The 105,155-nt window shown below is 47.7% G+C and overlaps 6 protein-coding genes across 6 annotated transcripts; 5 read left to right on the forward strand and 1 right to left on the reverse strand.

Moving 5' to 3' along the window:
- Positions 1-18,782: 18,782 nt before the first annotated feature.
- PtA15_17A241 (uncharacterized protein) lies at positions 18,783-19,710 on the forward strand (the record flags this gene model as incomplete). The annotated part of the gene is made up of 3 exons (XM_053164337.1): positions 18,783-19,055; positions 19,168-19,557; positions 19,636-19,710. The coding sequence occupies 3 exons, from the start codon at positions 18,783-18,785 to the stop codon at positions 19,708-19,710; spliced, it is 738 nt and encodes a 245-aa protein (XP_053028314.1).
- A 1,424-nt stretch (positions 19,711-21,134) lies between these two features.
- Positions 21,135-23,133, forward strand: PtA15_17A242 (uncharacterized protein; the record flags this gene model as incomplete). The annotated part of the gene is made up of 5 exons (XM_053164338.1): positions 21,135-21,595; positions 21,695-21,873; positions 21,948-22,625; positions 22,710-22,951; positions 23,017-23,133. The coding sequence occupies 5 exons, from the start codon at positions 21,135-21,137 to the stop codon at positions 23,131-23,133; spliced, it is 1,677 nt and encodes a 558-aa protein (XP_053028315.1).
- A 1,666-nt stretch (positions 23,134-24,799) lies between these two features.
- PtA15_17A243 (uncharacterized protein) lies at positions 24,800-25,754 on the forward strand (the record flags this gene model as incomplete). Its single annotated transcript, XM_053164339.1, has 2 exons — positions 24,800-25,196; positions 25,303-25,754. The coding sequence occupies 2 exons, from the start codon at positions 24,800-24,802 to the stop codon at positions 25,752-25,754; spliced, it is 849 nt and encodes a 282-aa protein (XP_053028316.1).
- A 25,944-nt stretch (positions 25,755-51,698) lies between these two features.
- Positions 51,699-55,435, forward strand: PtA15_17A244 (uncharacterized protein; the record flags this gene model as incomplete). The annotated part of the gene is made up of 13 exons (XM_053164340.1): positions 51,699-51,899; positions 51,984-52,019; positions 52,083-52,151; positions 52,217-52,527; positions 52,588-52,700; positions 52,775-52,863; positions 52,927-53,739; positions 53,807-53,915; positions 53,994-54,436; positions 54,517-54,645; positions 54,714-54,805; positions 54,869-54,954; positions 55,020-55,435. The coding sequence occupies 13 exons, from the start codon at positions 51,699-51,701 to the stop codon at positions 55,433-55,435; spliced, it is 2,907 nt and encodes a 968-aa protein (XP_053028317.1).
- Positions 55,436-57,676: 2,241 nt separating this feature from the next.
- PtA15_17A245 (uncharacterized protein) lies at positions 57,677-85,174 on the forward strand (the record flags this gene model as incomplete). The annotated part of the gene is made up of 20 exons (XM_053164341.1): positions 57,677-57,734; positions 57,896-57,984; positions 58,109-58,174; positions 58,284-58,316; positions 58,420-58,574; positions 58,649-58,704; positions 58,782-58,851; positions 80,535-80,919; positions 80,990-81,029; positions 81,105-81,564; positions 81,638-81,787; positions 81,856-81,935; positions 82,003-83,101; positions 83,166-83,218; positions 83,288-83,613; positions 83,675-83,793; positions 83,858-84,558; positions 84,633-84,724; positions 84,800-84,964; positions 85,034-85,174. The coding sequence occupies 20 exons, from the start codon at positions 57,677-57,679 to the stop codon at positions 85,172-85,174; spliced, it is 4,338 nt and encodes a 1,445-aa protein (XP_053028318.1).
- Positions 85,175-85,991: 817 nt separating this feature from the next.
- On the reverse strand, positions 85,992-87,430 carry PtA15_17A246 (uncharacterized protein; the record flags this gene model as incomplete). Its single annotated transcript, XM_053164342.1, has 3 exons — positions 85,992-86,053; positions 86,129-86,702; positions 86,789-87,430. 3 exons carry the CDS (start codon positions 87,428-87,430, stop codon positions 85,992-85,994), a joined length of 1,278 nt encoding a protein of 425 aa, XP_053028319.1.
- Between the last annotated feature and the right edge of the window lie 17,725 nt (positions 87,431-105,155).

Genomic DNA, 105,155 nt, shown 5'->3' on the forward strand with positions numbered 1-105,155 from the left:
CGGGCACGTTCTGCCCTGCTTTCAGGTACATGATTGTGCCACTGTCCCTCTACTCAAATCTCTCTAGTCAGATCACTATACATGTACATAGTTATCTAACAAGCAATACAATCTTTCAGTTGCTTGGATTCTTTTAAATTGATCCAACAGGAAGGGGGAGGGAATTGAATTTTGACCCACCCATCCCTTTGGATTGGTATTCCCTCCTCCTTAAATCTCTCGGGCCAATCTATGGGCAGGGCAAGGAGGGAGTTCCTCTTGGACCAACAAGTTAACAGGAGGGAGTTGCTCTCGGACCAATCAGTCCAAGACAGCTGGAGGAGTGATTGCAGGCCTCCTCCCTCTTGGGACAGTCTCTCCAATCCTCTCGGATCAATCTGTCCGATCCTCTTGGACCGACGAGTAGATTGGTCCAAGAGGGGGGAGTGTCAAAGAGCGTCTGAGGTTTTCATGAGTAGGGAAGGCACCACAATGACCCCTTCCCTACTCATGAAGATTTGGAAGGGTACCAAAGATTGTCTTTGGGTGTATTGAGCTGATGGATGGTGGAGTGGAGGAGTGCGGATATTCTGGAACCAAGTGATGGTTTTGGTACACGTTTATTGAAATCTGTTTTTCTGAATGCGGGTTTTTTGAAATATCTGAAAAGCGCAGAAAAAAAAACTGTTTTCCCCCTGCAAGAAAAACAGAATTTGTATGGTACAGGCCCTTAACACAAATCCCTCCCGTGCTTAGAGCATTTCCACCGCGGGCGGTATTTTCGGGGCGCTAAAATTTGATCTCTGGCAGTGCGCAGCCAGTTTTAGCGCCCCAAACTGCTGCGGCATACACCACGAGAGTCTGTAAAAAGTCATGAAAGGCATGTGTCGCCCCCGGTCCACTCCCCCGTCAAATCCACCCGGTTATCGAAGGGAGTTCTCTTGTTGATGATCGGAACAAAGCGGGTTGTTCCGGTCATCGTGCGGAGTATATACCCCTCTTGATAACTGGAACAAACCAGCCATAGAGGGGAGTAAATATGTACCTCCCTCGATGAGGTCGGAACAATCTGGGCTGTTCCGGTCAATGTGGGGAGTATATACTCCCCTCAATAATTGGAACGAACCGGCCAACTCCCCTCGATGATCAGAACAGACCAGTTTGTTCCGGTCATCATGGGGAGTATCCTCTTGATGACCGAAAGGAACCGGACATCAAGGGGAGTATGTACTCCTCTCGATGACCGGAGGAACCGGCCATCAAAGGGAGTATGTACTCCTCTCGATGACCGGAAGGAACCGGCCATCGAGGGGAGAATGTACTCCTCTCGATGACCGGAACAAACGGGCCATCGAGGGGAGTACCTCTTGATGGCCGGCCTGCCTTGGCCTGTGAAGGGATTGTACATTCGGGGGTGTGAGCTGTAGTTTCACGAGGAGTTTGGTGTGTGAAAGGGAGTTGAGGTGGGGATAAATGAGTCCCTAGTGAGTCCCTTGGATTCCCTACATGTAGCGACTCGAGGTCGATATTTAGGGACGGCCGTAAATTTTTGACACAAATAGCGCCCACGGTGGGTCGGGTTGAGGCGGTAAACTCCTGAAATTTCCAACTAGGGCCCCGATTTAGGGCCCGCGGTGGAAATGCTCTTAGCGCTGGAACCCGCGGGGTACCCGCCAAATTTATTCCCGCCCGTCAAAATCCCGGCGACATACCCGCCCGGTGGGTACCATCCCGCGGGAATCGGGTAGGCTCCGCGGGATCATCCGGGACAACGGGAATACCCTGCTGACCCGTGGGACCGGGAATACCCTGTTCGCGGGACACAGGAATACCCTGCTGACCTGCGCGACGCAAGCATACCCTGCCTGTGCCAGAAGAACATAGAAGACATGGATGTTCAAGTCAAACCGGTTGATCAGCGAGGCTCAACTCAGTCTCATCCCCCTGATTCAAGTGCAGCCACATCCACAAGTCCAACAAAGAAGAGCTGGGTCTGGATGCACTTCAAAAGTTTGGAACAACACCGAGTCCAGTGTCAAGTTGCAAGCAAGAAGAAGGCCGGATCTACTTGTGATACGATACTCCGATGAGACCCCACTGGTAGCACAAAATTGATGACTGAACACCTGAGGAGGATCCACGATGTTCTGCCACCAAATCAGGCCGGTTTTCCCAATTTATTGAAATGCCAGCGTGTTGAGCAGCCGGTACGTTCTTTGACTTTCTAAACCATCAGTGCCTTTTTGCTTACAATACATCCTTCAGCCCGTTCTTACTGCAGACCTGCTCAAACAGGACATCGCATATTTAGTCGCTGAGGGGGACCTACCCTACTCAATAGTCAAGCGAAAATCATTCAGATATCTACTCGAGCTTCTCAAGCTGGCAACCCTGAAAATGGAGTTTGGCCGGAAAACAATCGCAAAAGAGGTTGACATGCTATTTTTGGCTCATAGAAACCATCTCCAGAAGATGCTCAGTGGCATGAAGTACCTTTCTTACACTGTCGACGCTTGGACCTCCCCCAATTTGAAGGCTTTCATGGCCATCACCGTTCATGGAATCACCTCCGATTGGAAGGTGTTGGATGTACTTGTTGGGATGCCTACAGTACATGGCAAGTACTCAACAAAATCTGCAGATTTGTGATGTGATGTTCTAAAATTATCTCCTCTCTTAGGACGCCACACCGGTGCCAATTTTGGTGAAATCTTTGTGGATCGTTTGGACGATATGAAGATTACCGATGCTCTTTGCTGTGTTACGGCCGACAATGCGTCTAACAACTCAACCCTTGCAACGCGAGTTGAACAGAAGCTGGTCGGAATTTTCGATGCAGACACTCAACTCTTGGGCTGCATGGCCCATGTCATCAACCTAGCCGCACAAGATGGCCTTAAGGTCTTTGGCGACTGCAGATATGACGATGCAGAGAAGGAAATTACCATTGACCAGATGGATATCAACAGTCTTGTTGATCGACCGGATGGAGCCGACGTCAATCTTCAAACTGTCATTTCTCGTATTCACGGACTCGCCACTTATGCTCAATATTCGCCTCAGCGCCGCGAGGCTTTTCAAGTTGCAATCAACTTTGTAAACAGTCAATCTTCAACCTGTCATCCCGTTAATGACATAACTCTCATAAGGGATGTTCGCACCCGTTGGAACTCCACATTTCTAATGCTGAAGCGAGCTCTTAAGCTGAAGCAAGTCTGCCAGACATACTGCAGCACCAACCCTGAGGTCTCCAAGTATTCACTCAGCGAGGTTGAGTGGCAAAAAGTCAAACAGATGGCCAAATTCTTGGAGCCACTCAACGATGTGACAAAAATTCTATGTTGCTCAAAATATCCAACATTAACGGTCGCACTACCCATATACATATCACTTATCAAAAGTATACTTGGTGTCCGACAAATGTACGACTCTTCTCAGCTCATTCCAGCTGCCGACGAGATGATCAAAAAATTATCAAAATATCTGACCCTCGCCTTGAACAAGCCTGCTGCAATTTGTGCAATGATACTCGATCCTCGCGTCAAGCTGAGCTACTTTGACAGAAATCGTGCATTCTTCAACGTACACACCATCTCTACAATTACACCCAAGTCCGCATTGAAAATCTTCAAGACCGAGGCAAAGAACTTTGATCAAAGTCCGTCTAGAATGGATTCATCTATTTCAACTCCTGCCCAAACCCAATCAACACCTTCCCAAGACAAGGCCAAGACCACAAAAAAACAATTGACGGTGATCGAGGCCAATAATTTTGGCAAGGCCACAATTGCCAACAACTTGGAGGCAGAGATTAACCAGTACATAGCCGAAGTCAATGAATACCACACCTGTGATATCCTTTATTACTGGTCCCAACACCAGACGTTATATCCATCCCTGGCCTTGATGGCCAGATGCTTCCTTGGAATCCCGGCAACCAGCACTCCTTCCAAGCGTGTTTTCTCTTGATCAAAAACAATTGTCGGATCGCAAAGACACAGTCTCAGCGGTGGTGCGATTGAGCACCTCCTTTGTGTGAAGGAATGGTACCAAAAATTTGACGAAATGCTTGAATCGTCCGGTGTTCACAACTCACATCCTCAAGTCGACGATAATGACAAAATCAGTGAAGAGGATGTTGAAGATGACAGTGATATTGATTCCGACTGACTCTCCTGCCATTCTCTTGTTTTTTCTCCATTGCATACACGCAAAGAAAAATGTATTCCCCATTCGCAATCCTTGGGGGTGCCTCTTCCCCATTCACGATCCCTGCTGTACCGCGGGGTACGTTTAACCTCCCCGCGGGGTATGTTTCACCTTCCCGCGGGGTAGGCTTGGCATTCCCGCGGGGCATACCCCGCGGGTATGCCCTGGCGGTCTGAGTACGGGTCCTAGACTGTACCCGGACCGCAGGCCGGGAACGGTCCACCTTAGGAGGTGTCCTGAAGCAAGTCCCGCGGGGTATGCTGCGCGGGTATGCCCCGGCTGCCCGGGTACGGGTTCCAGCGCTACCCGTTCTCGCGGGGTGCGAGCACCCTCCCGCCAGGGAGGCGGAGACGCTTCGCGCCTCCTCGGAGAGGCTTAGTTAAGCTCGCTTCACGGGGGGCCCTGCACCACGGCTGCAAACCAATGTTTTTGGGTGGGTCTTCAAGAAGAACGTTTGCAATAGAATTTTATTGCCAGAGAACCACTTTGGGCTGTTTTCCGAATTGTCTGAAAAAAAGTTGGCATTTGGTTGGGGTTTGGTTTTCATGGTGTTTAAAATTGCATATGTCACTTTTTACATAAAATCATAAAGCCAATTTTGTCAGTTAAGGTGTTCAAATATGGTATTCAAAATTGCATATGTCACTTTTTACATAAAATCATAAAGCCAATTTTGTCAGTTAAGGTGTTCAAATATGGTATTCAAAATTGCATAAGATTTTTTTACATAAAATCATAAACTGCGATTTTGGCTGGGAGATGTCACTTTAAGTTTTATGCACGTTGACATCTCCCAGCCAAAATGGGCTTTATGATTTTATGTAAACAGTGGCATATGCAATTTTGAATACCATAAAAGTTGAAATCATAAAATTTTCAATACATAAAATCATAAAATTTTCAAATGATGATTTTATGTGTACCATTTTAGAAAGGGTCTTGGAAAAACAACTCCCAACTTTTGGGAAACAACTCCCATACGTCGGCGCGACTATTTTTTGACCAGCGCTCAACGTTGACCTAGACCCTTTTTTTGGATATGGGTTTTTTGGGAGTTGTTGACCCAAAACAATTTTTTTTGGGAGTCGTTGTGCTAATTTTTTGTATTATTTTTTATTATTTTTAATATTTATAACTTTTTTGTTTGGCCACGTGCTAGAGACATAAAAAATTGAGGGCACAGAGATTTATGCATAAATTGTACCCCCTGAATTTCTTAGCAATAGTGTGTCATCAGAACATGAGATACAAAGGGTGCGCGTGGGGCTTAGTAGGAAAATGACCGCCAACCACATACTTTTTTGTTACACACCCAAACAGTCCAAAAATTTCAGGAAACTTTCCATGATACATATATTTTGTGCTATCAAATTATTAGCAATAGTGTGCCATTGTAGAATGACGTATAAGGGGTGCACGGAGGGCTTACTAGGAAAATGACCGCCAACCATATAACTTTTTTTTACACACCCAAACAGTCCAAGAATTTCAGGAAATGTTTCATTTAGCATATCATTTGTGATATGAGATTCTTAGCAACTTGATGTGATAAAAATATGAGATATGGGGTGTGCGCAGCAGGCTTTATCCGCACACACCTTATATATCCTATTTTTATTACAACCCATGGCTAATAGCAAGCCTAATATGCTACATCAAAAGTTTCCTGAAATTTTTAGACTGTTTGGGTGTGTAACAAAAAAGATATAAGGTTGGAGGTCATTTTCCTACTAAGCCCTCCGCACACCCCTTATACATCATTCTACAATGGCACACTATTGCTAATAATTTGATAGCACAAAATATATGCATCATGGAAAGTTCCCTGAAATTTTTGGACTGTTTGGGTGTGTAACAAAAAAGTTATACAGTTGGCGGTCATTTTCCTACTAAGCCCTACGCGCACCCTTTGTATCTCACTAGAGGCCAAGGCGGCTTCGCCGCTGCAAATTTAGGGGTTCAGGGACAATTTCTCATCAGCCCCTTTCCCCATTCTTCTCCACAGGCCAGTAAATGCCCTCTTGAAAGCAAATGTTAAATATGAAATGCATTCATAAACTCCAGAATATGTAAAAGGATAGACACATAAATAAAACCCTGAGACCTGTATCAGCATTTTATCAAATTTACTTATCCTATTCTGGTACTGATGGGTATTTTCATTTCACTTTGAATGGACATCTGCATAGCCTGAGTAGGTTAGCCTTGTTGCCTGGAACTGGGAGTTGAATATGGTGTTGAGGTTAAATGGGAATCCTAAAGTACACATGATAAGCTTGATGCCTTCCCATCATTGAAATCAAAATCATATCTGCTGAACAGATTTTTCATTCCACCAGCTCAAATTTTGACAGTCTCCACTGCTCTATTTGAAAAAGCTTTCAGTTTGCCTAAGTAGCTGGAGAGTTTGAAAGTCCAATATGGTTGTCACTGAGTCTTATTATAATTTATTCAAACTTTAAAGTCAGATACAAGAAAAAATATCAAAACAACAACCCTTAATGTCTCCTGAGGGAAAAACAAAATCAGATTGATCACTGGTATTCAAGTGGTCATTGAGGGTAATAACACCTCCTCTTGATGACCGGCCATCACCGGTCATCAAGAGGAGTAGCACGTCCCCTCAATGACTTGTACACACCGGTTATTGAGGGAAATCACACCTCTCGATGACCGGTCTGTACCAGTCATTGAGGGGACTCACAGCTCTTGATAACCGGCGCGGACCGGTCATCAATCACACCTCTCGATGACCGGCGCGGACCAGTCATCAGTCACACCTCCCAATGACCGGCACAGACCGGTCATTGGGGGTAATAAGACCTCCTCTCGATGACCGGTCATCACCGGTCATTGAGGGGAGTAACATCTCCTCTCAATGACCGGTCTGTGCCGGTCACCGAGGGGAGTAGCACCTCGAGGGGAATCACAACTTCTCTGGATGACCGGTGTGTACCAGTCATCGAGGGGAGGTGCTACTCCTCTCAATGACCGGTGTGTACCGGAAATTGAGGGGAGGTGCTACTCCTCTCGATGACCGGTGTGTACCGGACATTGAGGGGAGGTGCTACTCCCTTGATGACCAGCACAGACCGGTCATTAAGGGCAAATGTTACTGGTCATCAATAGGTTTTGGCTTCAGCCGGCGCGTTTCCTGCGTTTGCTGTACATATCAATGGTTGTGTTTGTTCCATGGCGGTGGTGTTTTTGCCATGGTAGTGTTGGTCTGCATTTGCTGTACATATCCGTGGTGGCGTTGTGGTAGACGGAAAAGTGAAAAATCAAAAGTTTTTCCTCATACATATATTTACTCACCCTAGGCCTCAAGATACCACCAAATAGACCTCATAAATGGATTTTACGGACAATTTTACCCCTAGTCACCACTGGAAGCGTCACTGGAACCCCGCAGGATTGGAAGTTACACCCTCTTGGACCCTCATGGACACGGTCAGCCTCAGTCATTAACCTGTCACACCCCTCAAGTCACCTTTCCCAAGTATATGCATACTCAGCCCCAGCCAAACACATACTCTTTTCTATCCCTCTTAAATCCACTGCATATGCAGGGGACCAACCCCATTTCCTCTGTATTTGACATTTCCCCGCCTCATTTATGCACCCCTTGCAGCTGCATGCAGTCTTCTGACCCCATTTCTGCACTCCTTGCATTAGTCTGACACCAATCATGCACCCCTTGCACGAGTTACCCCTTTATTTGACATTCCCCCGCTTTGTTTATGCACTCCTTGCATAGTATGACCTCATCTTTCATTTCTCACCCCACTTTTGCCTGTATTTAGTATCTTCTGACACCACTTGTACGCAGCCCACCAGCTAAAATCCCTCATCCAGGGTCCCCCTTGTAGCTAAAATCCCTCACATTTGTCTATATAAGGAGCTCTCTGCCCCCCAGTTGTTTTTCCCTAGCTCAGTACTTCCCAGTTATTTACATACCACCTTCACACTTACCATCACATCTATACCTCACCACAACCCTCATATTGCAAATAACTACTGAACTCACTCTCAACTCTCACATGCCTGTCATTGAACAACTTCATCTGGAACTAGACCAGACCTATCGCTTGATTAAAACTTGCCAAGCTTAGCTTGGTGGGTCTTGTTATCTGATAGTATAGAAGGGCAGAGTTTGCACCTCCATCATCCCCTTCTCCATTCAGCAAAAGGGTTTCACAACCACTTTTGAGTCTTACAGTGTTGGTTCCATGGCGGTGGCTTTTTTGCCATGGCAGCATGTTGGTGGCATTGTTGTTGTGGATGCGGGGGCAAGTCCAACTCGAAGCCAGAGGCCCGCGGGCTTGGGTATATAAGACCGCGAGCTGGCCAGTCTGATTCTCCCCCCAGCCGCATCCGTTTTGTCTGTAATTCCAGCTGGCGGTGCGTCTCACGCTCTCCCGCTGCTGCATATGCATTTACACAGCCTGGGGGGTTAAAGAGCTGGCCCCCACTTAGCAGATTGCCACCGCGCTGCTGGGGGCCTTCCTCACATACTGTTTGACCCATCTGGTGAGTTGGGCGGCAGTATGGGCCTGGGTGCAGCAGCTTCGGCTGGTGTTGGGCTAGGCTGCGTTTTTTGCAGAGGCTTTCCTCAGATATGGGAAGCCTTTTTTGCTTTTGTGTGATTAAAAGATAGGGAAAACCCTTTCTTTGTTGTTTTGTGGATAAAAAATAGGGGAAACCCTTGAATTTTTTTCCCACAAAACTCTGGTTTTAATAGACTTGGATGTTCTGATGACACACTATTGCTAAGAAGTTCAGGGGGTACAATTTATGCATAAATCTCTGTGCTCTCAATTTTTTATGTCTCCAGTACGTGGAACAAAAAAGTTATACATATTAAAAATAATAAAAAATAATACAACAAATTAGCACGACGACTCCCACAAAAAAATTGGCTTGGGTTGACGACTCCCAAAAAACCCGTACCCAAAAAAAGGGTCTAGGTCAACGTTGAGCGCTGGTCAAAAAATAGTTGCGCCGACGTATGGGAGTTGTTTTGCCAAAAGTTGGGAGTTGTTTTTCCAAGACCCTTTTAGAAAGGGTGCTCTAATTTGAGTGTTTGGGTGGTACATATTTTTTTCAGCTTAGATTTTATGGTGTTACAAGGCAATAGCCCCCAAATTTGGGGCTCCAGGGATCCGTTGAGTTTGCTCAAACAGACTCGGGGACACAGGCCATAGGTTGAAGGGTTGAAGGTTTTTCATGACCATGTGGAGTAAGATATGGTTAACACAAAAGCACAGCATTGACACCGGCGTTACTTGCACACCGATGCCGGCATTACTTGCATGACAGATATTTGTACTGGTTTGTTTGGCCCCCAGAGGCCATTTCTTTAGTTATATGTAGACGATTTTCTACAAGTCAACTTTGAACACCCTATGTGCATATCTCCCAGCCAACATTGCAGTTTATGATTTTATGTAAAAAAAATTATTCAACTTTGAAAACCAACTAAAACAGGTAGGAGGTGGTTCCCAAAACTTCTTACTTTAAGCAAAATTATTTTGTGAACCATCACAATGTTTTGGAAAACAACAAAACACTGTGGAAAACAGCTGAGGAGGGCTGACAGGATCAACTCTCTAATGGCCATCAAAGGAGCAAAAGTATTGCACAAAGTGTCCACAGAACCACTCCTCCACAATAAATATACCAAGAAGGTTGAGTCTTCTAAGAACTCCGCTCCGCCATGGTTGTAGATCTCAGAGCAGGGGTAAATAAAGAAAAGCACACAAAAAATTCCCTGTAAAGTATGAAAGAATCCAGGGAACTGAGAGATTTATGTCATTCAATCAAGCTCTTCTATATTGTAACTACAGCTTCTGATTATCTAGCAATGAGAAAACTAATAAATTAAACTGTTAATTATCTAAGAGCAGGCACAAGATTGTGAGTTATTAGCCTGATAGGAAACAGATGTTGTGCTTATTGCTGTTGCAAAATTCAGTTGAATTTTCTCCTCCTCTTGATGACCTGGAAGATTTTTAAATAAAGCAGCATACAAGCATTTGGAAGTGATCTGCTTAGCAGAGTCATTGTCTTTAGTCACTTTCTTGCTTCTTTTTGTCTATCTCTGAACCTTAGGACTTGTGAGAATACACACCCAGGCAAACAGCGTCAATATCATAAATTGATAACAAAACTGGGGTCTCAGAGTATTTGCATTTGGTTGCTAAATTCTTGGGTCAAGTAAGCCTGGGTTTGTGAGGAGGTTAGCTGACCAAGGCTATTTTGAGTGGGCAGGCACATATGTTGGGTCAGCTTCAGGCTAGCTGAAATGAGAAATTCTGTAGCCTGAGGCTAAATTTCAGGTTTAGGCTTGCTAAATATAGCAAGTCCAAGCCTGAAATCAAACCTGGGGATTGTTGACCCAGGATTGAGCCTGAGGCTAAACCAACACAATTGCCAATAATCAGCAATTTGACCCCACTGTTGAATTATCAACCCGTCTGGTTGGAGGCATGTACACCTCTTTGACCGGAGGAATGCCTCTGATCCAAGAGGTTAGTCCACCCAGCAAGCTGAATATGTGTACAGCTTGCCAGGTGGCCTCCCTTGCCAAGCTGTATACATGTATGGTGTTGCAAGCCCGTCTGGGCACATACCCAACTCCCGCTTGGCCAAGTGCCTCCGGGGGTTGGTTATGTGCCCAGCAGGCTTGATTGGGCAGGCTGTGCTGGGGGCAGAGCTTGGCACACAGCCAAGTCCCGCTTGGCCGAGATCAAGCGCTGGGCCGATAGGATCACCGACTAGCACCCACCACCTCTTGACTCACTCAACACCTAGGTCCATTTTCATACAATATTGGTTCAATGTAAGTTTTTCTGTTCCATCTTTCTTTGTTAAATTCTTTTCCTTTTTTTTGACCATTTGTTCTTCTTCTTTTTAGATGTCTCAGCCGGCTGTGATGGACTCGGCAGAATTGGAACTCAAGGCGGATCAAGAGAGAGCTCGTAACCTCGCCAGTGAGCTTCGAGAACTACAACGAAAGAACTTTCAAGCTGAAACAATCATGAAGTCAAAAGACAAGTTAGATGAAAAACATACTTATAAGAACGATTGACTTGCACACAAGAATTGCAAACCCAATTCAATGATCAAGCCCGAGGTTCAAGATTTAATCCGCCAAAATGTAATTGGTAAAAATATGAAGACGGTTGATGCCACCAAGACATTCCATGTTTCTCAACGCCAGGTCCAGCGCATCAAGGCCGAAGATCCAAATCATGTCAAGACTCACAAGAAGTGTCCCAGCAAGTTCACCGACAACATGAAAACCAAGCTTCTCCTTCAGCTTGAGCAGAGGTCATCAACCACCCTGGCGGAAATGGCCCAATTCATCAATGATCAATTTGATGTCAAGGTTTTGACACAGGCAATTAGTAACCTGATCCATGATATGGATATATCGTGGAAACAGGTTACTAATATACCTGCAGCCTGGAACAAGCCCAAATTGCTCAACCAGCGCGCCAATTTTGTGAATTGGCGTGGTTTGGACCTTGGAAGGATGGTCGTTTTTGTTGACAAATCCGGATTTGATCTTCATTCTGGTTGGGCCTTTGGCTACTCTCCTTCTTGTATGTTTCTTTTCTGCTCTTCGCTTGTGTCTGTTGTTATTCTGATTGTTTTTTTGCTTGATTCAAGGCCAGCCTGCTGTCTTGAGCCTCATGCCCAAGGCCAAGCAGGTGACCTTGATAGGGGCCCTGTCCAAGGAGGGCTTCGTTTATCACGAGCTGCGCAACACCAATAACACCAAGGCCAAGGGGGTAGGAGCCGATGACTTCTGCCTTTTCCTTGGTAGCCTTGGTGACCGGTTGCCAAATGAATCAATCATCATCATGGACAACGCTCCAATTCACCAAGGTGATTGTTTTGAGGAAATCAGATGGTCGCTTGACAGCTCGAAATCAATCCAAGTCAAGTTCCTTCCACCATACTCGCCATTCCTCAACCCAATCAAATACAGCTTCCATTTGATCAAGTCCTATGTCCAATCCAAGGAGCCACCCAACCAAGCAGCGCTTGTTTCCGAGATCAAACTAGGGATTGATGAAGCCATCACCTGTGAAAAATCCAAAAAAAATAATTCTCATTGTCGTCGTCTCTACCGTCCCTGCATTGAAATGCAGGAAATCACCGGGCCAGTCTTGGCAGCCCCACCAGAATAGTTACTCAGAGTCTCAGACCATCAAATTCCTTCCTCATCTCTTTTTTTTCATAACACTCGAAGAAAAAAAAGGTACAAATAGTTTAAGTAGAAGAAACTGCAGATACATAGTACACAAAATGATAAGATAGCAAATATTAACCCTGACTCAAATACATATGCACAAGCAAAAACTATTGTGAGTGCAATGCACCCCATGCCTCAAGGTGTGCATTGGTTTTTGGCGGGCGTGGCACCCTTGCTTGAACTTGGCCCAGCGGGGCTTTGTCCCGAACCACCCCAACTTTGGACTGTGCCAAGCGGGGGTTGGACGTGTTCCACCCACGCTTTGGGATTGGCCAAGCTGGCTTTAGGGTCAGCCACGCGCGCTTGGCCTTTTTTTGGCCAAACTTTGGGGAGTGCCCAGACGCACTTGCAACACCATATCCAGCTCGCCAAGATTATTCATCTCATTGGGAGGTCCCTCAGTGCTCCTGGGAGGAGTCAAGAGGGATGAGTCCTCCCGCTGAGCTGGATACCTATGATCCAGCTCAGCAAGGGAGGTCTGCCCGGTGATCTGGAGAGGATTCCCCTCGCCAATCTGGATACATGTGTATCCAGCTTGCCAAGACGAATCTTTCCAGCTTGCTGGCAGACCTGTCTTGCTGAGCTGGATCTACCGGGTCAAGGCCCTGGAGCCCCCCGGGGGGTGGGAGGTACTTGTAGGTAGTACCTAATACCCAGGTACCAAACCACTTTCACACCAAAACCAAGTACCTAGTACCACACCTGGAACTGCTGCGCGGTTGTGAGGGGTATGCCTCAATGGGTGACAACCCCCAACAGGTACCTGCTTGCCATCTATAATCTCAATCAAGAGCAAGTACTTTAGCGTAGCGGCAAAAAGCGCTGGCCTTTTTTGAATAGCGTTAGCGCGCTGTTAGCGCCGCTACGCTGCGCTAATTTTCAGCGGCGCTAACAGCACTCCAATTTTTGTTTAGTGTTAGCGCTACACTACACCCGCTACGCTGCGCTACGTTGTGCTAAGGCGCTTTTAGCGGAAAAAAGGCCTTTTTTGCCTCAAAAAGCGCTGTAGCGCAGCGTAGCGAACTCTCTTTTGCGCCCTGCGTGCTTAGCGTTAGCGCCATTGCGCAAATCTTAACGCTACGCTAAAAGCTAAAATAGCTTTGCACCCTGTGCGCGTAGCGTTAGCGCAGATGCGCGCGATTGCGCTAACACTACGCTAAAAAATAGCGCATTTGCGCTGCGCTACGCTACGCTAACAGCTATGCTAGTGTAGCCGACCCACTGTTGGTTGATTCCTCCGGTCCAAGATGTGTACTCCTCCACAACCAAAGGGATTCCTCTGGTCAAAGAGGAGGATTCCCTCCGGGCAAGCACTGGCTTGCTAACCGGAATGAGTCCCCCCCAGAAAACACCAGCTTGTTGCTAAGGACGTCAAAGAGCTGGATGGGGCAAGCAGGACGCTGCCACACCCAAAGGTAGCATGGGTGGTACCCCCAGGGCGGTGCTGGGTGTGGTGGTAGGTACCTGAATTTGGCCACAAAGCTGTGTGGTACCCAAGTACCAAATGCCTATCCTTAATTCAGGATGCTGTGTTTTCAGTGGGTAAGTCATAGCCAAAGATTTTGATTGTGTTACGGCTTGGATTGCGTGATCTGACAGAATAATGGAGGAAATTCTATTGAGAGTAGATTGTCTGCTCAGTTGCAGTGTACCACAATGCCAATGTTAAATGCACTTAGTTTGCAACCTCTCGCATATTATGTGTGTCATCACCTCAAACTCATTTCTATGAAATGTGTACTTAGCTGATCAATGGTTAGAGCATCACTCATGACACCATGAAAAAAATGATGTGAATAGGTGTCAGGTGACATTCAGTAAAATATGCTGGAATTCCAGTGGTACTCCAGCATTACTCCCCTTGAATAACAATGGCCCCTTTGTCATCATCAGGGGGTTCTACCACTTTTACATAAGTGTATGGTTGGAGTTAAGGCTGGAGTTAGCTTCACGTCACCTACCACCTAGTCCCCTCAGGTCTTTCATGGTGTGACTGCTGATTATGTGAGTCCAACTCTCACAGTACACGAGGTTGTGGGTTCAACACCCACTTCACTCGGACCTTTCTTTTCACTTGTTCAATAAATTCCAGGTCAGGTTCTGTTAGAATTCTGCCCCATGCCCAGAAGAGGGCCTATTTCTTTTTTGTTCTTTTTCTTTCCATCCGGCTCCTATAGTCAGCTAGGCCCCCCTTTCCACATGTATTTCATCTGTTCCCATATGAAATATAGACCTCACTCAGTTCCAGGCCCATATCAGACAGACATGCTCCTTTGGAGACTTCTGATCTTTTGTTATGAGTCCCTGAGCATCTTGTGCTCTTTTCTTCTTCAGCCCTTCTCTTGCCTCATCCTTGGCATCCAGTCACTTTTCTTTTAGGTTCTTGTAAGATGAAAATATGGTACAATGGGGGGACAAGAGTATAATGTTGTTGGAAGAGAAAAATGATGCATTGAAACCGGATTCAATAAGTTGTCCAAGGCTAAGGATGGTCCCCATCATTCTCCGGCTGTACAGGACCAATTTAATCTCCCATGTCCCACTTCCATTTGAGATTTTGAGGGCCCCCCTATGTGTTGCCATCATTGAAGCATTGTTGGAAGGCAGATTTAGCTTCAATGCTTGCTTGAGCAGGATCAGAGAGGAGAAAGAGAGGAAAGATCTGCTCATGTGTGTGGTTGCCCCTGCATCAACAATGGTGCCTTTGACCACCACACCCCTGTTTGTTGGTCCTGTGATTGAGCATACATTAGCCAAAGGGTGGGGCGCAGTGACCAGGCATAATTGGAAGCGGGGAAACCAGGTGGAATTGGCAGCGGCAAGTGTGCATCCTCACATAACACTGGGCAGTTTGAGTGCCAGTGTCCTGCGCTGTTGCAATAGCTGCACCAGCAGGTGGGATGGTGGATCAGGATTGCTGTGGAAAATGTTGCTGATAACCGCAATAACATCATCACCTGTTGGCAATCTACATTGATTTGACTGAGGTAGGTTATTGATTGCACGCGGGTGTTATTGCCGGTCATTTCTTCCTGGGTTTGGCTGCCGGTTGTTATTGCTGTTACAGGGTGTTTGCGGTGAAGAGGCCAGTTCACCAGGGGGGAATGGTTGCATTCTTTAGAGAGTGCCAGATGGTAACTTATTTCAGGAAGGCTGCCAGAGGTGATCTGTGCCTCAGTTTCAACTCAGTCATGCGCTAGCTTGATGTTATTTTCAACTGATATCAATGTCTGCTTTGGTAATGCTTGTATTATATGGTAAGTTAACATGACAGCATGAGGCTGGGGCAATCAGCTTGCCAAGAGGACTCTTTGGGAGTCTACCCGTGATGGCCAAGTTTTACCCACCATCAAAGGGAGTAAACACTCCCTTCAATGGCTGGGTTGTATCAGCCATTGAGGAGAGTACACACTCCCTTTGATGGCTGGTACAACTCGGCCATTGAAGGGAGTGTGAACTCCTCTTGATGGCAGGGTTTTACCGGCCATTGAGGGGAGACACTCCTTTCAATGGCCAAAGGGAGTCTCTCTGCGATGATCCAGTTGCCCCTGTGACATAGGGGGGGCAATGTTACAAGGGAACGTGCTTCAAAAATATGAGGATGTGAGTATCACAGAGTGATGGAATCTTGCTTCAGTTTGGCACAAAGAGACTTCAATCCCTCAGGCATACAATGGACTGAGGAAACATGGCTTGGAATTTGATTTACTTTTGTACATTTGGTGACCATGTAACACTTTTTTGGCCCGCTTGGCTACAAGTGCATCTGTAGTCATGTCGAGTTTGATCAGATATCCCACACAGAAAGTAAGGATGGACTGGAGGTAAGATTCACATCAGGATAATTCACTCCTGAATACATACTGGAAGAAATATATATATATATCATACTTCCAACAGGTCTCATGATGAGTTACGCGTGAGGATAAAGATGAGTTGCAGTTGAAATTAGCACTGACATATGATTAACATCAGACAGGTTGTATGACTGAATTATGGTCTGGCACTCTTTGGAAAGTGTGACCATTCCCCCCCTGGTGGTTAAGTTTGAAATACAGCCCCCTGGGAGGATCCCTGATTCAAGCTAGTTGAATTGATCATTGTTTGTACCTTGCAGGCTGTGAAATTTCTTTTGTCACCCAGTTGAAGTGAGATTTTTTGGTAGAACTGTGAATGGGTCATCATTGATTGGGCTGGAGTAATTTTTTGAACAAACAGTGACTTAAGCACGGGGCTTAGTTGTACCCCCACTTTTTTGAGATCAGCAAAGGCTTGAAACAGATGGTTGAGTTGGGTCTGCATCTGTGCTAGATTGGATGGGGGAGTCTGAGTTTTTCATTTCAAAAACTTGATCAAGCAAATCCCCCTGTTGGAAATGGATCAATCCTTGAAAGCTTGTATGTATGGCATCAAACACATTCATGGCCTTTGCTGCAGAATCCAAAATGGATGGCAGTTTGTTGTGTACTGTCACTTGGATCAAAAACAAAAGGGAAGCTGATTCTTGGGCTGGTAAGGCAGGACGGTTGGTTGGGGTGTTGAAAAAACTTGTGTGTCCCAGAGTCAATCAAATCATTTGATTTAACACAAGTTTCCATTGATTGAAGTTTGAGCCATCCACCAGGAGCATATCAATTGAGTCCTTGTATTTGATTGGTTCTGACAAGAACTTGGCGCAAGGGTGATTTTGGAGCTGCCAGAGTTTGCGGAAGACATGGCATTGGTGGCCACAAGATTGGCAGAGGGGTTAGGTTCCTGATTCTTATGCCCTCATTTTTCCACTGATGTGTCTGATTCTGGCAACAGATAAAGTGGTAGTGGTGGTAGAGCTAGTAGAGATTTATAATCTTTTGTTTGTTTTGGTTGTTTGGATGGATTGAGTGAATGAAGAGGTCATTGTAAATCAGCTTTGTCCTCACAAGTATTTACCATCCAATGATCTGGTGTTGGATGATTGATGTGGAGCATCCTAGTGACAGTTGGAGTAGTCAACTCTCAATCTGTTGTGACTAAGAGGAAAAACCCTTGGTTGTATTGCTCCCGCGCTTCTGCCTCTTGATTCCCCTGGCACTCCAGGTTTGGAGTTTGCACACCCCTCAACACAAATAAATTCAGCAAACTGCTCCTGCAGGCATCATGATGACTGGAGCATGAGATAAGCATGAGTTGTAGTTGAAATTAAAGCTGCAACCCAAACCCATGCCCCGGGGCTTGGAACCCGGGGTTCAAGGCTTGGGATGGCGCTCTGGAATGCCCCAAACCCCGGGGCATTGCTTTTTCATGGGGAAATTGCTCAGGATAGGTATTTGAGCAATTGTTTTAGTCATTTTTTGACTTCAAGTGTTCATGCAGGAATCACCATATGTCATTTGCATGTTGTATGGGTAACTGAGCAGGAATGAAATCAAGGTTGGTTGCTTAAAAATCAGTGGAGAAGACAAAAAACACATTTGTCCATCCAAGACGGCTGATGAACAGGGGGGAGGCTTTGCCAGACTTCAGATTCATCTATAGGGTGGTTGGAGGGTTCCTCCGAGGGCTCCGGATTGCCGGGTCAGGCCAGGCCTGACCCTTCTTGGGGAAAAAGTCATGCCCCGGGGATCAAAGCATACCTTGGGGCATATGGGGTTCAGGATGCGGGCTGAGCACTCATGCCCTGACCCAAACCCTGGGTCACAGCCTAGTTGAAATCAGTACTGGCATTGGACTGAAATCAGACAACTTCAACAAGAAAATTACAGTCTGGCACTCTCTAGCCCCCCTGGTGGAATCCAATTTGAAAAACAATGATGCATTGACTGTCTTAGCCAGCATGGGTTTCTTTTTTATTACATTACACGTACCTTAGGTTTGGGAAGGAGCAAAAGAGACAAGAATGTTTCAAGAGATAGCCATGCTTCTGATGAGTCTCAGTGTGAATGTAGAGGGTGATTAAACCAAGACAGCACCATGCAGGGACCTCAGCATAAGAAGGTAAGGGAAATTAGCATATCTACCAGGCAAAATTTACCGATAAGGCACATGCAAGTGCTTCATCGGGAGGAACTTAGTTCAGTTAGCTGTTTCACTCTAGGGGAGAGCTTTGGTTAAACTCGGTTGCACACGGGTCTTCTCCGATGTGCATGGAGCTGGCCGGGCGGGTCGAGTAGGCCCCTTTCGCCCGGTGTTTCCGGCCCGATGAATGCACTGTAGCTTGCGGGATATGCAATATGGGCCCATGGGAAAACTGCGGGGGAGAGAGATTTTTGACCGGGGAAACCGGCTAGCACCCAACCGCCAGGAACGACAAGAGAAGAAAAAAAACTATATAACTCAGAGATCGACGGACACGATGGCATCACTCCTCAGACCGACCCGCCAGCTGCCCAGGCTGCTTGTCACTCGCAGCAGCGGCAGCAGACTCCAGCCAGCTTGCACCTCCTCCGCCCTTCCCCGCCGATTCTCATCGACGACCGCTGGCTCCCAGGCCGAGACTCAGGATGCGCCCGCCGGACAGACTGCGAATCCCCAAGCCTCGCCATCGGACCCGAACACATCGGCCAAGAAGGCCCAGTCGGTCGAAGACCAGTTAGCTCAGAAGGATGCACAGCTAAGCGAATACAAGGTTCGGCAGACCTGTTCGCATTCTTTCACACCAGAATCAAGACACGAGCTGATCCGGGTGTGTGTGTGTGTGTGTGTGATTGTTTCTTTTGTGGGGTTCTGACGATCGACAGGATCTGTACATCCGGGCCCGAGCGGATTACGAGAACCTGCAAAAGATCACGACGCGAGAGAAGACGCAAGCGAAGGAGTATGCGATCCAGAGCTTTGCGCGGGACCTGGTGTCGAACATCGATGTCCTGCAGCTGGCGTTGAACTCGGTGCCCGAGGCGCTGCGGACGACCCAGGACGGGGACGGCGAGCCGGCCGAGGGCCGCAAGCATCTCGCCGACCTGTGGGGCGGGGTGCAGAGCACGAAGAGTCTGCTCGAGAAAACCCTCGCTCGATACGGCGTTACCCCCTTCGATCCCACCGGGCATCTGTTCGACCCTAACAGACATGAGGCTATGTACCAGGCCCAGGTGCCTGGTAAGGAACCCAACTCGGTCATCAACTGCTCCAAGGTTTGTCTTTCCGTGCTCTCACAAAAGGCCGTCCCCTCCCCCTCTGACACTTTTTTTTTTCGCTTTGTCTGCTTGCAGGTCGGGTGGATGCTCCGTGATCGAGTGCTACGGCCGGCACAAGTCGGGGTCAACCAAGGCACAGACTCTTCCTGAAACAAAAAACCCCAATCCCCTCAACTTGACACATGAAAACAAACAGATCACCACTGATGAAGACGCAAAACAAAACAAAAACCAAGCCTGACTTGCAAGTTAACCGTTGTATGTTCTATGAATTCATGTAACACTGTCTCTCCTGGAGATGATCTAGATTTCCATGGGTTTTTCCATACTCTACTTTGCTCTTGTCTTTTCTCTTCTTTCGTCCTTACCGTTGCATCCCTACAAACACACATAAATATCCCCCCCTCTTGTCCGTCCAGCTCAATGTTTATAATTTTTTCTTCCCTTCCTAATTCACACCCTCCCCACTCATGTCCTCAGTTGCGTTCCCAAGACGTTATCCGCGTCGCCCAGAATATAGAATATCCCGTTGACGCCGTTTGGCGGCTTGACACGATGATGTGGGGGTGTGGATGCACGTGAATGGGGCATGTCGCTTCACGTCTGGATCTAGACTGGTCACTGAATGATATCAGAAGAAGGAAGGTTATTGGGAGTGTTTGTAACATGTGCAAGCACCCAGTTTGTTTGGACAGTCGGTTGCTGTTTGATGGTGCTGAATCTGCAGGTGGGTATCGAAAGAGAAGGGCTGTGCGATACGTGTTTGATCGGCCAGGACAGCTGCTGGGTGATGATGTGTTGCCATCACCAATCTTGCCAGCTGCTCTTGCTCATCGACTTGCCCTAGCTGCCCTCTGCAGAGCGACGTGCCGGCTGGCTTCTTAAAGAGAGGCCATCCTCGCCCATTTACATCCCATCCCAAACACTCCACTCCCCTCGGCCCGGCCAAGCGACTCGCAGAAGGTATTTCCTTAAATTGTGTGCCAGATGGGTGTGGGGAGCTGACTTTCTTCTGCCTTTACCAAACAGATTGCGACTTGCAGATTTCCAGATTTATCTTCTTCCCCCTCAAGCTGCTTATAATAACTACATAGCCATTTGTTAGTCCACCGAGTACATAGCCTTAGCTTCCCCAGGAACCTGCCCAAGATAGTATAGCCTTCCCTACACAGCTCGCCCCCCCCCCCCCCCCCCCCCAGCTCAGCCCTCACGCCCAGGCCAAGAAGTGCCGCCTCATCCCATCCCACCCTCGCCAGTACACAGTACAAAAACCCGAACCCCAGTCTATAAGCGCTGTAGCAATAGTACAAAGGACCCCCGACAACCCTGTGGGTGGTCGATAAACCAGGGCGCTTCGTCCCCTCTCCTATCCGACACATAGGCTGCTGTCTCCAACACGCTTCACTTTCAAACTCGCTCTGCGCGAGAAGTGTTAGAGAATCAGTTTGGAGGAATATTGCTTCTTTCTTCTTTTGGTCTCCACGAGATCTGATAGCCCGTCCGCTCTCGAATCGATTATCCTATTATAGCCAAGCCATCCCCACTGCGCTGCCTGGATCCGGACAAAGCGCTCAATGACGACCGCCCACCTAGTCCATCCCCGTCAGTCTGGCGCCGCCCGCTCTCGTTCGATCGATCATCTCCAGCCCCTTACTCGCACTGGCTACCAGCATCAGCAGCATCAGCATAGCCTGATAGGCCAAGATATCATTAATCATAATCATGAACACCACCAGCGCATCCATTCCGTCCTCGTCCACAAAATCCACCATCTCCTCGAGCTGCCTGCGGACGAGCAGCCACAAGCCTCTTGCCCGCAAGAGCACTCTGAGCGCCGCCGATCTAAGACTGTTTCCATATGCTCTGACTATTCCTCCTCCAACTTCCTCAACGCTCTCATCGAATGTTATTCCCCTAGTCTCTACTCCACCCCCTCAAGCCCCAGTCTATCCTCCGTGGACTCATCCAACTGGGCCAATCCCATCCCCGCCATCACCCTCTCCTCTCATCCCACCCCCCAAAATATCCAGCCCCCGTCCCAGGCGGACTACCATAGACCATCCACTACTACTACTACTACTACTACTAGCCCTCCCCCCCCTCGGGCATCTTCTTCTCACACTCCGCTCGTCAGCTTTTCCCCGCAGGACATTCGCAATACCATCATGTCCTCTCCCTCCCTCTTGCCCCAGAAGCTGAGCCACCTCCGATCACGCTTCAAACCCTCCAAGAGCGCCGTGCCGCTCAACACAAAGTCCCAGCGCCCCGCCATGGCGCGCCCATCGCCCGTCAAGGTGCCTCCGTCATCCGTCGGTAAGCTGCGCACTCCTTAGTGTTTGAAGAACTTCTACTCATCCTGGCTATTTCTCTCACCCCATGATCATCAGGTCTGGTCATCGACCCAGACTCCTGGGTGCATTCAGACGACAGCGAGTCAGACGACCCGCAGCATTCGAAGGACCGGACGCTGGTCGATGACGACGAAGTGCCCCTGTCGCAGCTCCGAAATCGGCTGAGTGGCGGCGAGCTGAGCTCGGCGGCTGCCGCCAAGCCCGAGCCGCCGGCGTCCGTGCAGACGAGCGCCGCCGGCTCGGAAGCGCACCTGTTCTCGAAGGTCCTCAAGCGCTACCGCTCCTCCCGGTCCCTGCGATCGCTGTGCAAGAAGTCGCCCGACCCGCCCGCGTCGGCATCCCCCAACCCCTCCGACCCAACCCCCTGTCCGCCGCCGGTCCGCGGCCAGCATTACCAGCCCGCCAGCCACGCCACACGCGACCGCGTCTCCCATCACCAGCAAGTCCCGCCCCTCCCTCCGCCACCTCGCTCGCTCCGTCCCGCCATGTCCTCGCCCAACCTCTCCCAGCGCGTCCACCATCCCCTCGCCGCCCCGCCGCCCTCAGCCAGACCCGCCTTCGCCTTCTTCCCCTGCCCCCCTACGCCTGTCTCGCCCAGCGTCGTCGGGCCATACTCTTCCCATCTCAACACCCACCATTTGTTCCCCTGTCCCTCGCCCGGCGACTTCCCCACCCCGCCCTCATCCATCTCGCCCCCCGCCAGGTCCCTCAAACGTAATTCTCTCCCCCACCCTTTCCTCCTTGATCACCTGTAAGGCTTGACCCCTTCTGACTCGCTGCCTTCTCCCCGCCGTTTAGTCAGCTCGCCCCAGTCCTCCGTCTCAGCCCGCTCGTCCGAACGCGACATCTACCGCCGCATGCGTCGCCGTCACAAGGAAGAAATCTCCTGTCTGCACGGGTCTGCGCCCACCACCCCCGGCGTGGATGTCATGAGCAACAGTGGATATCTCCCATCCGCGCCCATCGACGGGTCCCTCTACAACATGCTCAACGATGCCCAACGGCGTGCGCTCCGGCAACGCTCGGACCTTCTCGGACAGGTACATCTTCTCTACCGGCCCTGCCATTCACTCACAGTCGCTGACGTCCTTTTTCGTCGTTCCAGAACCTCAAGTCGCATCTCGAAGCTTTCGCCTACGAAATGATCCACTCTAATGTCCTCCATCACAACCACCAGCAGCACCAACAACAGCTGTACAACTACGGCGTCGGCGCTTACTGATCCTCTCCTCCCTGCTGATCACACCGCCTTGCCCATAATCCTGGCACCACACCCCTCCTCCTAACCTCCCCAAAACAACACAGTCGCACTCAACGAGAAAGCGCGTCATAGTTTTTGTGCTTAGTGTTTAGATTGTTGTACCATCCTTTTATATATTAAATAGACTTGTTAATAATTCTTCTCGTTCACACCAAGTTATATTATATATATATAAATAGACATTCCCTTTTCCAGACTGAGGTGTCAGTGTAGTTCCAGTCTCCGCCAAAATTAAATAGATTGTATCGCGGGGTTTGTGGTGTCACAGTCCACGCGTCCATACAAGCCGTATTGAGAATAGATGTGTCTTACCCCCCAGATCACGATTACCGCCCATCATCCATTGACTACCAGTGTATCCACAATTACCCAGTTCCTTTGTTTCGCTTCACATCCAGCTTCTCTTTGTATTTATAACTAAATAAATATATGTATCTTTAATTTTTTGTAACGGGTCTTTGCTTTAGATGAGGGTGGGTAGACATAGTGCCCATAAGCCTTGTTTTGCGCGTGTGTGCGTTTGTCAAGTAATTAGGGGTTTTTGGTACTTAATGTGTGAACAAAATTGAATCGTTAATTGTTAGTGATGCCTAGACAGACAGCCAGCCATTTCACCCCTGATCATCGAGAGCAAATACCGGTGATGATCATTTTTTCCGGGGTCGATTTTTTTGGCTCCGACTTTTGATTACTATACAGCACATGGATACATCCATGGAATATATGAGAAGGATGGAAGGCTTTAAGAAAGACACTTCGAGTAAAAGCCTGAAGAGATCAGCGGTTTTTCCGATCGGCGGACTGGTGCTTCGGCGTATGGAATCAACGCCGGGCACCGAAGTCTGCACCTTCTCGTTCGAGGCCATCACAGCAAAGCAACACCACCGAGCGGTGTCTTATATGTAATAGAACTGCAGATCTTCGGTGGTGTATTCCGGAGGCTGGTGCCGAATGCCGAACAACGCTTGGCTGACTTGATACAGATCAAAGCCCTGGAAGGGTCCCTGAAGTCCAAAAGCCGGCAAGCGTGCAGTCTTAACGACCGAATGTGCTATGTACTGCTTCAAATTACCGACAACGAGATAAGCATCACAGGGCTGCCTCGGTTGTCCTCGTTACTCATGCGCTCGCCTCTACGTTCCCCGTTTTGTTGCCTCTGTTCATTCCGTTCTCGCTACAGTCTCGGTGAGCGAGCCCGTTTGATTGGGTCAAACATCATCGTAGATACCCCCTACCACACCTCTCCCCTCTTGATTAATCGCCTGGATCTGCTCCGGCGAAATTTGTCGTTGTTCTGATTCATCATTTTCCCTTCATGAGGTCCTGGAGCCCTTCCTAACTACCACCATTTCGAGTCAAGACTTCTTTTGCATTTTCTGGGACTCAGCTCGCCCCATTACAATCAAGTCACCGGTAGGCAACTGTTTTCTTCTACTATGACTCGTGCCTGGTGGAAGCGCACTAACAGCTATGTTCATCCGCCACCTTTGTTAGGGTGAAAATCACATTCCAAAGAGTGACCAGAGCTTGAGCAATTCCCCACCGTCCATCGCAGGATACTCAAGCGCCCACAACTGTTCAAGCATAACTCAGCACACACAGCCAAAACAAAACCGAAAAAACAAAGATGGCCGAACCATCCGGCGAAAAGCCCGCCGAAAGACCCGCAACCAACTTCCAGATAACGAGTGCCCGACTGCAGACGCAGATCCGCAAGAAGCCACTGTGCGCATTGCGGGTGTTTTTCTTTGTGCTCCTCTGGACGCTCGCCCTAGCGAACGTGGTGATTGTCGTCCGGGAGTTCCAGAACTCGCTCCCGTTTGTGATCGGCCTGGGGCCTCGGCGCCGGATCGGGATCGAAGATTCGCGCCGGCAAGCGTTGCCTGTCATTATCGCTCCTTGCATCACTCTCATCATCTTCATCCCTCTGGCCGTGGGCCTTCCATTGTTCGGGATTGCTTCCTTCTTGGCCCGGTATATCGTCGAGGCCGTGTGGACTGGCCTGGTAGTAGTCCTCACCGTAGGTAAGCCTCGCCCCCCGTCGCTTCATAGGCCTAACCCGAGTTCAACATGGATTTTCATGGGGCAATAGCCTGAACACATTGTGCTAACATCTGTCTGGTCCACTAGCGGGTGCTGCTTCTCTCTCTCCCCAACCAACTTCACCACTGCTGCCAATAACGCTTCAATACGATCTTTCCGTCACGCTTGGTCTCTCCTTCATCATCGTCGTCTTCCTGAGCTTCTACAACATCCTCCTGCTCTGTCGGCTAAGCTTCCTGCTGGGGCAAGGAGCTCCGAACCTCATCCATGCCTCGGTCGCCTCATTACTGTATACCCAAGAAAGCAGCGACTCCCCAGACGAGCCGCCGAAGCCCGAGAAGCCCTCCCAACAGGCCTCGGCTGCTGAAATCGCTCAGGTCGATCGAAGACTCGAAAACGGCTCTATCAAGACTCTCAGCTCGGGCTGGGACGACGAGGACGACGAGAAGGGCAAGTCAGCCGCAAAGGGCGAAAGCAGATTCGCAAAAGCAAAGTCTCTTCTCACCTCGCCCTTAAGACAATCAACTTCAAAGACATAGCTTTCCAGGCCCCTGTAACCCTCCAATTTAATTTCTTCTCCTTGTGTTAAAAGTGTGGATTTCAGTCTCTCCTCCCCCCCCCCGCCCCTTTCCCCCCTGGTCAAGGACTTGAATTATTATTATTACTTACCACGATGTACTTGAGTACAAAGATGAAAACCCATCCAATTTCTTCTGTTCTTCTTCTATTTCTTGGATGGCGCTCACCACATCCGAACTGCAAAAGCTCATCGATGTAAATACCCTCAGCTTGATTGCCTGATGTGTCAATGTGTTGACTGGTTCTTTGATTGTACCAAGAGTACCCTTGTCTACAGACTGTGAATATCTTTTGCTTCTCACTGGAATATTTTCTTGCCACGTACAATCCATAACCATCTTCACTTATAAGCTCCTTTTCTTCTGCTACCTACATCACATTAATACATGCAATATCAGGACAATTAAGCTTCATTTATGACCCGTTTTATGGAAATTTCTAAGGCCCTGTGTGGATGCACTCATTATACGAGATAAATGGGACTATTTATAATGCGCGACCCCAAGTTAGGCCCCCGTCTCCCTCAAATTTCCACAATCCCTGGGGGTTGCAAGTGATAAATTCATTTATCACGGATAACAGTGTTTCCAAATGGGGCCTAAGCCATTATTGAACTAGTCTAAATCCCATGATATTTTACTGTAATGAGGTACTGTCTGGAAAAATGAGGGGCACATCAGCAATGGGCCACTGCACTAAACTAACGTTATTGGACAATAACTGTTAGTGTAGCCATTTTATTGACTCCCAAATTCATGTTATTTGTTATCTGATATACAAGTATCCATACTAACAATAACAGGAAATAACAGCAATAACAACAATAAAAGGCCTTTTATTGCTACTAACAGGATACAATAACAGTTATTGCTGTTATCCATCACTATTTCCTGGGCAAGTTCCTGTATTGTTAGCAAGACAAAAAACAAGATAGCAGAAAATGTTGTTATTGTTAGCTGGTTTTGGCTAAAATACACTACACTAACAAATAACGTTAGTGTATTGGCTCACCGTTGGGCACATGAATGATGTGTAACATTTCACAGTGCATCTAAATGGGGCCTGAATAATTAGATTTGAAAACGGTATACAGCAAGCCCAATCATATCTGTGGCACCAAGGAATGCATATTTGTGCTAGCTTAACCAAGCCTCTTGAAAGGAGGGTCTCAGAGAGACAGCAGAGGATAGTCAGTGTTGAAATAGAAAGAGCAGAGGAGGAATTGAAAAGCAAAACGCAGTGGATTGGAAGTTCTTTCAGGACCAAGAGCCAGGGCCCAGGTGTGAATTTACCATTAAGCAGTAGAGGATGGGAAGAGGCCTAGAAGGCAGTGAAGATATGGGGATGCGGAATATGCAGTGTGTGGACGGCCTCTTGAGAGACAACTCTTCTTGCCCCAATTATGGGCTGCTGCAATGGAATTAGCCTCATCCCATTTTTCTCTTCCCACCATTACTCAAAAAGAATCTTGTTGATGCAGAATCCAGATGATGCAGGTTTTCAGCTTTTAAGCCATGCATGATATTGTTGCAGCTACGTAATAGCAAAGATAACACAAAATAAGAATACATATCTAAATCCAATCCAACCTTATTGCAAGCTAGTTGAGGTTTTCACTCTATGGTATCTTGATACATATTGGGGGTTGAGAAATCGACTCCCATAAATTAAAAAAATGACTCCCAAATGGAGTTTACGTCGCGCGGACAGCTTCGCGACGTCTCCTCCGGGTCCTCATGACCGCATTTTGACCCGGGGGGGTTTTGGGAGTCGGGATTTTAATTTTACAATAAATCCCAGAAAATAGGGAAATATTTATATCTCCTCACTGGAGCACCCAAACACTCCCAAAATTTTACAGAAATCTAGATACACTGTCTAGAAAATATTTTTAGATTTACAGCAGTATAAACAATCAGGAAGGCCTTGCGGAACAGGGGGGGTTAATTTGGCGGATTTCCTACTAAGGGAATCCCGCAAAACCTTATCTAAGGTGCTCCAAATGGCCCCAAATGTTTTCTGCCATAAGAATAGACTCTTTAAAACTTATGAAGGGCTTCACAGCATTAGAACACCTCTGGGACACCTTGTGTAGCCGGGGGCTGATTTGGCAAATTTCCTACCAAGGAAATCCCGCAAAACCTTATCTACGGTGCTCCAAATGGCCCCAAATGTTTTCTGCCATAAAAATACACTCTTCAAAACATATTTTGAGCTTCACGGCATTATCACACCTCAGGGACACCTTGTGTAGCCGGGGGCTGATTTGGCGGATTTCCTAATAAGGAAATCCCGCGAAACCTTATCTAAGGTGCTCCAAATGGCCCCAAATTTTTTCTGCCATATTTATAAACTCTCTAGAAAATATTTTGAGCCCCAAGGAGGTATTACCCATCAGGAACGCCTTCTATAAGCAGGGGGCTAATTTGATTTCCTACTAAGGAACTGCGCCAAATCCTTATCCACAGGGCTTTATAGAAGGTGTTCCTGATGCTTAATACCTCCTTGGTGTTAAAAATATTACCTAGAGATGTTATTCATATGGTAGAAAAAATCTGGGGGTGTTTGGAGCACCTTAGAGCGGGATTTCCTTAGTAGGAAATCCGCCAAATCAGCCCCCGGCTACACAAGGTGTCCCTGAGGTGTGCTAATTCCGTGAAGCTCAAAATATGTTTTGAAGAGTGTATTCTTATGGCAGAAAGAATTTGGGGCCATTTGGAGCACCGTAAATAAGGTTTCATGGGATTTCCTTGGTGGGAAATCCGCCAAATCAGCCCCCGGCTACACAAGGTGTCCCTGAGGTGTCCTAATGCTGTGAAGCTAAACACAATCTTTAAAGAGTGTATTCTTATGGCAGAACAAATTTGGGGCCATTTGGAGCACCTTAGATAAGGTTTCGCGGGATTTCCCTAGCAGGAAATCCGCCAAATTAACCCCCCTGTTCTGCAAGGCCTTCCTGATTGTTTATGTTGGATTTCTGTCTTTCCAATCATCCCTAAAAACCCTTCACTTTCCATTATCCCCCCATTCCACCTACTTTATCCTCCTCTATGGGCTTGTTTTCAGATCAAAGCTATCCAACACTTATGTTGCCCCCTTTCTATGTGGTCTGTCTTTTATTCATGGTCATGCTTCTTTCTTACTGATCTTGTAGACTTTGATCCCTGCTCAGATTAGACTGTTAGCTTTCCTTGTTTACTGCTTATCCTCTAGATTGCGCGCATCTCTGATGGGGATATCAATGTACCTTTTGACATGTTACACTGAGTTGAGAAGTTTCAAATTCATTATTATTTTTATTCATTATTATTCTCAAACCACAAGTTGATGCCATGTACATAGTCTATTTAACCATAGCCTAGTCCAAAGCAATCAACCCATCGGTTCTCTCCTTCTTTTTCCGCCCTTGAGCCGTTCCAGTGAGAAAATCCTCCTCTCACTGTCCAGAATATCCTTGCCGCTTCTCCGCCCCTTTTTTGGGCCCTTTGGTTGAAAACTCAACAGTTTATACTGCTTTAAATCTAGAAATATTTTTTAGACAGTGTATCTAGATTGCTGTAAAATTTTGGGAGCGTTTTGGTGCTCCAGTGAGGAGATATAAATATTTCTCTATTTTCTGGGATTTATTGTAAAATTACAATCCCGACTCACGTTTGGCATCACGGAATTAAAATTCCGACTCCCAAAACGCCCCCAGGTCAAAATGCGGTCAGGAGGACCCGGGGGAGACGTGGTGAAGCGGTCCGCGCGACGTAAACTGCGTTTGGGAGTTGATTTTGTAATTTGAGGGAGTTGATTTCTCAACCCCCTAAATATTTTCCCTGTAAAACAAGCTCGTTTCATGAGCCCCACTTTATCCTCACTTCCAAAGATCAAAACCAAGGAATTTCATTTTCAACACCCATTCAAATGTAGCTGGAACAAGGATTTAAACCACTTGGCACCAGTGACACTGATGCTCCTCTGGATATGGAGTGATTGTAGGCCTCAAAATTGGCACTCAGTCCAAGCAGGACCCCAGAAGGCTTCTCTCAAGCCGCCTCATGTAGGCTCCAGCCAAACTTTAAAAAAAGATACGTGTACACAAGGAGTTATTTAAATTTCTCTATTCTGCCATCACCAATTTTGCTTTTTAAACACCTGTACAGCATTGATATGGGTTTAAAGGTGTCACTACACATATTTTTGTTGATGCATTGAGCCAGGTTAGCTGGAGGTAGGGGCTGTAACATTTGGATACGTACATGAGGCGGCTTGGAAACCCCCTTCCGGGGTCCTGTCCAAGCTATGATGAGCGGTTGGGAAGTCAAGACATCTCCATTGAAAGAAGGATTTTCTTCCTGTTTGCTGATGTGCAAAAACCTTGAAGAAGGTTTTTTGGTAATCCAAGTTTATTAAAGACAGAGAAACACAGAAACAAAGATCAAGGGTTCCCCCTACAAATTAAACAAATTACAAAAAAAATGCAAGGGTTCCCCCTTTCAAAAAAAACAAATCACAAAAATGAGCCTCCCTAACACAAAATCCAAACACCACAAACTAGACCCACTATCCATCCCTGTCTAGCAGGGTTTAAAATAGTGGGTGGATGGCCCCCAGCGCACCACATTGAAGGCATTATGCAAAGGGGGCCACCAAGTAGAGCCCCTCAAACTGTGCAAGTGCAACATTGGAGGGGGTTGAGGACAAACTGCATGCTGGAAGTACAGCGGCAGAGGACGCCTGGGGGACACAAACAAGCAAGCCAATGCCCTCTTGAAATTTGGGGCGAGATTGGATATTTACACATCTTTGGATAGCACTCGGTCTTTGGGGCTGACAAGCAACAATGTGCAAGCACCAACAGATGCCTTGAAGAGGCTCTTTTCAGCCAATTGGCAAGCGGCACTGAGAATATGTAGAGTGTTGATTAGCCTTGAGGATGGAGCACTGATTAATAGGAAAAGGAGTGCAGGAAACATACCCAAGGCAATCTTGTGTTGAGAAACTGTGAGTCTTGCCGGTGGTTCTCTTGCAGGAGACTTGCTTGTTGTTAGCTCTAGTTGGTTGGAGTCGAGCGAGATGGCCCGTTGACTGTGAAAAATTTGGAGCAACTAAAAGAGTGTTTTTCTTTGTCTTAATAACATGTATTTACAAATTTGTAATTAAGAGGAAGAAAAACTAAGTTACCTAAAAGCAGCACAAATGGGTGCTTTGCTTTAGGGCTGATGGAGTTCTTGGGTTGCTATGTTCTAGACACCTGGCTGGAGAAATGTTGAGTATGAGTCTAGGGAATGTGCCTTTGTTAGCGCCTGCTCTCATTCTCCAGGTGTGCTTTGAGTTTGTGCTCTGGGCTTACCAAAGCAGGAGCCAGTTAACTTGGAATTCTGGTCTTATCCTGTCTGTACGGATTTGCTGGGTCTGGGTCTGATTGACAAACGTAGTTTGTGACAATTTTAGCTTTATGATCTGTCCGCATATAGGAGATGCGTTGACTCACCGCTTGCGGTTCTGGCCGTTATGCTATCAAGTAGGGAGGCTGAGGTCTGCTTGCCGATGCGTTCTGCAAGAGATCTACAAGATTAAAGTTTGTCAGCTTGTTATGAACTGCAACTTTAACTCTCCTCGAGTACGTTGTGAGAATAAAAGCTGGTTAGTCAATGGAAAATTCCGCTGACCACCTTCTTCAAGAATATTAGTTTCTGGGCTGTGTGATTGTCGGTGACTCGGCTCTGCACTTCTACTATCCGCTAGCCTTCAGCGCTACTCACTGAGCCTGATCTATAGCGTAATAATCCGCAAGTGAATAAAGCTCCGCACTCCATAAGCACAGAATCCGCAAGTAACTCTGAAAGTAAAGATAAGGTCACAAATATCTCTCCTAATACTCTAGTAGGTCCGTAAGCTGTGTAAGTACACTCCTGAGTAATCCATAAGATGATAGGATAATAGTATTAGGAAAGAGAAGATACAACACCAGGGGAGATATGTTCCCACTCCCCAGGGAGTGCCTCACCGTAACTTTTTTCCATAACTGTGCTGGAGGCCTTTGGTAAAGCAATATTGAATAGGTATGAACAAGACTGGAAGTCAGCGTGGAAATCAGTTGGAAATCATCCTGAAATAAACCATAAATTGCCAAAAAATCATCCAGAACTCATCTATAATTCATCCAGAACTCATCCAGAATATAGTCCTTTCTTGGCTCCATGACCAGTGTGTCCTTTCCATGGAGATGTGAAAGACCCAGCCTGTGATTTTTTCCCCCTCATGTACTCGCGTACATCAGGGGGACAATTGGTGTCTCAAAACAAATTTTCTACTTTTCATGTGGTTGTGAAAAGCCCATCCTGTGATATTTCCACCTCAATGTACGCGCGTACATCAGGGTGACTATTAGCAAAGTGCAAAAAGGTTAACTTGCATGTGCACATGTGAATTTTGAAAAGCAAAAAAATACAAAATTCACTAGATCATTTTTGTAAGGAGGACAGGATATATGGCCAAAGTGAATTGGCACCACAATCCAACCTTGACTTAACTCAGACTTTCACCCTATTAAAACAGTTTTTTGTCATTTTTATCAGCCAAATTCAAATTAATTCCCACATTTCCAAGAAAATGGGTTTCAATTTCAATGACTGCAACATTACCACATTCCAAAAATCTAAACCCAATAATACCAAGTCAACTTTTTGTTTAATTTTGTACATCAGGGCATATAATGTGAATTACAAGAAACCCATTTTTTTGGAGGAATTACTTTTGAGAATGGGAATTTTGCTTTGCCATCCTTAAAAATCAGTAGACAGGAGCAATTGATGAGTTGGAATTTGGTGAAATATCATTTCATCATATTTCTTCCTACAGTTGTACATAGAAAACAAAAGAATTCTACACAAAATTGTGTTGACTTCCAAATCAATTGTGACTGACTTTTCACTAACTTCTCCATCCAATTTACTATTTTGGGGATGAGTTACTAATCCACATCAGGCTCACATCTGACCAAAACTCACATAAAATTCAGCTCTGGCACTCTCTGGGGAGTGGGAACATATCTCCCCTGGTGCAATCCATGAGCCCCCTTTTCCCGTCCTTCCCTCCACGCACATCGCCGTTCCCACCCAATCCCGAACGTCTGACACTTTCCCGCACTAGTCCTCCAGCTCCGCCTGCTCTTCTGCACGTCACTCTCCCAGAGTCCACTCCTCTCCGACGCTTGACCTCCCACCATCCTCTGTCTAGCCCCCGCCAGTCAGTCTCTTGTCACCGCCTCCACCCCGGTTCCACCCGCTGGTGAAACCCGCTTTGGCTGTTGTAGCTCACCCACTGACGCGCTGCTGCTACCAGTCCACGTGTGTAGTCCGCCGCAGTCCAGCTCTGTCTTTCCCGCTCTGACCAAAATCCGTGATCCGCAATTGGCAATCCGTGCATTCCGGCCCGCGCGTGACTTTCCGTAAGCTTTTCTAGCATGCTTTTCTGACATCATCCTCAGTGCTTATGTCACCGGAATGCACTCTGCCTGAGCCTCTCTGTGCATTCCCGCCCGCGCTATCCCCGAGTGGACATTCTACCACGCTCCCCTATATAAATCACCACAACGTACTTGGAGTCTGGGTATCTTTTTCCTTTTCCCATTGTGGGTGCCATATCTGCAAGTGAGCGAGCAAAGCGCGTCAGCTATAGATTGGGTTAGGGCTGGACTGCTGGAGGGCTTACCTCTTTGCGCAGCTGGGTCTGGGGTTCTGGGAAACCGCACTCTACAAGCAGCTGGTTCTGGGGCTAACCGCGCTAGCTTCCTTGACGGTTGCTGCGGGTGGTCTGAGCTTGTATTTCTACAGACTGACGGTGGTAGCCGAGTCGGAGGCCTTCGCAAAGAGCATGCCGTTGTAGAGGGGGCCAAAGAAGCTGTAGGCGGAGCAGCCGCCGTACAAGCCTGACATCCAGGGGCTGAGCCAACTACCGCCCATTAATGACATTCCCCAGCCCATGTACAAGTAGGGAGAGAGGCCGAAGCCAACCCCGCCAAGCCACTTTGATTCAACATTGTCAGACTTCTTGCCGGCGGTTACCTCCTTGGCGCGAGTGACCGCAGCAAAGATTGCAAAAATTGTGAACAGGTATGCTAGGGAAACCATCTTGGGAATGCGGTAATATATTGGGGGTGATTAGGTTAGGGAGGATTAGGGTACTGGGAGCTTTATGAATATTGGGTGGAGTAAATTTGTGGGAGTGACTCTTCTGGATTGATTAGCAGGATGAGGAAAGGCTTGGACACTACTGACCATTTTTATATCCTCACCCGGGCCTCCGTGGAGCCTTGAGAGCAACAGAACAGCTGCCCTTAACTCTACATCTACTACTCATTGTAACCACCTTGGGTGTTCCCACACTGGTATCTACTCATACTGGATGTTGAAGAACCTGCAAGCTGCTGACTTCGTAGCCAAGCTGCCCTCGAGTGCTGTCCATTTTTCCCAGCCTTCAACACCAAACACATTCATGTTGGCGGGAGATTTGATGCTGCTTGAGTATTTTGAAGGGGGGGGGGGGGGGGGGGGGGCGAGCTTAACAGAGCCTCTTGGACGGGGGTCCTGAAGGGGGACACTCCGTAGTAGAACTACCTCAAAATTCACCTGCGTGGCCTGAGCACTTTGAGAAAATGACAATTCTTTCACCATTTTTAAGCTCAAGAGTCACCTAAGCAAAAACCAAGCCCTTCAGAGCAATTCTGAATTGGCAAAGTTATAGCCTTGCTTCTTAGGCATTGTTTCCTTGTTTCTTTGGGAAAAAATCAGTGCAAAATTGCTGGTTGCTTGCAATTTGCAGTTGGTCCTGTCCTTTCATTTTGTGGAATAATTTTTGACAGGTGGGGAACCGTTTGGATCATCGGACCATGGACCCTCTCACGGTTTTTTGACTCAATGCAGCCGGTTCTGAGTCTTAAATATTGTGTTTTGAATAAAGCTTGGATGATTTGTCAAATTTTCTGGTTTCGTTGACCAAGGTCAACTCCATATTTTTGATATCCTTTCCACATGGTGCATCTTGATAGATGTCAGATGAGGCCCAAGGCTAAATCCACCCCCAGAGACAATTTCCTCCAGTAGGGGGTGAAGGAGTTGGGTTAGAGAAATACCGAGTTCATTTTCAGAACCAGAGCATCTTCTTTACCCTACCAACCACAGGCCATGATCATCAGCCGTTGCCCTCTGCCAGTATGGGCCGGGCAGGGAGAGGCCAACCAAGCGCTGGGTCGTGACACAAAGACATCCTGGGCAGAAGTCAATTTCAAGGTTTTGTTCAAAGTTGGGTCTGGCTTTTACAGTTTGGTGTGAAGTTTAAAATAAAGTTACTACATAACAAAACCAGAAAATTTGAGGAAAGATCCAAGCATTATTCAAAACACAATACATAGGGCCTGGTCATTATAATTCTTAGCTGTCAAAATGGAGCAATACTTGGTTATTGATATATTGTTTTTTGTAGAATGCTTGGGTTTTTTTCAAAAAATTCTTGTTTTGTTATGCACTTAACCTAAAATTACAGTTTGCACAAAAATTTAGGCAAACCTTGCATTCAAGGTTTCCTGGCCACAGGGAGATGTAAGGCTGTGACCCGGGGTTTGGGTTGGGGCATGAGGGCTCAGCCCGTACCCTGAACCCTGTATGCCCCAAGGTATGCCCCAAGCCCCAAGGCATACAGTTATTTTTATCAGGAGAGATGTCCAATGGGCCTGGCTGGCCTTTGATGTCTGGAAATTTCACCAGAAATTTATCATAGAGCATTATGGCACATTGGTTGATTGAATCAAAGTAATTTTCTGCATGATTGCTGCTGATTTTGAGAAAAAGCTGCCTTCCTCAACTTCTCCAAATCCTCAAGCTACCCCCTCTACTTTAACAAAGAAGAAAAGGTTATTTGGCACTTTGCAATACCAAACAACTGTGTCATTACAGGCAACAATGGGAAGTTACATTATGCATAACAAAAAGTAACAGATAACTTAACTGAATTGGTGCTGTTATCCTTGCGCTAATGGCAGTGTTGTTTTAGTTACGTTTTTTTTTCTGTTTTATTAGACCCGTTATGTTACCCCCCACAATCTGAGGAGTATAACGTGCGGATAACATGGGTTTATTTCCCTTTTTACGGTGCTTTTACACCAGACAACGCAGTTAGACGCGGTTAGCGCGTTATCAGCATTATTTTTTGCGGCATCAAGGCAGAAAGTCCCCTCTGTTACGTTATCCAAACAAGCGCAGGAACATTTCACCAGATAATAATAATGTGTTATCTAGTAACGGTGGGAAGTTACATTACAAAAATGCCGCTGGATAACATAATGCAAGTAACTTCCCATTGTTGTTACAGGGCATTCAAGCGGGGATCACTCAATATTTGAAGGAGCATCCCTAACCCAAAGGCATTGAGATCCTTGAATATTGATGTACACAACAAAAATCTTACCCCAATTTGGCATCAATGGCATGTCAATTCCTTGCTATTATAGCAATAAGCGCGTCCTCCAAGCGCATGTTTTCCAGAGGCCAAAGAATTTTTTCTTGGCAGCAATCTGCCTTAGAACCAAGAAGCATCAAGCATATTTTTTGCATTAAGGACTGGTATGGTGTATCAAGCCCGTCTGGGCACTTGGCCCAGTCCCGCTGGGCACTCGGCCACGCGCGCTTGGGAGTGTGCACAGGAGGCTTGATTGGGCGGGTTCCGCGGGGCCCAAATCTTGGCACAGAGCCAAGCCCCGGGTGAGCCTACACAACCGCTTGGCCAATTTGGTTTCAAGCTCCTCAAGCCATCCATCACCCATTTGGTACGCAACACCACGACACAACGCACCTATGTTGGTATGTACGGTTTTTTATCCTCCTGGATGGTTTTGACTACCTTTTCTGGAATTTTAACACTTTGTTTTTCCCTGTTGACCGTCATTTCTGTTTGATTTTTTGACCAGGAACCAACGATGGATCCTGTCATGTCGGCGGAGGATCTGCAGATCCAAGCAAACAAACAGGAGGAGGACTCACTCATGAAGCGGCTCCAGGAGCTCCGTCAGCAAACATCTCAGCACACGGCAGTCAAAAAAGGAAAAGAAAACCTTGAAAAGAATTGGACCTACCAAAATGATTGACTCCAACACACCTCCCGCAAGCCAAACGGCATCATCAAGCCCGAGGTTTGTCAACTCATTCGCGAAAACGTTTCAAGCGGACAAATGAAAATTGCTCAGGCTACAAGAGCCTTCAAAGTTTCGCGCCGAGCTGTCCAGCGGATCGTCAGGGAGGATCCGAACAATGTCAAAACCTTCAAAAAGCGACCCTCCAAGTTCACAGACAACATGAAGACCAACCTCCTCATTCAACTTGAGGAACGATCTACTGTCACACTCCCTGAGCTTGTCCAATACCTCAAGGACACTTTTGACATCAAGGTCAGCACCCAGGCTGTTAGTGACCTGATCCATGATATGGATATATCATGGAAGCAGGTCAATAACATCCCAGCTGCATGGAATAAGCCCAAGCTTCTTGAGCAGCAAGCCAACTTTGTCAACCGGCGTGGTCTCGATCTCGGACGTAAGCAGGTTTTTGTTGATGAAGCTGGCTTTGAACTTCACTCAGGCCAATCACATGGCTATGCTTCATCTGTTGTGTCTTTATTTTCTTTCTCTGTTTTCTTGAATTGAAAATAATGTAGTTATGTTTATTTTGGTTGGCTTAAGGTCAACCCGCTGTCTTGAGCCTTGTTCCCAAGGTCAAGCAGGTCACTTTGATAGGGGCGCTCTCGGAGACAGGTTTCGAGTATCACAAGCTCTGAAACGCCGATGGTAGGATGGCCAAAGGGGTTGGGGCAGATGACTTCTGCCTCTTTCTTGGCAGTCTTGCTTCCAGGCTGCCAAAAGGCAGTGTTGTCATCATGGACAACGCCTCAATCCACGGGGGTGATTGGTTTCAAGAGGTCTGAACCTCAATCAAGGAGTCGAAGGACATCAACATTGGGTTCCTCCCCCCCTACTCGCCATTTTTGAATCCAATCAAATACTTGTTCCATTCAATCAAGTCGTGGGTTCAATCAAAGGAGCCGCCCAATCAACAGGCAATGGTTGAAGAAATCAACCAAGGGATTGAAACAACAATTACCCTGGAAAAATCACTCAATTTCTTCAATCATTGTTGGCGACTCTATCACCCTTGCTTAGAATATCAACAAATTACTGGGGCTATATTATTGCCCCCGCCTCACGAGTAATTTTTTTCTTTTTTCTCTCACAACAACAACAAAAAAAACAGAAAAAAAAAATCATGTCATGAATGTAGAAACAGTCAGAAATATAATATCCTACCCCCCCTCCTTCTTGTGAGTTGTTTGTGAGTTATTTACCGGAGTGATGCACCCCTTTGAGCTATTGGGTGCATCACTTGGTGTGCGTGGCACATATTCTTGGGGACCGGCCCAGCGGGACTTGTCCCCTGACTCCCCAAACTTGGCTATGTGCCAAGCGGAACTTGTGTCTAGGCCACGCGCTCTTGGGACTCGGCCCAGCGGGCTTTGGCCTGGGCACGCGAACTTGTCAATTTACACGCAGAACTTGGGAAAGTGCCCAAACGGGCTTGATGCACCATATATGACTTTTGATGGGCCATGGTAGTTATTTTTCTCTTAGTTTCTCACAATGTTTTCATGATTTATCTCACTTTCATTGCCCAAATTAACTCCTGTAAGTAGTTTGACTTTCCAGTCTTCTCTCTTGTGGGGATAATCCTTGATTCCTTCAGAGTCCAGACAATAAGATGCAACTGCCTCAGAATAGGTTTCATTGGCAGATATTGCTTCTGTACTAAATTCTGGAGTTTCTGATTCCCAGATATCTCACATCCCCTACATGAACCAGGTCTTAATGGGTACCCATGGGCCGACCCATCTTGAAAAACCCTGGACCCAACCCAAGATGGGCCACCCACTGGGCTGACCCATCCGGGTCAAAAATTGGCACCTGGCGGACCCGCCCTGCCCCAGACCCCACAGGCCGACCCAACCCACCCTCACCCCTAGCATAAAGTATACTCAGGAGTTTTTAGGACTATGGTGTCTACTGATGCATGGTTTGTTGTATTTTGTTATTTGGGAGCCTGGGCCAACTGCACAGCACCAAACCTGAATTCAGAACCCAGGCAAGCCACACCAGAACACAGTAACCAAAATGTATGAATGTTTGGAGCTACTTTGACAAACCATGCAACATGATATTTTGATGATAAAAATTTGAGGATGCTGCTACGGGACTCCAAGGAATCTATACAGCCATTCGTGAGTGTTTTTCTGAATTCGTTGTGCTACTAATAGCAAAAAAGGGTGTTTGAAGGATGTATCAATTTTGAGGGTTGGCTGGCACTTTGGTTATGTTCTGGCGCGGCTTGTCGGGGCCTCTGAAACCCCCTCTCCCTGAAAGGAGGTTCTGGTCCGCGCCCAGGAGGCACTGGGTTAAGTTTTTCCGGGGTCTCGGATCTGTCTGGGACTTTCTTGGTTCGATGGAGAGATTTGAGATTGAAGATCTCAGCTCATGCAACTGATTGATGTCATCACATCATGTGTCACCCTGACCCAACGAGTGTGAGCATCCCTTCATCCATGATTTTTGGATGCTTATATCGCATGTGACATGTGCTCATGACTTCAGTTTTTGATATGTAGAAACTGGAGGGATGGGCCGAGATTAAGGAAAGCATTGATAAGGAGTCTTATCGATCCATGTGCGCGATTGGGAAGGTAGGAGATTACCTCCTATTGACACCTATGTAATTTACAAGCAGACAAGGCACAAACCGCTCATGCTCATAGAGCCTCTGTTTAAACAGGGATACCGCGAGACCAGCGCGATGGACGCCAGATGTGTGAAGGCGTCAGCAGACTAGCCTTCTTGATATGAAGGGTTCCGAGTTGATTTCTGGGGCAGTCAGCCCCGGGGCACCGAAGCAAGGCTTCTGCCTGGCGTAAAACGCGCAAGAACTGAGCCCAACTTGTGAAGTCTGCCTAAGCCTGAACACCTTGTAAATCACACCAGACACTAGGGGTAAGCCTAGTGGGGTTGTCTACTTGAAGGCTAAGCCTACACTTTAGAGCTTACAAGTTGGGAATGTACACTTTATGGAAATAGATAAAAAAAAGCTTTGTCTGGTCATCTAGCTTGTGAATATGAGGCAACCCTTTCTTTTCATTCTTACCAAGGCTTTTTCATGAACTTGATGAAAACACCTTGTTGACTGATTGGATTGATATTCACTTTATTCAAAGTTTCTACACCAGAGCATGTCCTCTTTTGTGACAAGCAAGTGCAAGGTGGTTTTCAGAAAGGAACCTTGATTGCCCTTTCCCAGCCCACCAGATTTGACTAGTGCTGGAGACCACACATATGAATATGCATGTATTTTCCTTTTTTGGTAGATCTGATCTAGCTAAAGATCCAGGAATCACCTTTCTTCTTTTCCTATATTTTTGCATGTAAATATATTTAGAAAAGTCTCTGTCATGCAGAACAAATTCAAGGCTAGTTCATTAGGGTGAGCCAAAAGTCCTGTTTTTATCTATCAATACAGTTGCGCAAGGCAATAACCTGTACCAACTCGCCTGCAAAAAAGGCCCAACTTTGAGGGCTTATAAATTGTGTAATAATCATGCTACAGTTACATACTGAGTATCTTTTTAAACTACAAAAGTGTGAAAACATGAAAATATGTGGTAAATACCCAAAGAATGCCTCTAACAACTTGGAAAAAAAAATGAGGCTTGCTACAGGCTGTCACCAACGGTGCAACAAGTACAATACATGTAATTGTATTTCACTGTATTGTATTGGAAAAATATCAAAATAAATGTATCTGTATTGTAATTTTTTCCAAAAACTGTACATATGTATGTATCATTGGAATTGTTTGGTGAAACCAATACAAAACGTATTTATTGTATTTGAATGTATCTGCATGAAAATATGATACAATGTATAGCCTATACAATTAAGGTGTTCAAAGTTGAAATCATAAAATTTTTGAATCATAAAATCATAAAACTTTTGAGTGATAATTTTTTATGTACCTTTTACAAACTATTGCTCTGTTTTGATTGTTTGGGTGGTGCATATTTTTTCTGCTTAAAATTTTATGATTTTATGGTGTTATGATTTTATGCAAGTCAACTTTGAACACCTTGAATACATGTATTGTAATTGTTGCAGCTTTGCGGTCACTAGATATTTTCATGTTCTATTGCTTTGGTAGTTTCCAAAGGTATTTTTGATGTAATTTTGGCATATGTATTACACAAGTTATAAGCCCTCAAAGTTGGGCCTTTTTTGCAGGTGAGTTGGTACAGGTTATTGCCTGGTGCAACTGTAGCATACTTGCCTGTGGCTTAGCCTGGAGAGGGCACTTCTACAACTGTGCACCATGCAGGACTTCCTGTCAATCTGAAAATTCAGGTCTGGACTCTGAGCCAACAGATTTCAGATTTCACAGGGAAATCTGGGTCCCCAAAGCTCCCTGAAGTGATCTAGAGTCCCAAATTTCAGATTTCCATGAAAAATCTGAAATTCCAGATTTACTTATTTAATATTGGGTGACTTCCTGTGGGATCTGGCACCCTCCCAGATGCTGCTTTAGACCCAAAAAGTTTAGATTTTTGCAGGGAAATCTAGCTTTTTGGGCTCTAGATTGTTTCTGGGAGACTCCCAGATCTCGACGGGAAGTCGTCCATTGACAGACAGGGGTCTTGCTTGAGAAGCGTTGGGTGGGTTCACAATTCCACTTCAGATCTGCTTCAGGTGTGTACATATGAACAACATTCTTATATGTCCCATTTTGAGTTGTACTGGAAGACTTCCCGCCAATCTGGAAACCCAGATTTTCCCAGATTTTGCAGGGAAATCTAGGCAGATCTACATAGGATTTGGGACAATTGAGCCCAGATTTCCCCATAAAATCTGGAAAAATCTGAGCTCCCAGATTCACAGGAAGTCCTCCAGTGGAGGACTTCCTGTCAATTTGGAAACTTCAATTTTTCCAGATTTTGCAGGGGAATCTGGGCTTGATTATCCCAAATCCTAGATATGCCTAGATTTCCCTGCAAAATCTGAGAAAATCTGGGTTTTCAGATTGACAGGAAGTCCTCCCTTGATTGTGTTTCTGAAGAATCAGTACACCTTGAAAATTTTATGTATGAAATGGGACATAAACCTCTCAAAAATGGAACTACAGTTCACTCATCAACCCCATGCCTTCAACCCCCAAGCACTTGCAGTCTCTATGGTGAGAGGCCCATGGGTATGTAGAAAAAGACATGTTAATTCCAGCTTGGAGGAGAACATTGGAATCTTTCACAATTCCTTTCGGTCAGCAAGGCAAGTTTCCTCATGTGGGACTAAGACTCTAAGTCCCTCCCGGGCGCGAAGGGCCCGCCTCCGAAGGAGGGACCAATCAAGCATAATTTTTTGGCATGACAGGTACGCACAAACACAGCTTTTTTGTTTGGTTGTATCTTTGCCAAAAATCATCCAAATTTCTTCAAGATATATGTAACTTGTAGCCAAGAAATTCACCTACAATCTCTCATATTTTCTGATATTTTTTGAGCCACTATATTCTGATGCAAAACCAAAAGAAATGGGAGCTTCTGCTCTTTTCCCAGGCGGAGGTTTTGCAGCCCCGCCCGGCCACACAAAATGGCAAATTGTTGGTCTTTGGATGCAAATTTTGTGAAGATACACGCCTAAGTGAACGACCTCAGTCTCATAAATTGAGAAAGAGGTCGGGAGCCCAATCAGCTGCGGAGATAGGTGAGCAAAGCGAACCCTGAACCGCAGTCCAAAACCGCCGCAGCGGGGCAGAAAAGACTGATCACATCTCTTGGATGCGAACAGGTGCCACGCACGCGAGCAGGAAGATTAAGGTTGCGGAAAATCTCAGCAACAAGTCTCTCGCAGATCGAATAACCACAGCAAGCGCCAAAGGTAAGCAGCTGGGTCGGAATCTGTCGAATTGATCAGAATGAAAGCTAATGCTGCATTCGAACCTACCAGACGTTGTTAACCAAAAGGATAACTCGGACGGAGCCGATTCCAAGCAAATCGCTGGTAACCAAATCGGTAAGCACTCAGTGCTAGACAGAAGCTTATGGCAGAAACAAAAGGCGAAAAGACTTACGAGCTGTCTGTTAAAGCAGATAACATTGCCGTACTGTTACGCCGTTTCCGAAAGTGAACTGGAGAAAGAGAGCAGAATGCTCTACTCAAGTAAGAACCTAAAAGGTTTCAAGAGGAAGAAAGCCGAGAATACTGACGGATATAATCTGGTGTCCTCAGATCTATTGAGTAACTCGAATTCTCTACCAAGAAGGAAAAAGACCGCCTCGGGTTCCCACTTCCTCATCTCAACTTCTCACTTAAGTAGAAAGCGGCTTGTCGCTTGCTCTTAGGTAAAACACATCTTCCAGTTCTTTCCAGTTTTAGATTAGAGATTGTAGTTAGATTAAAAATAGATATCTAACGGCAATCATAAATCTTAGTTTCCTGAATTCTTTCAGATTTACAGTCTCGAAGCTAAACCGCTACCTCAGAATCACGAGACTAGGAGCAAGACGAAAACATGGCCGATAATGACGACAGTGGGTCAAGCGATTCTAGCGCTGGAGGAAGACCAATGATGAAGGTGCCCAAGTTTAGCGGAGAGAACTTCGAAATTTGGGAAAAGAAAATTCGAATGGTTCTTTCCAAATACAATCTCGAACGTTTCATCGATGATCCACCTCTTCCCGAAATGTCAGCCAGAGCCAAACGGAAAGCCCAGAGAGCAGCAAATCTGCTATGCGCGAATCTTACCAATGGGGTGTTCAACACCATTGTCAAGAAAAACAACTGTAACAACCCGTACGAACTCTGGAATATGTTTAAATCTGTATACGCCTCTGATTCGATACTGGCGAGCTACAAGGTGTGGGCGAAATGGGAAGACACACAATTTAATGACAACATGGCAACCTACATAGTAGGAATTGAGGAATGCTTAGCCAAGTTCGAATCTCTTGGAATGATCGTCCCCGACTTCGTTATCTGTTGCAGCATTATCAGTCGAATCACTAAGAAGCGACCGTTTCTTATGCAAAGTCTATTTGGTGACCTGAACTCCCTAGGAAAACCAAAATTCGTAATTAATCGACTGCGCGAGGTGGGTCGATTTGAAGCTTCAAACAAGAGAAAAGCACCAACCGAAGGAAGCTCTGGAGGTGGAACCACCACTGCACTGATTACCAACGTGCCGAACAAGAAGAAAAAGCCGTACAACCCGATAAGATGTTACGACAACAAGCACAATCCAGCGTCTAACCACACTGCGGAGAATTGCTGGACGGTAAATCCAAAGCTCTATCAGGAACATCTAGAGAAGCAGAAGGAAAAGAAGGAAAAAGAAAAAGGATCCTCCTACCACACGACAATCCAGCAGTCCGACAGCGAATCACAAAGTGGTATTCGACCCTCCTTCAGCTATCTGTCGAGCGCGGATGATGGCAAACAGCAAACAACCATCCTGGACTCAGGAGCCAGCAATCATATGCTGAACTCCTTAGGCTATTTTCGACGAACAAGTCCGGTAAACATCGGAATTGTCACAGGCAGTGGGGCGGGAGAACTAGTAGCAACGGCGAGAGGCGATGCCGTGTTACCGCTCGAGAATGGAGGGACGCTCACCCTCAAGGATGCTCTCTCCGTACCAAAACTCACTCGAAATCTGGTCTCTTTTGTACAGCTGCTGAAAACTAAAGCACTTATTCAGGAAGGAGCGGATGGTTTCGCAGTAAAAATAGATGACGGGAAACCTTTCGCGGTCGACGTCAGCAACGACCTGCTGGAGATCAAAGGAGTCTTGGATCCAGTAAATCTTGAGCCCTACCGATACCCTTAGATCTGAAGAAAACCGGTGCCTGTGGAGCATGTATGCAAGGAAAAATCACTAGACCACCTTGCAACAGCCACTTCAAAAATGTCAACGATGCGCTAGAAGTGGTACATGGAGATCTTGTCGGCCCTATTTCTCCCGCCACAAACGGAGGTGCTAGATATTTTCTCACTCTTGTTGATCAGCACACGGGCTACATACACTCGGCAATCCTCAAAGAAAAGAACCAAGCGGCTGCGGCTATTCAAGACTTTATACGGCTCTTTGAAAATCAAACCGGAAAAAGGCTGAAGAAACTCGTCACTGACGGCGGTGGCGAATTCTGCAACAAGGCTCTTGGTGCATTGCTCAAGGACGCGGGAATCCAGCACAACGTAGCGCCCCCGTACACTCCGCAGAATAATGGACTGGCGGAGCGGGCTAATCGTACCATTATTGATATGACTCGTTGCATGCTGATGCAGGCTAATCTGGCCCCCGAGTGGTGGGGTGAAGCAGTAAGAACGGCGACTGCGACAACTAATTGCCTGCCTTTGTTGGCAAAAAGCAAGAAGAGCCCGGTCGAACTATTGTTCAAGATAACCCCAAACATGCATTTCTTTCGTCCCTTCGGCTGTCGTGTATGGGTAGTCAAGCCAAAGGCGAATCACACGGATAAGTTTGGGCCTATCTCGTGGGAAGGGGTGCTTCTGGGCTACGAGAATGATTACTCGTCATACAAGATTTGCCGTTTAGAAGATCGACAAGTGATTACGGCGAAGCATGCTCACTTTGACGAGAGCACTTTCCCGCAATTAGGAGCGCTCTGTTGAAGTCACAACAGCCTGAGTGGTGATCGTCTTCCGAATTTCAATGCTGAGGCCGAACTTCCATTTCAGGAAGAAGAAACTCTCTCGGACGGCGGCGAAGCGATGACGCAGGAGGATGATCAAGATGAAATTCTCGAAATTGAAGGAATACTGGATCAAATCAAGGCGACTAGCTCAGGCAGGGATGCGCAAGAACCTGAATCGGCCGGTGAAGAATCTCCAATTGCTGGAAAGGCGATCATAGGAGGTATTGACGTGCAAAACATTGTCAATGGGAAGCGCGAAAGGAAGCAAGCATTTACGGTGACAGTCTCAATAGAACCAAAAACTCACAAACAAGCAATGGCTTGTTCCGAAAGCAATAGTTGGAAGGCAGCAGAGCTCAAGGAAATTGACAACATGAACAAGCACAACGTCTGGACGATTCGAGTGCGGGTAGAGAGTGACGACCCAATTCCGGCAACTTGGGCGTACAGGAAGAAGCTCGGCTCTGAAAACCAAGTAGTGGAGTTCAAGGCGCGCATTTGTGCGCAAGGTTTTCGTCAAACGCATGGCCTCAATTTTGAAGCCAAGTACGCACCAACAGGGAAACCAGCATCCTTGCGATTTCTTCTCTCATTTGCGGTCAACAACGGGCTCAAGATCCATCAACTGGATGTGAGGAGTGCCTTCTTGACCTGTCCACTCGAGGACAAGGTTACTCTTCTTCCTCCTCCTGGCCTTGATTGTCCGCCCAATTCGGTGTTGGACTTCAACAAAGCCATATACGGCCTGAAACAGGCTCCGCTGGTTTGGTACAAGCGGCTTTCATCATATCTGAACAAGCTCGGTTTCCGAACGGCACTATCTGACCCTTGTGTATTCTGGCGAACTGACTCGGTTGGGAAGCCCGCTACATGGATTTTTGCTCATGTCGACGACTTAGTTATTATTAGTGACAAGCCGGAGGTGTTCAAGGAAGAAATGGAGCGCGAGTTCGAAATCAAATACATGGGGCAGGCGGAATTTCTGCTGGGCATGAACATCGAGCGCTTTGGTGACGGTCTCCAGATTGATCAAACTCAATACATTGAACGAAAGCTGAATGAATTCCACCTGCAAGACTTACATCCGGCCTCATGTCCGCTCAATCCTCGGGAGAATTTGAAAAAAGCGTCACAAGCGGAAATTAAAGAATTTCAATCTCTGGGAGTCAATTACAGGGCTCTAGTGGGCTCTCTGAATTATCTTAGTATTCTGACAAGGCCTGACATTGCCTTCGCGGTCAGTACACTATCTCAATATCTAGAGACGCCTGGCATCAAGCAGTACCAAGCGGCGATTCAAGTGTTTCGATATTTGAAGGGAACCAAGGAAATCGGCCTAACTTATTGCAAACAAGAAACACTCAAGGTACAAGCATTCGTTGATTCAGATTGGGGCAACTGCCTAGATACAAGACGATCCACGACCGGGTACGTGGTGCAAGTTGGTCAACATTTAATCAACTGGAAATCGACCAAACAATCCACTGTTTCTCTCTCGACAACCGAAGCAGAATACAAAGCCTTCTCAGACTTAGGGAGGGATCTGGCTTGGGTGGCTAATCTTGCAGATGAAACTGAAATCTTTCCAAACCTGCAGAACATCTTGGTCTTCATCGACAATCGGGGTGCTATTGACCTAGCCAAAAGTGAAACCTCACAGAACGGTTTCAGGACAAAACATATGTCCATTAGATTGCATTTTGTGCGCGAGCTCATTGCGGTTGGACTGATCACGATTCACTACATCAGAACAACAGAAAACTCCGCGGACTTCCTGACCAAGCCAACCGGGCAAACAATCATTCGAAAATCCCTGGCCAAGCTGTCCGTGGTCCAAGTCTCAACGGCTGCTTCGCATCTTTTGACTCGAAGCACGGGAGGCTGTGAAGATACACGCCTAAGTGAACGACCTCAGTCTCATAAATTGAGAAAGAGGTCGGAGCCCAATCAGCTGCGGAGATAGGTGAGCAAAGCGAACCCTGAACCGCAGTCCAAAACCGCCGCAGCGGGGCAGAAAAGACTGATCACATCTCTTGGATGCGAACAGGTGCCACGCACGCGAGCAGGAAGATTAAGGTTGCGGAAAATCTCAGCAACAAGTCTCTCGCAGATCGAATAACCACAGCAAGCGCCAAAGGTAAGCAGCTGGGTCGGAATCTGTCGAATTGATCAGAATGAAAGCTAATGCTGCATTCGAACCTACCAGACGTTGTTAACCAAAAGGATAACTCGGACGGAGCCGATTCCAAGCAAATCGCTGGTAACCAAATCGGTAAGCACTCAGTGCTAGACAGAAGCTTATGGCAGAAACAAAAGGCGAAAAGACTTACGAGCTGTCTGTTAAAGCAGATAACATTGCCGTACTGTTACGCCGTTTCCGAAAGTGAACTGGAGAAAGAGAGCAGAATGCTCTACTCAAGTAAGAACCTAAAAGGTTTCAAGAGGAAGAAAGCCGAGAATACTGACGGATATAATCTGGTGTCCTCAGATCTATTGAGTAACTCGAATTCTCTACCGAGAAGGAAAAAGACCGCCTTGGGTTCCCACTTCCTCATCTCAACTCTTCACTTAAGTAGAAAGCGGCTTGTCGCTTGCTCTTAGGTAAAACACATCTTCCAGTTCTTTCCAGTTTTAAATTAGAGATTGTAGTTAGATTAAAAATAGATATCTAACGGCAATCATAAATCTTAGTTTCCTGAATTCTTTCAAATTTTTCGTGGAAGGTGGTGAAGGGTGATCACCAAAAATGACATGGAACAAGAGCAACATCAACGCCTTTCTCATCATCTTTTCCATGCCACCAAAACTGGTATGGTTTAGAAGTTATTCAATTCTTTAAAATTTCCCTGCCAAATTCGAAAAACCAGTCAGGCCAAAAAACTTCATTCTTTCCTAGATCCGCCAGGAGCTGACCTCGCTAGGGTCGGGTCAATGCATCCTGGCAACAACGAGTGCCAAGCTGTGCCAAGCTCGATCGTAGTTTCCACACATCAGCAATCAGAATGCCTGGTTGTGAAACGTGCTAAAGCATACTTTCCAACTCAGCTGACATGCAAGATGGCAGTCCGCTTTCGTGGGAAATGTGACCTGTTGACTTGTGCGAGCTTCCTTCAGGTTGTCGTGATGGCCTTGGGTTACATTTCCATTAATGATGAAAGACGAGGAACATTTGGGTTTGAGCTGCGGAACTGGTTGAGGCAGGTTGAGGCTGAGCTCGATAACAGGGATCGCACCCACATGCATGCTGTCATCAAAATCCAGATACAAGCTGTTCCTCGATCGAAACCTATGCATTTGTTTGCTTGCCTTTGGCCAGAATCCGAGCATCTCTGGGGGTTGATCGACCGGGTCGGCTGGATCAGGGAGCATTACATAGCCGTGGAACTTGGGATGATTTACACCAACTGCGCAAGAAACTCCATGCGCCAACCCCGCTCAGGATGGGCGACCTGCCGTTTTAGAAACGTTCAATGTGCCAAACATACATGCGTCCTCGCTAGCTCTCGGTTGGCACGTCCTGGCTCCAACACCCAGAACGGCTACATCCTCCGGTGGGCAAGCGCTATTGACCCTCGAAACTCTGCGTATGTGTACCATGCCAACCCTGACCAAGACATTCCCCCATCGTGAAGAACGAAGTCAACTGTTTTTCTTGAAACTTTGTCGTTGAGAAGCATCCGGTCGCCGATTCGTAGAGATCAAGAACAACCAGACGGGATGGAAAGGCAGCTCCGAAGAGGGGGAGAGCGGTTTTGACGAGTCTGCCCAAATAAACATTTTTATTTACATAATAAACACAAACAGATGTAGGGAGGTTGACTATGGACTTAACCACAACTTGCGCAGTGATGTATCAACCGACTTCACTGTGAGTCGCTCTGTCTATCAACCAGGCTTTTTTTCTTTATTTTTTTTTGTCCCTCTGCGTTGAATTGGGTTCTCGGCCTTGGCCTCCTCGTCTTCCATCGCGGCCAGACAGTGTCAGACCGTCTCCCCACATCCCCCGGTTTCTCCTGCCTCGAGCTGTCCCTCCGTCTCCCACTGGACCCTGCAGAGCCTTCACCACGGATAGATACCTCTAGCTTGATACGCGGCTACTATAAGCTGTCTAGAGCTTAGACATTCGTTCGCCTGCATCCAACTTCTGTAAAAAAGAAACCGCAAGGATTTGCCAGCCCATCAGCAGGCTGCCTTCTCCCCATCGCCTGCATCGCCATCGTCTACTATCAACAACACAAGACACAAAAACAACCTTGTCACTCTACCAGCCTCTTGAATTTTCTTGGGTCCCGCATACACACCTCCTCTGGAGCAAGTCCTCGCTCCGCCCCCAAATCTCGGCTTGCTCAGTTGTAACAGGTATTGTACTCACGATCCATCCCGGCCGGCCTGCTGTCCCTGACTGATAGTCGATTCTCGCCTCTCCATCATCCAAGAAGATAATTCGTTTGTACTCTAGGTTCATCCGCTTCACCTCGGTATGTGAGCTTCTCCACCGTGATTCGTCTGTTTCAGCTTTCTCCAAACGCCTCTTCAAGTCTTCGGGGGTCTTGCTCCTGGATGCCCCCCACACATCAATCTCGATGTATGCTCAATAAGCACAACTTGTGGCAAATCATATCCATGGCTTGAGCGTGCATCGCAAGGGAAAAAGCGGTCTTGTTCCTATCCCGAGGCACGCTTCATATCATCCCCCGCGGCCGCGTTTTTTACACATTGACACCATCATGAGCCACAGCTCACGCCCTCTATCGGCTCGAGAGGGAACTTCTTGTGATGCAGTCGTGGTCTGTCACAGATTCATCTCGCTTGGTTCTGGACCCAGTCATCTTCATACTGCCCGCCGACGGCAGAGCCCTGTGGTATTGGGCAAGTCCTGGCCATACACGAATACACATGTGTAACGTGGTTTGAATCCAGCCCTGCTTCATAGAATAGAAAGCCTTGATACAGATTCCCAACGTGGTGATTACACACCTTGAAGGGCTTCCCCATCATTGGTCTCTTCAGCTCCATGAGCTGTATCCTATTCTATTACATGACTACGCCCCACCCTGGTCGGCCTTTTCAACCATTCGTCCCTATCGGGACTCTGGCCCTCTTCGAGCTGTCCCTGCTCGGTGATTGGATATTTGCTTCCTTGCAGCTGAATCTGTCGATTGTACAATACATTTGTTGCAGTACAACAAATGTTTCCATGCACACAATTGTCCTCGATCCCTGATGTGTTGTTCTTGCCGCCCTTTTTGATCGGTGTAGTTTTTTGCTGAGCCTGTCAAGCTCTGTATAACCACATGTTGTTTTGAGCTTGTCAGAATCCAGCCGTCGCAATACATGCAACCCAAACCAATCTATCTCATCACTCATCCAGGTTCCGTCAGATATCAAATACAGGTGTCTGACACAATTTTTTCTAGTATTATTTCTTATTTATATTTTGCATCCTTTGGGCGCACCCACTCCACGTTGACTAATGCAGTAACATATTCATACAACTTCCTCTTGCCATTCCACATCCGTTCTTCCGGCGTCTTCTCTCTGTGTATTTTTCCGTCGTCTCTCTGGCGTCGCAAGCGTTGTAAAATATTCCAACAACCACATCTCCACTGTTGCCGCTTATTGATCCTTAACCTGTTTGACCGAAGGCCCATCCCCCCAGAGCTACCAAGCAACCTCGCCCGTCTCCCTAGACCGTTCAAACCCTTCAAAGGCGCGCAACAAGTCTAGGACAACCTCTGCAGGAAACGTCCACTTAATACTCCTGTCGGATCCCCCGCTTGTTGTTAGTCTGTCCCATCAGCGATCCCCAATTGTCCACACCCTTCTCCACATTTTTACGCTGTCTGTTTTTTAATCACCCGAACGAGACTTCTCACGCGTTCCAATTCTTTTCACCAACAGATACCTCTCAGCGAAAGTACCATAAATTGCTTGTTTTATTACCCGTCTCTAGTCATTCGCTCAGTCTTCCGGTAAGTTCTCCCTAACATTCTTCGACTTGAGGAACAATTCCTATTTGCTTGCTCCCTCCAAGGTCCTCACTCAAACTTTCGGTTTAGACTTGTTTTATTAGAAAGATCTAGAACCCCCGACAAGAACCGTTTGTCCACCCAGTCAACGATCTATCTCGCATGAGTCATTCGTCGTTAAATCAATCTCACGCCGCCTCGGCAGCCGTCGATGATTTGTCAGCATCTATCGACGCCCTGCCCCCTCGACGTGGTCAAGATCTGTTCGGCGCGGGCGGTATTCCCATCGGACGACCTGGACCTGTTGGCCACCAACACAGCCGCACCAAAAGCAAGACGGACTTTCTGGATTTGGCCGACTCGGTACGCCTGCATTCATTGAGTTCTCTAGCCCCACGAAGTCAATGTATTAATATCTTATTGCGTCACGTGCTTATATATTCGAAGTCAACCCGCCTCGGCACATCCCCTGAATTGAACTCCGTGAGTTGCCCTATCTTGACCTCTTTGCTTGACGAGTACTCACGGTATCGCATTGGATCACAGCGGTTGGAGCAAAAACGAGCCGAACACGAATTACAGCGGGCCGAGCAGAAGCGCGCCTTCGCGGCACAGGTGAGTCTCCGCCTGCGAGGACTCATTTGATCGAGGCAGTGAGAAACTGACTCGCGTAATTCCAGATGCGTGCCTTGGAAGCTCAACATGAGTCTGAAGAACGAGAGCTCCTTGGCGCAGCTGCCTCGGCTCCTACCACCCCGCCTCGGTCTGAGAGTGAGGTTGATCATATCCTCCTCGGCGTATCGGATGCTCACCGCTCGCAACTCATCAACGACTCCGGAAAATACGGTAACATTGGACTCCCAAAAGGCTCTTTCCGAGAATACGCCAATAACTCCAAGAGCGTTCCTGCTAGCCGTCGCCACTCCGGCCAAGATCAGGACACTTTGGGATTGGACAAGTTAAATTTGGGCATCAACCCGGCGTCCCTAGCGTGAGCTCTCTTCCTAGTTTAAGATCTGCTCAAACCGTCTAACCAACATTCCTATCACAGGTCTCATGTCCCTAACGGTCACGGTCGTGTCCACAAAGGTGGACCTGGTACGAATGACGGGACCTCCGTTACCTCGTTCCTCTTTGATGACGAATTGGAGACTGATTTGCACCGTAAGTATGGTCCCCCCCCCCCCCCCCAGCGGCCCTTTTTCCTGTCCACACAGTTGACACAATTTTCCATTCAGAAAATACATTCGGAGGCAAATATTTGCAGATGAACACCGATGACGACAAATTTCCCATCTTGGTGCGACGTGACAGCTTTCCAGGACTGGTTAGCCATCTCCTATGATAATTGTTAACTCTCCAAGTTCTGACTCGGTGCCTCCTACGGTAGCTTTCCGCTTCATCCGCTGCGCTGGACTTGGCACCCCTAGCCCAGACACCCCCTCGACACTCCAACCTGACTCGTCCGATTCCAACGTCCCGTGGAACCGACTGGTCGCCATTTGACTCCCCGAACCACTATCGTCCCCTCACCCATTCACAGGAGTCACGTGAGGTTGAACGCGGTCGCCTTGCTGCCAAGCCTCAGTCATCCACGTCGGTCTCATTCCACAAGGATGCCCGCAGCTCCCCCGCATCCGACCGGGCTGCTTCTCCGCATGTCTCTCGTGTCGCTCACATCAGCGGTGGGATTGTCAATCGATCTGCTTTGGCGGTCAGCAGGAATTCGACTGGCGTCAGCGCCGGTCCCAATGGTTCATCGCATTCTACCTCCCAAGTTATCGCCAACGGCTCGCTATCAACCTCGCCAAAACAGGAGAAGAAAAACAGCTCCTTGTTTCCTCCTTCACCAGTCGATATTCGTGCGGCGTTGAACAAAGGATTCTCTGCCAGTGACTTGAATGCCATGAGGTCCCCTCTTCCGATTGGCTCCGCTGTTTCAGACAGTGGTCACTTTGGTTCCGGGTCCTTCGCTGTGAATGGCGGTAGCGCCATTGATCCCAATCTCAACAAGTTTCGATCCGGTCCTTTGAAAAGTGCCAATGCCACCACACTTTCCTTTGGCTTTGACGCCGCCGATAGCTTTGATAACGGTCTGAATGGCTCTCTGTCCGCAAGCAAAGCTAGAAGAGACCCAGAAACCAACCGCTTTGCCAACATACGCTTGGAAGACATGCAAGGGGACATGTTTGGGCTCTGTAAGGTAGGCAGCCTTGATTTATCCCACTTGTCCATTTAGCGAATCATCCTCACGCTGTTTGCTTCAACAGGATCAACACGGATGCCGCTTTCTCCAGAAGAAACTTGAGGAGGGAGACCCCAGCCACCGTGACATGATATTCGCAGAGATTTATCCACACTTTGGAGAACTCATGACAGGTCCGTTTCCATCAGCTGTTTCATTCCTCGTTACTTTTTCTGAGTCCAAGCCATGTATTATCTCTGCTCCCATCGCAGACGCCTTCGGCAACTACCTTTCACAAAAGTTGTTGGAATACAGTACGGACGACCAGCGGGATCTACTCATTGAGTCCATTAGTGGAGAGCTGGTTTCTATTTCCCTCAACATGCACGGCACTCGTGCTGCCCAAAAGATGATCGACTTTCTGTCAACCCAACGCCAAGTCCAGAGTCTCATCGTCGCCCTGAACCTCAATGTAGTCACTCTCATCAAAGATCTCAATGGGAACCACGTCATTCAAAAATGTCTTAACCATCTACCACCGGAAGACAATCAATTCATTTACAACGCGGTTGCGGCTAATTGTATCGAAGTGGCCACCCACCGCCACGGCTGTTGTGTTTTGCAACGATGCATCGACCATGCCTCTGAATCTCAACGGATCCAACTTGTGACCGAGATCACTTACAACTCGTTGACACTCGTTCAAGATCCATTTGTAATTTATATTTTCTTTTTATGTTGGGATGTCTGCCAGCGGAAGTACTAACTAGGCTTCCCACTACATCTATCTCGCAGGGTAACTACGTTGTCCAGTACGTCTTGGACTTGAATGACAGCCGATTCATCGAAGCGATTGTTAGGCAATTTTTGGGCAACGTCTGCGCACTCTCCATGCAAAAATTTAGTAGCAATGTCGTCGAGAAGGTTGGTGTATTTCCCTACCTTGAACATCATCCCCAGCATGGCAACTAATGTCAATCACAATCATTCAGTGCATCCGTGTCTCGGATCTGTCTGCCAGGCGTGCCTTGGTGGAAGAACTCTCCGGTCGCCAACAGCTTGAGCGCCTCCTCCGCGACAGTTTGTCAGTCTTCCAAACCTTCTATGCAATCACTTGCTTTCAAAACTGACTTGTGCCATCGAACAGTGCAAATTATGTCGTACAAACGGCGCTGGACTATTCGGAGCCCCAACAGCGTGCGGCGCTTGTTGACAACATTCGCCCCATATTGCGTAAGTCGATTGCTCAGAAGATTGCTCAATCTTCCCATATACTCACTTATTTGTCCGCTCTACAGCTCTAATCCGCAACACCCCCTACGGCAAACGCATTCAAAGCAAGATCCAACGTGAAAATCTGGACCCTCTTCGCACTGGAGGGGCCTTTCAACCTTCCATCATGTCCCCCGGCTATTTTCTCAGCTCGCCCCATCTTGCTGGAAACGCAACCCACATGCCTCATCATGTCCACAGTCTTATCGAAGGACATCGCGGCTCGCATGGACCCACGTTCATAACCAGTGCACCAGGCACCACTGCCACGGCACACCCCCTCTTGACGACTCATCATCACTTGTCTCAAAGTCAGCTCGGCTCGCCCGGCTTCGCAGCGCCTTGGTCCGCCACTAGCTCCAACGGTCCAATGCACATGAATTACCCCGGCATGGCTCTCAATCACGATCATCGGGCCAGCGAATACGCCCCATTCATGTAACATCGCCATTTTCATTTCCAACTCACTTCATTGTCAGCCATGTAGTATCTCCCATCCCCATGTGAAACCCTAAGACGGGACTGTTGTCTCACCCTTGGCATCAATAACAATGTACCGAAGGAGTCTATTCCCGATTATACCCAACTGGAAGCGTTGTACAGTTGCAATGCTGCCCCCATTCCTCACTTTCCTGTCCTTTCTTACACTACTAGCATACCCCTCCACCTGCGATATCGAGCGGTCAACGGTCAGGGGATCTCCCCCTTCCCCCCTTCCTTTTAATGTCTTGCAACATCTGTATGCGCATATCTCACCGCTCCGGTTTATCGCTTGGTGGACGATGGTCTTGTATTATCAAGTCTCCTCAAGGGCTGTCATTAGTTTTGTTTTAGGAGGTCATCTTTCCCAACCTGTTACAATATCTCGCCCTGCACAAACCATTCCGAAATTCTTCAGATAAATTATTCCCCCCCACTCGTTTAACCTTTTTTTAGTCGACTCGGGTACTTTAATCATGATTGTTGTTGTTTTCTTGTTGCTGAAAATATATGAATTCATTGCTTTTCTTCCATATCCATGTTGCTCTCCCCTTCCCTACTTTGACTGCACTGATTCTTGTTTGTTCCTGTAGTATCTCTGCTGGGATTTGATTTTAGTTTTTGATTGATTCTTATGAGCATACTCTGACGGCAATAATGTTACGTGAAATTGCTGTGTTGATCTTCCTTTCTCCTTTTTCTTCTTTTCCTACACTTTCCTCCATTTTTCTTTTTTCCTTCCTTTCTTTGGGGGGGCAGAAGGGTGGTGCCAATGGGTCCAGCCACAGTAGCAGTAGTAATAGTTGGGTTTCTTCGCTTGGGAGCGTGTGTTACTACAATCTGAATAGATCCAAATAAACAACCACACAAACATCTTCAAAAATAAGTTCACTTTGTTTTACCTTCAAAAAAAATGCTTGTTCTTTAGAGGTCTTGTATGTATGTTGTGTTTTAGATATATCAATAAGTCAATCAATATGAGAAGTACAGAATAAACCTTTCCTCCTTATTTGCCACAGATCGTTGGTCGTTTTGCGAAAAAGTTTAATAAACAAGTCTGCAAGCCGCAGCTGTCGTGATTGTACGCACACATCTTCCTCGCCTCAAGCCCTCAAGCTCCCATCTGTGTCTTCTCGATGCTCAACTCTTTCTAGCGGCGATTGCCTGCGTGCTCAGCGGTTTCCATCTTCTCAATCCCATCAGGCGTTCGCCGCGTTCACCGCCTCGATCCCCCTCCGCCATATCAATCCCTGCCAGATTTACATTTAAGAGGCCCAGACCTTCAAGGACGGTAGGACCCCTTTTTCTGCTGTGAATTCCTTGTACAAAAATTGAATAGACATTCTGAATAACTACATACAAAGCATGGCCTACATTTCCACACTTCGCACACTCTTTGATTGGCATTCTCAGTATTTGACATCCTAGACGGATTTCAGATCTGTATCAGCAGGTATCAGCTCATCAACTCAGATCAGATCAAGGATAACCATGAAATGGGAGGACGTCGGATGACAAGACCAGTGCACAAATTCCTCGTACAAAATTTTATCTATTCTCTCCTCTACGAGCCTACAAGATAGATCGATATGTTTCAGAGATTGATCATTGGAAAACATGCCAAACGGTTTGGAACTTGGGTTTATTGTCTGGATTTGAACAATCCTTCCCATAGTGAGCTCACACCGGCAGGTGCAGCACACTAGCGAAGAGAGGCAAGTGAGCTTGAAGGGGAGATGCTAGCATCGAGTGTCCTCTCAACATTTCATGGAAACATCGCGGCCGAAAAGCGTTGTAGCCGCACGCAGCGAATGTGGTCAGGAAGAAAAAGTTCCCAAGGTTAGCCATTGGCACATCTTACAACTTAAGTCAGGATTGAATCACAGCGCAAATATGCACTTTTATCCAGTAAGATAATTCATAGACGATAGAATAGCAACCCAGATAGAGACAAAAGAGCCGGCGGGGCCGGTGATGTCAGCGGCAATGCCGGTGCGCCCGGCGCCGTAACTGGTTACGTAATCCTCACTTCGTGGTGGAGCGGGTCCGGAGAAGCTTGACATCAAGTTTCAACCCAGACCCTCCAAAGAAGCCCATCCGATACCACAGCAACCGAGGCGCACATCGCACTCTATCGAACTCAACCAGCAACACTTGCTCCCTACTGATCAGTCTCATCTTCGTCCCACGTCATCTCGGAAATATGGGTATCCTTTGGTCTCGATTGTTTGGCAAGGAGGAGATGAAATTGGTCATCTTGGGTATGTTATACCGCCTTGGTCATCTGTTGGACTTCTTATCCGTAAAAAAAATCATAAAACAGACGTAACTGGTCATGATTGTTGATTGATTTCAAACTGATTATTTCTCCTACGCCATTGGGACTTTTCTTTAAAATGGAAATGAATGCCAAAACATAAAGGTCTAGATAATGCGGGTAAATCTACCATACTGTACAAAATTACGATGGGCGAAGTCGTTTCAACCGCGCCCACAGTAGGGGCCAATCAGGTTCGTATAAATTGGACTGAAATGTCAGATAACAACGTTTTCAACGATCTTGACGGAACTGAACTGAATTGTTTGCTGTTAATTGTTGAACAACAACAACGCGGATAACAACCGACGAGGATAGGAATTATTTGAATATAAAAACTTGAAAATTCGTATGTGGGATTTAGGAGGTCAAACCAGTCTAAGGGTAATATCACTCGGCTCTTTGTTTTCACTTTCTCAGCTTAGCTTGTTCATTCTCGCACAAGCTAAGACTCCGAAAATGTTATTGTTATACTGACTAGCATGTTCAATAGACTTCATGGTCATCGTACTACGGACAAGCAAAGGTCAGACAAGCCTTCATCATCTTGTCACTGTAAAATCAATAGAATAAAACTCGGGTCCATCTAGCTAAAATGCTTTCTATTACTTGGTTGGCTTTTCATTCAGGCGTTGATCATGGTAGTAGATTCGACGGATCGAGCTCGATTGAATCTAGCAAAAGAAGAACTACATCGAGTGGCAACAGATCCTGAACTTTCGGCCCAGTCGGGAGCCGATGGGGCGTGTTTACTGATATTCGCAAACAAACAAGATGTCAAAGGGTTTGCCCGTCTCCATACTATCGACTCGCCAGCGATCGCATCTTTTATTTGATGATGTCTGTTTGGTCTTGAAGATGTATGACTCCCGCGCAAGTCTCTGAAGGTCTGGCGCTAACCGAGCTGAGAGATAGTAAGGCGACATTGGTTGATCTTCGCTAATTTCTTCATTTACGATGGGAATTAACCTAGTCTTGTCACCATTTGTAGGACAATGGCAAATAGTGGCATGTTCGGCCCTGACGGGTAAGGGACTGATGGACGGAATGGATTGGATTGCGTCAGTAGCTTGACATGTTACTTTTATTCAACGTCGGCTGATCATCCCCGTGAATTCTGCGCAACGTTTAACTGCGGCCTACAGAAATCGTAAGTGCTTCTCATCAATCATCCTGCCCCGCCTCTCAAAGTGAATGATTTAGATCTTCTCATGTTTCTTTTGTTTGTGTGACTCTTCTTCCAGAGTTAAAATCACAAAAATAGGGCTGGCCGCATGTAACTGCCAACTTCCGGTAACAGAGAAGGTTGATTTCCATAAAGAAAAGACATTGTTCATTGCACTATTTCTCTGACTGAGTACAATGTTTGTCCAAAATAATATCTCTTATATACAAAGCTGTGATTAACTGATATGGCTTGTGTCTTCATACCCACACAATATTTGTTATTTTTGTGCCTGTCCATACTTTTTTTCTTCCAAACTGGTGTTTAATTCTCTTTGCCACAGTCAAATTTAGTTCATGCAAGCATTCCCATCTTTCAATTTGTTGGATTCTCTGCCTTCACACCACTTGTTTTATGTTGTATTGATTAGACATGTTTGAAGTTGTGGCAGCTTGTTTGAAGGCATTTAGAAACAAGTGGAGGGGTTTGTGGTCTGGAGCAACTTGACCTGGACACTAGACACTACAAACTTTTATTATCTTGCCCAAAAAAAAAATAGAAGTCAACATGAAAAAAATAAAACCAAAATTTCACTCAGGGGAACAAACTGAGCATGCTGAGCCAAAAAAATAAAATGTCCCAAACTGAGCAATAATCATTGGACAATGTTTTGGGATGGTTTTTTTTCACGGGCCTGGCGGGCCTGGAGTGGGCTTTAGCAGGCCTTGAGCAGGCCTGAATTGGGTCAGTGTTGAGGGAGTTTTGCCTTGCCCTGGGAGCTTCTGGGGCTTTTGATGGGCCCAAAATCTCAACATGGGCTGTTTGTGGTCTAGAAGTATTAACCTGGGCCACTGACTAGCCCATGGGCTGTTGAATTCCCAGAAAGCCCACCATGGGCCCCCACATAGCTAATGGGCTCTTGGTGGCTTATAAAGATCCCCATGGGCCAACAGATATGTCCATCATGTGAACCCATGGGCTTTTTGCTTCCTTTCTGGGCCACAAGAAGCCCATGGGGAGATTTTTGGACCACCAGAAGCCCATGAGGATATTGGTTGGCCCATGGAGATCTTTATGGGCCACCAAAGGCCCATGAGGGTATCTGTTGGCCCAACAGTGGGCCGCTACGCTAAACTACACTATTTTAGCCCTAATGTTTAGCGTAGCAGCAAAAAGTGCCAACCTTTTTTGAATAGCGTTAGCGCGCTGTTAGTGCCGCTACGCTTCGCTAATTTTCAGCGGCGCTAACAGCATACCACTTTTTGTTTAGCTATAGCGCTGCGCTACAGCCGCTACGCTACACTACGTTGCGCTAAGGCGCTTTTAGCGGAAAAATGGCACTTTTTTGCCGCGAAAAACGCTTTAGCGCAGCATAGCGCGGGCTCTTTTGCGCCTTGCGTGCTTAGCTTTAGCGCAATTGCGCGCATCTGCGCTAACGCTACGCTAAAAGCTAAAATAGCTACGCATCCTTTGCGCGTAGCGTTAGCGCAGATGCGCGCAATTGCGCTAATGCTACGCTAAAAAATAGTGCATTTGCGCTGCGCTACGCTACACTAACAGCTATGTTAGTGTAGCTGACCCACTGTTGGTTGGCCCATGGATATCTTCATGGGCTACCAAGAGCCCATTAGCTATGTGGGGGCCCATGGTGGGATTTCTGGGAATTCAAAGGCCCATGGGCTAGTCAGTGGCATCCCAAATAATTGTTAAATGAAGGACTTCCCGTCGGCATTTAGAGAGCTTTAGATGCCCCTATAGCTCCTAAATTAAGACATCTACTCAATCAACAATCAGTGCACATGAAAGTCATGAGCTGTAGGGTTAGGAAAACACTTTCCCTTCTACCAAGAATTAAGAGTATGGGTGTGTAAATTGAGATCTGGGAGGCTCCCAGACTTGACGAGAAGTCCTCCAATGATTATTGCTCAGTTGGGGACATGTTATTTTTTTGGCTAAGCATGCTCAGTTTGTTGCCCTGAGTGAAATTAGTTTGTTGCCCTGAGTGAAATTTTGGTTTTACTTTTTTCATGTTGACTTCAGTTTTTTTTGTGGGAAAAATAATAGATGTTTGTTGTGTGAACTGACTTGGGATGCATGTTTAGAGTATTATAACTCAATTCTAAGGCCCCGGCAAACATATCTAAGCCCTTGTCCCTGCAGCGGCCTGGGAGCACCCATTTGGCCTAGGAGAGATGCATAGCATTGAGATCTCTCCTGCAGGGAGAGGACTTATGACTAATCAGGATGGTTGGCCTGAGAGAATCTTCAAGGTTTGGTGGTGGACAATGTCATCACCACCTGCAGACCACAGTTTTTTTCTTCAGGATTTGAGGCTTGTATTTTTCTGAATCAGACTGTGTATTCAGAATCTAGGTAATCCATCCTCCTGATGCCTGAAAAAAACATACAAATTTTGAGATGCTTGGCCACTTTCTGGAAAAGGTAGAATGCAATTAATTAACATAATTTAGGCAGGAGACAAAATTGTAAAAGTTAGACAAGTCATCATGAAGTCCCTGTTTTCAAAAATAAGATTCCAGCACTCAGCAGGGATAACATCTTGAAAGTGGTGGGTGGATTAGCTATTTTATAGCTGGTGAGAAAGATCCACTACGGTAATTGTTGGGATTCTCTCACGCAAGAATCTTGTTGTTAGTCATAAGCCCCACTCACACCTTTTGCTTAATGGTGCCACAGGCTTTGTTACGCTTGAGGCACTGGGCCCCTGTTTGGATGCATCATAAACATAGGTGTTATATTGCACCAGTAATTAAATACTAAGCTGACCACAACCCTGATATTTCATGTTCCAATGAGAAAATATTTCCAAGAATACCAGGGCATGAAAAATATGTAGCATTAAATTATTCCTAGTTTTTAGACTGTGCAGGTGTGTAAACAAAAATTTATACAGTTAGCAATCATTTTCCTACTTATCTTGCCACACACCCCTGATATCTCATGTTCTGATGGCACATTAATGCTAAAACTTTCATGCATTTCCTTTTATGCATAATTCTCTGTTCTCTCAACTTGTTATTGAAGTTATGAAAATCTTTAGATAATCAAAATAGGGGCTTAAAAGCACCTGCCAGCTACCTCAAGAAATTTGGTTCATGGGTTACTGCCTGGCAGATAAATATTTGTATAAGTAGTAATTTAATTTTTGCTGTAAAATTTTGGGACCCTGTGGAGCACTGTGGCTAAGGCTTTGGTGCATTTCCTTTGTAGTAAATCCACCAAATTATACCCACAGTGCAGAACCCATTCATGGGGTGTGCTCACACCGTGCAGCTCATCATGTGCTCTTGAGAGGGGTTTCTTCCTGCTGTAAAATTTTGGTGCGCTTTGGGCATCCCAGTGAGAAGGTATAATTATTTTTATTTCATTTTTGTAATTCTTGGTAAAATTGCATTTTTGACTCCCATTCTATGCGAGGGAATAACATTCCAACTCCCAAAAATTATGTCTTGGGAGTTGGAATGTAATTTTTGGGAGTCAATTAGTTAAGCCCCAAAATAATTTGGGTTGTGTTGGTAGTGTTGTGCAATCCGTAATTTGGAGGGTGGTGCTGCTTGAGATTGTTCATTTGGCTGAAGACCGACTGCAACGGTGGTCTTGCCGGGGTCGTCAGGATGTCTATCTCAGGATCCATATCTGTTTCATGATCCATATGCGAGTAGTCCTGACCTGGTGCATACTTATTCTCTCTCCAACCAGCTTCTCCAAAGTTCCTCGCAATCGTGTAGCATTGCAATTTGCTCCACGACCAATGATTGGCGAACTGATATATCTTCTTTGGCCGACCCATCTTCCGAGGCAATTCTGTGAGCAAAGGCAGTCATTCTAATTACCATCTCGTAACGGAGCGCGGCTATGAATCCGTAGCCTCCCGCCTCACAATTCTCTTTGTGCGCCAACAATCTATTGGCGAAAAGCCCCATGTCGTAGACGTCCCGCAAGGTTAGATAGGAATTGCGGTGATTCTTAGTCCAATCTGAGTGCGTCTGAGTTCACTCATGCTAAAACTTTATAGGCTTTTCGGTGTTGTTTGATACATAATGTTTCATATTTAAATGAGCTGAGATAGAGTGCTTTCTCCATTCGTTGTTCAAAATGATTAACGGCAGCGGAGCCCTCAAGGTTCCAATATTCTCGTCAAAAAGTTCGTGAACTCAACATCTTGGTGACTTGAAACAGCACCGATGTCATGAACCAAGCCGTGCTTTTTCTCTGTCTTGACCTATATCGAAATCATCCTTGATTCCACGGTGAGCAATGCCGGCGTTGCCGACACCTTTCTCAAGAGGGCGAGCTTCGGCTTGGGTTCGTCCATCGAAGTCCACGCGTTCATGAAGGGCTTCGTGAGTATCGTGTGCCCCGCAGCCTGCGCTTCTTGAATCTTGCTCCACGTATGGGCCCTCTCTTCGTCTACGGTAACGACAATCTCTATAGCGGGTGGAGGGACGTTTATACCTCTAAAGCATCTTCGATAGCGAACTTGGATAATTTTGGAACAGATGTGATGTTCGGAGTCCATCACATCTGTTCCAAAATTATCCAAGACCTCGCGAGCCTTCGATGGATTCCACGATCCCACAGGTTTTGAAGCTCACGGGCGAGTCGAATCTTCCCCCACATCGGGTGATACAAAGTCCTCCTCTGCGCTTGTCGATTTGGTCGCTTGAGCGTTCGCAGATTTAGGTGCTGACGTGGAGGGGAGTAGTGCCTCTGCCACTGCAGCTTCATCTCGACGAGTGATTATGTCAGGGCGTGCCTCTATAGTGGCAACGCACTGAATGAAACCTTTGATAAAATCAAGGTTTGACGGCTGATCTCAGCTGTCACGACTGTCTGTCGATGCTCGACTTGGCCGTAGCACAAGGAGAAAAGCCGCGCCTCCGTCTGGAGGGGCTGGTTGAGCGAATACAACCGGAATCTATGAGATTCGAGAGAGAGTCCTTTCTAGGACAGAGAGAGAGAAAAGGAAGAAAACCTAGACTTACTTAATTCGGGTAAGTCGAGGTCAAGAGCGGAGTCGGAAGTGTAAAGGTGGTGGAGGGTGGATCAGAAAGTAAACGCCCCAATCGTTGTATCTTCGATGCAACAAATAAGCAGGCTTGGTAACTAATAATGATCTGGGGGACCATCCTAGGTGCGGAGGTCCCTCATGCTTTATACCCAGCCTTCAGCTGGTTGGCTTGTGGTTCGCGGACCGCGGGTCGTCATTCAGAGAACTTCGTGAGAAGTTCCTTAGAGCCTACCCAGCGGATATGTTCACTCGCAACATCGGCTCAGGTACAACTTCCCTGAGAATCATCCTCAACGGCTTCTTTTCCCAGCCGGATCCTAAACCCCGGTAGCTACAGAGCCGCCGGTGGCAGGGTCGCCATCTTCTGTGGCGGCCCGCAGATTGTCAGTCTCTGTGCTGACTGCGTTAGCAGATGGCTGACACTCGCCCCCCCAAAAAAGCACGGCTCTGATAGGAGTTGTGCCCGGGTTGCGGCGCTTAGAAGCGCGAAACTTGCGCAACAGAACTTCAGCGTTCTGGATAGCCTCCTTTGGTAGCCACTTATCATGGTCGGCACAAAGCCCCTTGAACCGAGTCAGATAGAGGCGGGAGTCCTGCCCTTGGACACGCGTAAGTTTTTCGTCCAGAATGCGGAACGCCACCTTGTCATCGGTGTGCTCCGGCACCAAGTCCGGCACCACCGGGGGAGGGGGTAAAGGTCGATGACCGTCCACGACATACTTCTTGAGCAGGCTCACCGGAAAGGTGGGGTGCTTAAGGTCAAACCCCTCAGTTAATATCACTTCGACTGCGTTCCTCCCATGCAAGGCCTTAACAAAAAATGGCCCCACAAACGCGTCCTTTAGCTTCCTATTCCCGCCCAAGTTCTGGAAATTCACAGTGGAAACCAACACTCGATCGCCAACTCTAATGTCGTGGTCCCGGTGCGTCTTATCCCACCGCTCCTTATTATATGCGACCGCATCCGCCAGGCAAGCGCTTGCTTGCGCTTCCGCCCGCACCATCATATCTTGAAACCGTTCGGCTGACGGGTGTAGAGTTACAGCCTTGCTCAACACCAGATCGCGGGGCATGTGAGGGATCCAGCCCCGTTCAAGTTCAAACGGGGTCTTCCCAGTGCTGGAATGAACGCTGGAGTTGTAGGCATGCTCCAGCGCTGGCAAAAGGGAAACCCAGTCATGGGTGTAGCCTTCGCTATCTTTGAAACGCAAGCCGAAAGCGCAATAGCGGCGCACCATATCCTCGAGCGTCTGGATCATACGCTTGGCCAGACCGTCAGTCTGGGGATGATATGCGGTAGAAAACAAAAGTTTTGTCCCCATCAGCTGAAATAAACTCTGCCAAAACTCAGAGGTAAACTTAGGGTCACGATCTGTGATAATGACCTTAGGGCAACCAGCGTCGTGAACAATAGAATTCCAGAAGATCAGCGCTATATCCAACGCCGTATTATCTTTATAGCAAGGGAGGAAACGGGCGCGCTTGGAGAAGCGGTCCACCACCACTAGAACAGCATTAAAGCTGTTTTTTCCCCCCGGTGGGAGCGCGGTGACAAAGTCCATATTGATCACCTCCCAACGCTGTTTGGGCTCCTCAATAGCCTGCAAAAGTCCAAACCGCTTTCCAGTCGCGCGGTTGGCTTTTTGGCAACGGTCACAACTGGAGCAGTACTGCTCCACTCGAGCGGTCCACCCAGGCCACCAAGCCAGCACCCGGAGCCGCTTGACCGTACATTCCTTAGAGAAATGTCCCGCGGCTACGTTATCATGACACTTGTGGAGCATAGTACTAATATGATCCTTGTCAACAAGCACGAGCGCGCAGTGGTTACCCGTACGATGGTACAGCAGACCATCCAAGAGTAGAAAACGGCCTGCTGAAAAATTGGCTCCCCACGGTTCCTCCAGCCGCGCCACCAGGTCGGGTTGAGAGTGCTTGGATCGGAGAATACCCACTAAAGCAGCCGTGTTGGGGTTATTGTCATAGCTCCGCTCCACCGAATCCCAGAACTCCGTTGCCAAACCGCTGACACTGATTGCCATTATGGGCACCTCTCGCGGAGTGTCTTCCTCGTTGGCGGCCGGGTTATCTTTGTCGTTCGGCAGGGCCCAGCGGGACAAGCCATCCGCATTCTTGTGGATCAAGCCGTCCCGGTGGACAATGGTCATGGAGCCACGCCACTCCTGGATCGATATCTGCCAGCGCATCATATGCCTGCTCGGCGTCTTCATATTCAACAAGGACTTCAGCGCCACACAGTCTGTAATGACGGTGAACACGCAGCCATCCAAGTAGTAGTACAGCTTTTCTAATGCCCAAACAAGGCAGAGGCACTCCAGTTGGGAGGCCCCGTACTTCTTTTCGGAATCCTTCAGCTGCCGCGAAATGAAACAAATGGGGCCCTCCTGCTCCTTGTCCCCAACGATCTGGATCTGATGCAGCGCAGCCCCGATGCCTTCCATGCACGCATCAACATAAAGTAAAAAGGGACGGGACGGGTCCGGGTGAAAGAGTAATGGAGCTGTAGTAAGCGCTACCCAAAGAGCTTTATAAGCCTCAATGCGCTCAAGCGTCATCTCAAACGCAACGTTCGGGCTACATATCTTATACAGGCAAGACGCCATAAGGTTAAAATCCTTAATGTGTAGCCGATAATAGCCGGCAAACCCAAGGAACGATTGTAATTCCTTTACCGTTACTGGGATAGGCTTCAGTAGTACCGCGGCAACCCGGTGCTGGTCAATGCCAAGAGAAAGACCATTAACAATGTGGCCCAGGGCCTTCAGTTCCGAAAAGCCAAAGGAACACTTAGTAAGAGAGATCTTCATCCCCATCTTGCGGACCTTTTGAAGTATAATCCGGAGTTTCAGGATATGCTCTTCCCATGTCTCCGTGAAGATTATGATATCGTCAATATAAATAATCAACCACAGTTCACTGAGTTCCAAACGGAACTCCGAATCCATCATCCGCTGAAAATGAGATGGAGCGTTTTTGATGCCAAACGGCATCCTCAGATACTCATGGATCCCCATATGCGAAATGATCCGTAGGAATTGACGGCTGTCCTTCCCCACGGTATTCTGATGGAGCCCCTTCAGCACGTCCATGCAAGTGATGAACTTTGCACCGTGCAGTTTGGTCAGAGACTCGGTGATCTTTGGCATTGGGTACCGATCCGGAGTCGTGTAAGTATTCAGGGCCCGGAAGTCGCCCACCAATCATGACTTGTCTTTATTCCAGACAATGATCACTGGCGTCGTGATAGATACTCCTTCGTTGGAGCCAACCTTCCGCAGAATACCCATGCGAATGAGGAGCGCTATGTGTTCCTCAATAGCAGCTCTAGTCCGAGGGCTCGCAGGGTAGGGAGATTTCCGGAGAGCCAAAGGGTAAGGCTTATCCACAGTCAGGGTGATTTCAACCTTGTGCCCTTTAATGGAGCCAAAAGGTTGGTCCGGCGTAGCAAAAGCCTCCTTATTCTCTGACAGGGCGAGTACGAGACCAGCCTTCTGAGAGGGCGTGAATTCCTCACTAATCTTTGAGTCACGCAGGACCTCGCCTTCAAATCCCACCTCGTTATCCATTTCCGGGGCAAAAATGTTAATGGATTCGTCGAAATCAAACACTTTCTTGCCAATAGTGAATTGGCGTTTCTCCGCATTCAGCAAGGAGATCTTGTAGTGCACCAAATAGTCGTTACCAACAATAAAGTACCTGGAGGTCATATTTTCCATGACCACGAACTTCATCACCATCTTAACGCCTTGCAGAACAAAGCAAATATTGACAACACCCAACGGAATTAGTGCCCCGGACGCGCTGTGGAATTTACCCGGCTGTATTGGCAGGATGAACTTTTCCCAGCCTGGACAAAACCGAGTTAAGTACGATCTTCCCACAACAGAGCAGACAGCCCCGCTATCTAGCAAAACCAGACAATCCTTCACCAGGAAAAAAAAGTAGTCACTTGATGGCAAGTGACATGACACAGCTTTGTTTTCAGCTCCAACACTGCTCCAATGCTGCTCCTCTCCACCAGCACATCTGAGACTCACATTTTCAGGATCAAAGCACTCAATGTGAAAAAACCAGATGATGCTCAGCTTTGGCCCTGGCCCAGCTGATGCTCAGATTTTACCCTGGCTCAGCTGATGCTCAGTTTTTCCCCTGGCCCAGCTGATGCTCAGCTTTGGAACTGGCCACCTGATGATCATCTTTGGCCCTGGTGCAGCTGATGCTCAGCCTTGTCCATGGCTCAGCTGATGATCAGCTTTAATGGCCCTAGCCTAGCTGATTTTCAGCTCTGGTCCTGTCCAAGCTTATTCCCATCTTTTTCCCTGGCCTGGCTCAGCTGATACTCAGCAAGCTGAGCATCAGCTGGCCAGCTAGCCCAGGACTGGGCCAAAGCTGAGCATCAGCTGGGACAGGACTAGGAGAAGGCTGAGCAAGGACTGGTACAAAGCTGAGCATCAGCTGCGCCAGGACTAGTACAAAGCTGAGCATCACCTGGGCAAGGAATGGTCAAACAGCTTTATTCCAATTCTGTGAGTGAGCTGTGTGGAAATGCTGAGTATGAGCTGGGCAGAAAAGCTGAGTATGAGATGGGTGCCAAAGCTGAGTATCAGCTGGGCAGAACAGAGGATCAGTTGGGCTCATCAAAAACTGAACAGGACCTCCTTGGTAAATTTTGGAAGTTGAGGAGATGGTTGGGAGATTGGGGTAGATAGTGGATAGATATTGGATAGATGGTGGGTAGCTGGCTGGAGCTGGTGTAATGTCACTTGTCATCAACTGACTATTTTATTTTCCTGGTGCTTGTCGCAGCAGGACATCTGCACAAGGTTGTTTTTGCCGCGCGTCGTGCCCACAGCCTCCGCGCCGGTAGATATAGCACCAATAATTGGGCCATCGTCTTCAGGATCACTGCCCTGTTCGGCGGCTGCTTCGGCTCCTTCCCCGTCATCTACCGCGTTGACATTCTTTGGGCACTTGCGAGCGGTGTGCCCTGTTTCTTTGCAGGTAAAACACTTAATATCAGAGGGTGCAGTCTTATTTTTCTCGAAAGCCTGGCCTGTGGGCTTGGAAACAAGAGGGGGAGCCACCTTCGGGGGAAAACGGCGCCGCCCAAGTCTGGTTTTATCACAGATGTCTTCCAGAACATTGATGAAGCTACTGAGGTCAGCATCCGGCCGCTTCATAGCATTTTTGGCAGCATATTCCACTTCGTTGTCCATAAGGTTTAAAAGCTTAAAATTCAGAGATTCCTGATCAATGTTAGGCTTAAAGCACTTCAGCCTATTGTACTGTCGTGTTACCCACCGCGCTGGCTCGGATTCGCCCGGGACAAATCGATCCGAAGTGAAAGCATTCTGCTTCTTTCGCTTCCACGCGGAGTGTCCGAACTTTTTACAAATCTCCTCTTTCCAGAAGGACCAGGAATTACTGTGATGCGTGAGCCGCATAGTCTCATACCAAGAGAGAGCTGTGCCTGTGAGCATAGTTAAGAGCTTAAGGTAATAACCTCATCGTCTACATGGCTATCGCGATGTGCGGTATCAATCCATTGCACAAAACAAAGATGATCGTATTCGCCTTCACCGGAAAAGCTCGGCAAGTCGCATTTTGAGATAGCCATATTCAGACGCTTTTTAAGTTCGGGGTCTACGCCGTCACCATCTCGCCGCGGTTTGTCTGGTAGAAGCCCCGGCCAGATGTGGAGGAAGCTCCCGGCCAGAGTCGACACTCGGCAACGATTGCAAAGATTGGATGATACCGGTGAGCCCCGCTACCTCCTCCCGAAGCCGGGCCCCTTCAGCACGGTACTGACTCATCATTTGATCAATTTTGCCATTTAAATTCAAAAAATCAACTCGTTGATTCTCGCTTTGTTCCTCAAGTTTCTGCTCAACATCAGCGCTACTACTTGACTCAGCCGTGGCCCGTTGTTCCCTGCCCAGATGATCAACCAGGGCGGTCTGCAACCGATGAAAACCTTTGTCAAGTTTTTGTGCAAAAAGGGCATCGAAGTTTTCAGGAGCAGTGGTAGTAGACTCCAAAACGCGTTTCTCAAGCTCAAACATTCGCGCACTTAAACCTTGTATCTCATGTATAAGCTTTGGATTGCCGGAGTCGCGGCTTACCAGGTCTGAAACAGTGATATCCAGAGCGTTCTGGACGAATTCCTTAATATTACCCTTGACTGTCTTAAGCTCACCATTTTTGTTCCCAATGGAGATCTTACTTAAGGCCTCCTCCACCTCATCAACCCGGGAGTTTAGAGACTTAACAGTCTCAATAATCGGGCTAACAGACGTAGAGATAGAATTACTTAAAGTAGCAAGACCAGACAGAGAAAATTTAACAGCTTTAAAATTATCGGAGATGATATCTTTAAGGAGATGTGTTGAGGTTACGCTTGTTGACTGAGAATATGGGAGGCGAGTAGTGGGGGTTTTTGAAAGAGGAGCTTGACTCAGGTTGGGCAAAAGTGGGTCTCTTGTTGTTGGGCTCTGACTCGATGATTTTATTTCATACTCGAGGAGCGGACATGTATACACAACTAGAGAGCCCCCTGCACAAGATCCAGAGGGGGCCTAACAGCATGTAACATACAAGACAAAATAAACTAACATCTGTAATAACAAGTCAGTGACAGGGACAGGACAGGAACTGGGATAGGGGACAGGGACAGGAACTGGAACTGGACAGAGGACAGGACAGGAACAGGGAACTTTACTGGAGACTGGGAAAGAATACTTTACTGGGGACTGGGGACTGGGGACTGGATAATTTACTGGGGACTGGGTACTGGGGACTGAATAATTTACTGGGGACTGGGTACTGGGGACTGGAGACAGAATACTTTACTGGGGACTGGGCACTGGAAAATTTACTGGGGACTGGGGATGGTAGGGGAATGTGAGCGGACAGAGAGACAGATATTCTGACAAGATGAACATTATTAGAAACGGGGGTGGAAACATCTTTCTGGACAGACTTAACAAGAGAATTCAAGGTAGAGGTAGTATGAGACAACATTTGGTGGGTATTACCATCAACCACCTTCTCGATCTCAGCAAACATTTGCTTGAGTATGGTACTGGCATCTACCAGAGTCAGTGGCGCTGCTGATTCCCGTTGTTTCTGGCCCGCGACTGGTCGATCAACTGGTAACCGCCCTGGATCGTCCGGCTCATGCGAAACAGCTCGTCGTAAATGGACGTCCTGTAGTTGCGTCTGCCCCTCATGCGGCCGTTCCGACCCGGCCCGTTTTGGTCCGGTCGGGGTCGTGCTGCTTGCGGAGCCGCTTCCTGCTGGTTGTTTGCCGGAGGCGCTGCTGGCGGGGGGGCCCGTTGGCGTGCAGAGGCTGCTTGGTGGTTTTGGCCCCGGGCTTGGCTGCGCAGAATGCTCGCCGGATCGTTTGCCGGATGATTTTAAAAGAATTCAAACAACTAAAAGCAACACTGGAGGATGCTTGCTTAGGGACCTTCTGTCCGGTTGCTTGGTTCTGGGTCTGGTACCGTCAATCGTGAGATCGGGGTCTGTCTGAACTTGGATACAAGACGAGACAGGGACCAATCAGCGTAGCAGCTTGGTCTTGTCCTGTCGGAACGGGTGGTATTGCTGTGAGTCTGTTTGTTGTGCGCGCAACGTTCTGAGTCAGTTTCTCTTCTGTCTCTTTGTTCTGTATTGGATCTGTTTCTTCTGCTTACCGGGTGCTTGCACCTCCGATAGTCTTACGAGTGAGTCTTGTTTCTTTCTGGGTCCGAGTCAATCCGCAAGAGTTCTGTAGTAGAAAATGTAAGATCTAGTCAGCCTTATTTCTAAGTCTTCTATGATCTAGCTCTTGGGACGTACAAGGTTGGTCTTTCTTGTTTGTTTGGCTGGGCTTTGACCTGTGCGGTTCTTGCTGGTTGATCCTCGGCTGCGATCGTCAAAGCGATGTTCGTCAGCTTGTGGTCTGGGGCTTTGTACTGCGAAAGGGGCTTAATCAGCTTACCTTTCTTAGCAGCTGGGCTTATTCTGGTTGCGAGCTTCCTTGCGGAATGCTGCGCGTCTGGGGTTAACCGCGCGAGCTTCCTTGCGGGTAGCTGCGGGTGGGGGTCTGGGTCCATAATCCTACAGCCTCGCATGCTTCGAGTCGCGAGATTCGAAGCAACTTCGGAGATTTGGATTACCCCGATCAGAGCGAGAGAGCGTCGGATTACCGACCGGCCGAGGGCCTTTGTGAGAAAGTCGGCGGCGTTAGCGGTCGTCTTGACGTGCCGGAGTTTGATGAGATGCAGTAGAATCAGCTCCCGAACAAAATGTAGGCGAATGTCCATGTGCTTCGTTCTGAAGCTATTTTGAGACGTCTCGCTATTCGCTAGATCAATGGCTCCTTTATTATCGACCGCCACCTCAATGTTTTCGACAGTTGACTGTAAGTTGATCTCCTTGATGAGGCTGGCGAACCAGGCTAGATCCCTGCCCAGGTCCGACAGTGCCTTGTACTCCGCTTCCGCGGTAGATAGCGAAACAGTCGGCTGTTTACTGGATTTCCAGTTGAGTAAGTGAGTTCCGTGGGTGACAACAAAGCCAGTGGTCGAGCGCCTTGTATCCAGGCAGTTGCCCCAGTCTGCATCTGCGAACGCTTTCAGGTTGGCGCCTTCGGTTTTCTTGAATGTTAGACCGACATGTCGAGTTCCGGAGAGATAGCGAAAAACCTGGACAGCGGCCTGGTACTGCCTGATGCCTGGATTCTCAAGATACTGAGATAACTGACTGACGGCGAATGATATGTCCGGTCTCGTCAGGATGCTCAGGTAGTTCAATGAGCCGACTAGGCCGCGGTAGTTGACTTCAATTTTCTTGAAGGCTGCCATTTCTTGCTCCGTCGCTCTTGATAGGCGTTCTCGAGGGTTGAGGGGACAGCTCGCGGGGTGCTCGTTCTCCAGTCCGAACTCAACTAGCTTCCTTTCTATGTACTGGGTTTGGTTGATCTGAAGGCCGTCGGTAAAGCGCTCGATATTCATTCCTAAGAGAAACTCGGCCTCCCCAGGGTATTTGATATCAAATTCCCTTTCCATCTCGGCTTTGAAGACCTCTGGGCGTCGACTGATTATCACTATATCGTCCACGTGTGCAAAAAGCCATGTGGCTGGCTTGTCCTTCTGGTCGGGTCTCCAGAAGACGCAAGGATCCGAAACTGAGATTTGAAAACCAAGACCTTTGAGGTAAGTTGTCAAGCGCTTGTACCATACAAGAGGCGCCTGCCGCAAGCCGTAGATGGCTTTCTTCAACTGCAGTACAGAGTTCGCCGGGCATTCGAATCCCGGCGGCGGCAAGAGAGTTACTTTGTCCTCGAGCGGACAGGTGAGAAAGGCGCTACGAACGTCCAATTGGTGTATCTTCAAGCCGTTATTTACTGCAAAGGAGATTAGCAGGCGCAACGAAGCCGCTTTTCCGGTCGGGGCATATATCACGTTGAAGTTTCTGCCGTGAATTTGGCGGAATCCTTGTGCGCAAATGCGCGCCTTGAATTCTATGACCTCATTCGAGGGGCCAAGTTTTCTCCGGTATGCCCAGGTGGATGGGATGGGCTCGTCAGAGTCAATGCGCGCTCGGACGATCCACACTTGGTGCTTAACCATGTTAGCGATTTCCCTTTTCTCGGCTTCGGTCCAGCTGTCTCGGTCCCTGCCATTCATGGCCTGACGATGATTCTTTGGGTCGAGCTCGATTTCGATCAAGTAGGCCTGGCGGTTGCGCTTCCCTGTGATTATGTTACTTGTGTCGATTCCGCTTGAGATTTCCTTGGGCGGCGGAGCCGTCGTCCAAGCGAAACGACTGCCGCCTGCTCGGGCTTGTTGCTGACAAGCAGGAACGGGTCCGATATGACTAGGTTCAGGTGATGCGTTGCTCGTCGGGCTGCTTGACCGAAGATCGGTGATGATTCTGGCGAAGTCACGAGATTCCGCTTCCTGCTCCTCTTCTGCTGATTCTTCTCTATCATCCGCTGCCAGGGAGTCCTCCTCGGCGAATGGTAGCGGCTCATCGGGCTTGAAGCTAGGGAGTTTGTTGCTACCCAGTGCCGTGAAGCTCTTGTTAAGAGCGGGACAGTCGGGAAAAGTAGTTTCGTCGAAATGAACGTGCTTGGCGATGACCACGGTTTTGTCTTCAGTGCGATAGACCCGGTATGACGAGTAGTCATTTTCATAGCCAAGCAGGACGCCTTCCCAGGATATGGAAGAAAATTTTGACTCGCGCTTCTGTTTTGGCTTCACAATCCAGACTCGACAGCCAAATGGCCGGAAGAACGAGATGTTCGGCTTGAGCTTGAACATCAGTTCAAGAGGACATGCCTTGCTCTTTCCAAGCGACGGAAGGCAGTTGGTTGTCGCGGTGGCCGCTTGAACCGCTTCGGCCCACCACTCCGGGGCTAAATTCGCTTGCATCATCAAGCAGCGCGCCATGTCGATTATGGTCCTATTGGCGCGCTCGGCCATACCGTTGTTCTGCGGGGTGTATGGTGGCGCGACGTTGTGTTGTACCCCGTGAGATTTGAGGTGATCGCTTAAGGTGCCGTTCACGAACTCCCCACCGCCGTCAGAGATAAGTTTCTTCATCTGGTGACCTGTTTGCTTCTCGAAGAATACTCGGAAGTCGATTATCGCCTGACAAGATTGACTCTTTTCCTTTAGTATTACCGTGTGGATGTATCCGGTGTACTGGTCCACGGGTGTTAGGAAGTACCTGGCGCCTCCATTCGTTGGGGGAGAGATGGGGCCGACCAGATCGGCGTGGACAACGCTGAGAGAGGCGTCAACAGATTTGAAGGTTCCGTTGCACGGTATCCGGGTGAGTTTGCCCTGCATGCACGCGGTGCAAGCATGCGTTTTTGTCAGATTGAGTTTCTCCGACACGGCTTGCGCGATTCGTCCGGAACTAGCGTGGCCTAATCGATTATGCCACTTTTGAAAGTCTGATAAAGCAGTGGATGCCGTCGTGGCCAGACCGGTGGGGGAAGTTGGGGCTGCGGTGACATCGGCGATCTCAAGGAGATCGTTGGAAATGTTAACCTGGAATGGCTTGTTGTTGTCTATTTTAACCTCAAAATAGCCGCTTCGCTCGCCGATGATTACCCGTCGATCCATCAACTGTATCATCGAGACCAGGTTTCGAGTTAGATTAGGCACATAGAGTGCTCCTGGCAGAACTAGGATCTCTCCAGTTGGGAGATGCAACTCTGCCGTTCCTCGAGCGATGGCGACGAGCTCGGATTTACCGCTGCCGGTGAGTATGCTTATGTGGACGGGGGTGGTCTGTACAAAGAAGCTGAGGGAGTTGAGCATGTGATTGCTCGCTCCCGAGTCCAGGATCGTGGACAGCGGTTTCTCTGGGGTCGTCATGTTGTAGGTGAAGGTCGGTTTGGCTATGGTGGCATGCTGAGCTTCTTCTTCGTCGTCATCATCGTCCGCTTCAGCGTGGTAGGAACTACGTTGTTTCTTCTGCGGACGCTCTTTTTCTTGTAGCGGCCTGCCTTGCGGCCGCGATAGAGGATGTATCGTCCAACAGTCGGCCTCGACGTGAGTCGTTGCTCTTGGGTTGTGCTTGCCGTTGCTGCATCGCACGTCTGAGTTTCCTGATCCGCTTGCTTTGGGGCCTTTAGATTTCCTCGGAGGTCGGCGACTGGTTCCGGTGGCGAGAGCGGTGGAGGTGGGTTCTGGATCCTCGACATATTTCCTCTTTGTCGCGGTTTCATGTCTTCCAATGTCTCGTAGTTTAGCGATGATTTCTTTGGGCTTCGCCAGCGCTTTCAGATCGGCGAACAGCGCCTGCATGAGCAATGGTCGCCTCTTCGTGATTTTTCCGACGATTCCACAGCCTACTAAAACGTCCGGGACTTTTAGACCAAGCGAACTGAACTCAGCTAAACTTTCCTCCATCTCCGTAATGTAGCTGTTCATATCTTTGTTGTATTGAATATCTAGCCACTTGTTCCAGACTTGGAACACTGAAAGGAGTGAGTCGGACGCGTAGATTGTCTTGATGTCAGTCCAGATAGCGTGTGGGTCTTGTTCGTTATCGTCATTGATTACGCTCGTGAATATTGCGTTGGATATTGCTTCACTCAGAATGCTGCAAGTCCGCAAGGCGCCTTGGAGCTCGTCTTTGTCCGGGTCAGTTGACATTGGCTCATCCAAGTAGGATTCGAGATACCGTGGACGCAGGTGCATCTTAATTTTGCGCTCCCACAGCGGGAAGTTAGAACCGTCGAATTTCGGGACGTTTACGTGGTCTTTGTCCGGGCTATAGGCGTCATTCCGGTTTGCGGTGTTCCTTGACTGAGATGCGCGCTCCACGCTGGCTCGAGTGCTGGGAGCCTTAGGATCTTTGGGGTTGGCCATCCGGTGTTGCTTTCAGTTGTGATTTGAGGTGATTTGCAAGAGCAGCTCGAGACTGTAAATCTAAAAGAATTCAAACAACTAAAAGCAACACTGGAGGATGCTTGCTTAGGGACCTTCTGTCCGGTTGCTTGGTTCTGGGTCTGGTACCGTCAATCGTGAGATCGGGGTCTGTCTGAACTTGGATACAAGACGAGACAGGGACCAATCAGCGTAGCAGCTTGGTCTTGTCCTGTCGGAACGGGTGGTATTGCTGTGAGTCTGTTTGTTGTGCGCGCAACGTTCTGAGTCAGTTTCTCTTCTGTCTCTTTGTTCTGTATTGGATCTGTTTCTTCTGCTTACCGGGTGCTTGCACCTCCGATAGTCTTACGAGTGAGTCTTGTTTCTTTCTGGGTCCGAGTCAATCCGCAAGAGTTCTGTAGTAGAAAATGTAAGATCTAGTCAGCCTTATTTCTAAGTCTTCTATGATCTAGCTCTTGGGACGTACAAGGTTGGTCTTTCTTGTTTGTTTGGCTGGGCTTTGACCTGTGCGGTTCTTGCTGGTTGATCCTCGGCTGCGATCGTCAAAGCGATGTTCGTCAGCTTGTGGTCTGGGGCTTTGTACTGCGAAAGGGGCTTAATCAGCTTACCTTTCTTAGCAGCTGGGCTTATTCTGGTTGCGAGCTTCCTTGCGGAATGCTGCGCGTCTGGGGTTAACCGCGCGAGCTTCCTTGCGGGTAGCTGCGGGTGGGGGTCTGGGTCCATAATCCTACAGATTTGGCTGACGGTTTGCTGGGTGGTTTGGGTGAGTCACGTGAGGGTTCCATCCCTTGGTTAGCGACAAGAGAATCTCCCGGCTGATCAGTCTTTCGAGACTGTTGTGGGTCGTGATCGCCTGGTCCCGCAGGAGAATCATCGCCTCCTGATTGTTGCCCGCGCGCACCTCCAAGAACGCCTGCTTGAAGCGTAGGTGGGTCTGCAGGAGTAGTTCCGTCGTGGGATTTCACCCGCGACGGGCCGCTGCCACGTTTAAATTCGCCGGCTGGGACGAGGGAGGGTTTTGCGGACCTAGTAGAAGAGGAATGAGATCCGGTGTTACTGCCGGTTTTCTCGGTTTTCTTTGGGGGAGGCATGTTGGATGTTAGGACTAACCTGTTGGTTCTGTAATAACTATTATGGACTCAGCGCTCTCTGGCGAGGTTCCTCGCACCGTGCTATTGAGCCGGATAGGGTCGCCAAGTGTAAGCTGCCTTTCGACTTCGGCGGTGGAGCCTCTCGCTAAGGAGGTCTCGCGGGATCGGATATTGTTGATCAACCTAGCAACCGTTGGGTGAGCAGGGCGGCTAGTTGTAGTCGAGAGAGCAGGATCAATAGGGTCGATGGCCGGAGCTGCTGCTGGGGCTATCGCAGGGTCTTGATGATTAGTCTCAGTCGCCGGGGGATCCGCGGTATTACCGGTCCGTCTGAATAACTGGTCAAACAATTCGGCAACTCCGTTAGAGCTGACCGGTGGGGCAGAGTTCCGATTAACAGGATTGTCGCCGCTGACATTAGCGTTTTCTCCGTTGGCAGAGGCGGGTCTAGGTCTGTCGGACTGGAAAAAGCTGTGTAGCAAGGTTTGACGGGTAGACACTAGAAGGCTAGCGCTTAGCTACACACGTATAAACTCGGGACTGGACTCGAGAAACTTACTACTGGTATACCGGTAGGGTTTTGAGATGGACGATGGGGAATTCGAAGAACGAGGTCGTGGTTGCACAAAACGTATCTGAGGAAGGGAAAAGTCAAACTTTGGGTAAGTTGACAGTAGCCAAGGTTTCAGGGAAAGAAAATTTCCCGATGAGGCCCCCAAATGTCAGGGCGTGCCTCTATAGTGGCAACGCACTGAATGAAACCTTTGATAAAATCAAGGTTTGACGGCTGATCTCAGCTGTCACGACTGTCTGTCGATGCTCGACTTGGCCGTAGCACAAGGAGAAAAGCCGCGCCTCCGTCTGGAGGGGCTGGTTGAGCGAATACAACCGGAATCTATGAGATTCAAGAGAGAGTCCTTTCTAGGACAGAGAGAGAGAAAAGGAAGAAAACCTAGACTTACTTAATTCGGGTAAGTCGAGGTCAAGAGCGGAGTCGGAAGTGTAAAGGTGGTGGAGGGTGGATCAGAAAGTAAACGCCCCAATCGTTGTATCTTCGATGCAACAAATAAGCGGGCTTGGTAACTAATAATGATCTGGGGGACCATCCTAGGTGCGGAGGTCCCTCATGCTTTATACCCAGCCTTCAGCTGGTTGGCTTGTGGTTCGCGGACCGCGGGTCGTCATTCAGAGAACTTCGTGAGAAGTTCCTTAGAGCCTACCCAGCGGATATGTTCACTCGCGACATCGGCTCAGGTACAACTTCCCTGAGAATCATCCTCAACGGCTTCTTTTCCCAGCCGGATCCTAAACCCCGGTAACTACAGAGCCGCCGGTGGCAGGGTCGCCATCTTCTGTGGCGGCCCGCAGATTGTCAGTCTCTGTGCTGACTGCGTTAGCAGATGGCTGACAGATTATGTCTCCCCGCTTTGCCGCGACGGCCCTCGTGATGCTCTTTTCAACTACCTCGTTCTTTGGATACTTCCATGCGAAAACCGATGATAAACTCGACCGGAGAGCAGCCTATGATAAAATCGCTCGTATGGCGTGTGCGGCTGGTAGCGATAGGCCTGTTGCCGGGATATGACGGAAGGTGATCATGTCTAGCGCTCGTGAACGTATTACTGGGCAATTTATACTTTACGTCGATGATCAACGTTTAACAGAGGACGAAGAAGAGAAGGTGAGAGCGACCCTGATGTGGGCAGGACTCTGGTTATCACTGATCTCGGAGGAGGAAGTCGGCAGCGACGAGCTTGAGACTCCCTCTGACGTGGATTCTTATAAGAATCCGCGAGGCTGGGTCGCTTGCGTTGGGTGATGACCTTACGCCCGGTCCCAGCTCAGATCACTCAGGTGCCCGACACACTTAGCCGCCTCAGTGGAAAGTGCGGAACTCGTTGGTTCCCTGCTTGATCCCCTGCAATCTCTTCGACAGAAAAGCATAAGGCATTTCCTCCAGTCCAAGCCAGCGTTAATCGGGCGTTGAATCAAACGGTGGCAGATTCGCCAGGCCCTACCGGGGAGCTAGGGAAGGCCTTGTGAGGCTGCCGTTGAGCGGTACTCCCGGCACGCGCCGGCGCTGCACACCCTCAGCTAGATGGTACCGCGTGCCCCTCAGATCGCCTTGAAAATGTGATGGTAGCTTCAAACCAGTTTAAACCACTCTCTAAACTCCAAAGTTCAAAATCACTTCCTTTGTAGCTGTACGCACGCGCTCAGCAAAACTTCTCAGTGACACCCCCAAAGTCTGTGTGTAGACCCGCTGCGATCTGTGTAGGACCTCACTGCAGGCTGGACGGCTGGAGCTCGCTTGGCACCTCTCACGCAGACAAGTAACTTGGAGCGTATTTGGAGGGCTTCTGATCAGAAGATGTCATGGTTCCCAGCCTTAGCGCAGCAGTTCCTTTTGGATTATATGTGCATACAAACAAGCCCAAAGAGCCAAGCACCCCATCCATTCCATGTCGGCAGCGGAACTAAATGTGTTACTCTGTTTTGTTTTAGAGACGCTTCTAAACGCGTGCTAGTGAGGATGGATGTTTCTTTTGTAGAGGATCACCCCGCTTGTTCTCTTGCAGACATCGTTCCAGCTAGTCCGTCATGTGTATGATCCGTCCGAGCGTTATATAAGGAGTGGGGCTGCTTACCTAATCCCTGGCTGCCCTGGCCGGGCGGTGGCTGTGTGGGAGGGATATTTAGAACAGGGCGGGTGTGCCTGGGTTGCACTGCCCACTGTTAACCAAATTATTTATTTTATTCCATTTTACTTGACTTTACTCAAACACGCCAGCCCCACCCTCCACTCCTTTGAGCTTCTCGCCATCTCCTCGCCCGGCAGAACACCACCAACCAGCATGGCCACCACCGAACACCCCCACCCAGCACCAGCAGCACCCCCACCCCCAGCGGCAGCAAGCATCATCGAGCCAGCCACGGAGACGGCCAAGCAGCCATCCATCCACTCCCCACCACTCTCGCCCGCAAAAACAGCCAAGCCAGCAACACTAGCCTCATCCCCCTCAGACGCACATCTCAATGCATCCAGCAGCAAACCTGACCACCCAGACAGCCCCTTCACCATCTCAACCGCACAACTCGACGCACTCATCGACCCCAAGTCAATCAAGAGCTTGTCCAACCTCGGCGGCCCCCACGCGCTCAGCAGCCTGCTCCAAACAGACCTTGACCGCGGACTCAGCAATCTCCAGGAGACCCTCCCCGCCCGAACCTCCTTCTTCGGATCTAACATCCTCCCCCAGAAACCTACGAAAACTATCTTCCAACTGATCTGGTTAGCCCTTCAGGATAAAGTCTTAATCATCCTCATCATTGCTGCTATCATCTCACTCGCACTCGGTCTCTATACCACCCTCGGCACCCCGCCTAAATCTTATACCGACTCTAATGGCAATACTGTCACTGAACCTCAGGTAATCATCTCTCTCACCCTTCTAGATCTTCAACATATTCATGCATCTCATCTAACTTTTGTTTTCTAAGGTTGATTGGGTTGAAGGAGTAGCGATTCTTGTGGCTGTGGGTATGTTATTTTTATTTTTATTTCTTTTGTTAAAAGTTTTGTAATTGTGAACTCACTTTTCTATTTTTTCAATAGCTATCGTGACGCTAGTTGGATCAGTAAATGATTACCAGAAGGAGCTACAATTCAAGAAGCTGAACGCGCAGAAGGAGGACCGGTCGATCAAAGTGATCCGACAGGGCCAAGAGCAGATCCTGCAGATCGGCGAGATCCTAGTAGGCGACCTACTGCTAGTCAATGCGGGCGATCTGCTGCCTGCGGATGGCATCTTCCTGGACGGCTACGAGGTGAAATGCGACGAGAGTAGTGTGACGGGCGAAAGCGATCTTATCAAGAAAGTCAACTACGACCAAGCACTCCAAATTGCACACGAAAAATCCGGCCAATCTAGTACCGATGAGCCCCTGCGCGATGAGGTCCAGCTGGGCAAAACGGATTGCTTCATGATCAGCGGCTCGAAAGTCGTCGAAGGCTATGGACGCTATCTGGTCACCGCAGTCGGCCCCAACTCCTTCTACGGAAAGATTATGATCTCGTTGAGTCTTCTATTGCTTTCTTTGCTTGCATCCAGCGGTTTAACTTACTATCCTCTTTTCTTGGCTCGACAGTCTTCAAGGCGATACCGAAAGCACACCTCTCCAGACCAAACTTAACTCCCTGGCCGAACTCATCGCCAAATTGGGCGCCACGGCCGGTTTGATCCTATTCACGGCCTTGATGATCCGGTTTTTTGTTCAACTCAAGACTCAAGCTGACCGGTCAGATCTTTTCTACGACTGTTTTTTTTTTCTCGCTTCAAACTGATTTCCACTGTTCCATTCTTCAGGACTCCGAGTGATAAAGCCCAATCGTTCATTCAAGTCTTGATTATCTCGGTTACCGTTGTCGTCGTGGCTGTTCCCGAAGGTGAGCTCAAATGTTTTGTAACAAGGTGGAGGACTTGTGAGCTGAAAAAAACCCATTATATCTACAGGACTTCCCCTTGCGGTTACCCTTGCTCTTGCATTCGCCACCCGTCGAATGACTCAAATGAATCTGCTCGTTCGAGTCTTGAGTTCTTGCGAGATCATGGCCAATGCGACTGTGGTCTGTACGGACAAGACCGGAACGTTGACGCAAAACAAAATGACCATTGTTGCTGGCTCGATCGGCGTTCATTGTAAATTTGCTGCGGATCTGGAGCAAAATGAAAGACGCGTGAATGTAGATGAAAAGGCGCCAGAAGAACTAGACCTTACCGACTCGCCACGAAACGGAAACCCCCAGATCAGCATCACCGACGATACCGATTCGCCCTCTACTCAAACTGCCCACCACGACCTCCGTCTAGATTTCTCAGTCGACCAAGCTAAAATTCAACAATATCTTACCCCCGGCTTGATCAAACTGTTCAACGAATCGATTGCCATTAACTCGACTGCCTTTGAGGCCAAAACTAGCGGTGGTGAGCTTGAGTTCATCGGCTCCAAGACCGAGACGGCTCTGTTGAGTTTTGCCAAGGAGCAAGGATGGCCCGATTATCATCAGGTCCGACAAGGCGCAGAAATCGTGCAAATGATCCCTTTCAGTTCTCAGCGGAAGGCAATGGGCGTCGTTGTCAGAGTCCCGGAGAGCGGTCACTATCGTCTGTTCCTGAAGGGTGCCTCTGAAGTCCTGACCAAACTCACCAGCCACTACGTATGCGTTCGCGGCCCATCCTCTGAAGGGCAGACGATCAACTCGGAGGCGGAGAATGTCTCTTCAGCTCCCTTCGATCTCGACACACGGGATAACGTGAGCAGAACAATCATGTTCTACGCCAACCAGTCGCTGCGGACGATTGCGCTATGTTACCGAGACTTCGAGTCGTGGCCTCCGACGCTGCTTGCCCCCGGCAAGAGCCGGAAGGACCCTAACAGCCAACCGGGCGAAGTCTCGTTCGACGAACTGATCGACGGTCCCGGATTGACCCTCCTTGCCGTCGTCGCCATCGAGGATCCTCTCAGACCGGGAGTCACCGAGGCCGTGGCGAACTGCGCTAGAGCTGGGGTCGCCGTGAAGATGGTCACCGGTGATAACATCATCACTGCCAAGTCAGTCTTCCTCTGGTCACGCTTATCATCTGATGCATTTCTCATCCGTGTTCTTCTCTTCCAGGTCGATTGCTCTTCAATGTGGAATTTATACTCCAGGTGGGATCATCATGGAGGGTCAGTTATTCTCAACCTTGGTATCAAATCATGCACAGGCGCTTACCCTCTTTCTCTCACAAACGACAGGACCGATCTTTCGTCAACTGTCCAAGCAGGAGATGCTCGAAGTCGTCCCCCGGCTCCAGGTGCTCGCGCGTTCATCCCCCGACGATAAGAAGCGATTAGTGGACTATCTGAAGTTTATCGGAGAAACCTGTGCGGTGACGGGCGATGGCACCAACGATGGACCGGCCTTGAAGGCCGCGCACGTCGGGTTCAGTATGGGCATCAGTGGGACTGAGGTTGCTAAGGAAGCCTCGGATATCATCCTCATGGATGACAACTTCTCCAGCATCGTCTCGGCTATCATGTGGGGCCGATGTGTCAATGACTCGGTGAAGAAGTTCTTGCAGGTCAGTCGCTTTCCTTGCTTTTATTCCTTCTGATCCGCTCGCTGAAGTTTTGGCTACATAGTTCCAATTGTCCGTCAACATCACTGCCGTCTTGATCACTTTTATCACCAGTATCGCGTCGAACAGCGAAAGTTCGATCCTCACTGCAGTCCAACTGCTATGGGTGAACTTGATCATGGAGTGAGTTTCTTGCACTGGATTTGCTCTACGGAGTGCGAAGTTAATGATGGGATTATTACTTTAGCACGTTTGCTGCATTGGCGCTGGCCACGGACCCAGCCACGCGGGAATCGTTGAACCGGAAGCCGGACCACAAGGCGGCGAATCTGATCAGCTTGGACATGTGGAAGATGATCATTGGCCAATCGATCTACCAACTGATCGTCATCCTCGTCCTCAATTTCTCGGGCAAACAGATCCTCGGCAGAGACGCTCCTGCCGACGAAGCGACGCGGATCGAGTTCGATGATCTCCACAAGACACTGGTCTTCAACGCCTTCGTCTTCTGCCAGATCTTCAACCAGTTCAATGCCCGAGTGCTCGACCGCTCTTTCAACGTCTTCCAAGGGATCCTGAAGAACTACTACTTCATGGTGATCTTCCTGATCATGTTAGGCGGCCAGATCCTGATCGTTGAGGTCGGCGGGGCGGCGTTCCAGGTAACGAGTATTGGTGCACGCGACTGGTTGATCTCCGTGATCATCGGCCTGCTTTCTCTGCCCTTGGCCGTCCTCATCAAGCTCCTGCCCACCGAGCCCATCGGAAAACTCGTCTATGGATGGGGCTGGCTCAGAGACCCGTCTAAACTGGAGCTCGAGATCGTCGATCTCGGCAAGGAATACGACGACGACGACCGCAACGATGGCGACCAAAGTCAACCGAGCAAGTGGAATCCGGCCATCGACCGGGTCCGCGATAACCTCGCTATCTTTAGTCAAATCCGAGGTCCGTCTACTCTTCTCACTACTTCCCCCTGCCCATTTGTTGATTTGCATTTCGATGCGGTTCTTTTTTTCTAGGTGGACGAATGAGGTCTTCCAGTTTTGTGAGACGCTCGAGAAAGTTCTTGTTACGCGAGAGAGGGATCCACACTGGGGCATTAATGACGATGGTAAGCACGCCCGTTCCCCTCCGCTTCCGATTCCTAAGCCCAAGCATTAAAGTGTCTTTGTGATTGCGGACGTAGGTTCCGACCTTGGTTGTGACGTCAATTGGCGCCGGATGGCAGCCCCAGCAGAAGAAGCCCGAGGACGGCTCGTTGGGCGACCCGGCCTCCAGCAACCCCACGGCCTCCACCACGCGTCTGTGGTGCGACCAAGTCGAGGTTCATCCGGACACCGATGTCCACGACGTCTGTCTTCCCTCCTCTTTTCCTCTCATGTCCCCCCTTTTCTGACATTGGTTTTGTCTGTTTGTGTAGCCGGTGTACGTTAAGATGGGCGCTAATAGACCGCACAAGAAGAATAACGCCACCTCCTCCTCGTCCTCTAATCCGCCTGATAGTCCGTCTTCACCCCGCCAAATCAGATACGAAGCCGACGAAAACCTTAAAGCTCCTTAGTCTCCCCCTCCCTCTCTGTCTCTATTCTGACGCGTATCTGGCACATCCACACCTCTCTTTGCTTACACACTTTTATTCCTGCTCATCTCCTGCACATCTCTAACCCCCCAAAAAAATATCATTATGCCAGAAAAAAGAATACGTTCTAATCTATACACGACGAACTGCCCTTTTTCTCTCTTCCAAAATCATCGTGTGAATCCTTTCTCTGTGACATACACGATTTCTTTTTGTTATCGTCGTCGTTATTCTGCGCGGGACGTTTTGAGACATTATCCTCATGCTTTCCTTTCTGTTCCTCATGCTTCTTTCTTTCGCTCCTCTTTTCCGAAGATCATCATCCCTTTAATACAACACACACGTTTAATCGACACTCCGTTCTTCCTATCACGTTCTTCACTCGTTTCTTTACTTGCATTTGGCACTCTTTTTCTCTCTTTCGACCTGTATCGTTATTCACCTTTCGTTTTCGTTGTATGTGACTACTGTTTCTTTATTTGGCTAGCTCCATATTGGTGGGACTCATTCTTTATTCTAATTTATCTTCTTTTATAACTTGTGCGCTTTTTATTGCGGATGTGAGAATCGTGAATGTGGTTACAATTTTGGGCTGGGTACAGTCGAAATTTTACAAGTTGCTCAGGCAGGCCATAGGATGTGGTGGAGTGTGTTGGCTTTGGGCCTCTTTGGGCAAGTGCAAACGTATTTCGGTACAAAAAGCAAGCTACGTGATGGTCAGCTTGTTTGCACCACTTTCCTTAACAGAATCAAAATGAGCCAATGAACTCACTTCGAGTCGCAGGACATTTTCGCCGGCCTATGGTTCGGAAGTTGACCCAATGGGACCGACTCTAATATTTGAAAATTCGACTCCAGCATCTGGATTATCCTTCTTCATATTAGACGGCATGCCGGCCCCAGGAGGGCAAGTTCCTCTTGCCGAGCCCGGCTTACCATTCTTATCCGGATTCTGGCCGTCCAACCAACTCATCCCTCGAACCTGATCGGCCCAAACGGTCATCACGAGAACCATCCCATTGCGCATCGAAGCGCCCATCTTTCGCAGGCCGCCGAGCGTTCGGAACCCTTTCGCATGCCCCACGACGCTCTCCATTTGCTGGCAAAACTCGTCGGTGATCGAGTCGAAAGGCGATGCGTTGGGAAGGTTGACTCTACTGTTCGGGATCAGCCGACCATCTTGGCGATAAAACCTCCGGATCTCTACCAGCTCCCCTCTATCGGTGTTATCGGCGGTAATGAATTGAGTGACGACGGTGAATTTCTTGGCGGTGTCGACGATCTTCGACGGCCCGTAGAAGCTCGTGTTGCCCATGCGGAAAGAGGCATAATCACACCCCGACCCGTCGCATAAACCCCCACATTTCGCCCCATGACAGAGCCGCGCTTGCTCGTCTTGGCAGTTGTGCACCGTGTACGCTTGCGAAATCCTGTTCGCTTCCCATACGTCTAGCTCGGGACATGCGTACCCTACTTCGTCTCCTCCGCCGCTTCCTACGGCGAGGTTTGCCTGAGAAATCCCAGAGAGAAACGGGGTTTTTGATTAGTACCGCCTCTCAGTATCTTTCGATGTCACACGAGTCAAATTGTACGAACCTTTCCATCCACAAAGTGCATGTCTCTGGGCCCTTGTGCATCGCAATACCCAGTGCCATACTTCGCTCCAGCTTGGTTAGTACTCGACATCCCGCCGTCGGCTTGCATTGCGGAGAAGTATATCCCGCTGGCCACTCCACACGAAGATTGAGAGACATCGACATCGAACGATAGCTCTTGATTCAGCAGAAAAAACATCTCATATCTTTGGTGACTCGCGTCTAAAAGGTATATCCTTGATCCTGTGTTCCGCGCGTCTTCTTTGAACAATTTCAGCGTTACCGAGTCATGATTACCATCACGTCCATTGGTGCTGATTCGTTGTTTGTGGTAATCGATACTGTCTAGGGCGCAGTTCTGGGCACACGTTTCTGGATCAGGACAGAGCGTTTTGTCCCAGCCTTTGGTCCCATTGCCATTCAAGCAATCCTTGCGTCCGCTCGCCGAATCTTTGACCGCTCGCCAATTTGCATCTAACGTTATCCCGCCTGGGACTTTCTTGCAGCCGTGATCCGGTGTGCACTTCTCGAAGTGGAGAGGCAGGTTGGGTTCCGGTGTCGACTTGCTGGCCGATTGGCTGTCGACTCTCGCGAAGCTCGTCCATAGTATCAGTAAGCTTGCAGCCGCAATCCCGACCTTCATCGTGCGTGCAATCGGCGTCAAGTTCCACCGGCGATGTTTCGCCAAGTTTCGAGGAACAGGAGGATGATAACAATCGACGTGTCCTTTCACATCAACTCTTCAGAAGAGGCGGCCACCCCATTCTCAGCTTGTTTCTCTCGCATTGCAGCATGTTGTAAGAAGTTCTCTCCACCAATAGCTTATGTAGCTTGGGTCCGGCAACGTTGTGGGAAAAATCTTTGTTGCCCGTCAGAGCATCCGCATTCGGTGCTAAGTTAGCCCGGATTACACGGCGGGGGTGCTTCCTGCCCCGCCCGTTTGTGGAACCGACGAGAGGAGGGTAATCCGTGGAACCGACGAGGATCGGCTCGGTAACCCCTCGGTAAGCTCGTCGGTTCCACGAAACAGGTTTTTTCCACGTGGAACCGATGGGCTTCACACTTTTCCCCGTCGGTTCCACGATGTGCCTTCCTGGCACGCGTGGAGACCACGTCAGCTCGTTGCTCACGTCGGTTCCACGGCATTTTCTTTTTTTTTTTTCCTTCCAGCCAAGACCACCTCAGGCTGGTCCTGAGGTTTTGAAAGACCGACAAAACTTGATTTTGAAGACAGGAAAAAAAAATTGAAAAAAAAAAAACTTAACAAAAAACCCTATCGCAAACCCAATCACAAACCATTGTTTGGGGGGTTGATAGCGTGTAAAGAAGCGGGGTTCAACAATGTGAAATGGCTGTGTTGTGTGGCACTCCCTCTCATCCATGTTCCCAGCCTTGATTCTGAGTTTGACTCCCACGGGTGACAGTTTTTAACAAGCTGCTCCCGCTGAATTTTTAAGGCCCGCCTACGTGGCCACGTGGATTCCACGGGTACACATCTGTAAGTATCCGTGGGATCCTCGGGGCCATCACGAGGCGAGCTTAACTAAGCCTCTCCGAGGCGAGCTTAACTAAGCCTCTCCGAGGAGGCGCGAAGCGTCTCCAAAGGAGAGGCTTAGGACTAATGTCCCATATTTGGCCTGAGGCTGACGGGTTTTTTCAATGAAAATGTGTGATTTTGTGTTTACAACTCTCCTACAACTTGGTATCACCTCATAATCCAAATCCCAGTTGGCCATGTCTAGCCCTTGATCTCAGCTGTCTTGTACATGTTTTTTCAAGTAAATTCATCAAGAACTGGCCGCTCAGCAGCCATTCTTGTAAGGGCATTTTCTGAGCAATGTGACAGACCGCCGGGCCATTTGCAGGTCAAGTACAGACACTTTCTCACGATTTCAGCCTTGCAAGGCCTCGCAAGCCATGCTTTTACAACAATTTTTTTTTCAAGGGATGGGGGTAGGTGTTGTGTTAAACACACCAGAATATGTAGAAAGAAAATCTGATTCTAATGATGCCAGAGGCTGTGAAGAAATCCAATGAGTATACAGTGATATGGGGGATATAAGGAATTTTTAGATGTTTGGCTGGGCAGCCTCAGGCCAAATATCGGACATTAGGCACAAGTCCCTCCCGCAAGCGGGAGGGTGCTTGCGCCCTGCAAGCACAGGGAGGGACTTGTGTTAAGTTCGATCACGAGGTGCCCCTGTGATCCACTTGGTTGAGGTCATGTGAACGTGTGGACCAGCAGCCGCTGGTCCAACCTTGCGCGCGGCTACCACGTGGAGTCCTCGTGGAATCCGCGTGATTTCCCCGTGGATGGACTCCCCAGGTGAGTCCACCCCCGCATCAGCATTGGCTCGGATCAACCCAGGACCAACTTGACCCGGAGCTCCGTTTGGAGCTAGTGGGGTCTAGATGTAGACCCCACTAATCCTCGGACTAAACACAACATGCATATGCATCATGCTCAAAAGCATGAACTCTGTGTGTTTAGGTGCCAAACACATAACATACATGCACCTAAACACATAACCTCCGACAGCCTTGGACCCGCTAATCCCCACCCATGCGGTCGGCCGATTGGATTAGCTTATTCCAAGGATAATCCAAGCTAGTTAGTCCATACTAACTTAGCCACCAATGCTGATGCCCTCAGGGACTCGAGTCGGAATAGGTTCATTACCACATGTACATTCTAGGCATTCCTGACACGGTGAGGAACGTTGGGGTTGCATCCGCAGTGACTGCGTGTGAATTTGTCTGGGTGTCACACGGAAAAATGCAACACCTAACTCTTCACCGTGTGACAGGCTACCACTTATGATGGGTTGTTGTAACTTATATCAACCCATCCAACCAGGACCCGGGCCCAAAGGAGGTGGGTAACCTAACTGTAGGAATTTTTGCATTCTTTTGCAAAATGTTACACACAAAATTGGTATGAATGGCTAACTTAGCTAATTTCCCTCCTTGGGGGAGCAAAGCAACCTCCAAAGGAGGGACTTACGCGCCATGTCAACCCCGCGGCCTGAGAGAATTTCAACTTTTGGTGGGCACTTTTTTATAATCAACATAGCACATGGGTCTCTGGACCAAATTCCTTCTGGTTTTCATTTCTGGGACCACCCAAGCTGTCCCCATCTATGTACTATTTCCATCTCCCCCCATCCCTTTTCTTTGATCTGCAATACCCTTTGTAATATCATTAGTTTTGGATCCTGTACAGTGCAAGATGTGTAATGAAGGATGAAGTAGACATGATGGTGGTCATAAAAAATTAATTTGAGTGCCACTCAAGGCTTCAAAAAATTTGAAGAATATGTAGGAAGATTCTCCATGGTCTTCTGCATCTTTTGTTCCCCCAAAACCTAATCAGCCAACAAGAATTGGTGCTGCTACAAAACATCAAAAAACAGCATTTTTGAAATTCTCTCAGGCCACAAGGTTGACATAGCGCAAAAGTCCCTCCTTTGGAGGGTCCCTGCAGGACGGCTTCCCCCCTCCACATGGAAAGGGACTTAGTTAAGTTAGTATGAATGGGCTTTGAAGCCAAAGAGGGTATGTACAAAACAGTTATGAGGCTCCGTTTGGACGCAAGCTTAACTAAGCCTCTCTGAAGAGGCGCGAAGTGTCTCCAAAGGAGAGGCTTGAGCATTCAATTTTGGACAACTTAACCCAACCGGCAATCACATCCGTCCGGGTTAACCCAACTTAACTAAGTCCCTCTCTATGTGGAGGGGGGACGCCGTCCCGCAGGGACCCTGAGAAGGGACTTAGCTAAGTTAAGGGTTAACCCCTGGTCAGCAAAACCCAGGCTTGATTTCAGGTTTACACCACCGGTGCAGGTCAACGTTCTGTTGAAAATCTGCCTCCGCGTCCCCCAAACATTGATTTCCTCCGCAGGGGACAACGTAGGGCTGGATCCCGCGGGGTACCCGGCTACTTTGAGCTTGAGCTTGACAAAGCCTCTCTGGAGGAGGGCCCCGCAGGGTCTCTGTCTCACAGAGAGGCTTTCCCCCAAGCATCGAGCTTTGGCGTGAATCCTGACGCACCTAAGGCTTGGCCAACCCCCAATTTTCAAAGGATCCCTTATTACACATCAACCACTACCCAGGCAGGCTCATGAGTGGCATGGCCTTGAAGCCTAGCTTCTTGCGCAGACAGCCAGCCATTCACCATCCATCAAGCCCCTTGTAGAGCTGCTGGACATGCTGGCAAAAAACCATGTCGAGCTTGTCCCAGCAAACAGAGTGTGTTTTTTTCAAATCCTGTACAGATTTTATGTGTGGCCTGCATACCAGATGTAGTTCATTTTTCCATTCAAACAATAAACATATTCATGTACTTATGAGAAGTAATTGAAACTTTCATGCACTTATCCAATAGTATGGATGTAAGATCAATCCTGGAATCATGATTCCATGACTTTACATTCCTTGTAGCTTTAAGGCCATTCAAGGCATCAACATGTGGCCTATGTAGTCTTGAAGGCCAGATGCAGACCTTCAATTTGGAACCTGGGCGGCCCATTTGGCCACCAGGATGCTATAGAAAAGTGGTGCCAAACTTTCACACCAGCCAAATGGGTGAAAGCTGTACTCAGGACTCACACCAAATTTCGCCGCATAGTCCCAAGTCCCTCCTTCAGAGGCTCGCGCTTCGCGCGAGGGGCCCCTGCCCGCCCCTCAGAAGAGGGACTGGCTAAGTTTGCTTTGAGCTAGCCCGGGGCCCATCCCGCGGGCATACCCGTCACTTGGGTACCAAAATCAAGCAGCCCGAGCCTTACCCGCGGGAATCAGGAACGGGAACAGGATACCTGCGGGGCTGACAGGCTATGAGTATACCCACCAGCCCGCAGGTATATCTGCAAACCGTGCCCAATTCCTGCGGGTAAGGCCCGGAGCTACTGCACCAACTATGGGCCCATGAGCCATGAGGGCCCCAGTCCAGGCTGAGGGACCTTTGCACTTGTGATATGTGCATTTTTTCTCCTTACTTCCTCCAAGCGGGCCCAGATTGGTAGCCGCAGCTCACCTGAACAAGGGTACAGTCAAGGCAAAGAGGCATCCCAGAGCCCTATACCAACAGTGAAAAAAATACAATACATGTATCTGTATCTGTTTTGCACCTAATACTATCCATTTGTATTTTATTCAAAGACCAATACTATACAAATGTATTCAAACTTTGGTATCTTGTTGCAAATACAGCCCAATACAAGATACTGTATTTTTATGTTTTTTGATAGTTTTTCTGTATACAGTCCACAGTGGCCAAAAACAAGAAAGTCAAGTTTCAATACTTTATTGATACAATACTATGGTATTGTATCTTCAGGCAGATACAATACATTTGTATTTACAATTTTGTATTTTTCAACAGATACAATACACAAGTATCTGAAGAGACTGTATTGGATAATGTCTGTTTCACCATTGCCTATACCTGCAGGGCAGACCGCGGATATACCTGGAGAGGCCGGGAACGGGGGCCAGCCCTAGGACAATGTTCTGATGCTGTCAGAAATTACAGCAATGGCAGAAAGGCTTGCAGTTGGGTAGGCCCAACTTTTTTTCAGCCTCAAAGCCTGTATGGCTCCTGTATGTCAGGAATGCCATCAGAAGAAAAAACTCCAGTTGCTTTGTCTTCAAATTTGTGGCCTCAAGGCTTGCACCATTGGAATCCTGGAGTGATTTTATGCCACTCCAACCCTTTGCCACTCCAACCCTTTGCCACTCCAACCCTTTGCCACACCCCCCCCCCCCCCCCCCCCCCCCCCTGCCCCCATGGCCTTCCCGGCACCCTCCTCAAGCTGAACCAGTCACCCAAAGGGGTTTCAACTGCCTGTAAAGTGAAGCTGTACAGGCCTGTGGCTGGAATGCAGAAATCATTTTCAGTCACACAAATTGGCAAGCTTTTCTGCCATTGCTGTACCATGAAAGAAATGGTTGGCGTGGTTTCAGTTGTCACAACGGAATCCTGGCGGAGAGGGGCAGACACACCAACATTGTTGGGCCAGCAAGGGTTCTCCATATTCATTGGCCAATCAATCCAGTAAGGTTGAGCTGACACATGCCCCCCTGCACCCCAGAAGCGTTTCAAGGGATCCACCCCTCAATGTTGGCAATGGGCTGAGCCCAAAGGAACTCACTCAGGCTTGAAACCACAGCCCAATATAACCAGGAGGCCTGCTGAATGGTTTCTTGCCAGTTAAACTATTTAGCATTTTTCATACTCATGGGATGGAATTGCAACATGAATACCTAAAAATCCCAGTTTGCTTCCACTGTCCCACAAAAAAAAAAAAACATCAAAGGCAAAACGAAAAAAAAAATCAAAATCAAGTTGTCTTCTCAAACACTCACTTGGCAAAGCATCTTTGCAGATGGGCACAGACAAGAAAAAAAAATGTTTCTGCAACCTGAGTGTCCAGAACCGGCTGGTCAGACCATCCTGTTCCAGCAATGCTTAAGTTGGGGGACCTGAGGAGAATTTTTGGTTAATGTAAACATCTTTTTGACATTTTGTCACACTGTCCCAGGAACTCAAGAATCCTGCCATTCCAACCATTGGGTTGCCAAAACCCTCATTTGGACACTTGGAGTGTTTGTTCTGGAAACCCAAGCATCACACCAACCATGCGGCTTTGCCAAATGACCTACAGATGGTGGTGGAAGCATTGGGAGAACCCAGGTATCCACAGGATGGCTTGGTTCTGGCTGTTGTCCACTTAACATTGGTTCATTTGTTAGAACTGCAATGTTCCATGGCGGTCCTAGCGGTTGCCAGGATGTGTGATTCCTGGGACAGTTTTAGCAACATCCCATGTTCTCTCAATCAATCCTGTGGTGTAGGCTAACTAAATTTAGATAGCCTGAAACTGAAATTTAGCCTCAGGCCATTTCTGATGTCAGTTAGCCTGAAACTGACCCATCAAAGCTAACCTGCCCACAAGCCCAGGTTTACTTGACCTGAAAAGATTTTGAAACTCCATAAAATATTATGTGTCCTATGGGATCTAAAACCATGTCTCTTATATCCATTTCAAGTGTACTAACCACTGTAATAAGGACATTTGGAAATGAATGGCTGCAGGTGGGTGAATGAAAATTCACTGGTATCACACAACGGAACCACTGCGCTGCGCTGACATCAGCGGCACTTATAGCGCAGCGCAGCAGTCTACCACTGACCCTCCAGCCCAATCAGTGTTAGCGCAGCGGTTAGAGCGCTGCGCTAACACTGAATTCAGCGGTTCGCCGCGGACGCCTGCTGTTGATCAGCGTTAGCGCAGCGCAGCACAGCGGAATGACTGCTGACCACTTTTTCAGATTCAGCGCGCTGATTTTGCTGCGCCCTATTGGGCGCTGAACATGGCTGCAGTGACAGCAGCGCTAACTACAGAGTTTCATACACACAATCAACCTCCCCACCAATCTTTTTCCCCCCATGGGAACTCAACTGGTCCTTATGACCATGTTGGGGCGCCCCAAAGTCAGCGCACTGACTCTGAAAAATCATTCAGCAGCTGTCAGCGGTCAATCAGCAGTAAAACCGCTGAAAACAGCGGCAGCGCAGCGGTTGGACGCTGAACTCGTCAGTTTTTTCCGGTGAAATTAATCAGCGGTTAGCGCAGCATTTTCCCTGCTGATTTTCAGCGCAGCGCTCCCAAACACCGCTGCGCTGACCGCTTTGCTGCGCTTTTTGAGACGCAGTGGTTTCACTGTTGTGTCACATAAAATACCCTCATTGAGGGTAAGACCTGTAAATGACAGTTCATGAATGAGTGACACCAGCAAGTATTATAAAGCTATGAGTAGCAGAACCACAACCTGACAGCCTCCTGTGCTATGAAAGGGGTTTATCATACCAAGAATATGTAATCTCTGGCCTTTGAGTACATCTTGAGAATCCTCTTCTTGATTTATATAATCTTTTCTCCAGCCTGAGGCTCATTCTCTACAACAAGGGGGTTGGAGCCTGGAAACAGATCAACAGATAAAAATTTTCAGCTATTATATTCCTTTTGGGTGATTCCTATTGGTATTGGTTGCCTTCTTGATACCTAACTGTTGGATTTTTGCCCTAAGTTCTTCTCTTATTTTAATCTCTCAAGATCTAAATATCAATACACTTATCAGCCCCCTCACCATTTTCTGTCTTTTATTCTTGGTCATGTTCTTTGCTTACTAATATTGTAGACTTTGATCCCCCATTAGACTAGACTGTTACTTTCCAATTTACTGCTTATACTCATGTGTGCGCGCTATATGTTGGTGACAGTTGCAGTACCCTGTGAAATTCTCTCTCTGAGTTCAAGAACATTCCATTCATTTACATTTTATTCATCTTCATTCTAACCCACAACTTGATGCATTGTATCTAGTCTATATATACATAGCCCAGCCCATTGGTTCTCTTCTCATTTTTCTGCACACCTTCCAGAGCCGCATCGGGTGAGCCCCTCATCCTCACTTCCCCTTCCTCAATCCTTAAAGTGCATCTCTCGTCTGTTTCCGTCTGTTCAAGTTCAAATCCAAACACTACAGGTTCAGGCCTTTGCAATGTTCTTCCCTATTCCCAAGCAATTCCTGACAACAGCTGTATCTTTGGCTAAATGGTGAGGCACACATTTGCTAGTCTCAGTTTCCTATTCCCTTCATTTTTGGGGTTCCTCTTGTAGTCAACACATCAAGAGCTACGCTTTGCTACAAAAAGGAGTGATTTTGCATAGTGAAGCAAAACCCCAAAACCCTGCTCGGCGCTACTCTAGATCCAGAGTAGCGCTAGCACTAGCAGAAAGAAAACCGCTCCTTGGAGCGGTAGCAAAGCGCCAGCACCGCTACTGCAAACTTGAACTGCGTTTAGTGAGGCGGTATTTTTTCTGATTTCACCAAAGTTTAGTGTAGCGGCTGCATTGGCGTTTTTTAGGTCTCTTTCTCTGTGGAAAATGCCACAAATCTAATTAATCATCAATCCTCCATCACTTTATGATGTTGAGGATTGAAATTTGAATGAAACTACAGTAGTGAAGCAAAATTGCTAAAGTACGCAGTGACTTTCAAAGTTTCCTGCTACTGTACAGTTGCGCAAGGCATCCTGCTGTACAAGAAATACCCCCGGGGGACCCCCGTCCGGAATTCCAGGGTCTGAGTTTTTGATTTTTCCCGGTATTTTTTGGCCAAGATCCGCAGCAATGACCGGTCATCAAGAGGTTTTATCCTCTTTGGTGGCCGGCTGACTGGTCATCAAGAGGTTTTACCCTCTTCAATGACCGGCTGACCGGTCATAGAGAGGTTTTATCCTCCTTGATGGTCGGTCAGCCGGCCACTGAAGAGGATAAAACCTCTTGATGACCGGTCAGCTGGCCATTGAGAGGGGTTGTATCTCTGTCAATGACTGGTCAGCCGGCCATCAAGAGGGGTTATATCCCTGTCAATGACCGGTCACAGCCGGCCATCGAGAGGGGTTGTATCCCTGTTGATGACCAGTCACAGATGGCCATCAGGAGGGGTTGTATCCCTGTCGATGACCGCTCAGTTGGCCATCGAAGAGGATTAGAGATGTCAGCAGGTACTCGTTTGCGGGTACCCGGCACCTGTTTGCGGGTACCTGTTTTCAAAGACAGGTACCCGCAAACAGGTGCCGGGTGCGGGTGCGGGTGTCAACTTTTGAGGTGAAAATTTGGCAAGTACTTGGACCAAGTACTTGCCAGCACCCGCCCAATTTTGCCGGTCAAGATATGTATACATATATCTGGACACATGCTTATAGATACAAGCATATTGCTGTGTACCTGACTCAACCCCGTCGCCGGAGAATAGAGATCCGTACTGTCAGTCCCCTCTTCACCGAATCACCATACCACTCAGCCTCCACCATGGGAAGAAGCAGGAAGCGCCACAAGTCAACCGGATCAACATCTTCTTCTATCGCAATCCCGGCCAGAAATCAAGAACCTTCTGAACCATCTGGAAAAAAACGAAGCCGCACAATAGTTGACGTACCCGACGATTCTGATGGAAATGAGAATGTCAATGACTCCGAAACTCCAGCAAGCACTCAGAACGGAAAGGTTAGAGGGCTTTCCGATGAGCAAGAGCTCAGTAAGTCAAGTCAACTTTTACTCAAGATTAACCTAAAAATTAACTTTAGTCTTTATGACTTTGTGACCTTCCAGAAAAAGCACAGAGACTTCACGGAAATTGTCTCAGCTCATGCTATGCTGCTTTTGAAACCCCGCAACTCTCCGATTTACTCGACAAAAACGGTCGGAGGATGATTGCTTACCCTGGTAAAACGTAAGTCAATTTCATCGCCGTTATTGTATTTTTGTCCTACCTGTATCTAATGATGATCGATCATCATCTCTTTGAATTTTTTCAGTTGTGGCAGCAAAATACATCGGCCGATTTACGACACTTCCCCATCAAATTTATCTAAACATGTAGCGAGCTGCTCCAAGAAAGAACGGGAGGCAAGTCATAACCAAAAACTGGCTTCCATGGGGATATCTGGGACAGGTGATATTGATCCGCGAGAAGTGAGCCAATTTTTTCCCTTTCCCTTCCCGAGAATTTCAGCAAGTTGTCACTGAGTCTGAATTGATTTCCAGGTACCCCAGCTGTGTGCCGTTTGGTGTGCTGAAGCTGCCCGACCTTTTTCAGCTCTTGGAGACGAAGCTCATCGACGCTTATTGCACCCGGTGGTCCACAAGAATCTACCGGCACGCAGAACTGTTTCGGAGGACATAGCTCGATTATATACCGCCGTGCAGGAGACAATAATAGAATCACTTCGGGTAAGTTTCCTTAATGGTCTATGTACTTGAATCCTCTCCTCATTAAATACCCACTCTTTTCTTAATCTAGAACCATCACGGTGCAATGTACTTGGGGCTAGATGTGTGGCAGTCCGCGAATGGTTTCGATATACTAGGTACAGTGATATATCGTCTAGTTGAAGAAGACGCTGGTGGATATCACTTGGAGGCAATGCCTCTCGACTTTGTCAAGCTGCAAAAAAGCCACACGGGTTTCTATCTGGCTGAAATAGTACAGCTTATCGTTGAGAAATTTGATGTGAAGGATAAGGTCAGATTTTTGATTGATCTCGTTTTTATTCAATTTTGTTTTGCCAATCAATCAGTTATTTTTACGATTAATAGATTTTTGGGATCGTGACCGATGTGGAACTCCTAAAAGATCAGGAAAGAGCTGTGAGGGGAAATAGTCAACTACACTACTAATAATGTAGAAGAGGCTACAGGTGCTGGTGAGGCTGCCCTCTTGACTAATGCTGATGGAGAGAGGGTTACACTAAGAAAAAGAAAAGGGTGTGGCTGATGATTCTCTTTGACTTAGACGACTTTAACACTATGAGTTTGAGGTGTATCAATCCTACTGAGTGAGAGAGGAGAAGTGAGAAGGGGAGAAAAGCAGAAGCTCTTGGGGAGTCACTCTGAGATGTGAAATGAGATATATGCTGGGAGATATATTTCTATGGTGATGAAAGTTTATCTAAGTGTGATGTGTAAAGGTGCTACAGAGAGTATGGGGGAAGAGTTGCATACAAAGTGTAGTGGGTGAAAAGTGCATATAAGGGTGATGTTAAAAAGGTGCTACAGAGGGGATGTAGTAGAAAGTGCATGATGGGGATACAACATCTAGAGGGGTGTTTATATATGTGAGAAGTACTACAGGGGGGTGATACATGATGAGCACATAGTAACAATATCTGAAGATGAGCAGTAATGATGAAGGCGCAATGACCAAGGAGTGTACATGAAAGGTAACTATGTAGAAGATGAAATAATGATGAGCATTTGATAATAACTACAAGAGCTATGAAGGAATGTACTGCTGATATCATATGAAGAGAAAAATGAGTAATGAAGTTATGTAAGATCTGCAGTCCTATGTAGCTATGATACTAATGAATGATGTATGTAATAATGCTAAGGATATGTATGAAGAAAATACCTGCCAAAACTATACATGCCAATAACTGCTGATCCATTTGGAAATCCTAGGTGAAATGAGTGGGTGACTAGGGGTAAAATGGGGTGTAGAATCTGAATATGAAGTAATAATGAGGTATTTATGAAGGGTTTAGGTGATATGAGGGTGATAGTATGAACAGCAACAGGGTTACCACACCGACAACGCTTTGAACAACCAGACTATGATTGAAGCGATCAAATCTTTGAAATGGCCCAGGATCAAAGGTGAAGGTCAATGGATCCGCTGCTTTGCTCACATCCTGAACTTGATTGCTCAGGTGATCTTGCGACCATTTGGAAGCCACAAAAGCAATCGTACCGCAGCAAGCTCACTCGATGATGAGGACCAAGAATCTGACGATAATGAGGAATATGAAGATCCAGAAGAACAAATAAAACTGTAAGTTTTAATCTGATTATAAGCTCTCTGCGACATCGGTACTGTGACTTATTTTTACACATTTACACTTAGGTTTACTACTGATGAATCAGATCATGACTATGATGACAACCGCGACAAAGACGAGGACAACCATATCTTGGCCGCTGAGCTCACCGGTGAAGATGAGATTGAACTGGAGGACATCGATGTGATTGAGTTGAGCGACGAGGAGGAGGATGATCGATACACTTCCAAATCGTGCAAGGAGACCTTAGCCAAGGTAAGCAACCATCTCCAACTCATTAATAATTTGATCAATCAATTACTGAAGATAATAAATGAAGTTCCGAGCCATTTCCAGGAAGTTGAATAAGTCTCCAAATTCAAAAACTCTCTTCAAAGAGATCTGTCAGGATTGTGAGTGTTCAACACCACATAATGTTGGGCGTGACATTCGGACCCGGTGGAATGCAACTCTGGAACAATTGAAAGATATACTGCAATGCTCAGCAGCAATGTGAGTCGATTTTTTTTTCCTACTCGCAACCTCAACTGTCAGTGCTGATTGATACTATTCAAATTCAAGCCTTGAGTGGCAGAAAGACAAACGCCACGGTCCAGCGCGACAATATCACATCCACCGGGAGGATCTCGACTTAGCGCGTGACCTCGTTGAGGTTCTTCAACCTTTTTATGACATTACTCTCCAGGTCTCAATGCGTGGAGCTGCTCGAATTGCCGACATTGTTGTCTTCATCGACCAGATTACCAGCCATCTTTCTTCTGCCATCTCAGATAAGCGCAACAATTACCCCCCGGCATTGAGAAATGCCTGCCGTGCTGGACTTCAGCTCACAAATAAATACTATACTCTGACCGACTGCTCTCCATTATACCGGGTTTCTATGGGTATGGTTTTGATAATTACTGCGGATCTCTTATTTTACTGATGGTGTTTCTACAGTTCTGCATCCATCGTTCAAAGATGACTACTTCAAGCTCGCTAAGTGGCAACCAGAATGGATCAAAGAATCGATCAGGCTCACTCGTGATATGTGGGAAACCTATTACAAACCTGTATCTCACCAGCCATTGTCTTCACAAACACCAATCTCTTGTCCCAAGGTGAGTACATGGGATAAGTATATCATAATCCATCGATTCCAATTTGATCTAAACTGAATACCTCACTGTAATACAGCCCCAAAAAGGAGTTCTTGCAGGTTTGATTTGTGCCTCCGAAGCTCGAGGAGGTAACACATCAAGCGATCCGATTCACATGTGGCTCGCTGGAGGGTTAACTTTGACGGCCGATGGTCAGCCGGTGAATCCCCTCAAATGGTGGATGCGACAAAGGCGTGCAGGAAATCATCACGGGGGTCTGCTGCAGATGGCCCTTGATGTCTTAAGCTGTCCTGGTAAGGTTTCCCTCTCCTGGATGTCTGGTTTGCTTCGCCAACAGCCTTACATCTACCGCAGCAACGACCATCGATGTTGAACGATCTTTCAGCTTTGGGAGGGATTATGTTTCCCTCCGAAGGCACCGGCTCAGTCCTTCGTCAGTCACGAAAGGTATGGCCGTGGCTTTTTACTTGAAGAATGGTATAATTAAACCGGGAGTGTTACATAAATGGAAGGCAAATAAGGTGAACGAGGCAAAGCAGCAAAAAGCAAAAGAGTCTATTAGGAAAAGTCAAGGCAAATCGGCAAGAAAATGAAGGGTTAGGATTTATATATATATATGATATTTCTTATTAGCAATGCAAGAGTCTTCAAAAAGCGTCAGCACCCGCGGGTACTTGCAACAAGTACCCGGGTACTTGCCCCTGCCCCCCTGCACAGGTGCGGGTGCGGGTGCGGGTATTGAGATTCTGGGATTTTTGAGCCGGGTACCCGCACCTGTTTTGGGTACCCGGGTATCAGCCGCCATCTCTAAAGAGGATAAACCCTCTTGATGACCGGTCAGCCGGTCATCAAGAGGTTGTATCCTTGCCTCTGCGATGACCGGCTGACCGGTCATCACCGGGATCAGAGGTCCTCCGATGGTCTAATCTATGGTATTACAGGTGTAACACATACATACATATGGCTTTAGCATATGTAAGCCCATAAATATGGCTTTAAAGTATGTATTTGGGCCCCCCCCAAAAAAAGGCTGGTCAGAAACCTTAGCCCTCATAGAACTGGAATCTACAACCTCCAAAGAGCTCAAAAAATGTCATGTACATGACATAATGCTCATATGCGGAGTTGTAGATCCGGCCCGTGTTTGAAATGTCTTGTTGCGGGCGAGGCTGTACGGTAGGATGCCTTGCGCAACTGTAGCAAGAAGCACCAGGGGAGAAATTGTGGCACTCTCTAGAGAGTGCCAGACCGTAACTTCATCTTTGCCTTGGTCAGAAGTCAGTTCAATGTGGGTGGGTAACTTGTGTTCAACTTTGTTGGTGAACTTCTAAGCAACTATTGTATAAGAGTATGATGAGTTCAGTGCAACTCATCTGTAACTCCTGATAGTATCAGTTTGGATTTTATTCTATCCTTTAGGCATCTGGATTTGAAGATAAGTCATAATGACTGCCAGATACTTACCTAAACTTGTCTGATTCTGTCCTCATTACAGGCCATTTGCGTGATTTGTGAAGATTTTGTTTTGGCTTTCTCATGGACCATATTCAGCCACCTTATTCACATGAGCTATTTGGATGCAGATGTGAATTATCTGGTTTCTCCCTATGACCCATATTGTTTGTCTCCTAGTGGTTTCCTGCAGCTGTTGCTTGACCATGATTGCCTGGAGAGTGGGTGATGGTGCCCATTCAGGGGATTGGGTAATCCTCTAATTAATGGCATGGTTGTACTGGCCATTGAGTAGACACACCCCCTTTGATGGCCAGTACAGCCCAGCCATCAAAGAGAGTCGCCCCCTAGTTGCATACTACATGTCCACCTGTGGCATAGGTCAGCAATGTCACATGAAGATCCTGTGCAACACTGCCACCCTGATGTTTGCCTAAACATCAGGGTGAAATTCATGGCCAGTTTGTACCCCCCATCAAGAGGAGTTGATGGCGAGTACAACTTGGCCATCAATTTGGATGCAGAATCCCTTTGATGGCCGGTTTCCACTGGCCATCAAAGGGAGTAAACACCCTGTTTGATGGCTTTTGAAACTCAGCCATCAAAGGGCTTCAATGGCCGAGTTGTAACAGTCATCAAACAGATTTTTTACTTCCTTTGATGTCCGGTGCAACCCGGCTATCAAAGGGAGGCTGCCTTCATTAATTGTCCGCGCTGTACCAGCCATTGCAGGGAGTTCACACTCCCTTCAATTGCTGGGCTGCAGCGGCCATCAAAAGGAATACACACTCCCTTTTCGCTGGTACAACTCTGCCATCAAAGGGAGTGGGGGAGTGGAAAATTCTCTTGATGGCAGGGTTGTACCCGCCATTGAGGAGACACCCTCCCTTTGATGGCCAGTAAAACCTGGCCATAAAAGGGAGTTGCCTGCTAGCTGCATCCTACAGGTCCAACTGTGAAGTAGGCCAGAAATTTCACAATATCCTGTTCAACCATTTCCACCCTGAATTTTCCCCAAATTTGAGGGTGAAATTCATGTCTGAGTTGTAATTGCCATCAAGAGGAGTTGAAAATCCCATCAATGACTGGTATCAATCAGCCATCATAAGCAGGTTGCATCCAATTAACCAGCGCTCTGTACCATCAATGAGGAGAAATTCACACTTCCTTCATTGGCTGGGCTGTAGCAGCTATTGAAGGGAGTATACACTCCCTTCAAAGGCTGGTACAACTCTGCCATTAAAAAGAGTGCACACTCCTTTTGATGGCAGTTTTGTGTTGGCCATTGAGGAGACACTCCCTCAAATGGCCAGTACAACCCTGGCATCAAAACTCTGTCAAATGGGGTTGGTAACAATAGTGATTCCAAGACCACACTTGTTCACACACTTTATAACTTAAGGTACAATCCTGGATAAGGTAGCCACTACTCAGGTCTGGTGATGATTAACTGTTAAACTGTGGAGCCCAGGGGATCATGTGTTTCCAGTGGTCAGGCAATTTTAAAAATTGATGCTAATTACATCACATTTGAACAATGTTTGGCCTGAACACAATTTTTGCAACACGCCAGGGAGGTAAAAGATGATTATGGTGTCTTCCACCTCCTCCCACTTCAGGTCTATCTGAAAGAGAAGTTGGGTTGTACCACCCTGAAATGATAACCAGGAAATGCATACATCTTGAGGTCCCCTTGTGGCTTGATCAGTTGAGCCTCTGCCTGCCTGGTCACAGTGAAGTTGACCAAGATTGGCCTGTTCTGATGGACACATGAATTTCAGGATCCTCAGCTGGAACAACCATGGAATGTGTTCCAAGTTGAGTCAAGCTGGAGTTGAGCATTGGGTGAGGTGAAGTTATGGAATTTGCCATGAGGTTAGGATGAAGATGATATCAGCCTGAGTTGAACATAACATCACTATTGAAACAAGCTTAAGTTGTGTATGTGGCACACATGTTGCATGCTTGATACCCTCCAGGGTTGCTGAAGGAAGTTATGGTCTGGCACTCTCTAGAGAGTCCCACATTTTCTCCCCTGTTGAAGTGTAGTGGAATGCCACTACTTGCAGCTAAAAATATCTTGCTATTTTTGTGCATTTTTTCCCTTTAGAAAATTAGCAAAAAGTGTAGTGCCTAGCCCACTACTAAAAGTGTAGTGAAGCAAGGTCAAAATCACTACATGCAGCACAGCTCTTGTGGTGTTTTTGTATTTGACTAACCTATGCCTAAGAATTCTCTCCATTGGGTTCTTAATTTTTCCTGTATTCCTTCCTTCTCATCTTCCCTGGACTTGTCCTTCTCTTCCAGAATCCTCAACACCAATTGTGTACTGATCTTCCTAGCTACTGCCTTTTTCACCACAAACTTCCCCAACTTTTTTGGTGGTGGTTGCAGTTGGTGTGCTTCTCCTCCATGCTGGTTTGGTTTTTTTGGGGGTGGAACATCTCCGCCAGTTGATTTAGAATTCATTGCTGCCATTACTTTGTTTGCAGGTGATGCAGCTTGAATGGGATTCAATATTTTCAGTTTAATTTTCTTACTTTTCCTTTTCAAACAATGGCAAAATTGTCTTCTATCCTCCAGTGAAGCGGCAATACAGGAAGTTCACAGGGCTACTGAGAGAAGGTTTCCTTCCGCACTGTATTGCTTGCCAGTACCAGTTGTCTGATCAAATAGGTTTTGGCATCATCTGCAGCAGTCTGTGGGCGCGTGCAGCACTTTGCCATCTTCCTGTGTTTCTTGCTGGCAGCACCTTAATCCTCCGGGTGCAGCACTGTGCATCCATCTACTTGTCACAGCTCCTTGTACTTAGCCCCCCTCCCGGTAAGAAGTTGCAAGGATTAACCAGGGATCAAATTGACCCAGAGCTCCATTTGGAGCTAGTGGGGTACAGAAGTAGACCCCACTAATCCTGTGAATAAACCCAGAATTAATATTCATAATGCTGACAAGCATGAACTTTACGTGTTTAGGTGCCAAACACATAACATATACATAGGCACCTAAACACATAAAATTCAACCTGCTAATCCCCACCAATGCGTATGGCCGATTGGAATAGCCTATTCCAATTTTAATCCAAGCTAGTTAGCCCATTGATGTGGACAATTTGAAGTGTGGTGGTTGAAATGTATGGGAATTGGGGTGGTTGAGGACAAAATTGAGCCAAAAATAGATAGAGAGGAGTGGTACTGCAGACAGGTTCTCCAAGGGTTCTGGTTTTGTCCTGGCCCCTTACTTTGCTTGGATAGGCCCCTGATTGATATTAAAAATGCTGGCTCTTCTTTGTTTGTTGTACTGTCACAAGCTGGAGAGTCTATCCATGGTGCATACACGCCATAGGTACTTCTTGCCACCTCAGATTGTGGATAAAACGGGTGACACTCACTCTGTGAAAACCGTGTGGAATTT

Source organism: Puccinia triticina, chromosome 17A, assembly GCF_026914185.1.
Source record: "Puccinia triticina chromosome 17A, complete sequence".
Lineage (NCBI taxonomy): Eukaryota > Fungi > Basidiomycota > Pucciniomycetes > Pucciniales > Pucciniaceae > Puccinia > Puccinia triticina.